General features: G+C 44.5%; 3 protein-coding genes, 1 long non-coding RNA gene and 1 pseudogene across 16 annotated transcripts in view; 2 read left to right on the forward strand and 3 right to left on the reverse strand.

Moving 5' to 3' along the window:
- Window positions 1-1,065, reverse strand: part of MED1 (mediator complex subunit 1) — a 22,614-nt gene extending 21,549 nt beyond the window's left edge. The window contains exon 1 of one of the 2 annotated variants that reach the window (XM_036836561.1): window positions 897-1,065. Coding sequence is in view for 1 of the 2 variants with exons in the window: in XM_036836559.1 (XP_036692454.1) it covers window positions 819-843 (25 nt within the window). In the remaining variant the exon portion in view is untranslated. Of the gene's footprint in view, window positions 1-818 lie in introns of both variants that reach the window. The other variant, XM_036836559.1, reaches the window with a different exon arrangement.
- Window positions 1,066-8,862: 7,797 nt separating this feature from the next.
- CDK12 (cyclin dependent kinase 12) lies at window positions 8,863-70,601 on the forward strand. Of its 12 annotated transcripts, none has more exons than XM_036836060.1 (19): window positions 8,863-9,961; window positions 14,221-15,102; window positions 20,856-21,032; window positions 21,984-22,123; window positions 22,682-22,852; window positions 26,063-26,252; window positions 31,517-31,573; window positions 31,961-32,062; window positions 37,476-37,553; window positions 38,575-38,691; window positions 39,206-39,337; window positions 41,145-41,356; window positions 42,219-42,671; window positions 46,521-46,938; window positions 58,742-58,852; window positions 60,435-60,580; window positions 64,200-64,298; window positions 66,112-68,185; window positions 68,754-70,601. In XM_036836060.1, the coding sequence occupies exons 1-15, from the start codon at window positions 8,913-8,915 to the stop codon at window positions 58,755-58,757; spliced, it is 4,194 nt and encodes a 1,397-aa protein (XP_036691955.1). In that variant the 5' UTR covers window positions 8,863-8,912; the 3' UTR covers window positions 58,758-58,852; window positions 60,435-60,580; window positions 64,200-64,298; window positions 66,112-68,185; window positions 68,754-70,601. The 12 variants fall into 12 exon arrangements, with proteins under 12 accessions (XP_036691955.1, XP_036691956.1, XP_036691957.1 ...); XM_036836061.1 differs by having other exon boundaries at window positions 66,112-67,968; window positions 68,069-70,601; XM_036836062.1 differs by having other exon boundaries at window positions 66,112-67,968.
- A 1,503-nt stretch (window positions 70,602-72,104) lies between these two features.
- On the forward strand, window positions 72,105-73,268 carry LOC118886898 (annotated as a pseudogene).
- A 19,969-nt stretch (window positions 73,269-93,237) lies between these two features.
- LOC118886983 lies at window positions 93,238-104,764 on the reverse strand. The gene is made up of 4 exons (XR_005017842.1): window positions 104,555-104,764; window positions 104,049-104,095; window positions 94,296-94,394; window positions 93,238-93,271 (listed from the first exon to the last, which is right to left on the reverse strand). It is a non-coding gene; the product is annotated as an uncharacterized LOC118886983 (long non-coding RNA).
- A 5,424-nt stretch (window positions 104,765-110,188) lies between these two features.
- NEUROD2 (neuronal differentiation 2) overlaps window positions 110,189-112,104 on the reverse strand; it is a 4,155-nt gene continuing 2,239 nt past the window's right edge. The window contains exon 2 of the mRNA XM_036835456.1: window positions 110,189-112,104. This exon is cut by the window's right edge and continues 887 nt beyond it. Coding sequence (XP_036691351.1) covers window positions 111,838-112,104 — 267 coding nt within the window. The 3' untranslated portion in view covers window positions 110,189-111,837.

Here is a 112,104-nt window from a genome sequence, read left to right on the forward strand (position 1 = left end):
TTTCTCCCTCCCCTTCAAAACACATCCCCCCTTCTTTCCCTTAAGAAGCCTGATGATAAATATCTTTACAAAAATGCTCTAATGAAACATTTTTTGAGCAACTATTATGTGCCAGGGACTATATAATGATGAGAAAGGCAAGATCCTGATCTACATAGCTCAGAGCACATTGGAGAAGACAAGTAAATAATAGTTAGCTGTATCAACAGAACTATGTCCAAAATGCTAAGGAAGCATTTAAACTGGAAAGTGGAACTTCAGAGAATCTACATAAGGTTACACAGAAAAGTTGTTTTTCAGCAGTTCTGAATTAGTTCAGACATTGAAATTCAACGCATTTTTAGAATATACAATAGCACAAGATGTGAACACTGTGACATTCTTGAGAACTGCTGGCTTTTAATACCTTAAGTACCTAATCTTTTCATTCACGCGAAAACATTCTCCAGTCCTTTGACATACAGCGCTGTATTATTGTTTTTCTGTCATCATTCACACTTCTCTTCTGGAAGGAGCAAGTTTTACATTCACTCGCCACTTCTCCCATCCCTTTAGGCTAAAAATTCCCTGAGGCCCAAATGATTGCCCCTAGCTAAGCAAGAAACCTTAACAGAAGTTGGGAGCCCCCATCTCCCCAAAGTCAAAGCTCTCCATCACCAAGGAAAGCAGTCAGAATCTAAAACTCACACACATCCCGCCTCCTAGACTCTGAGCCCTCGGGAGAGTGGCCCTCGCGGAAGCATCTGCCCCCCAGCTCCTCTCAGAGATTGGCTCCCCCAGCTGTGTCCCGCCCCCTGCTTTTCCCCTCAGTCACTCACCCTCGGTTTCCCCCTGAGCCTTCATCCTGACAGCGGGAAGGGCCTGAGGTCTACACAAGAGGATATGCCCCTCCTCATCACTAACAGAGGAACCAAGTTGGTTCGGGCTCCCGGGACGCAGGGCGCCTGCAGTCCCCACTCTTCCCAGGAAGGCTCAGTCTGAAGTCCCCGGCGGCAAGAAGAGAAGGGTGCTCGCGGCCGCCGCCATCTTCCCCAACAGAACTTCCGAAAGATCGCGAGATTAACCGTGATCCTGCGAGAGAGAGGAAAAGGGCTGGGCACCAAATATCGCGAAAAATGGTTAATACGTTGCTACTCGCGAGATTCTCCCCACCCTTCCTTCTCTCTCGATTGTCTCAGACTTCTCGGCCCTGGGTATGGAGTTTGTCAGTGGGTAGTGTTCGGCTTCTCTGCGAAAATTGGCACTTTCGTTTTGGCTTTTAAGCAGTTTGCAAATTTAAATCCCCAGCTCTCTTCACTAAAAGACTAGCTCTTCGAAGAATATTGTTATCGGGAATATTTTATTAAAATATTCGCTTTCTTGAGATACTAGGTGGAAAAAAGATGTTGGGTGTTTGTAACAATGTCCCAAGCTAGCCCGGTACACTTAATTTACATGTCCTAATTTTCTTTTTAATTTCAGAAATATTTTTCTTGAGCAATTCCAATATTTTTGAAGATCTGGGAGATTCTGGATTCAGAAAAACTTGTTTGCAGCCGTCAGATCATCGGATGCTGTTAATTGTCTTTAGGATCCCAAAGGTGTTCACGATTGATTGTATCTTTTTTTGTAATCATAGTGAAAACAAGCAGTTTAGCTAATACTCTACACTACAAATCACAAAGAATGTGTAGTCATATCTCTTGTATCAGTAAATCCTCACAAAGAGAAAGCTGGAGTAATGCCGAGAAGTTCGTGGCCACTGGAACAAGAGCCAAGCTAAAATACAATTGTGCTAGCATTGGGTGGAAGTTCTTAAAATAGTTAAGGCTACCTTTTTTTTTAATGTTCTTTTTTTCCATACACACCCTTGAGAATAACTGCTGAAAAGTTGGATTTTACCTAGTTTGCTCTAAGGATATTAAGCAATGGATTTCCACTGGTTCTTTAGTCTCAGACATTCCCCATATTTCAAAAATGATATGCAAACATCCTCCGAAGCCATTCCAGCAGGTAACTGCAGTTCAGATGAGCAGGCACAGCAGTGTAAATTTAATAAGAATAAATCTTTATTTGCCACATGCTTATTGCCACAAAGATATAAACCATGCTCCTTGAAAGTAGAACTTAAATTTTACTTCTTGTCTATTCCTTGTGCCCTCATTCCTTTCAGTCACTACACAGTGAGTTTCTCGGGGCAGGAATTGCCTCTCATTTCTGAATCCCCACTACCTAGCACTGTACTTGGGCTTAGCAGACAAATGTTTTACTGGGCCTAAAAAGCCTCTCTAGACCCAGCTCTTCTCCCCTTGCCAAACCCCAGCCACACTGACCTTCCACCTGCAGACAATTCCTTCACTCCTTCCTCTCCCAGGGTTCTTGAACATGCCTTTTTAACTGCTGGGAGGTCTTTCCCTACCCCATCCCCCTCTCCTCACTGAGGCCGACTTATTCAGATCTCAATGTAAATGTCTCTTGCTCTGACTAGAGAAGCAAGGCTTCTCTAACCCCTGACTTGATCAGGTCCTCCGTTATGTTATTTCAAATTTCTCTTTAATACCACTTTCACCATCAAAATTAAGTACATGATGATGCATTCAATGCCTGTCTTCCCTGCTAAACTATCAAATCCAGGTAGGGCGGCTGCTTTCACTACTGTCTAGTGATACTGCCTAGCCTAGCTCCTGACACATGTCAGAGACTCAATGCATATTGTTGGGATAAACCGATAGTGTTGTCAGATAAAAAACAGAACACTCAATTAAATTTGAATTTCAGATAATCAAATTTTTTTTAGTGTAAAAGTATGTTCCAAATATTATAGAATGTAAATCTAGCAATCTTAACATTGACGAAGTACAGAGAGCATTTATCCAAGTGAGAATTTCCAAAGACAGTTCATATTTAAAATGCTGTGGGAATTCCCCGGTAGTCCAGTTGTTAAGAGTCCACGCTTTCACTGCCAAGGGCCTGGGTTTTATCTCTGGTTGAGGAACTAAGATCCCACAAGCCGTGTGGCACGGCCAAAAAATAAATAAATAAAAGCAAAAAATAAAATGCTGTTTCCTTTCCTGTTGTCAAAGTGCTCTTCATCCAACAAATGTCTGTGGAGTCCTAATACTTGTGTATTAGGAGCTGGTAATACAAACTTGAAAGCACAGCCCCAGCCCTTGATGGGCTCACCTGATTTAGAGTTCTGAAAATATGACTGGTCACTGTAATTGTAGGCACCCAAAAATTTTTTGTTAATTTATTCTTATGCCCAAAGTATCACTGTTGGATACACAGTTACATTTCCCCATGGAAGCTCTCTGTACAAATAAACAATAATGTCTGTACTAAGTGTGGCTAGGAAATGTTAAATCATATAAAACTTGAAAACAGAATAAACTTTACCAAATTTTAGTCACAGAATAGAATAAGTTATTATTTCTCAACCAAAAATGCAGCTGAAATGACATTGTGGAAAAATTTGTACTCTAAAAGTAAAGATAGGAGAGACGTGTCATTAAATAAGAAAAGCATTTAAGGTACACATAGGAGTAATCTTATATGCCAAGAAGAGGAGGATGGACAAATTTTAAATGGCTAAGCTTTGTGGGAGACTCCAGAGGACTCTTTAAACCAAAATCTAAACTAACAAATTGGCCTTGGGGTGGGGGAAAATTATTATAACTTTAGTTAAATATTTCCCCTTGTGTACAGCCTAAGGAGAAGCTTTCTGACCTGCTTTGGGGGATTTACAGGGAAACTACAGTCATCACCTGACTGATCACCTTGGGCTTCCCAGAGTTGCCCTGACTCCCTGCCCTGGAAGGTCATGCAAATAAAGCAAATCATGCAGTCCTGGAATTTCAGAGTTCAAAGTTTTTCTGTAGAGGGAAGCAACCCTTATTTTACAAAGGCATAATTCTCACCAGTTTTTGGGCCAATCTCAGCAGTTGTATTTAAAAATTTAGACACACTCAAAATGGCTTGAAGGCTTAAAGACATAACACCATAAAACTCCTAGAAGAGAACATAGGCAAAACATTCTCTGACAATAAATCATACCAATGTTTTCTCAGGTCAATCTCCCAGGGCAATAGAAATAAAAGCAAAAATAAACAAATAGGGGACTTCCCTGGTGGTCCAGTGGGTAAGACTCCACACACTCCCAGTGCAGGGGGCCTGGGTTCGATCTGGTCAGGGAACTAGATCCCACATGCGTGCCTCAACTAAGAGTCTGCATGCAGCATGCGGCAACTAAGATCCCATGAGCCGCAACTAAGAACAAGCACAGCCTAAATAAATAAGTATTTTTTAAAATGTACCATATCTTTTAAAAAAAATAAAAAATAAACAAATGGGACCTAATCAAACGTATAAGCTTTTGTACAGCAAAGGAAACCATAAAACGAAAAGACAAGCTATAGACTGGGAGAAAAATATTTGCAAATGATGAGACCGACAAGGGCTTAATTTCCAAAATATACAAACAGCTCATGCAACTCAATAACCAAAAAAAAAAAAAAAAAAACCAATCGAAAAAAGGACAGAAGACCTAAATAGACATTTCTCCAAAGAAGACATACAGATGGCCAACAGGCACATAAAGAGATGTTCAACATTGCTAATTATTAGAGAAATGTGGAAATCAAAACTACAGTGAGGTACCAGCTCACACCAGTCAGAATGGCCATCATTAAAATGTCTACAAATAATAAATGCTGGAGAGGGTGTGGAGAAAAGGCAACCCTCCTACACTGTTGATGGGAATATAAATTGGTGCGGCCACTGTGGAAAACAGTATGGAGGTTCCCCCCAAAAATAAAAATGGAGTTGCCATATGATCCAGCAATCCCACTCCTGGGCATGTATCTGGACAAAACTATAACTCAAAAAGATACATGCACCCCTATGTTCATAGCAGCACTATTCACAATAGCCAAGACATGGAAACAACCTAAATGTCCATCGACAGATGACTGGATAAACAAGATGTGAGATATATATATATATATACACACACACGATGGAATACTACTCAGCCATAAAAAAGAATGAAATAATGCCATTTGCAGCTACATGGATGGACCTAGAGATTATCATACTAAGCAAAGTAAGTTAGAAAGAGAAAGACAAATACCATATGATATCATTTATATGTGGATCCTAGAAAAATGGTACATATTAACTTATTAGCAAAGCAGAAATAGAATCACGGATGTAAAGAACAAACTTATGGTTACCAAGGGCAGAAGGGAGGGGGTAGGACGAATTGGGAGATTGGGATTGGCATATATACACTACTATGTATAAAATAGATAACTAATGAGAACCTACTGTTTAGCACAGGGAACACTACTCAGTGATCTGTGGTGACCTAAATGGGAAGGAAATCTAAAAAAAAGTGGATATGTGTATACGTTCAACTGATTCACTTCGCTGAACAGCAGAAACTAACACAACATTGTAAAGCAACTATACTCCAGGGACTTTCCTGGTGGCACAGTGGTTAAGACTCCGCACTCCCAATGCAGGGGGCCTCCGTTCAATCCCTGGTAAGGGAACTTGATCCCACATGCATGCTACAACTGAGTCCACATGCCACAACTAAGGAGCCCATGTACCTCAACTAAGGAGCCAGCGAGCTGCAACTAAGACCTGGTGCAACCAAGTAAATAAATAAATAAATAAATAACACAATGAGTAAAAAAAAAAAAAAAGCAACTATACTCCAATATAAATTAATAAAAAAAAAAGAAAGTTTCTACTGCTGGAATAATGGTGGATTAATTTGGATAATGAATTTTACTCTTCAAGATTTAATTTGCCACATCATCACAATTCCTTTTGCCATCCCCTTTTCCATTTTACTGTGGGTTGTGGGTGCATCCTGGGTCAAAACCTTGATCTCATTTAAAAGATAGAAAAAAATCAGAGTAATTTTGCTGAACTCATGCCAACGTTTAATAAGGTGGACTAGTCACTTCATCTAATCGGCTCATTAAGTCTCATGTCATCTGCCATCATGTTAGACACTGGTGGAGACCTTTACATCCAGGCCCTCTTGCAGCAATGAATGAGGAGTTACCACACCTGAGTTCGAGTACTTAACTCTATCCTCTTTTTTTCTTTCTTTTTTCTTGATAGTATTAATTTTACTTCCGTAGATGATTAAAAAGTTGCCATGAAAAACTTGGTCTTTCTCCTTTTTTTTTTTGGCTGAGCCGCACGGTGTGTGGGATCCTAGTTCTGCCATCAGGGATGGAACCGGGGCCCCTGGCAGTGAGAGCACCGAGTCCTAACCACTGGACCGCCAGGAATTCCCCGTCTTTTTCATTTTTTTAAATGAAGATTTATGGACTCAAACATTTAAGTAAAAAACTTTTTTTGTACCCATGTGACCCAAAGCAACAAGAACATTTTCAGGGAGTGATTTGGAGAGTAGATTTTTCTGCCTTCATTCAGAATGTTTTCTGACTCCTAATTTACTGGCTGCTCTTTGCATATACAAATCCCTATCTACTCTTTCTGGTCCAACTCAAATGTCATACTTTTTTTTTTTTAATTTTGTTTATTTATTTTTGGCTGTGTTGGGTCTTCGCTGCTGTGCGTGGGCTTTCTCTAGTTGCGGCGAGTGGGGGCTACTCTTCGTTGCAGTGCACGGGCTTCTCATTGCGGTGGCTTATCATTGCGGAGCACGGGCTCTAGGCGTGTGGGCTTCAGTAGTTGTGGCATGCGGGCTCAGTAGTTGTGGCACACTGGCTTAGTTGCTCCACGGCATGTGGGCTCTTCCCAGACCAGGGATCGAACCCGTGTCCCTGCATTGGCAGGCGGATTCTTAACCACTGTGCCACCAGGGAAGCCCCTCAAATGTCATACTTTTATAAAGCTTTCTCTTACCACTCCCAACCTTCTTTTGAACCTCCACACTGCTCTGTATCATTCTTATGACATTTATTACCTTATATTTTGAGGTATGAATATATTGTCTATATCCTTCTTGAGGGCCCTCAGTGGGCACTAGTACACGGAGAATGACCTTAACGTCTCACACACTTATATTTATTGAAGAAAAGAATGGGGAACCTTGGACAAGCCACTTAGCTTCTCTGTTCCTTAGTTGCCTCACTAATGCAACTTATTTCAGGGGTTAGTTGTGAAGAGGTAAGTTGTGAATGGAATGAGTTAACACGTGCCAAGGAATTTTGAAAAATAAAAAATGAGGAGCAGTGTAAGATACCTTTTCCTGTTCATGAATACTATGCTTTGCTTGTTCATAACTGTAATCTTCTGTGTGAAGATAAATGGCTAAATGATTCCAAAAGAGCCATAAGAGGATCTCAAGAGGTGATGAGCTTTCAAGGTTCTTAAGATTTTAAGCAGACTGGAGAGTGGTAGTGCCACACAATGAAAGAGCTTGTAGTTTGTCAGACACGATTTTTTTTTTTTTTTTTGCCTGTGTTGGGTCTTCGTTGTTGTGCCCGGGATTTCTCTCTAGTTGTGGCGAGCAGGGGGTACTCTTCGCTGTGGTGTGTGGGCTTCTCATTGCTGTGGCTTCTCTTGTTGCGGAGCACAGGCTCCAGGTGTGCGGGCTTCAGTAGTCGTAGAATGCAAGCTCAGTAGTTGTGGCTCGTGGGCTCTAGAGCGCGGGCTCTAGAGCGCAGGCTCAGTAGTTGTGGTGCACTGGCTTAATTGCTCCACGGCATGTGGGATATTCCCGGACCTACGCACCCTGCATTGGCAGGCAGATTCTTAACCACTGCACCACCAGGGAAGTCCCCAGACGTGAATTTTAATCTCTTCTTTGGCCCTTGCTGGATTAGCTTTGTTACCCTAAGTAACTTACTCAATTTTTCTGAGTCCGGGTTTCCTTATCTGTAAAATAGGGATGAGGAAATCGTGTTTTGCAGGGCAGTACGAGAATTAGTAATAATGCACGTAGTAGTGTATGCTACCTAAGTGGGAAGAATCGTTAATACTTAGGCACTTGGGTTGAAATAGCCCCACATTTGCCCTTTATCCTGTTGACAATATTTTCATCCTGGTATTTAAAGGAGCTGTTACAGAGTATGCAAAAATTAGTTTGCGCCGGAACTTGGGAATATGTATTTGTTCACTGAGTTATTAATAAAGTCTTGAATTAAAAAATTCCTCCTAGGTCCGTTTCAATAAAGTTTTGCTCAAACGGGGATCTGGGATCTTATCGCGAGAATCTGGCGGAATGCGTTTCTGGCCTGGGACCTGCTCTCGCGTTGTTTGAGCAGGCAGTGGCGAGAGGTGAAAGGAAGCACGAAATACCGCGAGAGTACTGCAGATTCTCGCGATATTTCCTGTGATTACCCCCTCCCCCTCCTCCCAGTGCCGTTTCGGTTTAACCTAGTGTGTGACTGAGAGTCTCTGTGAGGGAGCGAGTGAGGGTGAGGTATTGAGGTGAGGCGGAAGCTAGAAAAGGGGCTCTTTCAGGAGCGAGGGACAAAGGGGGCGTGAGGCACCTAGGCCGCGGGACCCCAGCGACAGGAAGCCGCCCCGAGCCGGGCTCCCTGGTAGGGGAAGGGCGCGCGCAGTCCTCACAGGGCCCCAGAGCCGGAGTCGGCCCCACAGCCCCGGGCCGTCGGCTTCCTACTTCCTCGACCTCCCCGGCGCCTGGGCCTGAGGATTGGCTCGGCGTGGGGAGGAGGGGAAACAGACTCGAGCGGCTACCCGTTGTCTCGCAACTCCACTGCTGAGGAACTCTCATTTCTTCCCTGGCTCCTTCACCCCCACCTCATGTAGGAGGGTGCTGAGGAGTCGGGAGGGAGGAGGAGCCTGGGCTACCGTCCCTTCCCTCCCCACCCCCTTGTAGGGGCGCTTTGGTAGGCGTGGGGCTGGGGCTGGGGGGGAGGGTGGGGGTTACTTTTTGGAGTGCTGGGGAACTTTTTCCCCTTTTTGAGGCCAGGGGAAAGGGAATGCCCAATCCAGAGAGACATGGGGGCAAGAAGGACGGGAGTGGAGGAGCTTCTGGAACTTTGCAGCCGTCATCGGGAGGTGGCAGCTCCAACAGCAGAGAGCGTCACCGCTTGGTGTCGAAGCACAAGCGGCATAGGTCCAAGCACTCCAAAGACATGGGGTTGGTGACCCCCGAAGCAGCACCTTTGGGTACAATTATCAAACCTTTGGTGGAGTATGATGACATTAGCTCTGATTCCGATACCTTCTCTGACGACATGGCCTTCAAACTGGACCGGAGGGAGAATGATGAACGTCGCGGGACTGATCGGAGTGACCGCCTGCACAAACACCGTCACCACCAGCACAGACGTTCCCGGGACTTACTAAAAACTAAACAGTCAGAGAAAGAAAAAAACCTGGAAGCCTCCAGCAAGTCGGGATCGATGAAGGACCGGATATCAGGAAGTTCAAAGCGTTCAAATGAGGAGAATGATGACCATGGGAAGACGCAGATCTCCAAAAGCAGCAGCAACAAGGAATCCAGGTCATCCAAACTCCATAAGGAGAAGACCCGGAAAGAACGTGAGTTGAAGTCCGGGCACAAAGACCGGAGTAAAAGTCATCGGAAAAGGGAAACACCCAAAAGTTACAAAACCGTGGACAGCCCCAAACGGAGGTCCAGGAGCCCCCACCGGAAGTGGTCGGACAGCCCCAAGCAAGATGATAGCCCCTCAGGAGCTTCTTACGGCCAAGATTATGACCTTAGTCCCCCGAGATCTCACACCTCTAGCAATTATGACTCCTACAAGAAGAGTCCGGGAAGTACCTCAAGAAGGCAGTCAATCAGCCCACCTTACAAGGAACCTTCGGCCTACCAGTCCAGCGCACGGTCACCCAGTCCCTACAGTAGACGACAGAGGTCTGTGAGTCCCTATAGCCGGCGACGTTCTTCCAGCTATGAAAGGAGTGGCTCTTACAGTGGGAGATCACCCAGTCCCTACGGCCGAAGGCGGTCCAGCAGCCCTTTCCTGAGCAAGCGCTCTCTGAGCCGGAGTCCGCTCCCCAGGTGAGCTATTTGTCTAACAGTCCGTTCTTTCTTACGGTGGCTTATGAGGAGCTGGCGATTAGACATGTTAACATTTTGTTGAAGCCCCCGGTGTTCATCATTGACTAGAACACTTTGCTATTGGCTAGTCATCATGTAGGTGAGTCTGGTCTCCTCTTAACCCAGAATTGGAGAAGTGCAGAGTTCACATGCCTACAGCTGCTAAAGGTAGGTACTTCCAGTGGTGGGATCTTCAGTTGTAAGCTCCCATGTGAGAAGAATCATAGGCTTCTGCTTACTGACTGCATAGGATTGATACTGGTGCCCAGAGTTTATCCAGCTATTTCGGTTGCTTTGTCTTAACTTTTTAAAAATCACTTTGGTATTAGTGCCTTAGGCTTCATTGGACCTGATTGGAGATGTAAGAAATTTAAAATTTTCATTTGTATTATCTCGGGGCTATTTGCCTAAGTCATCTACCATTTGTGCTGTTCACTGAGTCTCCAAACTTGTAAGTTTATTTCCTAATTGACAATTTTTTGATAACTTAGAGGAGACTCCTATCTTTCATGTGATGTTTCTAGTGGAAATTCTGCCAATTAGTTCTTTTTCCCTTTTATGGTATAACCTAGCAGAAATTGGTTCCAAGGATAATTTGATTTTATTTACAGCATCACCATTGACTTATTTGTGACCACAGGTGAATTTCAAAGTCTTTCTCTTAAAAATTGGTAATAGTACCTTCACTGTGATATTTTTGGTGAGAAAGTCATGTTAGTTTGAAATTTAATTGTTGAAGTGAATTGTCTACAGAAAATTGTTCTTGTTCCTAGGTGATGAGATGTACCTCCCTCTTTGTGGACTTAACATTTTCCTCAAAAGCAGAACTTGGGCTTTGGAGTTCTACCTGAGTGGAATCCTAATCTTGCTTTGTGACCTTTGGCGTATAATTTAATTTCTCTGTGTGTGAAATGAGAATAATAACTACCTACTTGTAGAGTTGTTGTGAGGATTAATTAGTAAATATGAGTGCATAGCCAGGTACAGTGCCTGGTACTTGGAGCCAGTCAGTAAATTCTATCAAAGAATGAGGAAAATGTTGAACACTAGTAGAGAAATTAGGCGAATTCGAAAAAATCCATGCATGTCTTTTATATGGTCAATGTCAGTAATTTTTGCTGACTTAAAGTTATAATTATTCATAAACTAGTTTGAATTCATCAAGCTACAGGAGTTCTTAGCTGTCAGAGTTTGAAGTTCCTTAGGCTTTTCCCCTCCATTTTATTACAATTTTTCAAACACAGAAAAGTTGAAAGAATTGTAGTGAGGACTCAAGTATGTACCACCTAGATTCTGCAATTAATATTTGCTATACATTTTATCATCTCTGTCCATCTCTCCACCTTCATTTGTTTTGATTCATCTCAAAGTAAGTTGCAGACATCCGTATACTTCACTGTAAACACTTTAGCATGTACACCATTAGCTAGAGTTCACTTGTTTTTTTTTTTTGGAGGGATGAGGGGTAAATTTATATACAGTGAAATGGATGTCTTAAGTGTACCATTTGTAAAATTGCTTAGTTTTTAAAGGATGCCTAAGAAATATTCTCAGAATATTTGTTTTCTTGAGGGAGTAGTTTCATAAAGGCTATTCTGAGAATTTTTGATTGTTAATGGGGTTTGGGAATACAGAATTACATTGAGGCTAAAGCACTAAAACAAGTTTCAGTAAAAACTGCTACTTTGCAATGATTCCTTTTGGATTCAAATCTCAAGTTCTCTCTTCCTCTACTCACTTAGTTGGAACTAGTGCAGTGTTGGTAAAAATAAATCAAAGAATTGGAGACACAGTATTATAGGACACAAATATAAACACTACATAATAATCCTGGAGTCACATGCACATTTTTAGTTGGCTTGAAAAGAGCATTATGTGTTTGTGTGTGTGCGTTATGTGCGTATTTTTCCTCATTCAATTTCTTAGAGTCAGAGTGGAGGAACATACAGATCCCTTTTATGGTATTCTCTTTTTTTTTTTCCTTGAGAGAGACAGTCAAAATTAAACAAAAGATTTCATTTTTAAAGACTGAAAATGCTTTGGCAGAAACGCAAGATCTTTGCATCCACCAAATTAGTAGTGATTAATAGTAGAAATTTCATTTCAAATGGTGGAACCTAACTTAATTCAGGGAAAAAATACATTTGTTTTTGAAGACAATTTTTTTTGTTGCCTGCATTTACCTATTTGTTGTTCCCTTTTACCCCCTTTTCTCCATGAAGAGTGGACCTGGACCTCAAATGTAACGTTTATGTAAGTTATGGCCATCCAAACGTCCTGTTAACAGTAGGCTTCTGTTCAGAAGTTGAGGGTTTGTAACAGAGTTCCTTAGGAAGATTTAGTCATGCTGAAAGATGAAAGAAACAGTGGTTTGTAGAGCACGGTCTCTGACATTATTTAGTGTTTTCCTGAGATAATGTTAGTTTTAGACCAGCCTATAATTCAATATGAGAATACCTCTTGTTTTAGCCACTCATTTACAAGAGAAGTATTAGTTTTCTGAAGGGTAATTGGATATTTGGTAAATTCACTTAACTACTTTCAGTATTTTATATCCTCGTGTTCATATATACATTGTTGTTATTGTTTTTTTGAGCACTCTGAATCCAATGATAACTTTACATTTTAATAAACTTGGAAGAAAGTTTCCAAAAAGCATTATAGGTATAAGAAAATCATGACTAACATCATGTGAGTTGTTTCACTTACCATGTATATGCTATTTGTTTTGAAACATTTTGAATCACGTCAATCTTACCAATGATCAACGATAAAGGGAGATACTGAGGATCTGGAATGGGAACAATTCGTTTTACACTACTGGGCAAATTATCTTTTGTCCAGTCACATTTTTTGTGCTAATTTTTTTTCCTCCTCACACTGAGCCCTGAGCACATTAGGCTTTATTAAAAAGCAAAAAAGAATTAATGAGGGTTTGGGTTTTAATTTAGAATAATCTGCCTTATAGATTCCCAGATTTTACTTCCCAATCCTTCCTTAATAATGGAGAAGATAAGTTGAACATGCAATAATACCTTGCCTTATGAATTCCTAAAAAGTTTATTGGAAATCATTTTATATTTGAAAGTACTAGAAGTCATCATAGTTTTAAGAATTTCTAATAAATTATTTTGGTAAGACAGTTTCTCCGGTTTATCTAGTTTTTGTAAATCCTAACTCTTGTATATTGGGGGTTTGTTTAGTATAGGCGCAACTTAATTATAAAGTGAGGATACAAGGAACAGAGTCTTTTCCTGGGATTTCTCAATAAAATAGCTGTCTAGTTTTAAAAATTTAGGTTTTGGTGAAGTGTGCTAGTTACTTTTAACTTCCTAATTGATATAACCCACATTTAGCATTAAGTATGACTTTTTAAAATCATGTTTTCATTTTATCACATATTTAAACCAAAATGCTAAAAGTAATCATTGTGAATATGGGTATTTTCTAACATGGGAAAAAAGTATCCATCCATCTTCCTTCAGTTGAATAAGTAGTGGATAATTTTTAGATTATATGATTGAACTATGTTGCCATGCAGGATTTATTTCCTTCTAATCTATTTTTTTTAATTTATTTGCTTAGATGACTTAGACTTTTTTTTTTTTTTTAAAGAATTTCCCTTTTTAATTAATTAATTAATTTATTTATTTTTGGCTGTGTTGGGTCTTCGTTTCTGTGTGAGGGCTTTCTCTAGTTGCGGCAAGTGGGGGCCACTCTTCATCGCGGTGCACGGGCCTCTCACTATCGCGGCCTCTCTTGTTGCGGAGCACAGGCTCCAGACGCGCAGGCTCAGTAGTTGTGGCACACGGGCTTAGTTGCTCCACGGCATGTGGGATCTTCCCAGACCAGGGCTCGAACCCGTGTCCCCTGCATTGGCAGGCAGATTCTCAACCACTGCGCCACCAGGGAAGCCCATCTAATCTATTTTTTTAAGTAAAGAACGGTTTTAAATTTACAGAAAAATTGTAAAGATAGTACAAAGAATTATTTTATGTCCTCAAACTCAGTTTCCCCATTGTTAACATCTTACATTTGTTACAATTAATGAACCAATATTGATACATTATTATTATTATTTGATGGTACCTAATCTATTTTTAAGATTGCTAAATACTCAAAGTGGGTTTTTTAAGTTACAGTTCTTCATAGTTTGTTTAACTGATCTATTCCATATTGCTGTAGTCTATCTATTTTAAACTGCTGTTTTCTCTTTCCAGTAGAAAATCCATGAAGTCTAGAAGTAGAAGTCCTGCATATTCAAGACACTCAACTTCTCATAGTAAAAAGAAGAGATCCGGGTCACGCAGTCGACATTCCAGTATCTCACCTGTCAGGCTTCCACTGAACTCCAGCTTGGGAGCTGAACTCAGTAGGAAAAAGAAAGAAAGAGCAGCTGCTGCTGCAGCAAAAATGGATGGAAAGGAATCCAAGGGTTCACCTATATTTTTGCCTAGAAAAGAGAACAGTTCAGTAGAGGCTAAGGATTCAGGCTTGGAGTCTAAAAAGTTACCCAGAGGTGTAAAATTGGAAAAATCTGCCCCAGATACTGAACTGGTAAATGTAACACATCTAAACACAGAGGTGAAAAGTTCTTTAGATACAGGGAAAATAAAGTTGGATGAGAACTCTGAGAAGCATCCTGTTCTTAAAGATTCAAAAGGACAGGGAACAAGAGACTCTAAACCTGTAGCACTGAAAGAGGAGATTGCTACTCCAAAAGAGACAGAGACATCTGAAAAGGAGACCCTTCCACCTCTTCCCACAGTTACTTCTCCACCTCCTTTACCAACTACTACCCCTCCACCTCAGACACCCCCCTTGCCACCTTTGCCTCCACTACCAGCTCTTCCACAGCAACCACCTCTGCCTCCTCCCCAGCCAGCATTTAGTCAGGTTCTTTCTTCTAGTACTTCAACTTTGCCCCCTTCTATTCACCCAAGGACATCAACTCTGTCCTCTCAGGCAAATTCTCAGCCCCCTGTACAGGTTTCTGTGAAGACTCAAGTATCTGTAACAGCTGCTATTCCACACCTAAAAACTTCAACGTTGCCTCCTCTGCCCTTCCCACCCTTATTACTGGGAGAAGATGACATGGATAGGTAAGTCCTGTGATTAACTGGGAAATTTTAACCCTCTGTTCGAAGTGTAATGTATTTTTTGTTCTCAAGCTTTGTCAAAATTGCTCTAATGCATGGCTGTTTAGAATGCTTTCATGAATAGGAAATGCCTTTGATGTTTGGTTTTCAGTGGAAAAGTCCTTATGCATGACATTTATTAGGAAAAGAGAATTACAGTTTGAGGTCTCATAACCCTTTTTCTCATAAGTGTATTGATAATTTTGATTCAAATTTTAAGAAATCATGTGTTTTTCTCCTTAAATTTTTACATTGAAAATTTTAATATTAAATAGCTGCAAAAAAGTTAAAAGAATATGATTAACACCTGTATACTCTTCACCTCGATTCACCAGTTATTAATTTTTTGCCACATTTGTTTTAACTGTAGATATCATGACACTTCTGAATACTTTAGCATGTCTCTCCTAACAAGAACATTTTCCTATATGATCACAATACCTTTATCACCCTAAAAAACTTATTCATTTATTAAATAATATCAGTAGCATATCAATAATAATAATATCCTCAGTGGTCCCAAAAATGTCTTTTATAGCTACTTTTTTTTTTTTCCTCCTGATGCTTTAAAAAAATTAATTATCCTGTAAGAAGAAAAGAACAATATGTAGAATCTTTGCTAATTAGAATATAAATTCACAGTGGGGTGATGGGAAGAGCTCTAATTTTAATGAGTCCTCTGAGTGTTGAAAACTGAAATGATTTGAAGCATGAATCTGATTTCGTGGAAGGCATTAGGAAATATATTTGTTTAATTTCTTGACAGGCCTAGCCAGGCAAGTACCACCAAACAAACATGATTTAGCAGTGACATATGCCATGGCAGTCTTTGTGTTATTCTTTTTTCTATGGAGATTCTGCCCTCTTGTTCTGGAGGATATGAGTTTCACTTATTGCAACAAACTTCCATTGTAAGCACAAAAATAAGTATTAACGGTCTTGCATCCCAAACCAATTCCCAAGCTTCCCTTACTTTCCAGGTGACATCAGTAGTTTGAACAGTGACACATTTCAGCCCTTTAGGTCTATATTTTTTCAGATTACACTCTGCGCTTTTTTTAGAGGGTGCAAGTGCAATAAATGAGGGGGAAAGAGATTATTTAAAAGAATGGCTCCATTACTATACATAGCTGTAAATCTGATTTTAAAGAAAAATTCCACATGCTCTTTCTAATATTAATAGGTATTTATGAATTCTGCCACATCCTGAGAACTGCAAAGGAGAACAGAACCTGAAATTTATGTAGAAAATTTGTTTGAGGTACACAATATACTTCTCATAGGTACAAGCTATATATTTTTACAGTTTTTGTTGGAAAATAGTCAGTTGAGTCTCATCCAAAGGGAACCTAGGCCACTATCTATCCACAGGAACCTTGTTTAAATATTAGTTTACGTAGTGGCTAGGACAATATCAGTGTGGCTAAGAATCTTCCTTTTGAAATGTTTACTTGGCTAACCAAATAGCTGTTGAACCTACCTACCATGCGTCAGCATAGAGTGTAGGTTTCCAGAGGTGGAACAATTTTGATAGAAAGCACATAGGAATTTTTATCTTTCAGATTGCGGATGAGGGGTAAGGTAAGACCATTCAGTGCTTATTTGAGTATGTGTAGCTATCTTTAAAAATGTGTAAGAGAGAGAATGAAGTGAGAAAATTATTTTTGTTATATATTTATTCTGATTCCAAAAGTGTAACTATTTTATTTTATAGTCCTTATTAAAGGTAGAAAAATGGAAGTGAAGATTTCTTCCACTATCAGTTTTATTTTTTTACTATAAAACTGTAAATTCAAGATGGTTTTTCTGTTCTTGTCTTTATTTACTTATTTGGTGCCACTCTGTCCATGTACCAGCTGCACCTATCTTTCACATGAAAAATATTTATTTATTAAAAAAAAAATTTTTTTGGCCGCACCGCACAGCATGCAGGACCCTAGTTCCCTGAGCAGGGATTGAACCTGCCCCCCTTGCATTGGAAGCGCGGAGTCCTAACCACTGGACCACCAGGGAAGTCCTGAAAAATAATTTTATGTAAGAAAACTTTTTAGGAAGGAATCTGAAAGTTGCACATGGGATTCATATTCCTCTCTACTTTCTCTCATGTGAGGCTTCAGGAGCTTAAATGTTGAGAATGTGACTTAACATCTTTTTTATTGCCTACAGTGCTTTAAACATAGAACACAGAATGCAGCTGTTAAATATTGATTATTTGAATAAGTAAAACTGCTGAAGGAGCCAGGGTCAGGGCTTGTGTGAAATGACATCGGGCATGTAGTTAAGAAATTATTTGCCACCTGGATGACATAAAGCTTGTATTAGAGGATTTGTCCTTTTGGGAAAAGAATGAAACTTTTCTTTCAAACATATATATTGGGCCAGGAGTGTATTAACCCAGGTATCAAATGCAGGAGTGAATTTAATTAATGGTATTGCAAAAACCTTTCTGATTCATGGTCTACAATTCTTGGTTTCAAGAAGCAAAGGCTGCCAGACATCCACCTTGATATAGTACATTCTTCATGAACATAGCTATTCATGGGGATCTGCTGCTTTTTAAAAAATTTTCAGTTAACCACATAGGGTTTTTTAAATATTGTTTTATTTTTTTGATAGCCTGGTTCATTTGGAGTCTTATCAGATTTGAGTAAAGTCTACATTATTCTTAAAGGCTGTATTTTTAAAGTACTGAGCTCGTGTAGAGTAGACCTGGGTAAACATTCAGATTCGATTTTAGGATTTTTCTAATAGAATGCTTGTTTTTTACTAGAATGCTAATACAATGTTTTTAATGTATTCACTCAAATTTTTAATAGAAATTTATAAAAATAAATCACTTTTTAAACAACCTGCTTTAAGGGGAAGGAGATAAATGATCTACTTAAAGTAGTTTATTTTACGTTTTGAAAATTAATTAATAAGAATTAATTTTTGGGAATTCCCTGATGGTCCAGTGGTTAGGACTCCGTGCTTCCACTGCAGGGGGCTCGGGTTCTATCCCTGGTTGGGGAACTAAGAGCCCTGAAGCCATGTGGTATGGCCAAAAAAAAAAGAATTTCTTTTCACATAGTTCATATGTAAATTCATATTTTTTTCTTTATTAACAATAAAAACTTATTAGAGGTGTTAACATTGTACCTACAGATTAAATCCAGCATCGTAAATTCCAAGAGACTCTCCGGATTCTAAAATTTCAGCATCTTGGAGCTTGGCAACTTTTTTTTTTTTTAATTATACACAAGCATTATGCAACCTTGTCACTACATGTGAACCCATCTGCAGGTATAAATGGAGAACCAGGAAATACTGATATTGATAGGGTAGATCAGCACTTCCTGGTACTGAATCTTCAAGTAATGACTTAGATGTTCAGTATCTGCTCCAATATGTTAGGCTCTCTGCATCTACTGTATGCCCTCAGAACTATATAGAGCTTTATTTTAGTGAGTGCCCTACACTAAAGGCTAAAGAGCATAATGTTGTTAAGCACTGCAGTTTTATGGGTCATCATTATTCCAAGGTTTTTGGTACATTTGGAATTTGTTGAAACAGAATTTGACCTCTATTAACTTGTGTGCCCTGAACTGGTAGTACATATCCCATCAAACACTCATTCTTTCTTGACATAAACATACTAAAAATATAATTTTTCAGAAGCAATGTACATTTCACAGTGGCAAACAATATTTGAACCCATAAAGTAAATTTTGGAGAAAACAAGTGTAAATATAAAATATAGACTGAACTTAAATGATGGTGAAAGAATTCAGATAATTTGATTCTAGTGACACAGAACCAAGATGGAATCTATTTCTGAGTCATGAGGAATTGAAATTTATAAAAAATATTTTGACATTAGTTGAAAAATTAGGAATTTTCTTTCCCAAATGTCTTAAAAATTGGGGAAATTTAAAAAATCTACATAGCATCCTGACTCAAGAGTTTTCTGGTAACAGGCTTTGTTCCCAGGGTAGAAAAATCTTAGTGCAAATTATAATAATGTTGTGTGTTCATCTCTATCAGTAATTTAACAGAAAGTTTCAGGTGATTGTTTTGCTCTCCATTGACTACCCCAGTTCTGGTTGATACAGTACAAACTAGATTCTATTGTTCTGTCTGATTTATAAGAGATTAAAATGATGAAAATTGGTAGGAAGTAGTAGCTTTTGAGATTGTGTTTCACACACACAGGGCAGCAGTATGCTTTAAAAAGATACATTGCAGGGCTTCCTTGGTGGCGCAGTGGTTAAGAATCCACCTGCCAATGCAGGGGACACGGGTTCGAGCCCTGCCCCGGGAAGATCCCACATGCCGCAGAGCAACTAAGCCCGTGTGCCACAACTACTGAGCCTGCGCTGTAGAGCCCATGAGCCACAACTACTGAGCCCGAGTGCCACAACTACTGAAGCCCACGCGCCTAGAGCCCGTGCTCTGCAGAGAGAGTAGCCACCCAGTGAGAAGCCCGTGCACCGCAACGAACAGTAGCCCCTGCTCTCCGCAACTAGAGAAAAGCCCGCACCCAGCAACAAAGACAACACAGCCAAAAAAAAAAAAAAAAAAAAAAAAAGATACATTGCAAGGGGTAGATCTGTTCTTTATGGTTCTGTGGATGTATTCATGAAAGAATTTTTTTTTAAATAACCACTTGTTGAAAACGTAGAGGAGGTTCGTACTGTGGTTAGGATTCTTAGATCCTTTTTAATCTTCTGATACTGTGATGGAATACAGAAGACTATCTAGCATGGTTTTATTTGTAGGCATGAATTCGTATGCTGCACTATCTTTTCTGAGGACATGCATGGCACAAAATCCTTCCTTTACTCATAAATAGAGGTGGTTAAAAATTGGATCTGAAAACTGAATTTTCTAATCTATTCCAGGAAAGCCATCCCTTCTGTTTCCCCCACTGACTATTAAAATTTGTTGATTATCATGAGAGACCTTCTGCTACCAGTGTTTTAATGATTCTGAAATAGTCTCTTGGACTCTTTCTCCTTAGATTTTTAGTTTGAAGGTTATTTATCCATTTTGGATGGTCGGATATGGTTGCCTTTTGCTTCCCAGCCAGTAGAATAAATAAGTATATTTTTCACTTATTTTGATTTCCAGCTTAGCTGTATTTCTTACAAAACACTGTAAAATACTATTTTCTTTTTCCAAGTTTCTCTCCACATCTTTAGTAGCATAATAGTATTGGCTTGGCCCAAAAGTTCGTTCAGGTTTTTCTGTAACATGGAAAAACTTGAACAAACTGTTTGGCCAACCCAATTTAGCATTGCTGGGCTTTCAGTCATTTAAATCTTTGCTGGTTAAAATATGGAGCAGGTTTGGTGACTTCGTGAGTTGCAGTGGTGCTTTGCAAATTTAAGATTATAACTTCCTGCATTTTATTTCATCTCAATAAAAATCCAAGTAGAATCTTAGGAAGGACATTAAAGAACTTTATTAAAGTTTCTACAAATAATATGCCAAATTTTGTATTGGTTTTTTTAATATACTATAGATTTCTTTTTGCAAAATCCAAGTCTCTTTAACTGTGATAAACTCCATTTCTTTATATTACTTTATGTTATATTATTATTTTAAGGGTTTTTTTCCCTTAAAAGTAAAATCTTTGTAATCTTTTAACCGCCAGACATTATAATCTTTGAAAAGTTTTATTTGCACATCCTTTAAGTAATTGTGATCTTTTTCATTTTTTCCTCTCTGTTGTTTAGTCCGAAAGAAACTCTACCTTCAAAACCTGTAAAGAAGGAGAAGGAACAAAGGCCACGTCATCTACTCACAGACCTCCCTCTCCCTCCAGAGCTCCCTGGTGGGGATCCATCTCCCCCAGACTCTCCAGAACCAAAGGCAATCACACCACCTCAGCAACCATACAAAAAGAGACCAAAGTGAGTTTTTGGAGGGACCCATCCTTAATTACAGCTTTCTTCCTTACCTTTGGACCTCAACCTACACCTATACACCTATAAGTAGGCTTATAGAGGATTGGGCCTAATGTGATCTTATTTAATTTTAATGGATAAAATCCTTTCATCTACACTCATAGATACCATGTTGTGTTTTTTAGAAAAGCAATAATTTCCCAATTCCAAGTATACCATGAACATTGATCCCACTGTATCTTTTGAATTCATAATACTTAGCGTATTGAAGAAGAAAAAAATCCTTTAATTCAGAGGGTGTCAACCATGTACACATTAATGAAGAATTAATAGATGTGGGATTTTTTTTCCCCTGAACTACATAAATTGCCATGCCATAAATGTAGTAGAATCTGAGTTTGATCTTCTGATTGTTAGCATTCTTCTCTTGGTAGTAAAAATAGTTGCCATTTGTTGAGCACATATTATTGCCAAAGTTTTATATTTTACTTTCATAGTAACCCTATGATGTAGGGATTATTTTCCCAGTCTATGGTTGAGGAAGCCAGTACTCAGTAAGGTAGCAGATCTATTGTTATTTGATCTTATGTCTTCCTGAAGCAAAAAAAAAAAAGAAAATCTGTGAGAGATTAGCCACTGTGAGAGACTGTTTAAACTATTTATTTCATATCATTTGTTCCTGCTTTTTTAATAAACTGATAAAAGACTCAGGAGCCAGAGAAATCATCATAAAAGAATTCTGTTTTGTCCTTTGAATACACTTAGGTAATTTCTTGTCGTGGGTAGGACTCTATGCTTCCACTGCAGGGGGCACGGTTTTGATCCCTGATCAGGATCCCTCAAGCCATGTGATGGAGCCAAAAAAATAAAGAAAGAAAGAAAAAGAAAAAAAGGAATACACTTAATTTTTTAAAATAACTTTTTTGTTTATTTTTATTTTTGTTTTGCCTTTTTTAGAATTTGTTGTCCTCGTTATGGAGAAAGAAGACAAACAGAAAGTGACTGGGGGAAACGCTGTGTGGACAAGTTTGACATTATTGGGATTATTGGAGAGGGAACCTATGGCCAAGTATATAAAGCCAAGGACAAAGACACAGGTAAATATTGCCACAAAATTTTAGATGTCAGAAGGTTAAAAATTTAGCAGTACTGATGTCTTAAGTGGATTTAGCAAAAGTAAACTTTGAGTTCTTATTTGGTCTCCAAAAGTTATGAAATAGACTAAAATTTTCCAAAAGAATAGTATAATTACTACTGTCTAAAAACCTTCCTCCTTCTGTCCATTGTAAATGTTTTATAATAAGCTTGCTGGGAATTTAAGAGAAGGTAAAAATAAAATTTGTCAGTTGCTCTTTGGTAAGGGGCTAGTCCTTGAAGATAAAATGAAGTAGTTGAATTATTGGTATATTTTAATAATACAAAATTTTTAGGCTTAACAGAATATTGAATTAAACTTTTAAAATCTTTTAAAAAAACAAAGATAAGAAAGAGAACATGAGGATTTTTTTTTTTTTTTAAACAGTGTAAAAATACCTGCCATGTAGCATTAAAGTAGGCATTAAGTCTGTTTCAGAGCAAGAGCATATATTGGTTGATTCATGATGGTGGCCAAAAAATGCTAATTGTAATATAACAGTTTGAATTTGTTGTAACAGGAGAGCTAGTGGCCCTGAAGAAGGTGAGACTGGACAATGAGAAAGAGGGCTTCCCAATCACAGCCATTCGTGAGATCAAAATCCTTCGTCAGCTAATCCACCGAAGTGTTGTTAACATGAAGGAAATTGTCACAGATAAACAAGACGCGCTGGATTTCAAGAAGGACAAAGGTACTAGCAAAGAATCATGTTTCTGCATGGGAGATTGGTACATTTTATTTCCCTTTCTTAGCTTGTTTGCCTGTTTGCATTTTTTAACAAGTTGTACTAAAGTCCAGCTTCTTTCTTTAATCCACATCAGAATTAAGATGTTAACAGATTGTTCTTGTGCTGAACAGTGCTTATTTTATAAAATGTCTGTTCGTCATTAGTGTACTCTTACACTTTTAGAAATCATTGTTAATCATTAAAATTAGAGTCTGCTGTTAACACCTAATAAGGCCAGCACATAAACAATATAAGATTCTCCTCCAACCAACATTTTGAAGTCGGGTTTTTTTGGTTTTGTTTTTTACAAATTGTAATAACAATAATGGAAATTAAAACCCAGATTTGACAGTTATTCTCATTTTTACATCCTTCATTTATATGCATCCTTTTTTTTTTAATGTAGTTTTGTACTCATACAGTTTAGAATCCAAAGCAGGTATCTCTAAAACAGTTTTCAGGTCACATAGTGGTTTGTTTTCCTGGATTTGTAACTTTTGTTTATGGGGGATACACTCGTTTGTTGTTTCCATACTTATGTTTGAAGTAGTCTATGTATGACATCCAGCCTACTTTTATTAAAGTAAATCTGAAGGTTTAGAGAGAGGCAGCTGTGAAGAGGTGGCATCTGTGAATATAGCCTGAGATGTTAACAGAGAATATGATTGAAATACATAAAATTAGGAGGGTAATGGATAAAGTTAAGTTGGACTTCTTTACAGAGCCTCATATATTAGCACTAGGGGAGTAATACCTCTTGAGTTTAGTAGAAGTAGTTTTAAAGAAAAGAGGAAATCCTGCTTAGATAAATTTATGAAAGTTAGATTGGAATAGAATTAAGTATACTAGGTATATTTCTGGGTGTTTTTTTTAACCTTTTCTGATTATAAAAATAATACAGTGTATAACTAGTTTCTGTGAGGAAGCGTAAGAAAATGTTAATTGGTTGCTTCTGGAGAGGTGCTTGCTTTTCATCCATGCCCTTCTGTACTGTTTAAATAATTTACCATGTACTGTTTAAATTCTTTTTTAAAAAATCATGAAATAATAGGGGACTTCCCTGGCAGTCCAGTGGTTAAGACTCCGTGCTTCCACTGCAGGGGGCACGGGTTCGATCCCTGGTCGGGGAACTAAGATCTCACATGCTGTGTGGCACAGCCAAAAAATTAAAAAAAAATTTTTTAATCATAAAATAATAAATGAATGAATGGATGTGATGCATGCCCATTGTGGAAAAATTGAAAACATAGGCGAGTAAGAAAAGGAAAATGGCAATCACTTCTCTCCCACTCCCAGTATACCAGCATCCATAGAAGACCACTGTAGTATTAGCATGTTGGCATATTTTTTTCTAGTACTTTATATTTTATATATATTGTATTTATTTTAACATAACCAAGATCAAAGTGTATTTAGTGTTTTATAACTTGTCATAAGCAATTTCCTGTATCATTAACATGTTTTAATGACTGTGTATAAAGATAGATGAATCCGAATTTATTTCACCAGTCCTTGTTGAACAATTAGTTGCCAGTTTAAAAAAATATTATAATAGCACTGCATTGAGCATCTTTGTGCATAAATATTTGTATTTTGATTTATTTCTTAATATAGTTTCCTAGAAGTAGAATTATTTGGTCAAATGAATTTTCATATTTAATGTTAGATTGCTTTTAAGAAAGATAGTAATAATTTATGTCCCACCAGTGAGTCCCATCCCACTTTATCCTCCCTAACATTGAGTTTATCTTTTTAAAAAATTGTCATCTGATAGGTGAAGCATGAATGATATCATTATTTTGGATTGCATTCTTTATATTCTGAGTTTTTTTCCATGTCTATCAATTTTACTTATTTTCTCTTTTTTTGAGTTGTCCGTTTGTGTCCTTTATCCACTCCTCTTTTGCAGTTTTAGTGTTTTCTTAATTCATACGAGGGCTTAGCTAAAGATAAGATATTCCTTTAATGCAGTGGTTCTCAACTTTTTGGGGGTCATGAACCTTTTAAAATATCTTATGGATTCACTCTTCAAAAAAATACATTTAAAATGTTGCATACACATGTGTTTAAAATGTTGTATGCTATTTAGAGAGTTCAAAGAGTCCTTGAAGCCTATCCCCTAGACTAAGAATCCTTGCCTTTATGCTACTGAGAGAAGAATTTTAGGCTGGATGGATCATTGTCTAACTAGGTCTGGTATTTCCTATGTTACAGTATTTGCCTCTATCATGCACTCTGCTGAAAGTGGGAAGATAATGTGGATTTCAAATCTTTCACAATTCTCTTAGCCTTTTATCTACTTTTAAATTTAGGAAATTGAATTAGATGATTCATTTTTCTTTCAATTCTTAAATACTATAAATTTCATTAATAATTCGTACTAGGGGCTTCCCTGGTGGCGCAGTGGTTGAGAATCTGCCTGCCAATGCAGGGGACACGGGTTCGAGCCCTGGTCTGGGAAGATCCCACATGCGGCGGAGCAACTAGGCCCGTGAGCCACAATTACTGAGCCTGCGCGTCTGGAGCCTGTGCTCCGCAACAAGAGAGGCCGTGATAGTGAGAGGCCCGCGCACCGCGATGAAGAGTGGCCCCCACTTGCCGCAACTAGAGAAAGCCCTCGCACAGAAACGAAGACCCAACACAGCCATAAATAAAAATAAATAAATAATTAATTAATTTAAAAAAATAATAATAATTCGTACTAAATGTACCCCTGGCGTATTATGTGAGTGCTGTTAACTAAGGTAAAGATTTCTACAAAATAGTCTTAGACAATGTGTAACAAATGGGCATGGTTGTATAGTACAAATAAAACTTTATTTACAGCAATAGACAGGCCGGATTTGGCCCAAAGGGTCCGTAATTTGCCAACTGATTTAGATCATAAAAGACTAGTTATACAATCTAATTGGGGCAGTTGTCCCTTCAGAGAAGTAAGTAGTCCAAAGAGCACTGGACTATGAGTCAGAAAATTAATTCAAAAAATAGTTCTGTTATTTATTGTTAGAATGGGCAAGTTATTCAACTGCTTGAGTTCTGGTTTCTTCATGTATTAAATTAAGTGGTTTTTCCAGAAAGCTTATGGTCAACTCCAAAATGATGTTAAAATTTGACGCATTGTCATTTCGGCATCCTTTTTCTCTTGTTTTTAATTTTTTCCTTCATCCTATGTAGGAGCCTTTTACCTTGTATTTGAGTATATGGACCATGACTTAATGGGACTCTTGGAATCTGGTTTGGTGCACTTTTCTGAGGATCATATCAAGTCATTCATGAAACAGCTAATGGAAGGACTGGATTACTGTCACAAAAAGAATTTCCTGCATCGGGATATTAAGTGTTCTAACATTTTGCTGAACAACAGGTAACACAGTAACCATATGAGGTTAAGCATTTTCTCCCTCTCTTCTGACACCCTTAGTTTCAGCTAGTTAATTGGGGTTATAGGTAAACCCAATAATGCACTTCTTTGCATTTACGTACATCTGATGTCTATACCTTAGGAACAGCTTGTGATAGGGGTACTCTGATCAGCAGAGTCTCCAGACTCAGTGTTGGTAAGGACTAAAAGAGGTAGGATTATAAAGGTTTTTTTAAATGCAGACATTTTAGAGAATTACTTACATCCTATAGGAATATTCAAAGAGTTTTTGCCATAGTTAGTAAATAATACTTTTGTGGTCTTAGGCAAATTCAAACACACATCAAGTTCTTAATGACATTCTCCTTTGTTTAGTGGGGAGAAACATACCTGCTCTTTTAACTGCTCTTGAGACTTTCTCAGTTATCGAATTTCAGAGTCAACACAGATGTAGTTGGTGACTGACCTTTCTGCCCAGCACTTACTCCTGGGTTTTAATAGTATAGACAGACAGGAATTTGTTGAAGAACAGTGTTAATTCTTCAGAAGTTTTTATCATCTGCTTTCTTCCTCTTTGGCTATTTGCCTAAATTGCGTTGGTGATATCAGTTGAGATACAGTAGTCTTTGGTGATAGCCCTGCATACTGAGGAATAAAAAGCAAGTCTGGTACCATTGAAATAAGGCCAGTGTTTGGTTTTGTAGGTAGTGGGCTGTTTATAGCCATCTTTGTCTGATGCACCCTTTGTTTTAAATATTTCTGATCAGTGCTATTTAACAAACATTATCTAGATGGGAATATGGAATGGTTATGACATATTTCCTGTCTTTGTGGAGTAGGGTGACCAACTCTCCAGTGTTGCCTGAGACTGTCCTGGTTTTAGCACTAAAAGTCCCACATGGGATGGTTGGTCCCTGAAGATTTCAGAGTTTAGTAGGGAAGCCAAACAAATAAGTTGCTCAATTCAATAAACATTTATTAAGCTTTTTTTTTTTTTCCCTTGAATTTGGGAGCATTTGGGAAGATGCAGTGTTGAGGAATGAATAGGAATTTATCAGAAAGGCTGACAACAGAGGTTCACATTTCTAGGCAAAAGAAGAGTGCATGTACAAAAGCACATAAATGTGAAGATAACATGTTATGTTTGGAAAACTGTAAAGGAGTCAGTATTGCTAGGGCAAGAAGAGTGAAGCACATAATGGCAAGAGATGAAGCTGGACAGTTGCAAGGAGCCAATTTAAAGATCTTGTATATCTTGCTAAGGAGCTTAAATTTTATTTACAGGTAACAGCCATTGAAGGGTGCTGGTTAATTTTTTGTTTTTAAATTATACAATTAATGCATTATTATATTAATTGTACAAATTACTGTAAAATTGTTATTTGTACTTAAATATCTTTTTTAGACAAAACACGATATTAAAAATATCATTCCTTTCTGGAGACTTCCCTGGCGGTCCAGTGGTTAAGACTTCGCCTTCCAATGCGAGGGGTGTGGGTTCCATCCCTGGTCAGGGAGCTAAGATCCCACATGCCTCACGGCCAAAAAAAACCAAAACATAAAACAGAAGCAGTATGGTAACGAGTTCAATAGAGACTTTAAAAATGGTCCACAACAACAACAAAAAAGTCTTTAAAGAAAAAAAAATTATATATATATATATATATATATATATGTCATTCCTTTCTGTCACTATCCCTGTGATCCACCACAATTCTCATTAAAGCTGGGCTTGGTTAATCTGTATCCACAGTAATAGTGCTTCAGAAATTTGATGATGGCTATCATCTTGCAGCTTTCTGGACTATAGTATTAATATACTTTTTTCTGTTCCTTTTGCTCCTCTATTGGGGGAAGTTTCAGGCCAGGGAATAACTGCAGTCCTGCTTGGTGTCCTTTCTGGTGGGTCAGGCCCCTTTCTGTGCCTGACTTCCCATATTCAGGAAGCTGATAAGGTTTTAGACTAAAGTGAATTTCCTTCTCAGGTTGCTAAGCAGGATGCAGGAGTCTCATGGTCTAGTCTGATCCAGCCAGCCTCTGCTCTTGCCCATTTAGTTCTGTCTACACAGAGACTTCTGGGTGAGATGGCCTAGAGAGGAGTCCTCAGGTGGACAAAGAGAAAGCATTGACGAGAGAGGGAGGAGAGCAGCGTTGGGCTCCATGATGTTTATTTTTTTTATTTTTATTTTTTAAATGGGAATTATTTATTTATTTATGGCTGTGTTGGGTTTTCGTTTCTGTGTGAGGGCTTTCTCTAGTTGCGGCAAGTGGGGGCCACTCTTCATCGCGGTGCGCGGGCCTCTCACTATCGCGGCCTCTCTTGTTGCGGAGCACAGGCTCCAGACGCGCAGGCTCAGTAATTGTGGGTCACGGGCCTAGTTGCTCCGCGGCATGTGGGATCTTCCCAGACCAGGGCTCGAACCCGTGTCCCCTGCGTTGGCAGGCAGATTCTCAACCACTGCGCCACCAGGGAAGCCCCATGCTGTTTATTTTATCTTAATTACACAAGTATAAATGACACCAAATTATTTTAGATATAGGAGAGACATAATTAGTCTTCTGTTTTAGAAACATCACTAAATGGTCACTATATAGCGTGTGGACTGGAGGCAGAGAGACTTATTAAGAACAATGTAAGAAATGGTCAGTGCTTGAACTAACCAAGGCATTGCTAGAAGAGGATGGACAGGATGGACTTGGTAGACCAGTAGACTTTGATGAGTGAGTGAATGGTGGTGAATGAATCAAAGTTCTTTAACTCAAAGATTTCTGTCCTAAGAAACTATCTAGATGGGTGGCACAGTGGTCAATATAGGGAATACAGAAGGAACAGCAGGATGCGTCGGGGGAAGAGTAAACCCCTTTTGGATATGTCTGTTATATATCCAGGGTAGTGATGTCAAATAGGCATATGGTCACATGGGAGTTTCAAACTAGCAGTGTAGATTCAGGAGTTATCAAGCATAGAAAAGATGGGAGAAGATGGAACCCGAGGGGCTGATTAGACAGATAGGAAGAAAATAAGGAAATATGAATGCAAAATAGGCAGGTTTAAGAAATGAGTGGTCATAGATGTCAGGTGATGCAGGTAGATTTTAAGACCCAAGGAGAGAATCTGAAAATTAAAAGGTCAGTGGTGAAAGTGTGGGGTAAGTGGGTGGGTAGCACAATTAATGGGAAGGTGATTGTAGGTGTGACTTCAGTTTTTTGTATTTATTAATTTTTTATTAAAGAAGCAGAGGTTTGAGCATATTTAAATGCTAAGCAAAAAGAAAATCAGTAAAGAGGGGGAAGTTGAAGATTCAAGAAAGAACCAAAGTAATTTAAAGAAACGAGTTTCTAAAGGAGATGGGGTCAAGGCCAGAGGTGGTAATACTGATTATCCTTGAATAAGAAAAGAGATTGACGCACTTTTTCTGTAATTGAAGGGAAAGGAGAAAGCAAGGTTAGAGGTGTAAATAAGTTTATAGGTAAAAATATGTTAAATAGGTCCCACCTGATGGCTTCTGCTTCCAATGAAAAAGGTTATTTACTGAGAGTGAGGGGGGGGGATGGATTAGGAAATATGCTAGGTGCTGGTGATGTTTAGGTCTAGCCTCATTTTCCATAAGTGTATATCTATTGCCATTTTAACTTTCAGTCCTACCGTAGTAGGACTTGCCTTGAGTCTTGGGATCAAAGTAAGGATGCCAAGAAATTTGAGGAACGCTTTTTGTCTCAATATAGGGCTCAAGTCAGCTATTTCTTTCCTTTTTGCTTCTCTCAGAATTTGCTTATAAATCGAACTTAAAATGTGATGATGTCTGGGACAGGTGGGTAAGGTGCCCATAATCTTTACTAGGAATGGTAAGAGTTGATTTAATGTAAAATTTCGTTGCTAGTAGCTTTTTTGTTTTAATATTTTGTCCCATTGCTCAGACTTTGAGGAGCACCTCCTAGAAGAGCCCTTTTTTTTTCTCTTCTATCTCACTTTTCTGCTTGATCTGAGCTATCAGGCACCTGAGATATCCCCAGTCCCTTAAAAAAGGTGAATTGGCTTTTCATTCCGCAAGACGTAACGCAAACTGTAAATGTGAATAAATAGACTACACAAGAATTTAGATAAATATGGTTAATCCAAAATAGTTAATAATGGTTTTTAAATAGTTTCCCAACATTTTATGTTGCATTTTATTAAAATATTGCTTGACAATCACTGTCAGAAGACAGAATATTTAGCAGAATGAAACGTGGATGTGATCCTTTTAAGGGAGTGGTTCTCAAAGTGTGGTTCTCAGATCAGCACCATTGGCATCACCTGTGGGCTTGTTGCAAATGCGGATTCATGGACCATGACCTACTGAATCAGCATCTCTGGGAATGGGGCCCAGAAAACATTTAACAAGCTTTCCAGGTGATTCTTATTTCATATTAACGTTTGAGAACCCCTCTAAAGTCATAATTGTGTATCTTTATGGTATAGGAAGTGATGGCAGTTTGTTGGTAGAAGGGGCCTTGTTCATCATAAAAATTGTTTGTTCAGATCGAAGGTATGTTCTCTGTTTGAAAAATCTGTTATAGCCACAGAATTGTTGCAGTTTACTTTTTGTTATGAAAAATGTCAAATTATAAGAAAAAGTTGAGACACTAATATAATTAATAGTACATATACAATTAACATTTTGCTATATTTGCTCCCTTTTTATTTTTCTGCCTGACGTATTTTAAAGTTAACTTACTGATATCATTACGTTTGATCCAGTGGTTAGGACTCGGCCCTTTTACTGCTGTGGCCCAGGTTCAATCCCTGGCTGAGGAACTAAGATCTCCAATGCCCCGTGGCGTGGCCAGAAAAAAAAAGCCTTTTGTATAGCTAGTTTATTCAAACCAGAATCAGTCAAGGATTATGAATTGGATTTGGTTGTTAGGCCTCTTAAATCTCTCTTAATCTAAAACAGCCTGTTCCTTTTTTCCCCAACAGTAGGTATTTAATCTAGCAGGTTCTAGCCACTGTTGTTTGCCAAGAAATAAAAGAAATATTTAGTTAAGGAGTCAAATCCAAAAATACAGTAGTAGTGCAAAAAAAAAACTCCCTAAGGCTTTGTATAGTGGAGTCGTCAAAAGAGGCTTAATCTGGCAGAGTGATCATTAAGAGTAGAACTAAAAGAGCAGAGGTTAAAAATTCATTTTTGTAATTCCTTTAACTCCTAAATTAGCACTTGACTTTTTAGGTGTAATTTGGAGGCTGCTGTTGTTACTTATGAAAATAATTAATTTTTGTTTTACAGTGGGCAAATCAAACTAGCAGATTTTGGACTTGCTCGGCTCTATAATTCTGAAGAGAGGTGAGTCATTCAACAAAATTACATGTGGGAAATAGGAAAGAATCTTTTTCATTCTTGGATATGCTAGTATTCTGCAAATTGCAATAACTCTCAGAGTTCCCTAATTTTCTAAATGTGTTACCACCTAGATTTTAGACAGTAAATTCTATCTAAATTCTTGAATCTGCCTTAGACTGAAATAAATCAACTCAAATTGGAATGGAAGTTATTTCTTCATCCCCTTCTGTCCAGTTTACTTTTGAACTCTTAGGTTGCTATGGAGCTGTTTTGATGATCCTGTCTCCAGTTGGCAGCTATTTTAATTTGCATTTAATTGTACAAGTATTTTTCATCAGAAACCGTTGTAACCATTGTAAATTTATGTCATGGTTATGTTTTACATTTCAGCCGCCCTTATACAAACAAAGTCATTACTCTGTGGTACCGACCTCCAGAACTTCTGCTGGGAGAGGAGCGTTATACGCCAGCGATAGATGTTTGGAGCTGTGGGTAAGGCTTTTTTCACCTTTTCTTTTGTTTGTAACTCACATACTGTTGAATTTGTATCCTGTTTTATCTCTACATTGGCTTTTTGCCGCTTTTCTTTAAGTTCAAAAGGATGGGGATCAACTTTTAGCCAGATTTCAAAGAAATCTGTTGAATATTTCTTAATATCAGACACATAGTTTTTTTTTTTTAACATTTCCCCAATTTTCTTTTTTTTTTTTTTAAGCTTACTTTGAATTTGGATCCAAATACATTCAAATAAGGCTCATAGATTGTAATTGATTATCTCAAGTCTTTTAATTATAGACTCCCCCTCCATCTCTCTTAGGTTTTTTTTCTCCCCTCTTATAATTTTTTTAGAAGAAACTGGGTCATTTGTCCTACAGAATTTCCCATAATCTGGACTTTGCTGGTTGCATTCTCATGGTGATCTTTTAGCATGGTTCTCTACTTTTTTAATTTCCTGTAAATTGTAGGTGAATTCAGGTTTGATTCCCAACACCCACTGACCCTGAAACTATTTTACAGGTGGTTTTGAGTACTTCTGACAGATTACATAGGCACTTGTGCATCAGAGTTGGGGGTAGGAAGCAGTGGGAGCCTCTGCCCATAGTACAGGCAATAACTGGATACATTATCTGTAGAGAACTTAAAAACAATTAAAAAATCCATTATAAATTAGTCTACTTTTTATTATCCTCTTATACAAGCAGTTCTAAACAATGTCTAATAAAATATTCATCCCTATCGGAGCAGATTTACACATACACACACCACTTTACATAATACGTAGTTGTCTCTTTTTGAAATGTTATTAGCTATTAATGATCCACATCCATCAATCCATTTGTGGTTGTTTTGTGATACGATATTCTAATCATTTTATTCTTTCTTGAAATAAAGATAGTTTATCTATTTGGCTAACTTTGGGTACAAATGATACAGAAAAGGTTTAATTAGGGAGTTCCCTGGTGGTGCAGTGGTTAGGACTCCATGCTTTCACTTCTGAGGGCCTGGGTTTGATCCCTGGAAGGAGAACTAAGATTCCACAAGCTTCATGGCACAGCCAAAAAAAAAAGTTGAAAAGGTTTAACTAAAGGTTGAATTCTTTCATTTTATTTACCAGTTTTCAAAATAATGAGGTGGCTTACTATTATCCTCCAAAGATGACCAAAGAGAAGTTATTTGGGATTTGTTTTTTAGTTTCATTATGAACTCATGGATTTAAACAAATTTGACATGTTTTAATTCATTGTAGTTATCATCCTTATTCCTCTTCAAACTGTCCAGTCTTTGGTCAGTGGGAGTTTATGCAGGTTAATTCTTGGGACCTTTTGACTCAACCATATTAGTCTTTGATAGCCTTCATTGTTTTCTGGTTCTAGGCTCATCCTGTTCATTTCCTGCCACAGACCTGGAATTGGCCATTTCTCTAAGGAGTCTTAGTTCCTTTTAGTACAAAACGATACTTAGAGGCCACAATTTGTATGTTAGGGGCATAGACATTTTAAATGGGCTGTGTTAGTTGTTTCATTTTTTTTAATATATAAATTAATTTAATTAGTTTATTTTTGGCTGCGTTGGGTCTTTGTTGCTGCACGCGGCCTTTCTCTAGTTGAGGCAAGCAGAGGCTACTCTTTGTTGCCGTGCGCAGGCTTCTCACTGCGGTGGCTTCTCTTGTGGAGCATGGGCTCTAGGCACGTGGGCTTCAGTAGTTGTGGATTGCGGTCTCTAGAGCGCAGGCTTAGTAGTTGTGGCACATGGGCTTAGTGACTCCGCGGCATGTGGGATCTTCCCGGACCAGGGCTCGAACCCGTGTCCGCTGCATTGGCAGGCGGATTCTTAACCACTGCGCCACCAGGGAAGTCCCCTAGTTAATTGTTTCTTACACTGTATGATTTATGCATGCACACTGACCTTGACCTCCATACTTTAGGATTCTGACACACATACTTCCCAGTGGAGCATATCACTTTTTTCCATTCTTTCTCTCCTCTGTTAACGTCATTCTTTAAAAGGAGCAGTATAGGGCTTTTATTTCAAAATTCAAAAGGGTGATGGAGAAAGAGCATGATTTCTGTAGTAACCTACCCAATTCAATGAAGCTTTAGTTAAATTTTACTGACCAAGCTGGGCGTGTTTGTGTTCTGGACTATTTGCTCTAACAGTATTAGCATTTAAATTGTCACAACCAGGCTCTAAAGTTAATGCCCCATTAAGATGCACAGGGAAAGTTCATAGCTCTGTTGGTACTATTTCTGTGCAACCTGCTACATCAGTGCAGTAGCAAAGTGTTGATTACATAATGATGTCTTCTCCACCAAAGGACTGGAAACTGAAATAAAACAAAACACAATTGGAAATTAAAATTATAGAAAATTATACTTTCTTTAAAGCTCAGTGACTCATTGAATTGAGATTTTGCTTGACTTTTGATGTGCACTTACTGCTTTGGTGATCCATGGTAGTCTCTCTGAAGATATTTTTGTGGGATGTTCTTGACAGAATTAATTGATGGAGCAGTTCAGTTTGAAAATCGGGAGAAACCAGAAAGACTAGTACAACACATTATACCTAGAGTCTGAAAACTCATCAGGGTTTGTTCTTTCTGTGTTTTATTCTACATGTTGTGATAACACTGTATTTGGAATTTGATTTGGCTGTTAATATTAGAAACAGAATTAAATTTTACTTATGCTTTTCTTTCTTTGGATAAGGTTTGTGAGAATATTGGAAATAAGAATTTGAGGTTAACAAATGCTAAAAGAAAGGTGCTAATAACTTTAAAAGCTGGGTTTGTTTGCTTTCTCAAATTTTGTCAAGCTAAAGAATTTCAAAGTTAAACTATATACAGTTGTCCCTCTGTATCCACAGGAGGATTGGTTCCGGGACCCCCTGCATCCAAAACGCGGGGATGCTCAAGTCTGTTATATTAAATGGTGTAGTGTTTGCATATAACCTACACACACCCTCCCACATATCCTCCAGTATACTTTCAATCATCTCTGATTACTTATAATACCTAATACAATGTAAATGCTGCATAAATAGTTGTAAATACAATGTAAATGCTGTGTAAATAGTTGCCAGTGTGGCAAATTTAAGTTTTGCTTTTTGGAACTTTCTGGAATTTTTTTTCTAAATATTTTCAGTCCATGGTTGGTTAAATCTATGGATAGGAACCTATGGATATGGAGGGCTGACTGAAAACATTGGTTTGGGGAATATTTGTAAATTAATCTCATTTCAGAGCACAGGTTAGAAGAGATTCGTTGTTCACTTTTTTCTTCCCCACTTTTTGAAAAAATAATATTTCAGGCATACAAAAAAGTATAGAGTATTCGTGTAATTTTTTTCATGTTTTTAAATTTATTTGAAATAATTTTAAATGTACAGAAAAGATGCTAGAATAGTACAAAGAACTTTAGTATAACCTTTATCCAGGTTCACTGATTTTTTTTAACCTTTCAATTGAGATTTACAATAAACTGCATATATTCAAGTATATAATTAAGTATTGATATATTATTTATATACACCAGTGAAACCGTCACCAAGGTCACCTCCAGAATTTTCCATGTGCTCCTTTGTAGTCCCTCTTTACTGTCCATACCATCCCATTCCCAGGCAACCACTGTTCTGCTCTCTATCACTTTAGATTGATTTCCATTTCTAGAATTTTATGTAAACAGAATCATACTATATATGCTCTTTTTTCCCTATGGCATCTTTTACTCAGCATTAATTATTTTGAGATCATTTGTGTTAGATTCACTAATTTTTAACATCTTGCCACATTTCCTTTTATATTCACATATGTATATATTATGTGGTATGTATATGTATTATACATATGTACTTATATATAATACAACGTACAATATATACATAGAATAAAATGTGCGTTTATATATGTATACCATATATGTTTTTCCAGAACTATTTGAAAGTAGTTCTATGTATCATGCTCCTTTCCCTCTTAATATTTAATGTACATTTCCTAAGAACAAAGATATTCTCTTATAATCACAGTATAATTATCAAATTCAGGGAATTTAACATTGATACAATGTATTTAATAGAGTACTTTAACCTACATTCCATACTCTGATTTTGTCGGTACCCTCATAATGTCCTGGAAACAATACTTCACCTGATAGAGGATCCAGTCCATTATCATATACTACATTTAGTTTTCATTCTTTAATCTGGAACAGTTCCTTAGCCTTTTTTTGGTTTTGATTTTGGCTGGAATATTCCATAAGTGTTCTTTTTTAAGTTTAGTTGATTTATAATATTAGTTTCAGGTGTACAACATAGGGATTCAGAATTTTTGTACATTATGTTTCATTTAAAGTTACTATAAAATATTGACTATATTCCCTGTACTACATGTACAATGTATCCTTGTAGCTTACTTGTTTTATACATAGTAGTTTGTAGCTCTTAATCCCCTACCCCTATCTTGCCCTTCTCCAAGTCCCTCTCCCCACTGGTAACCACTAGTTTTTTCCCTCTATCTGTGAGTCTATTTCTGTTTTGTTATATTCATTCATTTGTTTTATTTTTTAGATTCTACATATTAATGATAATATACAGTATTTGTCTTTCTCTATCTGACTTATTTCACTAAGCATAATACCCTCTAGGTCCATCCATGTTGTTGCAAATGGCAGAATTTCATTCTTTTTTATTTCATAAGTGTTTTTTTTTAAGGTATTACATTTGTATTTACATGAACCCTGTTTGCCTCTTACTGATGATGTTAATTTTGGTCACTTGGTTAAGGTGTTGTCTTTTTTCCACACTAAATAGTTAGCAGTTTTCCTTTTGTAATTAATAAGTAATTTGTGGAGAGATACTTGGAGACTGTGTAAATATGTCAATATAGTTTTGAAAGGCCTTTTCAAAATGGTAAAAGTGTTTAAGCATAATATGTTTGAAAGTCCTATTGAAACTGATCCTGACTGATGACAATAAACTTTTCTTTACAAATACAGTGCCAAGAGGGCTGTACATGTACATAGTGTACATTTTGCAGAGCAGATGAATGAAAAAGGCTAATATTCTTTTTATTGAAACTGCTGAGCATCTTTGTAAAACTGAAGTGTGTGTTTTTTAGTGTTTAGTTATTTCCTAAATTTACAGTGGAATTGATAGAAAAGGCTTCTTGACTCCTTTTTTCTGCTTATAGACTGTCCTTTATAGGTGGCAAAAGTTTGATCTACCAGCAAATCTAAATCCTTTGTACTATTTTCACTGCAAGAAATATTTTCTTTTATGAAACTCAGACCCTGAGTTTTGGGCTTATTTAGTATATCAGATACAGTCTGATATAGTATAAAAGTTTATTGAGACACACTTTAAATAGGCTCCAGGGATTTCTCTTCTGACCTCTCAATTTTATTCTTTCTAGATGCATCCTTGGGGAACTGTTCACAAAGAAGCCAATTTTTCAAGCCAATCTGGAACTGGCTCAGCTAGAACTGATCAGGTACAGCTGTGCATGTGCTCTGAGTGCCCAGGGGTGATAGGTAATCTCATCCTCTAATTTCTAACACTTTTCAGTCATTCTACTAAGTGAGTTTATGGTCCTTATGTCTACCTAAGTTTCTCTTCACTCAATCAGGTTTACCATATATTTTGTCATGGGTTGTATATGGAAAGAAGTTGTATTCCACCTACTTCTTAGGTCTTTCTTTGCATTTTTTTTTTATTAGTTCTTCATATAAAAGCATGCTGTTTTCAGGATAGCTGTTCCATTCTTACTTAGGTTAGATTAAGATCAACTTTATCCAGCAAACATTCGTTGAGCCTGTTCTATAACAAATTCCTATCTCTGTTAAACTTTAGGATTCAGAGATAAATAAGATAGGTCCCTGCCTTCAAAGAACTCAGAGTTTAGTAAGTGATGCATCAGGTAAACAGATAATTATAAAAGGGAGCCTGTAATAGAGGATTTTGGGAAAGTCTGGGGTTGGGATGGAATTTGAGTTTTGTTTTTTGTTTTATTTCTCTTTAGTAAGATTAAGGGGAAGAATACGACAGGCTAATGTAGACTTTTTTTTAAAGGTGGTGTGTAACTCATGTGTTATGCAGTAAATTCAGTTTTCCATCAAAATTCCAGTCTTAGGCTCTCTTCTGCTAGTTTTCCCTTTGAGGGACATTATAGGACCAGCTCAGCTCTTTGAAATTAATACTAACTGAACAGAACAAAATTGGTAGTTGAAACCTATGTGGAGGATTAAGAACATGTTTTACAAAACCAAATCTGTGGATCATTTTGGACTATCGTGCCAGTATTTTCTCTTCACCATCATGTAACCAGTCTTTCTGTCCTGTTCCTTCTGTCCTTAAAGCAGTGCGGTCAGGTTTAACCTCTCTGCATGCCTTTTAACTTAATAAGCCAAGATCCCCCAGACCTGAGGAGGTAATAATTTCTGCTTCTAGAATCTCCAGAATTTATGATGCTGACTCACTCACTTCCTTGTTCTTGCTTTTTGCTTTGTTTTCAGTCGACTCTGTGGTAGCCCTTGTCCAGCTGTGTGGCCTGATGTTATCAAGCTACCCTACTTCAATACAATGAAACCGAAGAAGCAATATAGAAGGCGCCTACGAGAAGAATTCTCTTTGTGAGTTTGACAGATATGTACATCTAGTTTCCGTGTTTGGCTGTTGTTTGGACTTGACTTTTTCCTAGTGAGTTAGTGCTTTTTCCTAGGGAGTGACTTTTTCCTAGGGAGTTAGTGCTGTCCCAATTTATTATGAAAACACACCATAGGAAAACATTTTATTTTTGAGCAGTATGAGTTTTATCATAGCCCTTTTGTAATTTTCTCATACGGAGGCTTTAGCTGATAGAAAACCATTTTATTTTGAATGATATATAAGTTTTCTCATAGTCCTTTTGATCTTCCTAAAACAAAAAGAGAATGAAACTGCTGGCTTCATGTTTTCTACCTGTATTACTATTGCATTTCTTGAATCCATTGTGGGAGTAAATCTGCTTGCTTGTTTAGCCAGGTTCCAACTCCCTTCCCATAGTTTTACATGGAGCTGGAAATTCAGAGACCTTTGACATAAGGTTATCGGTTTAAGAACTGTGGGGTCATTGTGAACTCATTCTTTCTCTCTTCCTTTTCACAGCATTCCTTCAGCAGCACTTGATTTACTGGACCACATGCTGACGTTAGATCCTAGCAAACGTTGTACAGCTGAACAGACCCTCCAGAGTGACTTCCTTAAAGATGTCGAGCTCAGCAAAATGGATCCTCCAGAGTAAGTGCTGGTGACCATGTAGTGACCCTAAACCTTCCCGAGGCTTCAGGAGATGAGCAACTCAAAATAATAGGTTTTTTGAAAAAGGAACTGCAGTGGCCAACCAAATAGAGAGGTGTCCTTGAGCATTATGGTTGATAAGAAGTTTATTGCTTTATGTTTTTTTCTTAAAGAATAGATTCAGATATGATATTTGTTCTAACTGGACTCATGCTATCTTCTTTTGTCCCTGGATCCCCAGCATATTGCTCTATATAATCTCTTTGAAAGTATTCCTTCTAATTTTTGCTGTTAACCATTTCATCTTTCTTAATTCCCTATATCTGCGGTGACCATGTTATCCCACACGTGCAAGGACAGTTCTAATTTTAAATAGTTTGTCTCACTATCAAGCCGTATGTCCTGAATTTTGATATAGAAAATATGGTCTATGAATGTGTCTTTCTTCCATCAGAATCTTATTAATTTCCTGTATTGTATGAGATCCTCAGAGGTTCTACACTCACATCTCACATTCTGATAGATAAAAATCTTTGACTCTCACTGACAGCATTATAGCTTTCATGTCAGAGTTTTTGGGCATTTCTTTCTTATAGAAGTACTGTGTATCTTAAATGTATGAGATGTTAGTACACAAAGAGGTAATATCTACAAATCTGATAATCCAAAGAAATGTTCGAATTCATTTATTGTGTTTGAATTTTGATACATTGAATGTGATTGAAATATGTAAGCTTTTTAGTAAAAATTGGAAACTTGTTATAGAGAAATTTTGGCTATGATAATCTTTATTGTGGTAAGGTTTGACTTACTGGAATTTATTGAGTATAGGAAAGTCTGGAAATATATTAAAATATACTAATAAACCTCACAAATGAAAATATCCAGTCATGAAATTCAGTGGGCAGAAAGAAGAAAGAACCAGTTTTTTGGTCCTTACAGACCAAGTAATACATAAATCGATTTTACACAGAGGTGATTTAATCATGATATGCTCTTGTGGTTCCAAGATTTAAATTACCACCTTGCCTGGACTTTTTGTAGATATTAACAAGGCAGTCACCTCTGTTCTATTTCTTCCCAACTGAAACTTGACCAGTAAAGGTCTCCTTTATTTTTGTTATGCCAAGCAAGAACAGTTATAAAACTTAACTGTTTGACTGGAATATGGGCATTTATATAGCAAGTGTGTCTCTGGTATTAGCAAGATCTTCATTTCTCACTGTAGAAAGAAATTCTTTGGGCTTTTGGATTTTTAGTTTCTCAGACTACCATATGCCATGATTCTATTTACACTGCTACTCTCTGTTTACTAACTTTTCTGGTTATTTTTATATTTTCCTTATCCTTTCTATTTCCCCTTGCTCTTTGCCTTCCCATTTTATTTTATTTTATTTATTTTTAAAAATTTATTTATTTATTTTTGGCTGCGTTGGGTCTTCATTGCTGCGCGCGGGCTTTCTTTAGTTGCAGGGAGCGGGGGCTACTCTTTGTTGCAGTGTGTGGGCTGCTCATTGTGGTGGCTCCTCTTGTTGCGGAGCACAGGCTCTAGGTGCACGGACTTCAGTAGTTGTGGCTTGCGGGTTCTACAGCGCAGGCTCAGTAGTTGTGTCACATGGGCTTAGTTGCCTCGCGGCATGTGGAATCTTCCCGGACCAGGGATCGAACCCAGCGTGTCCCCTGCATTGGCAGGCGGATTCTTAACCACTGCGCCACCAGGGAAGCCCCTGCCTTCCCATTTTAATCTCTTGTTCCTCCATTCACTCACTACTGCATTCCCACACACATTTCTTTTGTCTTTTTCCAGCCTCCCCCACTGGCAGGATTGCCATGAATTATGGAGTAAGAAACGGCGACGGCAGCGACAAAGCGGTGTTTTGGTAGAAGAGCCACCTCCACCCAAAGCCTCTCGAAAAGAAACTATCTCAGGGACAAGTGCTGAGCCTGTGAAGAACAGCAGCCCAGCACCACCTCAGCCTACTCCTGGCAAGGTGGAGCCTGGGGCTGGGGATGCAATAGGTCAGTGCTGGGATAGAGCCGTTGTGCTTTTACTAAGCATGTGGCAGATTTTGAAGGTCAAGTGCAAGGGTGTGTGTGTGTGTGTGTTTGTTTGTGTGTGTGTTTTAATTTAAGATTAGTTTACCCATGGCTCCCTAACATAACTGGAGCCCTGTTTATGTTAGATTTGTTAAGACCTTCTTAGAATTTAATCATGTTAAGTCACAATTGCTAAATGTAGTTAGTTCTGTAGACTGTTATTTGATCTAAATATATCAAAAACTGTGTAATAATGAATTATTATAAACAACAAGGTAGCTCTCCTGTGGTGCAACCATTTTTTCTGAACTACAGCTATTCCTTCCTTGGCTCATTTTTCCTTCCTTGTCCACTTAAAACAGTGGTTTTCAGTGCTGGCTGCATATTAGAATCAGCTAAAAAGCTTTAAATGTAAACACCTGCAAACAATTGCCAGGTCTCTAGGGATGGGACCTGAGGCTTCTGAATTTTAAAATCTCTCCTATTCTCATTGTAAAGCAATTATACTCATAATAAAGATATTAAAAAAACAAAAAACAAACAAACAAAAAAACCTCTCCTATTCTGATGTACAGTAAGGGTTGAAAATCACTGACCTTGAAGAATATAGATAAAATGAAGTCACTTTTACTCACAATACAGAGATGTTTTCATTAGTCCCTGTATTTTTAAGTGAAAATATAAAGAATAACAAATGTGTCATGACAGTTGGAGGCATGAAAAATGAGACATTCAAAATGAAACTTCATTCATTGGACATTGTAAGTTGCTCTTGCCAGTTGAAGAAGGCAAAGGTCCTTGCCTTGCCTCATCCTCTTATATTGGCTCCACTGTCTCTCCACAGGCCTCGGTGACATCACACAGCAGTTGAATCAAAGTGAATTGGCAGTGTTATTGAACCTGCTGCAGAGCCAAACCGACCTGAGTATTCCTCAAATGGCGCAGCTGCTTAACATCCACTCCAATCCAGAGATACAGCAGCAGCTGGAGGCCCTGAACCAATCCATCAGTGCCCTAACAGAAGCCACTCCCCAACAGCAGGACTCAGAGCCCACGGCCCCAGAGGAATCTTTGAAGGAGGCACCCCCTGCCCCAGTGGTCCAACCTTCAGCAGAACAGACAACCCCTGAAGCTTCAAGCACACCAGCTGACATGCAGAATATGTTGGCAGTTCTCTTGAGTCAACTAATGAAAACCCAGGAGCCAGCAGGCAACCTGGAGGAAAACAACAGTGACAAGAACAGTGGGCCACAGGGGCCCCGAAGAACTCCCACAATGCCACAGGAGGAGGCAGCAGGTAAACAGACCGGTCATGAATCTCATTGAGCTCAGGTGCTGTTGATCCTCTTAAAAATCTCTAACATTTTCTTTTTCACATCAGTGGCCTCGGTTTCAGTCTTTCTGTCACCTAGTCTACAGGAGAACATAGCACCAAGTGATGTATTTCTTACCCAGCTTCTTTTATTTAAGTCTCAAAGCTTCTTAAAGCACCTTTCATATACTGATTGTTTTTCCATCTTTCCATTTCCTAGGGAGTAGGTAAGTAAAGTCCCTGTGTTCTCACACAAGGAAACCACAACTGTAGCTAGTGATGCATCTTGAACTACTGTGTGTGTGGTGGCCAACTAGTATTGGCACTTGAAAATCTGCCTTCCAAACAAACCATTAATCAGATTGTACAAATAGTCAATTGTACTCTAGTATAGTGGATGCTAGATACCAGAGTCTCGCCAGAAACATAGAGTCAAGAAAGCCCTAATAAGATATCATTGTTAATCTCCTGAAGAATAATTTGAGATTTCTAAGTAGATAATTAACAAAGTACATTTCCTTTCCAAAAAATAGCATATAAAAATGATTCCTTTAAATCTGTGTTCCTGAAAGAGGTAACTAAATGGACCCCAGATTAGGAATTGAGCATTATATTAAAAAAAAAAAAAATCTGATAAAAGGAAATATGTATACCTTGATCTCACATGACCACAGCATACAATTTATTAGAGGGAAAAGAAGTTTAAATTTTCTAATGAATTCTGATTCACAGTCTTGCAAAATCTTTACTTATCTGAAAGTGATTCCATCTCCTTGGAAATTTTTGCTGTCCATGAAGACCCCATGAATTGGGGAATGAGAAGATGTACAAGGTCTGATGGGGTACACTAACCTTCAACTTTTAGGCTGTTGTACTCACATTTCATATGGGTTGGTATGGAGAATATATGCCTTATTTCCACTAGTACAAGGTCATATATATATACTATTTATCATATGTAAAGTTAAAAAAAAAAACAGAAGGTAACATAAATAAAATTACCCCCTTACTTTATAGGTAGGGAAACTGCAATCCAGGGAGTTTAAGTAAGCCTGCCTATGGTCCCACTGCTGGAATCATAGGCAGAACTAGAATTCCTGTACCTTCTTAATGTGTTTCTTTTTAATGTGTTTCGTAGTTCACTTTGCTATTATGCCATAACAGTTCCAATTGTTTTTAAGAGACTCCAGGACGTGGAATAACAGAGAAAGCAAATCTAGAATTAAAGTAGGCCTTTTTGTCTCATCTCTCATACCCTCCTCCCTTGCACCACCACCCACCCCCCAACCAAAAAAAAAAAATTCAGCTACAATCAAAATATCTGAAAGAAGTTGTTCAAGTTCAATGGCATAGTGTTTGAAAGAAATTCACCCAGTAATTGAGTCAACAAGCTATCAGCCAAATGGTGAAATTGAACTAAAATTAAGGCCTGGCTCATGGCCAGAAATTGTTGGATTTACTTTTCAGAGGAGAGTAGAAATGCCATTCCTAATGATTACAGTCACTTTTGGATTATCCCATTGGTGTCTCTCCGATGTCTGTGTGTTCTTGTTTCTCCCCTGCTACCTCTGATTTGGCCATTTTAGTGTTCATTAGCACTTCCACCAGAGGGCAGACTGAGTTAGCCAGAGAAGGTAAAAATCTATCACTTTGGCTACTGTTTAGCTATTCTGTACTCGTTGGGAAAGGGTTTTGGTTGAAATCTAATGAGTAAAATGAAGTTTTAAGTTATTTGTGTATTTCATTAATCCCTCCCGCCATTGGTACAGGCTGTTAAGGATTGGCAATATTGTTAATATTTTGAATCTTATAACAGTATGTTTTTTTAATGTGATCTTAATTTTTAATTCTCTTAAGACGTTTTATTAACCTTTAATAGTTCTTTACAATCCATCTGCCTTTGCTATTTTGAAATAGTTTTCATCCTCTCATACATGTGAAAGAATGTGAGCTCAAGAATTAGTTCTGTTGAAACACAACTAGGCTATTTACATAAAAGGCAAATATGAAAAGTAGTATAGATGGAAGAAAATAAGTGTAGCTTTGTCCATTTTTACAGTTAGGCATTTTTAAAGTTGTTTGCCCTTAGTATTAAAAAAACAAACAAACAAACAAAAAAACTGGTGTTCCATTTCATATACAGACCAAAAATACTTTAAAAAATAACTGGTACTGTGATTGATGTTCTTATGTAGTGAGATATGTAGTGTTCATGGCAAAAAGCTCTGAAATCTATAGATGTTTGTAGTCCAGTTAGCTCTCCTTTTTCTGGATGTCTACTTTTCAAGTTGTGAGTTTTTTCTATAGCTAATTTTTTTGTCCTTTAATTCAGTTTTGTCTACCACCTAGTCAACCAGCCAGTCTGTTAACAAGTAACTTGGGTGCGTATTGTATATAGGATGACCACCTTGTCCCTGTACTGTCCTGGTTTTAAAACTGAAAGTTAGCAACCTGGGAACCCCCTCAGTCCCAGGCACATTGGGACTCTTGGTCACCCTACTTGTATGTTACACACCGACCTTATCCTCCTACTGCTCAATAGTTTCGTAGTGTTTTCAGAGTACTTTCATCTGCACGCTAAGGGCATGCTTACTTTCCTGATTGTTTTTGCAAAATATAATTGTGGTAAATATACAACCAAAATACCTAATGATAACTATAAAAACTACTTTTGGCTTGCCTGAGTAATGACTTTATATCACTATCTCAGATAATAATAAAGAATTGATTATATGGACATTTAAAAATATGCTTCCATAGGGAACAGAAAAATCAATCATTTGGAAGATATCCCAAAACTTTAAGTCTTTTCTTCAGCAGGATGACTCCCAACTCTCTAAAGTCACAGTTCTGATTGTACTTGGTTTTGTGTGTCCTCAAACTCACGCTGTTGTACATTTCTAGTCTCTTGCCTTGGCAGGAGTTATCAGACAATGATTGCCATGGTTAGGCAAAGTAATCCAGCAGTGGGTGACAAAAACTTTAGGGAGTGGTTCTAGTAAGATCTTTGGAAAGACAGAGTGTAGTATTAGTTCAATACATTTCTAAATACTCGTTTCTTGTCACTGTCTCCAAGATAAACAGATGTTTATCAACATCCCATTCTGCATGACATTGCTATAGTGATTTTTTATAATTACTGTAACAAAGGAAACTGAATGACAGTATGGTGGTTAATATCCTATTCTCCAGAATGTGATTATGGGGAAAAGGGACTCAAGTTGGGAGAAGCAAGTGTATAATTTATACATGACGGTAATGGAAGGTTTTTACTTTATTTCACCTCTCCTGTATATTCTTTTAGTTCTGTTTTATGTGTTAACCTTATATCATCAAACGTTCTGTAAAATGTGTTAGCTAAGTCCATACAAGGTCTCCTATTGTACAGCAAGATTATGTCCTAGATATGTGACCACAGCATTTGTATTGTTCCCTCTCATCTTCCTTCTTTCTAATTTTCATTAATGTTTTGATCCAACAGCAAAAAAGGGGCGGGGAGGCTACCAACAACCTACATATTAGAACAATTCCTTAAGGAAGGAAATGGAGGAAATCTCAGACAAAAATCAGGACAATCATTTGAAATATATGATCTTTTTACACCAGCTGTTAGATCCAGAATGCAACTGTTTTACTTTTAATCACTTGATTTTATTTATAAATTGCGATTTCCTGATCCCAAGGTTTTATTCTTTATATATATTTGGTTACTTGTATTGATATTTGTTTATGTTGGGCTGTGTGTGTGTGTGTGTCTGTGTGTGTGTGTGTGTTTGTGTTTATAGTCACATGTGATTTTTAAGATGGTGTTTAAAAGAAGTAACCCTTCCACAGCATGTCCTCCTCACATTCTTCCACCAGAGAAGAGGCCCCCTGAGCCCCCCGGACCTCCACCGCCGCCACCTCCACCCCCTCTGGTTGAAGGCGATCTTTCCAGCGCCCCCCAGGAGTTGAACCCAGCCGTGACAGCCGCCTTGCTGCAACTTTTATCCCAGCCTGAAGCAGAGCCTCCTGGCCACCTGCCACATGAGCACCAGGCCTTGAGACCAATGGATTACTCCACCCGACCCCATCCCAACAGGACTTATGGAAACAATGATGGGCCTGAAACAGGGTTCAGTGCCACTGACACTGATGAACGCCACTCTGGTCCAGCCTTGACAGAATCCTTGGCCCAGACCCTGGTGAAGAACAGGACCTTCTCGGGCTCTGTGAGCCACCTTGGGGAGTCTAGCAGTTACCAGGGCACAGGGTCAGTGCAGTTCCCAGGGGACCAGGACCTCCGTTTTGCCAGGGTCCCCTTAGCATTACACTCAGTGGTCGGGCAACCATTCCTGAAGGCTGAGGGAAGCAGCAACTCTGTGGTACATGCAGAGACCAAATTGCAAAACTATGGGGAGCTGGGGCCAGGAACCACTGGGGCCAGCAGCTCAGGAGCAGGCCTTAACTGGGGGGCCCCAGCTCAGTCTTCTGCTTATGGAAAACTCTATCGGGGGCCTACAAGAGTCCCTCCAAGAGGGGGAAGAGGGAGAGGAGTTCCTTACTAACCCAGAGACTTCAGAGTCCTGAAAGATTCCTTCCCTATCCATCCTTCCACCCAGTCCTCTGAAACGTTAATGAAATCATTTGCCAGAGCGAGGTAATCATCTGCATTTGGCTACTGCAAAGCTGTCTGTTGTATTTCTTGCTCACTTGCTACTAGCAAGCGACTTATAAAATAGTGATGTTGGCACCAGTTCCCCCTGGATGGGCTATAGCCAGAACATTTACTTCAGCTCTACCTAGTAAATATAAGTAGAGAATACAGAGAGGGTGATTAAATTGAAAAGTAAATGTTTAATTAGTTCATTGCCTGTACTTCTTGAGCAGAAGAAAAAGGAAACAGTTTCAATTTTGAGATGGTTCAGGAGAGGCTCTCTTTAGGTTTTTAAAGTTTTGTGTTTTGTTTTGTTTTTGTTTTTTTAAGAGAATAGTGTTCACAAAATTTGAGCTGCTCTTAGGCTTTTGCTATAAGGGAAACAGAGTGACTGGCTGATTTAAATAAATGTTTCCTTCCTCTCCACCATCTCACATTTTTGCTTTCAAGTGAACTCTTTTTTTACCCCATTGAGCATCTTGAACATACCTTTTTTCCAAATAAATTGCTTGTCCTTAAAGTTTGCTCCACTTTGAGAAAAGACATGCCCCGTCTCTCCCTGCACATGAAGCAGGTTGTAGAAAGTGGCATTCTTGGGCAAGTAGGTAGACTTTACCCCATCTATTACCTTTTTTACCCCATCTTTATAGTTTCTCTTTCACTCGCTCTCTCTGTCTCTCTCTTTTTTGAGGCATTTGTTTGGAAAAAATTAATTGTTGAGATGCCCAAAAACCTGGGATAATTCTTTACTTTTTTTGAAATAAAGGAAAGGAAATTCAAACTCCTATATTGTTCTCTGTAAATCTTCAATTCTAAAATGTTTTTTGGTTTTTTTAAAACCACGTTCTGATGGTGAAGTTGATTTGTAGATGCAACCAGCCTAGGACATTGCTGCTGAGCTAGGGTAGCAGATGATGCCTCCATACGTGGAGGGCTACTAAGATCAGTTAGCATACATACTGTTTACGCATATATTTTTATGTCAAGAAAAGCCTTTGAAACAGAGCATTGTAATATTGTCAAAGAGAAAAAAATACATCCTGAAAATACATGGAAATGTAACTTAGTTGAGGGTGGATATTTTTCTGAAGATGTATCACTACCTGAGACCTTTTTTTAAAAAAATAATTTTAAAAGAGCAGACCATAAGAAAGAACAGTATTGACATATACACATCTCAGCATGTATATCCTGCCAATTCTTTTAGGGATTTTCCTCCAGAGAGGTTTGATTTTGGTTTTGGTAAAAGGGGTTAAATTATGACTTCATGGCAAGAATTTTGCCTTATTATAAACAGAAAATGGAAGAGGGAAAAGCTTTCAGGGTGGGATAACCTGGGAGGTTTCTCATTCTGGCTTCCAGTTTTGTGTGAGTACCAGCATATAATGTGTTTTTAAAACATATACGTTTAAATAAATTATCTGCACAGACCTAGACCTTTGTGAAACATAGGTTAGTCCCGTTTTACAAAGAAAAGGCAAATATGTTTCAGCATCTTGGAGAATAGTTTACAGACCTCAAGTAAAGTTTCATGTTTCAATGCCAAGTTCTTATATTAAAAAATAAACACTACTTGTAAGAGAGAGGTGCGTTAATTAAAAAATAAAACAAAAACAAGAACAAAAAAAAACTTTAAAAGAAATGAAAGAAGAACCCTCTTCTGATACTTACATGAAGACTATTTTCCCCTGTTACTGAAATAGGCAGATATCCGGTGTGTGTATTTCTTTATTATTCTCTGGGTTTTGGTCTGGCCTTGCCCTCAGGGCCAAACATTGATTAAAAAGAGAACCTTCTAGCCATTTTGGCATTGATGGCTTTTTATACCAGTGTGTCCAATTAGATTTGCTAGGCTCACTGACATGCTATTGGTAAATTGCATTAAAGTTCATCTGAACCTTTTGTCTGTTGACTTCTTAGTCCTCAGACATGGGCCTTTGTATTTTAGAATATTTGAATTAGAGTCATTGAGCCCTGCTCTCCCATTTTTGATTAAAGAACTTAAGCCTGGGATACTTTCAAAAGTATCCAGTGAGAAAAATTGGTTTCCCATCAAATATGAATAAAATTCTCTATATATTTTAATTGTATTTTGGTTATCAGCAGTCATCAATAGTGTTTTTCCCTCTCCACCCCTTATTTTTAATTATGCCAAATACTCTAAATAATATACTTAAGTCTCCATTCCCCCATCCCTACTACTAGGGAAGGGGGTGAGTATGTGTGTGTGTGTGTGTGTGTGTGTGTGTGTGTGTGTGTATGTATGATCCCATCTCAACCCCCACCCCCATTTTGGGAGTCTAACCTTTAAAAAGAAAAAAAAATTTTTGGACTATTTCTAAAGGCGGAGGGACAAAGAAACAACCTGTAATCTGTCTGGAGGAAGAAAAGGTATTTGCTAATTTTTCAGCTATGTTATCTATAAACGTGATGGAAGTACAGGTTTGGCAGAATTTCTGCTTGGCTATTAGAAAATTACAAACCCAATTAATTATATTCAGAAGTGGTTTTGGTTGTAATTACTGAACCATGGGAGATATTGTCCATTAAATACATTATTTTGAATAGATGAGAAGTCTGATTCTGTTCACGAATGAGAGGCAAAACTGGTTTGACCATGATCATTTTTTTTTTTAACATCAATTGCATTTTTTTTTTTAAATTTTTATTTATTTATTTTTGGCTGTGTTGGGTCTTCGTTTCTGTGCGAGGGCTTTCTCTAGTTGTGGCAAGCTGGGGCCACTCTTCATCGCGGTGCGCGGGTCTCTCACCATCGCGGTCTCTCTCGCTGCGGAGCACAGGCTCCAGACGCGCAGGCTCAGTAGTTGTGGCTCACGGGCCTAGTTGCTCCGCGGCATGTGGGATCCTCCCAGACCAGGGCCAGAACCCGCGTCCCCTGCATTGGCAGGCAGACTCCCAACCACTGCGCCGCCAGGGAAGCCCGACCATGATCATTTTTATATTTTGAAAACAAATTTGACCCAGTTTCTTTAGTTTTTTCCTTCAACTGTCCATGGGAACGATAAGGATTTGAAAACATCAGATCTATACGTTTAAAAGCAGGGCAATTAGCACGAATTGTAAGTAGGATTTCTGTTAGCTTATGCCATAGACATCACCCAGCCACCTGTGTGTGTGTGTGTGTGTGTGTGTGTGTGTATAATATGCATATATAGTTACAGTACTAAAATGGTTACCAGCAGGTTTTGAGAGAGAATGCTGCATCAGAAAAGTGTCAGTTGCCACCTCATTCTCCCTGATTTAGGTTCCTGACACTGTATTCCTTTCTCTCTCTTGTTTTTGCCCCCCATCGGGTTTACCTTGTCTATGTATAGATATTTTGTAATATATTAAATTTTTTCTTTCAGTTTATAAAAATGGAAAGTGGAGATTGGAAAATTAAATATTTCCTGTTACTATACCACTTTTGCTCCATTGCATTTACTTCTTAATCTGTACCCTTTGAGCAGATCTAATTATATGTATAAAGAGCATTTCTCCTCCACTTTATCCTAGGGGTTCTTTGTCTCAGAATCTCTGTAGACTCATAAATTACCAAAAAAAAAGAAAAAAAGTTTTCAGGATTTGAAGAGGTGCTTCAAAACACTAGACTAGGAACTAGAGAATAAAGAATTGGGGGAAATCATAAGATGTGATTTTCTAAAGTAAAAAACAGTTGCACAAAAGTAATGATGGTGCCAGGCCATCAAAAGAGTTGAGCTTCATGTACCCTGACTCCTCCTGAAAGGAGAGGTAAGTGGGTTTGAGCTCAACTGTCATCAAGAGAAGTTGGTAAGAAGCTGTTTAGACCCCCCCAAAAAAATAGTCTCTTAAATCAGAACCCCTCACCCTCACGCCAGCTCCTATGTTACCTTGAGTAGGGCCAGCATGGGGATGGATTAGTGTTGCTAGTTCTGTTGAGATTTCCTGATACATTGCCAATCAGGAAGTAAGTCGAAGTTATTTATAAGGGTAAAATTCCTATTATTTCCAAAATCTTTTCCTGTCTCCACATGAGGAGAAGATTGCTTTCCCTTCCCTTTCATGGTTTAGGACACTGGGGACTAAACTTTCCCTTGTGATATGTGCTACATTCCTGCTAGTTATGACATAAGTAGGCAGAGGAGAGAAAAAAAAAAAAAAAGCATCAGGAGACAGGAAGAGGGGAGACAGGTATCAGGAAGTTGTGAGTGGGGTAAGCAATCATACAAGGTTAAGGGGTACACCAGAACAAGGAAATTAGGAAGAAATCCAGTTCAAAAACGTGATGATGAGGGTTGCCAGCTTGTTTTTGAATCCCCACAGTTTAAGTAAGATGTTTCCTTGCCTGTGGGCTGTCATGTCTTTACCCAGAAGGAGAATGGAGAGCTCAAGATTGTTCCAGTTCCTGGAGTCCTGTGTTTCTTGTTAGCCTCCAGAGAAAAGGAATTCGTTTTTGATCTTTATGTACTGCAAGTTCATGACTAGGAGTGTGAACTTCAACCTAGTAGAGAATATTGTTTCCACTTCATAGCAATGGCTGTCTTCAATTCTGGGCCTGAAAGTTGAGGACCTAACTAACCTGGACTTTTTTCTCTATCACACTCAAGGCTATTTCTAAGTAGAAACCATACTGTTCAGTACCTAAATTTCTTGGGCACTATCTTTTCCTAGACAGGCATCCTTAACTGTGTGGTAAGGTTAATGCCTCAAGGAAGTTGACAGTTAATATTCTTTGTGCTGAACTGGGATTTACATTGTTACTAAAGATTGCCCAATAGCTTGACTTTTTTTTTTTGGTATTGAGTTACTTCTCTGTTCACAACTTAGTCATCCTGAAGGGCTAGGTGGAATGGAAGTGGGGAGTTCCTCAAGTGAGTAAATATTCAAACATTCCAAGGGAGAAATGGAACTGCTGAGTCTTCTGGTTGTCCTGAGAGGCAAGGTGAGCATTCCTGGACACTTTGGTTAATTTTACTGTCCAGGTGTGGCATTTCTAGTGTTCCTATATAGCCTTAGGAATACTCTCAAGTGAGAGTATACTCCAAGCCAGTTGGGGGAGGTATGACACCTAAAGGAATTACTGGTGGTACTCTACCACTCCTCACCATGTGCAGCTATCTCTCCATCTCCTGTCCACCCACTTCCTTTCATTTCCTATTTTTCTCTCTTCTCCCAACTCACTACCCAACTCACATGCTTTAGTCCTGCCAGAGAGATTGATTGATTAACCCTGCAGGGTATTAGAGTTATTGCTGCTTAGTAGTTTTGAAGGGTAGTGAGAAGAAATTCAGGAGACAAATGTCTATTCCAGATCCTCAACTTAATGGGTGAGAGGTGAAGGAGAAAGCAAAATAACTTTCTCATTGCTAAAAGCTATGAAAGGAGCTTTTAATTTACGTTGTGTGGGGTACAAGAGATTCTTTAACTGGTTAACCTTCGCTTCTTCATTCTCTTCCCTCATATCCTGAGACTGTTGCTTTTGCTGATAACATTTCGAAGCTCGGTTGCAGATGGTGTCTATAGGAAGTAAAGCTTGAGGAGAAGAGGGCCCTGCTATCCTTGAGAAAGCAGATGAGGGTTGCTTTGATGCCCTGGTGATTAATCACTAGGTTGCCAAAACACTGGACAACTGGGTTGCTCTCATATCTCTATCTCAAGAATTACTAGTCCAAGGCTGAGAGAAAGAGGCTGATACACAGTTACTCTTTAATACTCTCTAGGTGGGTAGTTGTTAGCCAAGCCTTCTCAATATGCAGCCCTCAGCCACATCATACTTCTCTGGAATGAGAGGGTATAGCCGTGAAGTAAATTCATTTAGACATATGTTCCCTAGGACCTGGAAATAGATGGATTTTGGGATGTTTTGCTCTGGCATGGTTGTAACCTGAAGATAATGTTGATAGTTCTAAAAGAATGAAGGACATTTTATCCAAGCCAAACCATCCCTGAGGCCGGCAACATGGAGAGACCTTAAAAAGGCTATAATGTAGCAAAGCTAAGTGAAAAGCAGAGCCGGGATCTTTGAGAGCATCTTGTCTTTAGTTGAAGGCGCTTGCCTGATGGGTTGTCTCAAGGAGAGGATCTTTCTTCCTCTTGTGTTTGATGAGGGACACCCTTGGTGAGGATCAGCTTGTAGACAGATAGCCCTCCCTACCAAGGTTAATGCAATTTTGAATGCTTTCGGCCCTGGAGAAAGGAGGCTGAATTCAGAGACCTAGAGAAAGCCTAGGAGTCTGATCCCTTTTATAAATTCAGGAACTTCTAGGTTTGGCCTTGTATCAGTATTTGCAATTTCTGTTACGGGACCAAAGGTCTCATATAAAATGAAGCAATATGAGAAGGAGATGGAAATAAGGGAAAGAAGGGAGAACCAGAGGAGTCTGGTGGTGGGGCTGCAGAAAGAAACAGTGTATCATTGCTTATAAAGAAGAGATACAGATATGAGGATGGAAGGAAAATTTGTCGTTGGGGTACTGAAAGGGGATAACTGCCTTAAAGGTTCACAATTCATTTCAAGGAAGCCCCATTAAAGAGTAAAGTGTCCCCTTGATTACAGTAGTGTTACCTTTACAGTTGGAGGATGAGCCTGGAACTCTTAAGCTGGGGGATGCTCTGCAGACAGTTTCACAAGGGAAGCTAGATTATATTAAGCAAATAATTTATATCAAGGACATTTTGCTTAGCACTGCTATCTATGTAGTTCAAGAGAGTATTTCAGGAATAAGAAGGAAATGATATGGATGCATCAAGCTAAAAATTATTTGTATTTTTGGAGTTCTAAAACTCTCCTGCACGTGGTTTTATATGTTTTAGGTCAACCTGGAAGCTAATTATTCCTCTCCCCTTCATTTTAGATCCAAGTGAGGATGATGCATAGAAGAGCAAACAAACCAGAATATGTGGATTAGAGTCACAGAATGTTAGAGCTACAAAAGGACATTAGTTTGTCTAGTTCAGTGCCATCGTTAGCCAGTGAAAAAACAGACCCAAAAAGGTTGAGAAAGTGTTGGGAGGAAGAAGGGAAAGAATGGGGAACTAACATTGTCTGGAACCTACTATGTGTCAGGTACCATAGTACCTTTGCTTTTATTATCTGGATTATTAAGCACCTTGAGGCCAAGGGATGGAAAGAATAAAAGGCAAATCCTTATTGTCCGGAGCAATATGTAGGAGATAAAGGGGGGTGGCAGATCATTTTTTCCTGTCTAAGCACACAGGGCTAAACTAGAGGAAGTGGAGTCAACATTTGAGAGTGAGGTTAATCTAAGGAAGTACTTGCTAAGTAGTTGAGAGAGACTCAAGAATAACTTCTCTATTCCTAGGGACCTTCCAAAAATGTGATGGGTCAGAGGCAGGCTAGAGACAAGGCTGGTAGGAAACAAGATTACTATTGCCTCTGGGATTGATTTGCATTCTAGAAAATCAGGTCATGACCTGAGAACATATGATTAATCTTAGGAATAGGGAACAAAATGGGGCTTCTCATCCTAAGGGGGTCTTAAAAAAAATAGTATATATACTATGAATTAAGAAGATAAACAAAATCCTACGGTTACTGTATTTTTTTTTTTATTTTTAGGTTTTTGTTTTGTTTTGCAACACACTTTGAAGTCATGTTCAATGTTGGTAAGGGTAGGTGGCAGCCTGAAAACTGACATTGAGAATAAGATTGTATTTCTTGTAGTTGTTTGATATGATATCCCGAATTGTACCACGAGGGCTGCTTCTATGGGGAGCAGTAATATCATTAGCTGGATCATGTCCTGAGTACAGGGCAACTTCTGGGGAAGATTATGAGAGGGTCCCACCTTTAGGAAGCTTCTGGGTCTAGTGAGAGATGAGGCTTATACCTGGTGGGAAGTAGGGAAATTGGTATTTATAAGCCAGTACATTAACGCAGGTTATAAAATAAAATAGTAACATAGTACAGAAGGAACCAAAGCAAAGAAATAATCAGAAAAACTGGAGTTAACCAGAAAAGATTCCTTGAAGGTAATGAAGATAGAGGACATGAAGCAGAAGAGAGGAAGGTGATCAGAGGGAGAAAACTTATGGAAAGCTTATGTGTTTTGTGCAGAGGGCTATGAGTGGAGTAGTCAGGGTAGTACAGGAAAGGAATATTAGGAAATGAAGTTGGAGGAGCAATCTTGTTGGCCTGAATGAGGAATTTGATTTGGTAAGCAGTAACAGAGCAGAGCATGATGAAATGAATATGACGTTGAGGACTTTTGCAGCTATACTAGGTCATGGAAGCAGGAAAGCTTGCTAGGATATTATTGTTCTCGTCCAGATGTAAGGCCCCAAGAGCCAGGACTAGAGTAGGACAAGGGGAAGGAGAAGAAAGAGAGGGGGCAGTAGAATTAGCAAGACTTGATGATAGTTTGGATGTGAGGGGAGGAATAAAAGATAGGCTGAAGATGATAACCCCAGGACATATTTATGCTGTTGATGGTGATGAGAGCTTGGAAAGAGGTAGCTGCTTTGTTTTGAATAAGTAGAAAGTGTTTACTTTATTAACCAATTGATGGAATATGTCTATGTGCATTATTGCAGAGTCTAGGAGGAGGCACAGCCTCTGGAAAATAGTTGGGCACATGCTCTGTGCCCAGATGATCACCTGCACTCTGCCTTTTTCAGGTTGGAGAACCAGGTGAAAGAGAGTTTATTCCTGGGGTGTACCCGCAGACTTCAGGAATGCTATCCCATTCTGGATCTGGGAAAGAAAATACAGTTTTTTTTGCCAGTTTCTTCCCCTTTAATGCTTTGAAAATGGGATATGACTAGCCTGTGGCAGCATGTGCCTGTGGATGCACAATTCTCTGGCTTGATTCTTGGAAGGCCTTTTTCTCTCCCTCCCTGGGGGTCATTTGTATCTCTGGTTCCTGCTCCCAGAGCCATAAAGTGGGAGCCCCCATTTATTAATTGGGTTGGGACTGGGGAAGGGGTCGGCAGGGGACTCTTTAGTGCAGCAGGCAGGGGTCTTCCCGAATGAGCCCATTAGCCAGACCCAATGGCAGCTGAAACGGGGCCGCAGCCAAGTCCTCTCGGTTTCAAAAACCCTCCATTGCCTGCAGCAGATCAGAACAAGGCCTGCGGGAGCCCTTAGCTTCTGATTGCAGCTGTGAGGAAGGACAAAACAATTTATAGGAAGCCAAGTATCTCCTGTCTCACTGTCTCTTCCTTTCTGACTTTGGGGAGGGAGAAGACTGGGATGTGGTGTCCCCTCCCACTCTAGCTTCTTACAAGGCACGTATAGGCCTAAGTAGGAGAGAACAGGAGTGAGTGTATATGCATTGATCGGACATTTACGTCTATGCTCCTGAAGTGTTTACACACGTCCTTGCTTTCTTCTTCCATCCACACACAGTTGTATTGGCTAAGCAGTCACTGGTTATACGGGGTTCCCTAGGGTGAGTGTGCTCAGTGTGTTAGGGGGGCATGCTTATCATACTCTTTCCTGCCCCATACCTGCCTTTTCTCCTATCTGCTTTCAAGATTCAAGGTTAGAATTAGATCACCTTTTTAACATCTTTTCTTCATAATAAGAGGAGTTTGGCCTCCTACTGGAACTCACTTGTTTGTCCCTTTAGTTAAGCCAGCATGAGAAAGGCAGGCATCTACGGGGGAGCTTCTTTATGCAGTGGCCCTGAGAGAAAGGTGTGAAGGGCAGGAATATCTCACTTCCTGATGGGAGGACACTTGTGTCTTCTTCCTGATAGAATCATAGATGGCCAGAGCTAGAAAGGGAACTAGAGACCACCTAATTCAACTTCTCAGTTTACAGAGCAAGAAACTGAGGCTTAGGGAAGGGAAATGCCTTGTCCACAGTCTCACAGTGAGTTAGTGGCAGCCAGCCAAGACTAGAATCCAAGAGCATCAATTCCTGACAGCCCTGTGCTTCCTCAAGAAAGGAAGGTAGGGCTGTGAGATTTTGAGGGAGGAAGGACAGATTGAGGGGGAAAGTTAGGTTAAAAAAATTAGTAGAAAAACTGAGAAGCTTTATATATTTTTACCTCAAAGATTAATCTTTCAATGACATGCAAATTGTGCAACTGTAATTTTTATTTAGAGTCAAGAACTCTGGTTCATTGGGAAGCAAGTGGCAAGCCACAGCCAAAGATCCTGATGCCTCAGAGTTACACCACAGTTCAAGGAGCTCGTTGCCAACTATCTCTGGGGCTTGGATAGTAGGAAAAGATCCTCAGAGGCATTGTGAGGAATTTACCCTAAAGCTCAGCTCAGGCTCCTTTGCATTATAATACAGCTATATTGAAAAATAAAATCAGAAGGAAAGGAGAAAGAAAACACCTCACTTGCTGGGAAACTAAGGGGAATTGCTGAATGAGAGAAGGGATTATAGAACTCTGAGTAAAATAAGATATTCTCTGAGATTACAGGCAAATGGGGGCGGAGCTGTACTCCTCCCCCCTGTTTTTTAGCTTTGGGTTGGTTTTCTCCTTTGTTGGGGCGGAAGGAAGGTGGTGTGCTCCACAATGACCTAAGCCCTGAATAGTGTGCTCAATGGGCTGACATGCACAGCAGGTTCTAAAGTCATCTCACTCTGGTGCTGAGACTCCCTTCCCCTCTTTGGACCTCTCCCAGATGTTTCTACAGTCCCTTCCAATGCTTATTTTCTCAGCATGAGTCTGGGAGCCACTGACGAGCAGGGAGGGGAATGCTAACGAGTTTTTAAAGTGGAAGCAGTATCTTGGAGAGAGTAAGGCAGCTTAGAGATAGAAAGAATTATAGGTCTGGGTCAGAGGGGCAGGGAGGTTGCAAAATGAGTATTGACTGCTGTTGACAAATAGATCCCAGTACATATCTTTACGTTTTCTCCATCACACCCTGGTTGATAGCACAGGAGGAATGTGGAGTTGGTCCCCATGCAGATTCATCCCTACACAGGGAGTGTATAGACCTACCTGCCCAAATTGCATCAAATCTGCTGTCCCACAAACCTCCTTTCTATCTCATAGGACCTTTTTCTGGCCTCTGAGCCTTTCTTGAAGAAGCTGTTTTGGACAAGAGAGGCTTCAAATGCAATCTGATTATCTGATCTAAAACTAGATGCCCTCCTTTGTGTCACTTTCTTGCATTAACTTTCCATTAGCCTTGAACCTTCATTGCCCTTTATAATTCTGGGTTTCACAGCTTCTATTTCTGTTGAATTCCTAACTTTTAAGTATAGGAACCATGGTTTTTACTTTATCAGACTGGGAGCTAGTTCCCTGGAGCTAGGAATCTTAGAACACTTACAACTCTTTTTGGGAGCATACTTAAGGTTCACCAGAATCCTTCTCAGCTCTGTGAATTAGAAGAGTGGTGACCATCACCATCACTTTACCTACCAAGGCCATGCTCCCTGGGAGAAAGCCCATAGACCCTTTTTGGTGTCTAATCCCTTATTTCTAATATAACCTGTAATTTTCTTTTACAGGTGGCAGCAGCAGTAGGAGTGATGGCCCCTGAGGAATTTGGTAATGTCCATCAATTACCTGACATCCGGACCCCTGCAAAATTCAGTCTCTTTCACAGACTTTAAGGCCAGGTAGGGATCTTAAGCCAATCAGAGGCCACTGACCTGCTTTTGTAAGGGATTAATACACACACACACACACACACACACACACACACACACACACACACACACAGAGTCTCAGGGAAGTTCTTACACCCAAAGATCTCCAGAGGAGTTTCCTTAGCTCTTTTTTTTTTTTAACTCTTTTCCATTATGGTTTATTACAGGATATTGAATATAGTTCCCTGTGCTATGCAATAGGATGTTGTTTAATCCATTCTATATATTATATAATAGTTTACATCTGCTAGTCCCAAACTCCCAATCCAACCCTCCTCCCAACCCCCTTCCCCCTTGGCAGCCACAAGTCTGTTCTCTATGTCTGTGAGTCTGTTTCTGTTACATAGATAAATTCATTTGTGTCATATTTTAGATTCCATATATAAGTGATATCCTATGGTATTTGTCTTTCTCTTTCTGACTTACTTTGCTTAATATGATAATCTCCAGGTCTATCCATGTAGCTGCAAGTAGCATTATTTCATTCTTTTTTTATGGCTGAGTAATATTCCATTGTATATATGTACCACATCTTTATCCATTCATCTGTTGATGGACATTTAGGTTGTTTCCATGTCTTGGCTATTGTAAATAGTGCTGCTACGAACATAGGGGTGCATGTATCTTTTCAAATTATAGTTTTATCTGGATATATTATACCCAGTAGTGGGATTGCTGGATCATATGGTAACTCTATATTTAGTTTTTTAAGGAACCTCCATACTGTTTTCCATAGTGGCTGCACCAATTTACATTCCCACCAACAATGTAGGGAGGGTTCCCTTTTCTCCACACCCTCTCCAGCATTTGTTATTTGTAGACTTTTTAATGATGCCCATTCTAACTGGTGTGAGGTGATACCTCATTGTAGTTTTGATTTGCATTTCTCTAATAATTAGTGGTGTTAAGCATCTTTTCATGTGTCTACTGCCCATCTATATGTCTTCTTTGGAGAAATGTCTGTTTAGGTCTTCTGCCCATTTTTTCCTTGGGTACTTTGATTTTTTGTTATCTAGTTGTATGAGCTGTTTGTATATTTTGGAAATTAAGCCCTCATCAGTGACATCATTCGCAAATATTTTCTCCCAGTCCATAGACTGTCTTTTTGTTTTGTTTATAGTTTCCTTTGCTGTGCAAAAGCTTATAAGTTTGATTAGGTCCCATTTGTTTATTTTTGCTTTTATTTCTATTGCCTTGGGAGATCCTTAGCTTTTTACTTGACCCTATTATGGTGTCCTATCTTCTGATTAGCAGTTCCTCCCTCCTGGCTGGAGTGGGTAACCCCCTCTATTGGCATTGGTGGTCATTTCATTCCTGTTCTTTTCTCTTGGCCAGCTGTGCTAATGAATATTCCTCAATAGTGTGATGCTGATATTGGTTACTCTCAGCCTCTCTACAACACCTGCCCCACTCACCTACCACCTCATACGTACACATAGTCCTGCCTTCTTCTTCCCTAAGAAGCTGTTTTCTCTTTCTTTCTTTTGCGTGAGGGTAGGGCATTGATATCCCTTCTTACTACCTCTCATCAGCTTCTCCACATCATTTCCAGGTTTGATGGGAGATCCCCCCCTGTCCAAACACTGTGCAAAGACATGAGAAGTAGAGGTCTGCCAGCCTGCTTATTTCCATCCTCAATGCCTAGAACTGGACAGGTCACCAACCTACTGTGCCTACCCCTACCCTTCTTGCTGCCAGGTAGGTGTGCTCCTCTCCCTACCCACCAACGCTAAACAGGGTCATATTTCTCTCTGGGACTATTTCTCTCTGTTGTTAAATTTCTCCAACAAGGGGAAGGCCTTTGTGACTCAGCTCTCCGCCTTGGTGACTTCCAGCCCTAAATTTTAGAGAGACCTTCCTAATGTTAACTCTGCACCCCCTTTTCTGTAGTTTAAAACCATTTCCCCCATTTAGTGCATGTGGAAAGAAGGGAACAGTAAACAGTAAATGGATGGTATTTGACACTGGAGGGGAAGGGTCTAATGACAGGCAGCCCTTCTCTTCGAGCTGAAAGCCTGAAGTCCAGATGTGCATTCTGTCCAGTGGCCTGGCATCCTTGGGGAATACTTGAATCTTTTGAGGGAAAGGTTTTATCTGGTGTCCATTCCTGAGGACAAGGATCTCAGACCCTAAGAGTCTATCTGTATTCATTCCCAGACCCCTCCAGGGGGTAGCGAATGGATTGCTACAGGGAAGAACCCACCAGTAGGTAATACTCTGTCTTGAGCTCGTGTGGCAGCTCTTGTCTGGCACTTATAGGGAGTTGGCAGGGGTGCCAGAGCCTCTCCTGCCACTGGAGTTGACATCAACTTACCCTTTTGACCTTAGGTCTCCTCTCTCAGCAATGCCTCTCTCACCCCTGCAATCCAGACGGCACAAGCAGCAGGCCTAAATAAGTGCCAGGTCTGGGTAAGGTGCTCCCTCCCCTGGTAGGCACATACCTTGAGTTGGAGGTGAAGCAGTTAGGATGGGATGGATGGAGGGATAGAGTAGGTGTTAGAAAGTAGGAAATGTCTCTGGAAGTGGTTGAGCAGTAAGTATGCTTTGGGTACCTGGGGTACCCTGCCTACGTCTCTGTCAACCTGGATGTCTGATCCCTCAAAGCTGCTGGGCCACTTGGGCGGCTGCAGTCTTGGTTTCTGCCACACGAGGGCACTGCTGACCAATTAAAACTCCTGCCCCTCCGCAGACAGAGTTTGGGTGAGGGGAGAGGGGGACACCGCAATCTTTCCCCAAGATAGGGGTCAGAAACACCCCCAGAGAGCCTGAGACCAGGGACCCAAGGAGCCAGAAGAATAATTAGTTGTTTTTCCACTTCTTCTTCCTTAAAAATGGCCTGAGACCCTGAATGCTCTTCCCTAGTGGACTGACATGTCACTATATTCCCAGCTGAACCTGGGAAGCCCCCTAGCGCTCGTCACAAAACACCTTGCACAGGTGTTTCTCTCCTTCAAGGTGTAGCAGGCTCCAGCTGTCCACCCCACTGTCCCCAGCCTCTAAGACAGTCTCTTTCTGGCCCAGAGGGTGGAGGTATCTGGTTTTTCAGAGAGAAAAAAAAAAAAAATCTCTTACAATTGTTTTAAGAGAAGTAGCTCTTAAGGAACTAGCTCTCTTAAGAAAGAGTTTTGGGGAGAGGACTCTCTCAGAGAGACTGAGAGACTAGGAAAGTTCAGTCTTCTATGCCCCCATCACCTCCCCCAGCACAAACCTGCAGAGTTCAAGATGGTCTGGAGGATGTTTACCACCTGAATGGCTGGAGGACACCCAGGACACTCTGGGGCTCTGCGCCAACAATGGTTTCAGAAAGCAGGATGGGGATGGCGGCTGCTTTGACCCTTGATCCTCAGGCCGCCCCCGTACTGTGTAATGTCTCTGCTAGGGATCCAAGTGGCCATGGAGCCCTTATGGGGATGAGGTGTCCCATATTTGATCCTCAGTCTCCATGAAGCCCTTCCAGGCTGAACAGGCTAAGGGAGATGACAGAGGTTCTCCTCCTCCCTCCTACCCCCATGATCGAGGGCCCCTCCCCAGGAGGACAGCTTGATTAAACAGTCGGTGCTGCTGGAATTGCTGCACAGCTGGCGCTCCCCCCAGCACCCCGAGCAGAGCAGCAGTGCAGATTAAAATCTCCAATTAGCGTTAAAGTGAAGTGAGGAGGTACTGAGGCTGCCAAGGAGGCCAGACGGGGGACCTCGGTCGGCAGATACCCCCACTACTGCCTGGATTCTGAGTACCACCCTTAGTCACCCTTTTTTTTCCTAGCTCCTCTCCCAACATCTCTCAGTGCCTATTAGCTTTGCATTGCTTGGGGCCAGAGGGCTTTAGAGGGGTGGAGGGTGGGGCTGATGCCTTACCTGACAAAATGCTGGGGACACCATAAATGTGGAGGAGAGGAGATGCCCTACTGGCAGCCTGCCAGTTTGAGGTGACTTCACACTACTGCTGCTTCCTTTTGCCTAGAGAAAGGGCAAATAGGACAAGTCCCTCCAGATCCTCTTACCTATAAGGTGCTGCCCACACAAATGTACATGCTTGTATATTTTATCCTATTTGACCCATCTGCTCCCACCCAAAATATGGCTCCTTCCTTCATCCCTCCGTTTTTTTCTCAGCTTTCCTGTGGGCAGGGGTAGGTACAGTCTGGCTTGGGAGCACTGCCATGCCCTGCCACCTGGGTCCCAAACAGCTTCTCGTTATCTTCTTTGCAGTTCAGGGAAGAGCAGGGATATGCCAAGAATGGAAGCCTCAGATTCTCCCAACCCCTGAACATCACACCCCCTCTTAAGGGCCCTCTACCATTTATACTTCTACTCCTTCCTTCACCAAGCCCAGAAGGAGGGCAGTATAGCTAGACACACCCTTTGACTTCCCTCTGCCCCTTTAAGGGAAATGGAATTGGGTACCCAGCTGACTGAACCTACTCACACCTCCAGAAATTAGACACCAGGGCACAGTGCCACCCTCCCAGGCTGGCACATGCTACCCTGGCAGAGGTTCAAATAGCTCCCCCGCCGAATACCCCCACCTCTATGTCTTCCTCTTCTCTCTCCCTCTTTCTTCCTCTCTCCCTCTTTTTTTTTCTCAGCTCAAAGCACAGCTGAGCCTTAAAATGGGGGTGGGGAGGACCAAGCTGGGGCAGGGGGGTGGAGAGTTCCAATAGCACGTTTTCACCTGCCATTTAATTGGATGTATTTTTAATTAATGGGACCTCAGGGACCAACATGAGACAATCTGATCTCTGAATAGGGACAGGGGAGGGATTGGGTAAGGGAGGAGGATTGGGCCACTGGGTGCGGTTACCAGGAACCCAGGCCCATCAATCACTGGCCACTTTGCGTTCTGGCATGGAGAATAGCAAGGTGGAGGAGGAGGGGAGGCACTGGGGAGAGGTACCAGGATTTCCCCCCAATGGCCAGGACCTCCAAAAAGGATGGAAATGTACCAGCTGACTCAGTTTTGGGCCCCAAAATTGCAGCCAGGATATTAGGTAAGGCTGTTTTCTTGTTCCCGAGGTTTTGTTCAGTTGAGCTTGTCCCACTGAGTGCTGTAAAATTGTGAAAGGAAGGTGGGGACAGAGCTTTGAGGTCCTTGAAGAGGAGGACAAGAACTAGGGACCGTAGAACCAGAGACTGTGGTGACAGGGAGGAGAAGGGCAGGGTTCAGAGATATTTCTGTGTGTTTAGAATAAGTGCCGTGGAGATTACATGCAAAACAGCATGCAAATGAGGGCTGGTGCCTTTGGGGTATCAATCATAGACCCTTACTGTTGCGAGGAAGAGAACCTGGAGCTCATCTTGCCAAACGATTCATTTTACAGATGTGAAAACAGAGACCCAGAGAAGGGAAATCAGTTGAATCCTGCCCTGGAGTTGCTTTTGTTCCTGGATTTGGAGAGTTCCTGGGAACACAGGGAAATGTAAGTAGGTAGGGTGTGGGGAGGAAAGTCAAGGGAAGAGGGTAGGCAGAATATTATTCTCTATTGCTTGGAGTCTCATGTCTCTGGCTCCTAAGTCTTGGAAGCAACTCAGGGGAGTCAGGTGGGTGCATTACTGGGGGAACATTTCCCTTGTACAGCCTGTTCCAGAGGTCATCTCATACATTCCCTTGCTTCCAAGTAGACAGATCCCCCAGAACCTCCCACTCCCATGAGATTTTACCATATTCTAAAAGGTCCACAGGGAAGGGAATACACTAACTTCCCCAGTTCCTTAACCAAGAAATAAATCCCCCAATGGTGACTAAATATTGAGCTTTTTCTGAGATCTTATCACAAGTTTCTCTGCTGCAATATAAGCTGCTAGAGAAAATTATGCCAAAAAATGTAGCGAGGAGTGGTCTTGTCCCATGTCTAAGCCAAGAAGAGAGACAGAATTAAAACTCAAGGCTCTGAAAGCTGAGTCAGAAATGCCCCTGTATTCACGCGGTGCCATGGCCCAGAGCTCTTAGTCAAGCCCCATCTGGCTCTATGCGGTGTTGGTGCACACTGGAGAGAGGGGCACATTTCCAGCTGTCCCCATCTCCCACCCCCACCTCCTTCACTATTCAGACACTAGAGTTAAGAAAGAATGATGGAGAGAAGTGGCTTGCCCACCAAGTTGCCGAAGATGGCATTTCCTGGCATCTCCTTCCTTCCTCAAAAAATTCAACATTCTTTGTTCTGTGCTTCTTGAGACTAAGTTGCGATCAGGGCAAGGATGGGCACAGAGCTTGGAAAGCAGTATGGGTAGAAACTTCGTCACACCCTCCAAACCCCCAACACTTATCCTCTACTCCCAGAATTGTCTTCTCCTCTATCTTAGTACACCATTTAATATCCCCAGAGTCCCTAGGGAAGAGCAAGATGCACCTCTCTAAGTGCATCCAGACTCACCCTGCCCTGTCTTAGACACTCAGGGTCATCTCCTTGGCTATCTAATTCTCTGCCTTTTCTACTACCAACAGGATGAGAAGGGCCCCCTTGCATTGCCTCAGGACAGTCTGGATAGACTCCATCCAGCTCCTGCCCTGTTTCCAAGGGCCTGCAGAAGTGGGGGTGGGGGAGGAGAACTGTGCTAGGGGGTTGAAAAGGAAGATTCTCTTGTGTGGGGAGATGGGGGAGAAGCCTGAAAGAGGGGAGAAGTTAGAGAGGGGAAATTTGGAAACTGAGGCCTGTAGTCCCACCTGTGGGGCTGGCTGCCTAACATAAGGCAGGCCGTTCATACTGAGTATTGTTCAGGGGGGTTATTAGATGGCTCCTGTTTACAGAGCTGCTGTTTCTCCTCTGAAACAGGGAGCAGCAGAGGAGGCGCATGCAGTGAAGAAAGAGAGGAAGCGTCAGGCTTTCTCTAGGCCCTCTTTCTCACCCCTTGTCCACCCCTACTCCAAGATTAGAGGTATATTGGAGGGGCTAAAAGGCTCTTAAAGCATTCAATCTAGATTCTTGATGTTTCTCTAAGGAACAAGATCTCCCTCCCCTCAATCCCCACCAGCCCTGCCTCATACTCCCAAGGTTTAGCCAAGGGTATGAGATCTACAGCCCTGGAGTCAGAGCCTGGAGCCTACTCTGGAATCCAGAAGAAACCCTGAGCTTTTGCAGGGAAGGAGGGATAGACTTGAAGTAAGTAGAAGGCAGAGGTAGCGGTACCCAGAATCCCCTGCGCTCTAGAGAAGAGGGAATTGTTGAGGAGCTCATTTTTGGCCCAGGGTTTAGCTTTTACTCTGATGGGACTCCTTTCCTCCTTCTCCCTCAGTGTGTCCCATTGGTTGGTGAGAGAGCTGGATGTCTGAACCTCCCACCTCAACACCTCGAAGGTTATCATACACATGCCCTCTCTAGCTCCCAAAGCTGTGGAAGAAGTGAAGGAAGACATTTCAGAGGTGGCAGCGCCATGATGTCCATCAGTACCCAGGGAGAGAAGCCAAGGAGAAGAAACAGTGCCCAGAGAGGGAGCCAGGAGGAGATGTGTGCTCCTGAAACAGCCTTCTTACCCCATCCCCTCCCCTGCCCCCTCTAACATGCCAACAAGGCTCTGTGCCCAAGTTGTGCCAGCTCTCCTGGCTGGTGATCCTGCTCTGCCGTACAGGCAGCTGGCCCTCTGCTCCAGCACAGAGCACATGGTGGGGTCTCTCGCACTTCTTTCTAACTCATCCCAGTGTGTCTGTGGTGCAGATTCCTAGGGATGCAGGAGGGGGCTGTGGCCCTGCGAGTAGGAAGACCGTGGGCTCTGGGGCCCTTTAGGTGCGTATCTTCCTGGCTGGAGTGGCTGTGGGGAGGGAGAAGGCTGCTGGCAGCTCACCTGAATTCAAGGTTCTGGTGGCTCATAGCAGCAGGGGTGGCTCATGAAAACAACAGAGGGGAAGGGGGTCCAGGCCTGTTAGAGCTCTCTTTTACCTCATTTCTCCCCCACTCTGAGCTCTGGATAGAGGTCTGTCATCTGGATTGCGGGGCAAGGAGAGGCCCCAGCTAAGAAAGAAGAGAGGGAAATGGGAGAGAAGATAGCAGGGGAGGCTGAGCATTCCCAGGGAGAGGCTTCCCAGTGAGGAAAGGCTAGTTATTCTTGCCCCACTGTATCCATGGGCTGCACAGAGGGTTCTGTGCTGAGGCAGCTCAGCGCTCCTAGGCACCTTTCAGGAAAGGGGCTTTCCAGGCAGACACAGCTACTCCTCCCTACTCTCACTTACCTGCCCAGAGGTCTGGGTACCCAGCTGACACCACATGACTTAGAAATATTAAAAAAAAAAAAAAAAAAAGAAAAAGGCACTCTTACAAGACCAGAACCTGGAAGGATTACCGCTACTTGGTCTCAGTACTCTTTCGCTGGAAACAGAAACCATGATCTTCAAAGGTGCTGTTTTTCTCTTCCCTTACAGGTCAGGTGGGCAATGTGCACCTTCTCCTGACTTTCTGAATCAGGGGGATGATAGACTACTGTGTCTGAGGTCACACCAGCAGAACAGGGCCAGAAAGTGGACCAGGAGAATCAGTTGTGCTTCTGACCACAGTCCCAAGGGCCTCCCTGTTTCAGCAAAAGGAAATAGGGATCTCGGATACCAATGTATCCAGACACATAATAAATATCCTCCCTCTAACCTCAGAGAAGAATAGGAGGGGAGTTCTCTGACAGAGCCTAAGTTTTCATTTGCCTATTTCTATTCCTTTCACTGATGACGGCTCTGCTGTCCAGCTGGGATGAGGGGCGCTCTGCTGGGATGCGCCTGGGGATCCAGAGACAGTTTTGATTGGAGGAAGGGACAGACCAGCTGCTCTTCGTGTAGGGAGATGGGACCAGCTCCACTCCCCCAGCGCTCTCTGGCAGCATCAGGAGCCCAGGGGCCCCTGCTGGAACACCCATAATAAAGCCCAATCCTGAACTGAACTGACATATCACCTGGCTCTGGTATAAAAGCGGTGCTGTGAGGGGGAGCCTGGGTGCACCAGGTGGGGTGTAGGCAGGTGTAGAGAGTTCAGCCCCAGGAGACACAAGGATCACTCCTCAATACCACGTGTTCCTCCTCTTAAACCTTCTCCTCAGTCCCCCTTTTCTCCCACCTCCCTTCAGCTGACTCCACTCCTGGCTACCTCATGCCCTCCAATCTGAGAAGACATGGTAAGTAGTTGTCTGTTCCCTGTACTTTTCTCTCTCTCACTCTCCTCCCCTCCTCCCAACTCCCAGCCAAGAGTTACCCCATTTGACCTCTTCCTACCAGTGAATGCCATCAGGATCTGAACCTGGAATCCCCCGCTTCCTCTGAGAATGCCACTCTGGCTCTGAGACTGACTCACCAGTCCTCATCCTCCACATAAGTATAGCCAGGCCAAGACAGGTATGTCCACTGGCACCAAGGCCCCTGACCTGAAGCAAAGGGCAGCCCTAGGGGTACAGTGGGGCTTGGCCCTAAATGCGTATATGCCTGTGTATTGGGCACACTGGTTTATTAGTGTTATTTCAGCATTGTGATGCAGAGAGAGTAAGTGTAACAGCTGCTCCTTGCTTGCAGTGTTTATTGTTACCTAGAGACAACCTCCTGGCTTTTTCCCAGCTCCCCCTCCCCCCCCCCAGCCCAACCCCCTCCCTGCCAACAGTTCTCCTCTCCCCACACTGATGGGAAATTTATAGCTTGCCATACCATGCCTTTAACTCTCTCCTGTCCATAAGGTAGATGGGCCAAGGGAAGCCAAAGTGAGCTGTGAGCATGCTTAGGCCCTGGCAGGGTAGAATAGTGTGTGGAGGAGGGAAGGAAGGATGGAGGGAGGGAAGACACCTCTTGTTCCCAATCTATGTCCAGACTCAGGCCCCAGTTTCCCTCCTGGCTCTCATGTTGAGAGAAAAGAGCTTTGGACCTAGTCTTGGGATCCCAGGCTCTTCCTCACAAGATTATTCTTTTTCCTCAGATTATTCTCTAAGCTCCTCCCATTGGGCTGGCTGGTCCTGAGCAAGTACAGCAAGGTAGTATTGAGACGGGAGGAATAAATGCAGAGTGGCAGAACCCCCAGATCCCTCCTTTCTATAGAGATGTCACATTGCGACAAACAAGAGGCTCTGGCGTGAGGGGTGCTGGCCAGACCTCCACAGCTGGATAGATGTCAAACATGAAGCTGGCTGCTGAGCCTGGTGGGGAAAACTGACCACCTTAACTTCACCCTGAGCCCAGGGCTTAGGTCCTGAAAGAGTCCCAGGCCGTCCTCCAAGTTGGTCTCCTTGGTCTGGGTAGGCTACTCTCTCCGCTTCTCTTCCTGGTCCATTTTCTGCTGCTCATCTTTTGGTTTGATACCTTGGGGAAGATCCAAGAGACCAAGGAACTGAGGCCTCAACAGTCCTGGGGAAAGAGAAATTCCTCAATCCCCTCCTGACCGAGGACTTTTCATGGAGGGGCACCATGTCATATATTCACCATCTCCACTGGAAACAAGAGAGGAAAAGGGATTGGATTTTAGCAGAAAGGATAGAGGTTAGACACATGGAAAAACTTACTCATGGGATATAAGACTTCAGAATGGACCCACTTCTCTTTAGAGATTTTTCTTTTGCCTGGTATGAGTTTAAGTCTGTGTCCACCCAAGGGGCATTGGAAGAACAAAGGGTACTTTTCTGGGGCTCCTCCAGATGTGGGCCTCAGTGCAGTTCCCTCCTCAGTTCTTCTAAACGTAGTATGTGTGGTGGTTAGATTGTAAGTTTTAGAGGCCGACAGCCTTGAGTTCCAATGCCAGTGCTGCCATTTACGAGCTGTACCACCTTGGTAAGCCGTTTAACCTCTTTTAGCCCTAGTTTCCTTGTCTGTGAAATGCAGATAAACAACCTTTTAAGGTGGTGAAGAGAATTTAGTGAAATAATGTGTGTAAAGTACCTAGGACAGTGCCTGATACTGAGTAGGTGCTCAGTCAACAGTGGTTGATACAATAGAGTCTATTAATTTTATGGAATCATCACGGCTGACATCGTGTCAAAGACTCTATGAGTCCCGTGGAATTATAGGCCAAATGTGAGTATGTGCGTGTGCTGGGGAGAATGTCCATAGTTGTATTGATGATTTGGAGCAGGGGGTGGCAGTCTCCTGGAAAGGAAGTAGCCCCAATCCTTTGACTCATACTCCCAAAGAAGTCAGTTTCCCCATTCCCATGCCTCCAGCTAGGAGTTCCTTACGTAGTGTTCTGCCTGGAAGTACAGCTTCATCTAGGATGGAGCTGGGAGAGACAGCCATTAAGATAGCAACACACACACACACACACACACACACACACACACACACACACACAAAGATAGCAACACAGAGGAATTCCCTGGCTGTCCAGTGGTTAAGACTCTGCGCTTCCACTGCAGGGGGCATGGGTTTGATCCCTGGTCAAAGAACTAAGATCCTACATGCCACGTGGCGCAGCCAAAAAAAAAAAAAAAAGATAGCAACACAGAGCACTTGCCAAGTACTTTACAGTTTGTCAAGTGCATTTACCTACATTAGCTCTTTTAATACCCAGAACATCCCAGTAAAGTGAACTACCATTTATTGACTGCCAGGCGTTGTGCTCATTGTATTTTTTTTTAAGTATGTTTAAAGTCTATAGAGTATTTCATCACCTAGATATGCCATGATTTATAAAGCTCATCCACTATTTTAATCATTTAGACATGTTTACTGTTATAAATAATACCATGATGTACATCCTATCCTAAAACTTCATGCATTTTTTTAAAATAAATTTATTTATTTATTTATATTTATTTTTGGCTGCGTTGGGTCTTCATTGCTGCACGCAGGCTTTCTCTAGTTACAGCGAGCAGGGGCTACTCTTCGTTGTGGTGCGCAGGCTTCTCACTGTGGTGGCTTCTCTTGTTGTGGAACACAGGCTCGAGGCGCGTGGGCTTCAGTAGTTGTGGCACACGGGCTCAGTAGTTGTGGCTCGCGGGCTCTAGAGCACAGGCTCAGTAGTTGTGGCGCACGGGCTTAGTTGCTCCGTGGCATGTGGGATCTTCCCGGACCAGGGCTCGAACCCGTGTCCCCTGCATTGGCAGGTGGATTCTTAACCACTGCGCCACCAGGGAAGTCCCCATGCATTTTTTTTATAGTTAATTCCAAGAAGTAAAATTATTGGGTCAACAGATACAAATATCCCCCCTCCCCATAGGTATGATCACTTTATTGATGTACCATAATAAGAATAATATTTTTTAATCTTCCTCTTTGGAATTCTTCAATGGAAACACATGGGCAGCCCCTTCTTTCTCCTAAACCCAGCAGAAACATTAATAATCTATCATATCCTTTTTTAAAAATTGAGGTAATTGTAGATTCACATGCAGTTGTAAGAAATAATACAGAGAGATCCCTTGTACATTTTGCCCACATTTACCCAGTAGTAACATTTTGTAACTATAGTATGACATCATAACCAGAATACTGACATCAGTTCGATCCATATTTCCCCAGTTTTACCTGTGTATGTGTGTATATTAAGTTCTATGCAATATTGTTACCTGTGTAAATTCTTACATCTGCCACTACAGTCAAGATACTGAACCGTTCCAACACCACAAGGATTCTTCATGTTGCTCTTTTATAATCATGCCTACATCACCCCCTTCTTAACCCTTGGCAACCACTAATCTATCCTCCACTTCTAAAATTTTTTCATTCGAAAAATGGAGTCATACACTATGTAACTTCTTAGGATTGGATTTTTTCACTCAGCATAATTCTCTGGATATCCACTCAAGTTTTTGAATGTATCAATAGTTTGTTTCTTTTATTTATTTCATGATATGGATGTACCACAGTTTAACCATTCACCTGTTAAAGAACACTTTGTACACAACATTGTAAATCAAGTATACTCCAATAAAATTAAAATATTTTTTTAAAAAAGGAACACTTTGTGCTCCCACTTTGTACTCACTAGCAATTAATGAAATAGCCTGTTTTACTTGGTGTCCTGAGTGTTGTTTTATAATCACAATTATTAAGTTTCTTAACCCTTCAGGCATGGCACCTATTATTATTTCCATTTCATAGACAGGGAAAATTGAGGCTTATTGTAAATGATTTTCCCACGATCACATGCTGTTAAATGGCAAAGAAGAGCTTGGAACTCAAGACAGTGGGGCTCTTTCTACTACACCAGGCTTTCTCAAACCTTGACGAAGGTTGCTAGGAAGAGGGTGTAGGCAGAACCAGAAGAGAGATGTCGGAGGCAGGAAGAGCACTGGAGCAGCCTGGGTCACTTCAGGTCCTCACAGCTAACTTTGGTTCATAGGTTAGAAGAGCAGTGTTGTGAAGCAGGGGGCAATACGGCTTATGCCCTTCAAATTGTTTCCCCTTTGCCGCTTCAAGACTGAAGTGGATGGAGCCCGTGAGCAATCTGCCCACAGACCTGGGACCTAGAATGGGAAAGGGAGGACTCAGCCTTTGGGTGTCTATCAGAGGATAAATGGTCAAGGGTCTCCTTGGAAATGTGAAGTTGAGTGTGTCTCTGATGAGGTCTGAGGAAGTTGAGTCCCGTGACAAGTGAGCTCTCTATTCTGGGGCGGGGGGCAGTAAGGGAGAAATAGCATTTTAATTTTTTTTTTAGTGTGGTGGGGAACTATAGGTCATTTACACACACACACACACACCCCTTGGGCAGGCTCAGTGTCTGGGACATGGTTTGGGGAAAGCAAAGTGGAATCAAAAATGGCAGTTCACTCTTTTGCTGCTGCGGCCGCAGGCATGAGTATGCTCAGGCTTCAGAAAAGGCTTGGCTTCAGTGTCCTTCGCTGTGGCAAAAAGAAGGTCTGGTTGGACCCCAATGAGACTAATGAAATTATCAATGCCAACTCCCATCAGCAGAGCCGGAAGCTGATCAAAGATGGGCTGATCATCTGGAAGCCTGTGACAGTCCATTCCTGGGCCTGATGCTGGAAAAACACCTTGGCCCGCCAGAAGGGCAGGCACATGGGCATAGGTAAGAGAAAGGGTGCTACCAATGCTCGAATGCCCGAGAAGGTAACCTGGTTGAGGAGGATGAGAATTCTGCACCAGCTGCTCAGAAAATACTGTGACTCTAAGAAGACTGACCACCACGTGATCACAGTCTGTACCTGAAAGTGAAGGGAAAAGTGTTCAAAAACAAGCGGATTCTCATGCAATGTATCCACAAGCTGAAGGCAGACAAGGCTCGCAAGAAGCTTCTGGCAGACCAGGCTGAGGCCCGCAGGTCTAAGACCAAGGAAGCCCAAAAGCGCGAAGAGTGGCTCCAGGCCAAGAAGGAGGAAATCGTCAAGACTCTGTCCAAGGAGGAAGAGACCAAGAAATACAGTTCTCTCCCTCTTCTCTGTTCATAGTGGCCTCGGCAATTACATAGATCATTCATTCAATAAAAAACAAGCCTTTATCTGCTTAAAAAAAAAAAAAAATGCCAGTTCACACTTAGTCCTCACTTTACCACTGCTCTTTCTGTCCAAATCATGGACAGCTAAACCAGAAGGAGCTAGAGAAATCATTTGGTCTATTCCTCAGCCGCTGGGCACTGGTAGAAGCTGACAGGTGGAAACCTAAAGTCAGCCCAAACGTGATCAATGGCAGAAATGCCAGCTTTCAGGAGAGAAGGTTTGGCTTTTCTCCTGGGAGCTATGTCTGGCCAAAGGCTGCCTCTTCCCACCTCCTGCTGGAACTGGGTTTTTTACAGTTGATGTTACCATTGCTCCCTTGGCCTATTCTAGTAGCTGTGGTGGACTTATAACAACTTTCCCTGTCTACTTAAAGCTCCAGAACCAGGCTGAGAGCACATATCACTCTTCTCCATCTTCCATGGCCCATCAGAAATGGCACATCTTCTTCCAATGGTGCCCTCCATCCTTATCCAGTAATTCCAGCCATGGAGGATAAACACTGAGGGCTTCAGAATGTATAGGGAGTACTTTGCATTGTTGAAGCAACCAGAGATATCCATTCTAAACCTCTTTTTTGGGTGGAAGTTTTTTGTTTTTTTTTTTCTGCTGTGCCTAGGGGCTTGCAGGATCTTAGTTCTCTGACCAGGGATTGAACCAGGGCCCTTGTGTGTGAAAGCATGGAGTCCTAACCACTGGACCGCCAGGAAATTCCCTGGATGGAAGTTCTTAGACAAAAGGGACCACTGTTTACTGGCTCTTATCCCCTCTGAGATTTCCTGATTGTCAGAGGTCCTGAATGTGGAGACAGCTACCTGCCCTTGAAGCCAAGATGGCACCTAATCAGGAAACTTCAGGACCCCTGCTTCTTCCCTTCCCTTGGCTGCCCCTCTACTCCAGGTACCCTCCTCTCCTGCCACCACTCCCTTCCCATTCCTCCTTTCTCTCTCTCTCTCTCTCTCAGCAAGTTTTTTATGTGATTACAGGCACTGCATGGTAATTAGTGCTAAACTCATTTGCACAACTACAGTTAATTGGCTACAACAATTAATTAATGTGTTGGAAATTTGGCACTGGAAATAAAAAGTTTGTCATCAAAAAAAGGGCAAAAATTGTAGAGTGAGATACCCATAAAAATCGAGGGCAGGCTTCAAAAGCCCAGCTGGGCCTCAAACTTCAGGCTGGCCTCAGATGCCTTCCGACTCTCAACTTCAACACATTTTCCTCTTTCCTCTTTCATTTTTTCCCTCTTCCTTTCTCTATTTCTCTTCTTGCTCTCTCTCTTTTTTTTTTTTTTACAACTTAAGCAAACTCATTTCCCTGATAAAATATAGCATGACTAATGGCTAGAGCATGTAAAAATCATTGGGAAAATGTCCTTGGAAGACGAATGCATTTTCAGCAGAATAATTAACTTAATTAACAAATTCACATGCATATTCATCAGGCTATTAATGTCTTCTCGGCTCAGCTTGATGAACATTGCGGTAATAACCATCTCATTTACATACTGCATTCTACTGCGATCCAAAACAGAGACAACATACAGGCGTATACACACACACACACACACACACTTGCACCACTACACACAACATGCCTCGGTCGCTTTGACTTCCAGGTTGGCTGGGGGAGAGAGAAGGAGAGAGAGAGTGGGGGCTGGGAACCCCGACTGGGTGGTGTGATCTTTAGAGGGTCATGAGTGAGGTGGGCTAAGGATGCCTACATGTGAATGTCTGAGAGAACTTTAATTCTCTCTCTCTGTCTCTCTGTCGCTCTCCCTCTGCCTCTTTTTCCTCGTTTCCTTTTCTCTGTGTCATTTTCTCCCTTCTTCTCTACCGCCCGCCCCCCCCAAACCATGTCTCTCTAGGGAAAAACTTGGTATCCGTGCCAACTTTTTCCCCCCTCCCTTCCTCCTTCTCTCTCCTCCTTCCCCTCTCCCAACTGCTGCCAGCCGGCATCAGCGCCGAATTGCCATCTCCTTCAGCTCTCTGTGGAGCAATCTCAGAGAGCAGTAAGGTGTGACGCGGAGTTCTGCCGGTTTCGCAGCACCGCCTGCGGAAAGAGCGCAGGATGGCGGAGGAAGATTAAGAGAAATCGCGAGCAGGGCTCGGCTGCCATTGGTGTGTGCAAACGCCGAGGAGCAAGGGAGAGGGAGAGCGAGGAGGGGGGGTAGAAAGGGAGGGGGAAACCAGCAGCTGTCGGCCTAATTCTTCTAACACTCTGCTTGTGGTCATATTAGAAAAACAGATTATGCCCCTCGGTGCCACTCACTTATACTTGACATACGTTAATGTTCTATATCTCCATTCTCGGGGCTTGATGACAGTGGACTTCAGGTCTAGGAGGATGGGGGTCTGGGTGGCCAAGGGGCAAAAAAAGACCCTGCCTCCTCATTCTTCCTGACCCCCAGCCCCAGCCTGTACCTGATCTTTAGAAAGGAAGCCTGGGCCCAGAATTTGCTTCTGATGCCACCACTTGCCCCTGCTTTTTTCAGCCCTTAGGAGGTGCAGAGGTCAGAGGACACCTGGAAGTCCTTTCCCCTAAAAGTCACTCCCCCTTTAGAGTCTTAATAGGTCACTTTAGAGCCAAGTATACCAGCTTTGTGGCATCCCCACCCCTAACCTTTCTGTGGGCCCTGCCCCTCAAATCAGAAGTTGGGGGTCAGAGAAAGGGCTCTATGAAAGTTGGTGCTCCTTGAGGGGGTTACAGAGAAGCCATAAGCAAAACAAGGCCAGGTTTGTTTCTGGGTTGCTATGGAAACCAGGTTCCCTCCTCCTGGCAGGAAGGGAGGAGTGCCTGAGGCCCTCCTCCTTCCACCAATCCTGAAGGCTATAAAGGCGGAGTTTGCTAAGGCCTGGGTAATAGGGCTGGTCTTGGAGGACACACCAACCATTCCCCAGAAGCCCAGCCTGCCAGTCTATAGCCCTTCGACCCCCACCTTCCCTACTATCTCACCCCAATATTCAGTCAAAGGAGGCTTTTTCCTCTAGGTGCCTTGTCCTCTATGGAGACCTGTTGCTTAGCAACCACTAGTGCCTTCTTCCTAATAACTCGCAGGGACTGAGAGATATAATATCTGTCTCTATATTCAGTTTCCCTCCCTTGTCTATTTATATTTAATAGCCGAAGCCCTGTCTTGGGTTCCCTTGGCATCTGTTTTAGAAGGAATAAGCTGCAGCCTTATAAAGTTACACCCTAGGAAGAATTTCCAAACAGGGAAGAGTTGGAGAAAAGACTGGAGTAGGTAGGGAAGCTGTGGAATCATATTCTCTTAAGTATAGGTAGAGGAAAGAAACTAGTATTTAGAACTTGGAATGTGGGGAGGGGATGTCCAAAGGGATTCCCAAGGGTCCACTCAGGGCCTGGAATGGATGTCAACAGAGCTGCTTCCTGGCCTGGCATTTCCCTCTCCCCACACCCTGCCCTGTCCCTCCGTCCTCACCACTTCCAGTCTAGAGCGCTCTCATATTTCCGTATATGGGAGGCTCATCCCTCTGGGGATGCCCAGTTTTCTAATGTCTGGATTAGACTTTAGAAAGGGGGGGTGCTGTGTCGATGTGTGTTCAACAAGGCCTGGGTTTTTCAGGGAAGGAGATCTGAGCTCTCTACTAGAAAACCTCAGACTTGACCTGGCAGTGGAGGTGGTATAATAATCAACAAAAATGAGGAGCAAGGAAGGCCCAAGAGTAGCCTAATGGCTGCATATAGAGTCAGGAGACTTGGGTTCCGGTCCCCTTTCCTTACTCTCTTGTGATCCAAGTTATTCACTTAATCTTTTAAACCCCTTGTTGCTTTATTTGTAGATGAATAATAATAATGTTTACCTCCCTGGACTTTAGCAGGATCAGTTAAAGTAATATGTGAAAGGAAACACCTTGGAAGCCATCCAATTTAACTAAAATATTATTTTAAGGTTTGGCAAAGTTCTGACTGCTGGGAAGAGGGAAGCATCATGAATCCAGCCTGGCCCTGGGCTTAGGAACATCATTAGTTTGTTAGCCAGAAAACTGTGATTCTTTGCCCTCTGGTCAGTGGGGTAGGGAGATTTAAATTAAAATCAAACACAAAGCTATATGGGAGAGTAGCATGCAGTGTCCCTACCCTCCCCACCTCCATTCCCAACCTCTGACCTCTAGTTCTTCCTGCCGATTCCCCGTGTTGACCCTCCACCTTCTCCCCAGTCAGCACCTTCACTGCCATTGTACTCACTTTCAGACTGTACAATTTCACCCTCTGTACCCCCCTCCTCGGCACCTCCTCCAACCCGAGCCTTCTGTGGGAGACAGATGGGGTGTCTGCAATGGAAAAGGCTCTGGGCTGTACGCCGCCTTGGGTGGGCAGCCCCCCTCCTCATCTCCCCACTACTCCCTCTCCCTACCTAAGACACTCAGATTCACCCCGGGCAGCTTTGGGAGCTGCTGAGGATTCCAACTGCCTTCTCAGACTCAGCCCCAGAAGCACAGCCAGAATGCCATCTTTCTCCAAGACCTAGATCCCAGCCCCTCTTCATGGAAGACCAATGCAAAGGAAGAAGTAGTTTGGGGGATGGTAGAGCTCTATGTGAAGGGACTAATGTGGAGAGACCCAGAGTCCCTCACTGACGACTGGATGGCTGGAGTCTGGGGCCTGAGTTGACAGAGGAGGCTAAGCCTAGGCAGTTCCTTTGTTCCAGAAATCTGGGGTCCCTGGAGGGAGGCTCAGCTTAGGGAGGGGGAAAAGGGAGCTAACATTACAGAGCACCAACTGTGAGCCAGGCACAATGCCAGAGCCTTTCCATACCTGTACTCACAACTAGCAGGTGAAGAGTCAGGGCGGATAGGTGTCTCACGAGCTCGCAGCATCTCTCAGCACAGTTGACCACCTCCTCCTTTGATTCTGTGATGTCACTGCCAATTCTCCTACCACTCTAGCTGCTCTTTCTCTGTCTCCTTTGCAAACTCATCCTCAGCTCCTTCGACTCAGCCAAGTCCCCCGATTATATACTTTCATGGTACTATATAGTCTTCTTTCATAACATTTAGTGCAGTTATTTCATAATTATTTGTGCAGTCCTTTGAATAATGATCCTATTTCCCTCACCAGATGGAAAGTTCCACAAGGACAGTGACCTTGTCTGTCTGTGTCCACCAGTGTGCGCCCAGTGCCCAGCACAGTGCCTAGTATAAAGCAGCTCTTTGGTAAATATTTGTTGAGTGAATGAAAAAATGACAGAAGGACATCTCTCTGGCCTAAACTCAGCTTAGTAGCCACTCCCCCACCCCAGTGCTGACTCACCTGCAATGTGTGGAACAGGGAACAAGGTGCCTGGGAGGCCAGGTCACTTCATTTTCCCTGGAAAAAGCTATCAGGACAGGACAGGCCAAGTCCCAGGATATGGGGCCCTTGCCCTGCCCAAGCCTGGTCCTGCCTGTCTGCCCTCCAGCTTCTCCAGGGATTGAGAGAATTCAAAGTCCCAACAATGTCTCCCCATGTTCGGGCCTGAAATCACTCGTGACCTGGAAGGGAGGAGTTCCACTGGGAAAGGGTGCTCTGCATAAGGCTCTTTTCTGCCTTACTGCCTTAGCTGAGACTACAGAGACCATCTGCTATCACCCCTCTGTTTGCTTCTGTCTCTTCCCCTGGGCTTCAAGGAAGAAGATGGTTTGACCAAGTGGGAGGGATAGATGGTAAGAGCAGGATAGTCCGCTTGTTCCTTGAAATCTCTCGGGGGCTGGTGATGAGCCTCAGCCAGGTGATTGGAGCAGAGGAGCACAGGATCCAGCAGCCTCAAGTCCTTTGGAGCTGAACTCTCTAGACCCTGGGAAGCAGGGGTGGACAAAATGACCTCTAGGAGTGGCCAGGCTTCAGTCCAGGGCTTTATCTGACCTCTTTGCTGCCCTTGCCATCTGACCTCAAATAATATTCCCGAGTCTGCAGAAAGTTAGAGTTAGGCCAGGCCCAGCAGCCCTTTGCTCTCCCTGGTCGCTCCTCATTCTAGCCAACCACCCAGCCCAGAGCATCTCTCCCACCCAGCTCAGGACCAATACCCAGTCCTCATGGCAGCCTCCCACCCAGCCCCCTTATCCTGACAGTGCCCCTCAGCACCCAGGCACCCGGGGTCATGGATCTGGAAGCCATTCTGGGCAGTGTTGTTCTCTCTGACCCCACCTGTTCTCTGGGCCCCTAATGAAGTAGGACAACTCAGGCTATGGGCCAAGTCCTTGTGTCCTCATCAAAAGCAACATCTGTCCCCTCCAAGAAGATAACCCTGTGGAGAGGGGGGTGAGACAGGCACAGGGTAGGAACCACCATCCTTCCTGGGCCCTCACTCCAGATTCCACTGCAGGCACAGATTGAGGGTGAGGGCCAAGACAGCCGCAGAGTCTTACACTCACATGTGCCCTGCACAGGCCTTCATGTCTCTGAGCCTCTGAATACGAGGGCCCCTCCTTGACTCACCCAGCTACCTGGGCTGCTGCTGCCGCCAAGCCGGCCTTCTTTTATTCATGCGTTGTTTTATTGCTGGCAAATGCTGCTGCTTGCTGCTGTTGGAGGCGTTCCTGCCAAATCCATCCCAACATCTTGGCCTGGCATCAGGGCAGCATGCTAATGTGGAAATTTAAAGAGCCGCTCGGCTTTAAATCAGAATTTTAAATGAGCAGCAGTGATCCAGAGGGACGCGGGCAAAATCGAACAGTATCTGATCCACCCTTCCTACCCCCACTCCCATAGCATCACCCCACTTCCTCCCACCTCTCCCCTTGACTTGGACACTAGATGCGGGAGTGGCATGGGGCACGCTAGGGGAAGAAGGAATAGGTGCAGGATGGAGTCATCCAGGCCAGTAAGCAACTAGAACACCACACTCAGGACCAGGGAGGGATCCACTGCTTGCTGTCATGGGCAAATGGAGGCAGGGAACCTCTACACAAGGGAGCAGGGCTGGGGATGGTGAAACTGACATTCCTACCCCGCTTCCCATTTTACCAGAAAACAAGAAGGGAAGTCCCAGAGCAGAGAAAAAGTAGAATTCCATGAAGACACTCACATGCCACATATACTTGTACACACTGGGATACGTACACACAGCTGTGCACGCAGGTCAGAGTGCTTCCTGAGTCCCCCTGTAGCACGTATACACTCACCTTGTACATCACTCATACATGGAGGAGAATTATTCACATGTGCAGGTCAGTCTTTCTTCTCATATCCAGGCCACTGTCCTAACCAGAGCAAGTTGGTTGCTGCAAGTTGCTAGCCAGAGCTGTGCCTCAGGTTTTTCCATGAATCCTAATGCATCAACATTCCCCAGCTCCTGGCAGCTACCTTGAGTCAGCCGTATTTGTGACAGAGCCCCAGATCAACTCTGCCAGGATGGGGTAGGGGGCACCTGAGCTCATCCTGTGTACCTGTCATGGCTACAGTGTGGTGCCTTCTCCAGTGACCATCAGGTGACAGGCTCAGACATCTCATCTGAGAGAGGTTCTGGGCATAGCCTTGGTTTCGGAGAGAAGAGGGGGCTAATGGGAGGTGAGAGAGGCAGAGCCTGTGCCTTTCTGTGACTCTCCTTCCTCCTTACCTGTCTCCCCTCATTATCAGAAAAACTTTATTGAGTGCCTACCCTCAGGGAGACACTGTGCTTAGTTTAGCACAGTGCCTCATCATTTTCTGGACTGGGTTGATGACAGCCCCAGAATCTGGATGTGCTGTCCCCATTGGAGGATCCATAATGACTCGCATGGTAACCTCAACCTTATCCATGTTAGGCTGCTAGGCCAAGGGATGCTCCCTGACCTTCCCCAGGATTCCCCCTCCCTAAAAGAAGGAGCCAGCTCTTCTGTGGGCTGGTGTGGCTGCCAGCCAAGAGGCTTGGGGCAGGCCTGGGGCATGCAGCTGGCACCTGCCCCCCAGATCCCCGAGGAGCACCCTCCTCCCCCACTCCATAGCCCCATTTAGATGGCCCCTGGGCTACAGGGAGACAGAGCTCACCGCTCCCCATTCGCAGAGAAAACCTCGAGCTGGAAAGCCCATCACCTCCCTTTCCACTACAACATGCTCCAAGATCCTCCATCCAGATTAGATATACTAAAGACACACCAGGTACTTTTTCCAGACAGGACCAAACACTTAATACAGTAGGGGTTGGGCTGGGGCTAGGTAAGGGGCCTTGAGGGGTGAGGCCTGGGCTGGAATTATGGGAGAAGTTGCTGAGGTCAAGAGATGGTTGAGGAAGAAGAACTCAATGGGAGTGAGATAGGACAGGGGGACATGAAGGGAAGGGGCTGAGTGAATCTGCCTCCCTCATCTAATTAACAACATGCAAATAATATGCAAATAATCCCTTCTTTGTTTAGAGACCACAGGGCCTGTGCTTTTTGGAAGTGGGCTACCGAGGGACCACCAGGCAGTGTTTCTGAGACCCTCAGATACGGGACACCCAGGCTCAAGAGAGGCCAGAGTGTGGCCATCTGGTTCTAGCTTATTCCCCGGATGGACTGTCTCTATGGGTCTCAATTTTCCTATGTGTGAAATGGCAGGACTGGGCAGGATGGTCTCTAAGGCTTCTGTCCATAACTGACAGTCTAGGATTCTCTGATCTGGGACCCAGTGCCAGCCCAGGGCAGACACCTTGATTCCATTCAGGGGTGGAAGCTACTCGGCTCTCTTGCCCCTGCCTCCCACCTCAGCAGTTCTGTCATGCCACCCCCCCACATCCCCATGCACCTGCCATTCCAAATGTGGGTCGTTTCCTGAAGGCAGTGTTTTCTCTTACTCCGTGCCTTTACCCACACTGTTTCCTCTGTTTGGAATGCCCTTCCTGCTTTAGCCCCTCACCTGGCTAACTTCTTCTCCAACTACAACAGCCTTACCTACCTTACCCTTCCACCCTCTGGGCATCCCTATGCACTGTTTACTTCTCTCATTTCCCACTAGACTGTGAACTCCTAGAGGGCAGGTACTGGGTATTGTTCAAGATGGAATTTCCACTGTAAATGTATTGGTTTCCCCAGGTTGCTGTAACAAATTGGTTTCCCCAGGTTGCTGTCACCAACCTTGGTGACTTATAACAGAAATTTATTCTCTCACATTTCTGGAGGCCAGTAGTTCAACATCAGTTTCACTGGGCCCAAATCAAGGTGTCAGCAGGACTGTGCTCTCTCTAGAGGCTCTAAAGGAGAATCTGTTCTTTCAGCTTCTAGTGGCTGCTGGGCATTCTTTGGTTGTGGGCACATCACTCCAATTTCTGCCTCTGTCTTCACGTCGCCTTCTCCTCTTCTGTGTGTGTATAATCTCCTCTGCCTCTCTCTTATAATGACACTTGTGGCATTTAGAGCCAACCCAGATGATCCAGGATATTCTATCTCAAGATTCTTAACTTAATCACATCTGCAAAGGCCCTTTTTTCCAGATAAGGTAACATTCACAGGTTCCAGGGATCAGGATGTGGACATATCTTTAGACTACCAAAATAAGCAAAGACATCTTTAAATTTACCTTTTGATAAGCATTTGCCATGTGCCAAACACCATATATACATTCTTCTCATTGCATTTAAGTCTCACAATAAAGGTATTGTGAAAAGTAGGTATTAATGCCTCTACTCTACAGATAAAGAAACTGAATAAGGCTCAGAAGATTGAGTCACCTGCCCAAACTCACATAGCTGATGAGTGTCAGAGCAGGATTTAAAACCAGATGAGCTTGGTTCCAAAGCTAGCATGATTTTTGCCTCACCAACAGCCTCAGAGCCTACCTCAGGTCCTGGCGCAAATTTCTTACCTGAATAGATGTGCTGAAAGAGAAAGATAGGTGGACAAGAGACAGGAAGATGGAGGCCCAACCTGCCTAATGATATTGACTCAGGTTTTCTTTTGCCAAAGACCCCTTACCACTTCTTTAATCCTCCCCCATCACCCTTGACCCCCTTTTTCAGAAGACTGGAATCTCCCCCAGTTTGTAGCCCCCTGCCAACTACTGCTGCCCAGAGGGGTGGCACAGTGCCTGGACTTCAGGCAGGAGATATCAAATCACAGAACCAGAGGGAACTCTGGAGGTCACCGCTTCTAGCCCTCTGCCCACATACAGGCCAGCGCATGAGGACAGGACAGACAGGGTCAGGGTAGTGGGCAGCAGAAGGGAGAAGTAGCCATCTCTTATCTCAGCTACCCTTTCTCCCCACTTCTTACACGATCTGTGTTGGGAAGTCCTCACTCAAGCCTAACCTTCCAGACATCATGCTGTAATGAAAACTGGCCAGGGTAAGAAGTCATGTAAATCGGTCCTAGATTGTCCAAAACATAAAATGAGATTTTGGCTAAGTCCCTTCACCTCTCTGGGCCTCTAATTCTTCATCTTTAAAATGGGATCGATAATGATAATAATACCATCTCACAGGGCTGGTGGGGGTATAATAACAGGAAAGAAGCAGCTGACCCATAGCCTGGAGCAAGGCAGGTGCTGTGAGACTATTTTGTAACAGCCCCTCAGCACTCCAGCCGAAGCCCTTCATCCTGGGTAACACAGGGCTTTGCTCACCTCAGCCAGTCTGGTCTGCCTTGCGCGCTAGACTGTGAACTCCTCTTGGCAGGACCTCGCTCAATTTTTAATCACTGCCCATTCCCCTCCCCAGTCTAGCCCTTGCTTGGGCGCGTAGGCTCAATCTACATTTGATAAACAAACGAGTGAGGGTATGAGTCAGACCCCCAAATCCCGAGAGGCACAGGGCCTGACTCCCACCACTAAGGGCACGCCCCTTTCCCCTGGGGTCCAGGAGTCGGCGGCGGCAAGGAAAGAGGCGCTGCAGCTTTAAGATTTCTCTTGGGCGTCCCGGTTGCCAAGGCGCGGTTGCCAGGGGCCTGCGTGGAGCTGCGTCCTGCCTCAGCGCGCGGACTCCGGGTTTCCGCCGCCGCCGCCGCCGCCGCCGCCGCCGCCGCCGCCGCCGCCGCCGCCGCCGCCGCCGCCGCCGCCGCCGCCGCCGCCGCCGCCGCCGCCGCCGCCACGGGTTCGGCTCCTCCGAACCGTCTGGCGGACTTGGCACCGGCCCCGGCTCTTCAGTGCCCCCGCGGTGCGTGGCAGGCTGCAGCTTCATTATCCTGATTGATTCCTCCTGCTCCCCGACACCGTGGGGGCCCCAGCCAAGGAAAGGGGGGGGCCGAGGCCGCATCTGCGGGCCCCTTCCCCGGCCTTTGCCCCCAGTCGCTCCTCGGGCTGCCGGGTCCTCGGTGCCCTGCTGCGGCAGGCCAGGCAGAGCGGGTAGGGAGAGCCGGCCGGCCTTTGCCCCCGGTGGGCGGGGAGGGCCCCAAGGAGGAGCGGAGCTGAGTCCGGCTCTGAGCTCCGTCCCAAGGGCCCATAATGCCCTCCCTGGGCCACGAACACCGCCGGCCTCCGGGCCTGCCTTCAGCAAAAGTTTTGCCCCTTCCCCAGGAGGGTACGGATGGTTTGGGGTGGGGAGGGAACACAGTGATGGACTGAGAAATTCAGTAGAACAAGTCTTGGCAAAATGGGAAATGTGACATCTTCGAGGAGAACTGATCACATGGGCCAAGACAGGGTGGCACATGTCTTATCAGATGCTTCCGTGGGTGCCTTAAGTACAGTTCTTAGGGGAAGTAGGGACAGGGTCTGCTCAAACAACACAGGACACAGCAAGGATCTGAGCTCAAAGGAAGGCCAGGGGCCTCTAGAGAACCTGTCCCCACATCTAGCAGGGGTGGTCTGGCCATGAAATCCTGGCCCCCAGGAAACCAAGTGCTGAGGGGAGGCCTCAGCGGAAAGAGCATCTGGGGGCCAGACCTGAGACCAGAGGCTCTTCTTAGGTCAGCTGCTTGGTTTGTGACTTGGGCAAGTGACTTTACCTTTCTTAGCCTTGGTTTATTCATCTGTCAAATGGGGTTAAGACTTCCCTGACAGTTGTCAGTAGCTGAATGGGATAATATGTTGATGGCAGGACCCTGCCTAAATTCTGGCAAGAAAGAGAAAAGGAGATGAGGGGCTGGCTTCCATCCCTGCTGCTGTGTTGGGTGGATCCCTAATCTCTCCTTGAAGGAGGTAAGTGTCCATATGCTTACATCCCTTTTTAATTGGAAGAAGACCTGGAACCTTCCAGCCAGAGCTGCTTCCTTGTCAGGGTAAAGGGACAAAACTTCTCTCCACCTCATTGGCATGGCATGAACTTAACTTCTACCCTCCTTCCTTCCTTCCTCCCTCCCTCCCTCCCTTCCTCCCTTCCTTTTTCTTTTTCTTTTCTTTTTTCTTTTTTACATTTACCAGTTTATTATAAAGATTGCAAAAGAACAGCAGACAGCAGATGAAGAGGTACACAGGGCAAGGTCCAGAAGGGTCCCCATGGAACTGGGGTGCACCACTTCCCAGCACATGGATACATTCACCAGCCCAGAAGCTTATCAAATCTTGTTGTTCAGGAGTTCTCATAGAGCTTAATCTGGCATAGACTTAATTTCTAAATTCACATCAGGTTCTCCATGCCTCTCTGGGTGGGGCCTCTCTTCCTACAAGCCATGACAGTCTCCCTCTAGTGCCTGGGCCCTGTCCTTTCCAAGGGCCAAACCTGGACTATTTCTTATATAGGCTTAGGCTTTTTGGCTAACTCCAACCTTTAGCTTTCCTCAGCCCTGGGAAAGAGGAAGCTGGTGAAGGATTTGAGGCCAGTTTTTCCAGTGGCAGTGGCGTTTGCGAACCTGATCTGGGCCACTCTGGCAACTCAGTGTCTATCTCTGGGCGTGTTTCCTCATCGGTGAGTTCATTCATTTATTCTTCCCGTCTGTATTTCCTGGGTGACCACACTGGTGCACCCAGCAGGTGGGAGTTTGGGAATAACACAGAGTGGGTGGGAACAACTTTACTCTGAAGCCACTGATCTGGGGGCAAAACAGACAGACACACATGTTAGCCTCTCTAATACAAGGATATTTACTTCAGGAGGATCTCCCAGATTATAGAACATTCCACAATGTCATGATGCTTCCCCCTTCCTTCCTGAACACAGCAGACTCTTGCCCTGGACTCTTGAGCCAGAAGCTAACTGCTTTCCTGTGGGAAAAGGCAGATCCTAAAATTTGAGCCTGGAGCTTTCGTTTATTCTGTTTTGTTGGAATTATCTGTTTCTATAGCAATCATGCATTACTTTCATATTCAAGGTAAAAACACAATAAAAACATTCCCAGTTTGGGAAAAAAGATAGCAGGGAGGGAGGATTTTTTTCCCCTCTGGTCACCAGACGTATCTAGGCATGCCAGGCTGCCCAGGGCCCTTGATCAATGTGGCCCTGTGAGCAGCTGCCTGAGTCTACCTACTGACCCTGCTGCCCACCTGCTCCTGGCTGCCCTGCTCCATCCTCAGCGTTTACAGGCCTGGGCTCCACTTCCTATTAATACAAACCACGTGGGACCCTTGCTGTGGTGTCTCTAGGCAGAAGAGGGAGCCACAGCCGCCTAGTGGCTACCAGGGAGACTGGCAGGAAGGGGCATCTCCACTAGGCGTCTCCTGGGAAACAGCAAGCTCCCCAGAGCAGGGACACTCGGAAGTAAAATCCTGCCTCTGTGTGTTTGTATGTGTGTTGGGGCGGGAGGTGGCGTTAAGAAACCCCCACCCAGCCCCCTCTGCTCTTCACTCTTCAGGGAAAGCCTCTCTCAGCATCTCTCCTTGCTCCCTCCCAAAACTCCAGCCCCCTCCCCAGAAACAGTGTGGGTTCTGCTGGACAAGTGACCCAGAAAACATCCCTTCAGGCTCATGATGCGGGTGGGGAAGAGCAGGGGACTGAGAGCCAGAGGCCCACGTCTCACCCTGTGGCCCCGGTCAGTTGCACCCCCTTTCTGAGTCCTGGGTTCCTCCTCTGTAAAATGAGGGCACTAGGTGAGACTTCCCCGTCATTCTTAGCCCCCACATTGGAGCTCCTCCACAAGGCCCAAGAATGCAGTGAGGGCATTCTAGGCCATTCTTTCCTGCCTTTGGAGCAGGTACCTGATAGGAGCTAATGATTCCTTGTGTGACCTTGACTGGTCACTTAAACCAGCCTGGGCCCTTCATCTGCACGTTTATTTATTCTAGTATTTGTGGGTGCTTAATGAGAGTAGTCTACACTGAGACAGTCCAGAAATGGCCCAGATTTTCATGAAAGAGGCATCTCAGCCCCCCATGGTGTCCTGCACCAGAGACCAGCTGCATGCTATATTCCTTCCACGATTACCCCCTTGACACGGAGCTGGAGGGCGCTGGAACCTTCTCCTCCCTTAGGGCCCGAAGTCAGCCAAGGGGAGAAGCCATGGTACCCCCTGGGGAATAGAGGTGGTGGCAGTGTCCCTGCCCCCTTCCCCTCTCTCACACCCACCTGGTTCCCTTTGCCCTCCCATGCTCTTGAGGGACCAAGCCCCGCTCCCAGCCCAATCTACCCCTCGCCAGTAAAAGATGGGATGCTCGGATTGAGGACAGGAGCCCTTTGGAATCCACAGGCAGAGGTCAGAGATGCTTCAGTAGAAGCAAGTGGCTCTCTCCCGGCTGGATTGCCCCTCCTCCTGGCCTCACTTCCTAGAGAGCCCCTTCCTCAAGAGACCTTACCTTCTGGGCAGGGAGGGGAGTGCTGAGAGAGAACTCCATGCAGGAGATAACTCCCACAACTCTTGAAAGAGACAGAGGAGCTCCAGGAAGGAAGAGGGCTGGGGGCACTGCAGAGACCCAGGGGCCCAGGCCTCCTTTGGGTGTCCTCTTAGGAGGAGATACTGACTGGCCCTCCTGGCCTGACCTGACCCTGTGGCTTCTCAGCCCTGTGTCTGCCCTGAGGGAGGGGCCAGGGAGTTAGAGGTGGGAGAGGAGAATGAGGTTGGGGGCAGGGGAGTGAGGAGGGGAAGCAGCAGAAGTGGGGAGGGAGGGTGTTGATCTGGATTCTGACTGTCGCCTTTATTAGGCACCTACTGTGTGCCAGGCCATGGGCTCTGTCCCAGTTTTACCTGGATAGTCTCATCCAGTTCTCACCCTCACAGAAAGCTCTGTGTCAGAGAAGGAAACTGAGACTCAGAGGTGTTATGTAACTTGCCCAAGGTCACACAGCTCATCAGCAGTGAAGCCAAGATCCTAGCCCAGGTCTGTCGGCCTCCAGTGGGCTCTCCCTGCTGCCAGAAAGTCCTCCTCCTGGAAAAGCAGGTCTGGGGTTGGGGTTTTCAGTCAGAGCTCATCAGGATCCCCAAAGGCAAATCTATTGTCATCTGCCCTCCTCCTCCTCACCCATCTGCCAGGCAAGTCGCAGGTGAGCCCCCTGCCACGGCCCCTGCCCCAGCCCCAGGTGCTAGCTCAGCTTTGACTGGCTCCCTGCCTCTCCCTGGTGCCCCCAAGGTGGCTCTGAGGTCACCCCACACCCCAATGCCTTCCATTCTGCGCTTCCAGATCTCAGGATGCATAGGAAAAAGGAGGCAGAGAGAGGAGGACACGTGAAGGTTGGAAGCTGGGGCTCTGGTTTTGGGCAAAAGATTGGGGGCCTGCTTATCTCCTTTGATTCAAATGAACCCTTTCCCTAACTCCCCCAGAGACAGCCAGAGCTTTGCTTAGTTAATGAAATACAAAAGAAGGAGTCAGGGGGTGGGAGCGGCTGGAGAACACTGGAAAGCAAGGGAGAGAGGAAAAGTTGGGCCTCTTCCAAAGAGTTAATGTTCCACAGTATGATCGATTAGGTGTCAGATGTAATTTCAAACCAATACAAGATGAATGGCATAATTTTCCCTCTCTCATTTTAGACAGAATTAAGAATCCATTAGCTAACACAAATTTTTGGCAAGTTTAATAGGAGCTCAAATCTACATTCGGAGGAAAAGCTCCCCAAAGCCTGTTTCAAGCTTTTATTCCTCAGGCTCCTGGCCTCCCATGCCCTCTCAGCCCTCACAGACCCTCTGCTGTCTGTCCCCACTAGCCGCCCTCTCTCCCTTCCCCTGGTCCCCCTGTGCGCTCCTCCCCAGCCCAGCCCAAGATTAACTGGCCTGACCCCTCTCACAAAGGCTGGGCCTGCCCACCATTGTCTTCCAGTGGCAATGGGTGGCGGGGGAAGGGGCGGAGGGGCTGGCAGTGGGCCCAGGGAAGGGGGGAGGTTGTTGAATTGGCCCCAGGCTCCAGACAAACCCTAAGGAGAGGGGTGAATTGGGGCTTTGGGGCCTTTTGGGTCTCAGCTACTCCTCAGTTTCACCCCTAGAAAAGTTCTTGTTTTTATCCTAGACAAAGCATTCCCCAGTTCATAAGGGGGACTCCAACCTCATTCTTCCTCAAGATCTCTTACATTTACATAAGTTAATCCACACTGTAAACCTGAGACACGGGAAGAATAGCTATCATCCCATTTTATAGATGAGGAAATTGAGGCTCAGGAGTGGGAGGAGGAGGGGTTGATTGGAGTCATCTGGGTCCAAGAGTAGCCCTTGGCTCTGCTACTTGCTCGCTTACTCGGACCCCAAGGCATTTACCTCTGGGCCTCAATTTCCTCATCTGTAAAATGGAAAGAACATTTGTACCCAGCTCATAGAATTACCCTAAGGGACAGACGAGAAAGCTCTTGATAAAGGAGAGCCTTCGTGACTGTCCATCCAGGTGGAGGTGCCAAGTGTCTACTCTGCACCAGCCTATGATTCAGCTCCTGCCTTTAACCTCTGAGCTCACAGCCTAGGGAGGAAGACACACATGTAGACCAAACCTTGCTCTGGAAGGCAAGAGAGGCTAGAATAATAATTATGGCAGCTTACCCTTACTTACCCTGTGCCAAGTGAGAGCAAATTCTTTACACGTAGTAACTCATTTACTCCTCACACCCTTATCAGATAGATACTATTATCATTATCCCCCTTTCCAGATCAGGAAACTGAGGCACAGACAGGTGAAGTAACTTGCCTGAGGTCACCCAGCTAGGAAGTGGCAGAACTAGAATTCAAACCCAGGCTGCCTGGTCCTGAAGTATGTGGCTCTTACCCCATGCTGAGCAGAGGTCAGGGCTGGGATGGTGAAGGACCAGAACGTGATTGAGCCTGCTCAGGGGTCTGGGAAGTCTTTGAAGAGGACAGTAGGCTTGAATGAGGTCTTAACTGATGAGTGGGAGTTTACCAGGAGGGCAAGGAAAGAGCATTCAAGGCAGCAAGAACAACATGTGCAAAGGCGCTGAAAGAAGTCTCAGCATGGGGGATGGTGAGTAACACACTGTGCCAACCACAACGTGGGGATCATGTGGAGGATGGGGAGAAACAAGGTTGGACAGGCAGGCCAGCTGCTTGCTTCATCATGACAATCCTGCTCTAAAAACTGGGAAGTCTTTCCTATTGTCTAACTGGTATAGACAGCCTTGCATGCCATTCTCAGGAGTTACAACTTTTTCATATTGTTATAATAGGTAGAGCTAGCATCTTCCATGTGTCAAACGCTTTATATTGATTGCCTTGTGTCTTCATTCAATAACCACACTAAGCAGGTACTGTTATTTTATGTTTAAGATGAGTAAACTGAGGCTCAGGGGTATTGAGTAACTTGCCCAAGAGACACAGCTAGAAAGCAACAGAACTGAGCATCAGACCTAGGTCTGACCCCAGAGGCCACACTCTTAATGCACTATGCTCCCTGTGTCCTGGTAGGCAGTGGGGAACTTGGGAGGAATTTTCAGAAGGGAGTGATGGGTTTGTATTGAGTTTTAGAAAAAGAATTCTGGCAGGGTGTAGAGGTTGGATTGGAACAGAGTGAGACTAGAGGCAGGGAATCCAGTAAGGAAACCATTGCACTGGTCTAAATGGAGAACAAGGCAGGGGAAAGGCCCTCCTTCATCCATGGGGATGAAAGAGAGGGCCTCCTGGAGCCTAAGTAATAATAATCATAATAATTAAGTGTCTACCCTGTGCCAGGAACTTCCCATGAGCCGTCTCCAACTCTTATAATGCTGTAGGGCAAATACTGTTGGTCCCATTTTACAGATGAGAAAGCTGAGGCTCAGAGAGGTTGACCAGCTTCTCTGGACAACACAGCTATGATCCGGAAGAGCTGGGACTGACCTGAAGCCCTAGCCTTTCCTCCCATCTCACTGCCAGAAGGTGGTTGGGCCACACATCAGAAGTCAGCTCTTCCCTCTTTTTTTTTTTTTTAAACAATTTTTTTTTTTTTAAATGGGATTTATTTATTTATTTATTTATGGCTGTGTTGGGTTTTCGTTTACTGTGCGAGGGCTTTCTCTAGTTGCGGCAAGTGGGGGCCACTCTTCATCGTGGTGCGCGGGCCTCCCACTGTCGCGGCCTCTCCTGTTGGGGAGCACAGGCTCCAGACGCGCAGGCTCAGCAATTGTGGCTCACGGGCCTAGTCGCTCCGCGGCATGTGGGATCTTCCCAGACCAGGGCTCGAACCCGTGTCCCCTGCATTGGCAGGCAGATTCTCAACCACTGCGCCACCAGGGAAGCCCCCAGCTCTTCCCTCTTGATGTGGCTTAATATTGCCTGGGATACCTAGGGAGATGGCCCCCCTCCCCTTTGGCCCCAGCAAGTGGCCTTGAGCTGAGGGATGTGGGAAAAGGGGTGAGGAGGAGTGGAAAAGAGAAGTTGGAGAAGAATGAGCTCTGGAGCTCTGAGGGGAGAGCCGGCAGTCATTTTTACCTGTGATTGACCATTCAGGAAGATGTACAAGAAAGTGTACAGGAAGGCGAGTGCATTTAATTCTCTTAACCCTTAAGTTGGGAAGAGGCTTCATACCTTTACTTCATTTCCTAACTTTTGGGAAGTCCTTCCTGCTATCTAACTCTCATCTCTCCTAATGGAGTCACGAACAACCCCAGTTGCCAGTTTCAAGGAAGAGCTCCTGCCCCTCCACCCAGCCATGAGGACATACCTCACCACCTTCCTCATGGGGTGGGACTCGGGATGGGGGAGGATTCTACCCACTTACCTTCATGTCACTGCATCCCCAGAGGTGTCCCTCTGAAAGGAGGAAATGACCAGGCCACTTGGCCCAGCCCCTCCTCAGCAGAGAGGGGAAGGAATAGCAGTGTCTGAGGTGGGAAGAGAACCAAGGAGGAGGGGGAGACCTCCTGGGGCCACAGCCTGAAAAACAGACCCAGGGCTCCTGCCTTGAAGGCAGGAGGATCTCTGAGTTTTGGTAAAATTTAGTAAAATTCATGGGCATCATAGCCAAGGTCATATAAAAGAAGCCATATCTCTGCCTGGGCTAGAAATTGCAGGAGCAGGGAACTCCTGGGTCAGCCCAGGGTCACCAAGGAAGAGAACTTGGGGAGGGAGCTGGGGAGACTACTTAAGAGAAAATGGCTTCAAGGGAAAGAACTCAGGCTTTGGAAGCAAAGGGGCTCAAGTTAGAATCCAGCCCTCCTCCTGCAAAGGCAGAAGTACCTTGAGCATGTGTGTTCATTTATTCAACAGAATTTCATTGATATCCTACCATGTGCCAGGCACTGTTTGAGGCTCTGGGATGTTTCAGACAAAGATTCTTGCCTTCAGATAACTTATATTTTGGCTGAGGAGACAGGCATAGTACATCAGTAAATTATATTAGAAGGCAGTAAATGCTATGGTGGGGGGTAAGTCATGAAAAGGTGATCTAGATTGGAGGGTGGTCCCATTTTTAGCCACTCTTCATTTGTAAAATGGGGGCAATCATACTTACTCCTCAAGATAATTGTAAAGATTAAATAAAATAACATGTTTAAACCTGCATTGCCCAATTGGAAGCCACTAGCTACATGTGACTATTTTAATTTAAATTAATTTAAATTAAATTAAAATTTTAAAATGATTTTTTTAATATAAATTTATTTATTTTTGGCTGCGTTGGGTCTTCGTTGCTGCACGCAGGCTTTCTCTAGTTGCGGTGAGTGGGGGCCACTCTTTGTTGCAGTGCGCGGGCTTCTCATTGCAGTGGCTTCTCTTGTTGTGGAGCACAGACTCTAGGCGCACAGGCTTCAGTAGTCGTGGTTCGCGGGCTCTAGAGCGCAGGTTCAGTAGTTGTAGCACATGGGCTTAGTTGCTCCGCAGCATGTGGGATCTTCCCGGACCCGGGCTCGAACCTGTGTCCCCTGCATTGGCAGGCAGATTCTTAACCACTGCACCACCAGGGAAGTCCAAAAATTAAATAAAATTTAAAATTCATTTCCTTGGTCATATTTAGCCACATTTAAAGCTCTTAATAACCTCATATTGGCTAGTGACTATTGTATTGAACAGAACAGAAATAGAGCATTTCCTAACAAATGCTGGAGAGGGTGTGGAGAAAAGGGAACCCTCCTACACTGTTGGTGGGAATGTAAATTGATGCAACCACTATGGAAAACAGTATGGAGGTTCCTTAAAAAGCTAAAAATAGAGTTACCATATGATCCAGCAATCTCACTCCTGGGCATATATCCAGACAAAACTATAATTTGAAAAGACACATGCACCCCTATGTTCATAGCAGCACTATTCACAATAGCCAAAACATGGAAACAACCTAAATGTCCATCAACAGATGAATGGATAAAGAAGATGTGGTACCTATATACAATGGAATATTACTCAGCCATAAAAAAGAACAAAACAATGCCATTTGCAGCAACATGGATGCAACTAGAGATTATCATGCTAAGTGAAGTAAGTCAGAAAGAGAAAGACAAATATCATATGATATCGCTTATACGTGGAATCTAAAATATGGTGCAACTGAACCTATCTACAAAACAGAAACAGACTCGTAGACATAGAGAACAGACTTGTGGTTGTCAAGGTGGAGGGGGGGCGGGGAGGGAGAGGGATGGACGGGGAGTTTGGGGTTGGTAGATGCAAACTATTCCATTTAGAATGGATAAATGATGACGCCCTACTGTATAGCACAGGGAAACTGTATTCAATATCCTGTGATAAACCATAAGGGTAAGGAATATGAAAAAGAATATATATAACTGAATCACTTTGCTGCACAGAAGAAATTAACACAACATTGTAAATCAAATATACTTGAGTAAAATAAATTTTAAGAAAAAGAAATAGAGCATTTCCATAATTGTAGAAAGTTCTATCTGACAGGACTGGTCCAAAGCACTCAACTCAGGGCCTGGCCAAAGTTGTATGCACAGTAATGTGAACGCTTACTGGAGGGCTCATCACTCTTGAAGGACTCAAGCAGTGAAACTGACAATTCTTCCGGTAGCCTGCCGAAGACCGCCCACATGATGTTCTCCAGGGTTGAGTCTGAAAACAGATTGGGGAAGAACCAGAGATTGGGCAGGGCAGGAGGAGAGTAGGAGGAGGGTCAAGTCTACAGGTTAGGGAGTTTGTGTTAAGGATTGCCCAGAGGGTGGAGGTGAGGGGAATATGTGCCTGAGGCAGGAAAGAAAAGAAGACCAAGAGGGAAGAGTGAGGAGAAAGAGAAATCCAGACACCCAAGAGCTGGCCCCAGGAAGGGTCTTCATTGCCAGCCCCTAGAGAAAGGATGCCACTTTTGAGATCCTTGATCTCAATACCTTTATTATTGAGTTCATTCATTCATGCAACATTTGTTTACTGAGCACCTACTATGTACCTGTTCCTGTCCTAGGTGCTGGGAGTACTACTATAAATAAAGCCCCCCCCTCAGGAACCTTGTTGTGTATGATGTGGGGGTGGGGAAACTAGACAGTGAGCATAATAAATGTGTAACATACATAGTATTTTTGGTGGTGATACCTACTAAAGAAAAAAAAAAAAAAAACAAAGCAAAGAAGGGGGAAAGGGAAACAAGGTACAGTTTTGGATGGGGTAGTCTGGAAAAGCTTCTTAGAGAAGGTGATGTTTAATCTTGGTTGCCTAGCGGGGAAATGGGAAGTGAGTGCTAACGGGTATGGGTTTCTTCAGGGGGTGGTGAAAATGTTCAAAATTGACTGTGGTGTTGGTCACACAGCTCCATTAATATACTAAAAAGCCATTGACTTGTACACCTAAATAGGTGAATTATATCTTAATAAAGCTGTTATTTTTGTTGGTTTGTTTGTTTTGGCCATGCAGCTGGCAGGATCTTAGTTCCCCCACCAGGGATGTAACTGGTGCCCCCTGCAGTGGAAGTGCAGAGTCCTAACCACTGGACCACCAGTGAATTCCCTAAAGCTGTTATTTTTTACAAAGTTACTCTTTGAAACTAATGTAATATTGTATGCAACTATATTTCGATTAAATAAATAAATAAATAGGGGCTTCCCTGGTGGCGCAGTCGTTAAGAATCCACCTGCCAATGCAGAGGACACAGGTTCGAGCCCTGGTCCTGGAACACCCCACATGCCGCGGAGCAACTAAGCCCATGCACCACACCTACTGAAGCCCGCACGCCTAGAGCCCGTGCTCTGCGACAAGAGAAGCCACTGCAATGAGAAGCCTGCATGCCGCAACCAAGAGTAGCCCCTGCTCGCCGCAACTAGAGAAAGCCCGTGCGCAACAACAGAGACCCAACGCAGCCAAAAATTAAATAAATAAATAAATAAATAATCACTCTGGCTGCCACACCAAAAAGAGACTGAAGCAGACCAAGGACAGAAGCTGTGGGCATCCAGGAGCGAGGAGATGGCAGCTTGCACCAGGGTGGTAGCAGTGGGGAGATGAGAAGTGCTCTGATTCTGGATTTATTTTGAAGGCCCAGCAGACAGATTTGCTTTTGAATCAGGTGCGGGTGTAAAAGAGCATTATCAAGGATGACTCCGGAGTTTTGGGCTTAGGAAACCAGAACAGTTGAGGAACTAGAGTCCTGGAAAGGGAGAGGGGCTAGCCTGAGGGCACCAGTCACCAAGGGCAGCACCAGGACTCTGAAAGGGGCAATATTATGAGTTAGGTTCTAAGAGCCTGGCCTTTCAATTTGGACTGTATCCCTACATATTGCAGAGCCCCTCGCAGCATCAGTTTCCTCAGCCTGTTTTCAGCGAGCTGCAAAGACTGATTGGGACAGACCTGACTCATTGAAGGTGCTGGGAGAGCTTTTATTCCTTCTCTTTCCCCTTCCTCCCTGACCTTCTACCTGAGACAGCTCTGAGCCGGAAGCCCAGGAGAGAATGAGGAGGGGGTATCTTGCAGACCTCAGGTCCCAGAGGGAGTGCGGGACTGGGGTCTGAGCACTGCTCCCAGCTGTCTGAGTCCTGCAGCAGGGAGAGAAGAGGGAAAATATACTCGACCCCCTGAACCTGAACTGTGGGCAGCGTGTGTCCTGTGCTTCCACCTTCTGTGGGGCAGGAAGGCTCATGCTGACACATTTGGGATTGGCCGAGGATGCTCTCTGAGCCAGTTCTTCCCAAGCCAGTGGGAGATTCTAGGAAGTCTTTAATTACCGCCTCAGAGTGGATGCTAGGTTAATGTGATGATTGGAAAGGTGTATTTTTCAATTACATTTAACGAAAAGATTTATAGTCAAGTAAAATATAATTAGGAGGCTGCCAGTAGACAGGCCCTCTGAGAGGAAGAAAGAGAGATGAGACAGACCCCTAATGGGGCAGGCTGGAGCCCAGGCTACAGGACCTGCTTACCCTTCCCCCACTCCTCTTCGAATATGTCAAAGTACTCATCAATTCAACCATACAAACACATTGGCTAAGTACCTATTGCATGCTGTGCCCAGGGTTTACCGTGGGAACAGAACAAATACTACAGTCCCTGCCCTCAGAGAGCTTACAGACCAGCAGGAGAGACAGACAGAAACCAAGTCAAGAGTTAATAAAGGACTGCTCTGGTGGCACAGTGGTTAAGAATCCGCCTGCCAATGCAGGGGACATGGGTTCTATCCCTGATCCGGGAAGATCGCACATGCCGCGGAGCAACTAAACCCACGAACCACAACTACTGAGCCCGCGTGCCACAACTACTGAAGCCTGCAAGCCTAGAGCCCATGCTCCACAACAAGAGAAGCCACCGTGATGAGAGGCACACACACGGCAACGAAGAGTAGCCCCTGCTCGCCGCAACTAGGGGAAGGCGGGGCGCAGCAACGAAGACCCAGCGCAGCCAAAAATAAATAAATAAAATAAATAAATTTACAAAAATAAGATGAAGAGTTAAGTAAAGTGCTGCAAGGGAAATAACAGAATGCTGAACTAGAGAATAACCAGGGCACCACTCTGGATAAAGACATCAGAAAAGGTTTCTCATGGGGGTGAGGGGACAACTGAGACTTGAAGGGTAAAAAGGAGCTGGTCACAAAAAGAGTGAAAGGGAGGCGAGGGGATTGATTTGGGCCAAGAAAGCAGCTCAGTCCCTAGGGTGGGAAGGTGATCTTTCCAATGTTTGCAGAGTGGAAAGAAAGGCCAATGAAGCTGGAGCATGGAGAGGGAGAGGCAGAAAATGACACTGGGGAGGGAAGCAGGGACCAGACCCAGCAGGTAAGGAGTTTGGATTTTATACTACGTGCTAAGGAAGCCACTGCAGAATTTTAAGACAGGGAGCGAAAGACCCAGCTTATATTTTTAAAAGATTACCCTAGCTGCTGTGGGAGATTGGATTGCAGGGGGCAAGGTGGGAGGCTAGAGCAGAGACTCAGATGAGAAGTGACATGAGCTGGCTTAGGGGGGAGGCATTGAGGAAGGAGAGAGGAGTCTGGACTCGGGGTACATCAGTGGTTTTTGGTGAGAGTCTCTATGGAGAGTGAGAGGTAGGGAGAACTTGAGGATGACTCCCAAGATTCTGGCTTGAGCAACTAACTGGGTGGTGCCATTTATTGATGGGGAAGCCAAGAGAAGAAACAAGAGGGAAGACATGTGGACAATGGGTTCAGACTTGGAATGGAGACCCTCTAGAGGCTTCTGAAGGACAGAGATCTGAATGCCCCACAACAATGGGGTTCCCTCTCACCACCCCAATCCTTTGCTTCCTAGCTTGCCCTTCAGCTTTTCTGCAAGTCTAACTTCCACTCCTGCTGTGCTTGGGAGTGCATGCCTCTCAAGTTTGGAGAGAGAATACTGTCATTCATTCTCAATTCCCTTTAACTGCTTAAATTCCTGAAATTCTACCACTAAATTTATACTATATGCGTATGCATTGAGCACCCACTATGGGTCAGACACTGTGCTGGAAGCTTTAGCAACATTATTTCATCCATCTGGCTAACCACTCTTTCCATAGTATTAATGTAACAATACTAATAGTGACCACTTAATGACAACTCTCTTGAGCTAAGCCCTTTATGTGAACTGTCATATTTAAATCACACCGAGAAATAACCTGCCCAGGGTCACACAGCCAGTTAGTATTGAAATTGGGATGAGTAATCTAGAATTGTCTCCAGTACACCAGGCTCTCTGAGGAGGATGAGGACTTCATGAGGAGCACGTGACTGATGGAAAGGAGGAGCCATTCGGATGCCTTTCCCCTCTCCCTCACTCATTCTGTCCCAGATGAAGCACGGAAGCAGCAGCATCCTCCCAGACTTACCTGGGTGCAGAGGGCAGGCACTCCTGATGGCAACCCCAGGGCCTGCACCGCCCGTTTGTCGGGGAAGGAACAGTTATTATAGGAGCTACCAGACACTTACCGTGGTTGCCTGGTATCACTGGAGGGAAGTGCCCACATGATGAGGCGTCCTGTGACACAAAGCCTCCCCCACACTCTAAGAATGGCTTGGGCGTTTGTGTATGTGTGTGTGCATTTGTGCAGGAACCGGTACAAAAAGGGCCAGGTGACTTGCACGCATGTGCAAGCCGGAATAGGCCTGCCTCCCATGCATTTCCCTCAGGATATGTGTGTGTGTGTGAGGTATCTAGCTGTCTAGGCCCTCACAGAGGCAAATAATCTGTACATTTCTTCATGCCCGTGACTGTGAGTGGAGTTCGTGCAGGATGGAAAGGGCCTGGCCCCAGAGTTGAGTTCTGTGCTCAGTTCCCACCTCTTCCTGCCTGTCTCCAGCTCTCTGCATCCTCCTCCACCTCCTCCCTTGCCAGGGCAGAATGCCCTCAGCCTGTGCCGGCTGGCACACATGCCACATGGTGACTGGAGCACGTCTGGGCAAGGATGACGCCCCCCAGGCCCGGCTGGGATACTAAGCCACCCGCTCCCTCCCCCACCTCCAGAACGGAGCGTCCCCATCTCGTCCCCTTTCTCAGCCAGGGACACAGGGAGCAGGCGGGGACACAGCACAGACAGATATAAACACACAGATGCACCCGGAGATGCCCACAGGCGTGTGCCCCAGAGAGGCACAGACACGGGCTTCACACAGGCTTGGGTACACTCACATACACACACACACACGCACAATCACACACGCCGAAAGAAACTCGTGTGCAGTCACCACTTGCACAGATCCCAGCAGGCAGAAGTAGACCCGCTAGGGTCCGGCCCCGCCGGTTAGGCAAACCCACCCAGTGCCTCTGTCCGTGGTGCTGAAAGCAGACAGACCTCTTTACAGAAGGAAGAGATGGAAAGAGACTTGGGATAGGTAATGGACAAGAAAGAAGGAATGGAGGAGAGAGAAGAGAAGGGAGGGGGAAATCCACAGATAAAGGGGAGAGAGAGAAAGAGAGAGAGAGAGAGAGTGAGAGAGTGTGTGTGTGTTTAGAAGATACCAGGAGAACCAAAGTATTGTGAACACTGGGACAAGGAGAGGGAGGTGATAATGGAAGGTGATCTCAGTCCCCCATTCTTGCCCAAGTGCAGTATCAGGCTCAAGGATTTATCTATCTTTGCCTTTCAGGGCCAAGAATGAAAAGAGTTTGGTAGGGGTACAATGGCATGTGAGGGACCCTGGATGTGTGGTTTCTGTTGACCCCCAGTTGTCTTTTTTCAGGGTGTCTTCTTGCCCTGGAGGATCTTAAAACAGTAGAGTAAGGAGAGAGACACTAGGGAAACCCAATAATGACCCTGCAAATAGCTCCCCACATGATTTCTTATCCCAAATGGTGTTGGGCAAGTGGACAACAATGTTGATCTGGATTTGTTCTGGGGATTGCAGGGGTTTAGTGACTGCTTAATTTTATCCACAAGATTGGATTATGGGTTGCTATCTCCCTCTCTTGAGATAAAAGCTTCCCTCTGGTAGGATTGTCTAGTAAGAATGGATCTCTCACCAGCAGCCTCTTAGTTGTGAAATTTATGGAACACGAGTAATGCCCACTTTCCTGATTGGGAGGGGAGGATTTCAAGGACCAAAAGGTTTATCATATAACTAGGCAAGAGAGAATGAAGGGGAAAATGAGAGAGAGAAAAAAGAGGAAAGGGGAAGAGAAAGAATTGTGAAGATAGACAGAGGATGAAAGAAGGAAGGGAAGAGGAAAGAGATTGGAGAAAGAGGAAGGGGGAGGGTGGAGATGCAGATGGCAGGAGTGAGAGAGGGCATGAATGACCCAGACAGACTACAGTGTCCAGGGAAAGGTCAGAGGAAGAATGCCAGGTGGAGCAAATTGCTTCTCTCGAGCTTCCCAGAGGCCCAGATTAGACTGGAAGTCCTGGAGCTGTTCACAGTGGCATCGTTCACCCAGAGCTTCAAGCAAAAGACCCCATGGGCCTAGACTATGGATGTGAGGAGAAGCTGCCCTAGCAAACAGGGTGGGTGAGGTCAGATGCAATCAAATCTGCCTGTGTGTTTCCCCGTGGGTGGGATGGGAAGAGTGGGTGCCTCCTTGTGGGTATTTCCACCTATTTGCACCAGTGGCAGGAAGAGAAAGCCGCATGTGTGGAAGATCACTGGAGAGTGGATATTTGACTTAGGATGAGGAGCAGGCAGAGGAAGAAGAGAAGCAGAAGGAGAAGACTAAGTGGAAAAGAAAGGATACTGGATCTCCTAAAGTTTTTTTGACCTCGTAATTATTCTTTCTTTTTTTCCTATCAAGAGGGAAGAAGCCAAGCCTAGGGCACAATGTGTGTCCTTACCTATAGTATAGGTATAACCAGAGTCCCAGCTTCATAGGGTGGTTGAGATGATCATCAGCTCATGTATAATGCTTGTCAGTTACTGATACATAATGAACTCCAAATATATGCTAGTTTCCATATTGTTGTTGCATCTTGGTCTTGCACTAGGATCAGTTGAGAAATCTTTCATGTATGACTAGACCTTCTTGCTACAGTCTCAGGTCCACCTTTGGGCACTGTGGTAGACTGTGATTTTCCCAGCTTTTCAAATTTACTCCTAAAGAGAAGGAGCCAGGAGGTTTGCTGGGGTACAGAGGGGGAACCTCATGGTCTAGGGAACAGGGTGCCCATCAGGGGTCATTAAGGATGTTTTCCCGGATTCCTGAAAAAGCTGGACCCTGGACCTACATCAGTGTTTTGCTGCCCAGACTGGAGACTCAGCACCCCACCCTATTCAGTGTTGGTGCCCCAGTCCTGCTCAAGCCTGTACGGATGTGGACATGTGGGGCATTTCTTCCAGACTGCTCTCCCAACCTCGATTCCTTTGCCTTTTTTCTACCTACCCCTCACCTTCTTTCTTCTCAGGAATCTAGCCGGGAGAAAAGGAATTCCCTCACTATTTAGAGGTGTGGGATTTCCCCACCCTTCACAGGCCAAACGGATGGCCTCATTCTGGAGGTCAAGGAAGCATGTGGGGGCTGGCACAAGGAGGGGTGAGGGGTGGCAGGGCAGCCCCATGTCCTCCCATTCCCCCCAGCTCCTGTCTCATCACTGTCACTATTCAATCATAGCAGATGGGCTGCAGCTGTGAGCGCCAGCCCGGCACACAGGCTGGTCCGTGCCACTTGGGAGAGAAGGAAGAGAAAGGGAGGGAGGGAAGGAGGAGGGATGAAAGGAGGAGGGAGAGAGGAAAGGGAAGAAGAGGAGGAGGAGGAAAAGGAAGAGAGTGGAGGAGGAGAGAGGTGACTTGAAGAGAAAGAAGACTTGGTACCTTTTATGCCTCTCCCATCCCAGCAGGAGAGCAGAGGCCAGGGCTGGGCTCACAAGCTGGGCAGTGCCAGGCGAGATGGGCATATGCCCTTGATTACTACCAGGACCGCAGGCCAAGCCTCTGCAGCCGCCACGGCCTCATAAATCAGTTTTTAAGTAGCAACCACATGGACATTTCCCAGCTGAGAGGTCTGGCCTCTGTTAGCCCAGCTAGGGCAGCCCAGGTGGAGCGGCAGGTGCCAGGCCAAGGCAGGAAAAGAGAGAGGTTGTCATCAAGGCTTGATGGGCAATGGGGTTGGAGCTTGTTCAGGGAAAACCTGGGGGCAGGGGCTCCCACCAATAAGGAGTAGGTAAGAAGGTGACAGGTGCCTGGCAGTGGGTCCAGAGCCCCCCGTTGGGGCTCCCAGACCCCGCCCTGGGTTCCCCTGGGGGAAGCTGCTTATGATAAGGAGGATGGTGCTGCCCCTGGGACCTCCTCCCTCCAGGTCCTCCTCCCACTAGGAATCTATGTGAGTGTCAGGGCAGTGTGAGGGCCTGTGCACTTGGGTATCTGAATGTGCTCACAGCTCCTGTTGGGTAAGAAGGTACGTCCCCACTATCTAGCCCAGGCCCAGCACAGACCAAGTATCTGTAAAACTGCTTGAATGAATAAGTGATTGAGTGTGAAGGGGGCCAGTTATGTGTGTTTACAAGAAGGGGAGCATTCATATCTGAGCGTGTATGGTCTCTGAGTCTGCGTGTATGTGCGTATGAGGAGGGTGTCTGTGGGTGCTCTGAGGAGGTCTAGTCTGACAAACATCCTTCCACATCCTCCTTTGCAGGATCTCCACCCCACACAGCCCTCCTGGGCCCTGATTCCCCGCTTCTGAGGACCCACCAGTAGCACAGCAGCTCCTGAATTTCACACCCCCAGCCCGATCCCCAGCTTGGCGCCCCTTCCTCCCCCCTGTGCAGGCCAGCGTTGGTGGCTGGGGGTGGGGGCTTGGCTGAGGATGCGGGGAGGGTCGGGAGTCCCGCCCCTGGAACCGCGGGCAGAACCGCGGGTGGGGCGCCCAGCCTTCCTGCGCCCGGTGTCTCTTCCCCGGGTGAACAGATGTCTCGGAATTTTAGATGTGCTCTCCGCCCCTCCTCGCAATACCCCCCCACCCCACCCCAAGCTGGCACCGGCTGTGGTGTGGCACCCTCCCTTCCCCCACCTCCGACAGCAGAACCGGCTGATGGATCGGGGAGCGCGGCCGGAGGCCTGGGCCGAGGGGCGGCGGAGGCCCACGGGGGCCGCGGCAGCGGGCTGGGCCGAGTCTCGGAGGCTCCTGGCGTGGAGGGAACCGGGGCGGCGCGGCCCGGCCTCTTGCCTTCTCTCGTTCCTTCCCTTCCGCCGCAGCTCCTCAGCCCTGTCTCTCTTCGGTCCTCTGTCCGCGATCTACGGTCTCTCTGCCCCACCCCGCAGCCCAGCCGCGTCTATGCAGACCCCCTCCGCACAGAGCCTCCCGCTTCGAGACAGAAACACCTCCTGGCAACTTCGGCGGAATTCTTCCCTCCAGAGACCCCTTTCCCTGCATTCCGTGAGCCACCCCATCCCCAGCTGGCCGCCCGCCCGCCCTCAGTAGAAACCCGGAGTTTATCCGGAGAACGTGGAGGGAGGGCAGGGGGGGAGGGGACTCCAGATTAGGGAGGCTGAGGAGGCTGGTCGGCCCGGGCTGAGAGACACCCAAATTCTCTAATCACTGCTAATTAACGGACAATCCAATTCCGTGGACCCCCAACTCGGGGAAGGGGGGGCGGGACCCGCTGAGGGCAGGCGGGGGCCTTGGCAGGGCTTGGCAGCCGGGTGGTGCCAGGCGCCCTCCCCCGCCCCACCCCCACCCGCCAGCATTCCGAGGTAACAGGCATTTGTTACCCGGCTCGTGCCAGGAGCGATTGGCAGGTTCGAGTAGGCACAGCCATTCCGCACGCAGATGTCCCTGTGCCCGCTCTCCTGATATGAATTCTGTCAGCTCCAAATCTGAGGGAGACGAGCAGACAGCCACACAGACAGTTACAGACACAGACACAGACACAGACCGTGCAATTGTCTGGAGGACACAGAACTCCACAGATATTTTTCTTCCCTGAAAAAAAAAAATAACTGAATGAAAGAAAAATAAGAAAGGCTCCCACTAATTTGGGGAGACGTGTCTGAACCCCTGAGAGCGGCCCTCACTCCTTCCATCCTCCCTTGGTTGCCTGCCCAGACTTTTCCAGCCTCCCCCAGCACCCTACAGCAGCATCCCTGAACTTCAAGTCAATGCAACTAGAGTTGTTGCAACCAGAGCTCCAGAGTTGGAGCCTGGGAGGTCTGCTCCCTTGACCCAGAACCCAGAATTTCTGAATCCCTGAAAAGCTCTAGAATATCACCAAGGTGTAGGTTCCAGTCGTCTAGAATCTCTGAAATTAAAAACTCCAGAACTCCCACTCCAGGGCAAATTGTGCCCAGTGCCCAATCTTTGGATCACCTTCTCCATTAGAGAGGGGGACCTGGGCACTGCCTGGTGCCCTGGAGTGGAGGGCCCCGCATGCCTGGTACTCACCGGCTGTCCCCAGCCTTGGCAACCAGCCCAAAATGCAGCCTGCCCTTTGACTTAGGAATGTGGAAAGGTCAGGCCCCCTGACTCCTGCCCCTTTCTGGCACTCTTTCCCAGCTCCAGTTCCCATCCTGACCCTCCACACCGAGGTGGACTTGGCTATTCCACCTCTGCCTGCCCGCCCCGCCCCACTCCCCGCGGCTGTGAGAGCGACCTGGTTGGTCACTGGGCATCTGTGAGCAGGATGGGCATGAAGGGCCACTGGGGTTTTGTTCTCCCTGGGCAGCCCATGCTGGTGGAAGAAGAGGAGGCAGGCAAAGGGGGCAAAGAAACTCCACAATGTCGGAGGAGAGGGCACGGAAGGGTTTGGGTTGTGGTTTGTTGGATTGTTTTTTAGATTTTTTCTTTCTTTCTTTTTTAAAGCAAAAGCCCCCATCCTGTGTCATCATTTTTATGGGATCTGCAATTCTGGCAAAAATCTGTCTTTAATTTAGCTGTCCATATAAAAATCCTCACTGTATAATAATGAACAGATGCCATGGAATTTAAGCTGGAGCCTCGGCTCCTCCCCGCTTTCCCCCCGCGCCTGGCACCGGGCACCGGGCACCGGCTGAGTGGCACAGACTGGCACCAACGCGCGAGCGAAGGGTGGGCAGGGGGCGACCTGGGCTCAGCGCCAGGGCGCTGGGGTGGTGAAGGGGTGTCCAGGCGCCGGGCTTAGCCAGCGGGGAGCTTTTTTCGTGGAGGCACCAAGGGAGAAGTGTTTGAGGAATTTTTCTGTCTTTTGCTACAAAGAGATCGGTAGTTAAGGATTTTGTTTTGGTCTTGCTTAGGGGCTGTGTGGTTCTTCTCAGATTTTTTAAAAAAAGCACCGTCCTCCCCCCAATATAAACCCAAGTGTTTTCGCTGTTTTAACTGAGTTGTTTTTAACCCACCCCCTGCGCGGCGCCCCGGCCTCTGCCTCAGAGCCCAGCCGAGCGCTTGTTCGCTGCAAGCGGGATCCGTTCCGCATCCGGCCGGCCCACGGTATCCCAGGCGCCGGCGCCTCCGGGGACTCCCGGGCACCTCCCGCAGGGCATGAGTACCCTGCTGCCCTCCAGGAGTGAGGCCGGATGTGGCATCTGATTAAGGAGCAGGAGAGATGGAGGCAAGAGAGAAATCCTTACTTGCCCCACACGATTCGCTCGCTTTTCCCAAGGGGAAAGAAAAAACTCTGCGAGTCCAGTGTCCCCTGCTGCCTCCGCCTGCGGTCGAGAAAGCAGGCATCGACTCGGGATTGAGGGGTTGGTTCTGAGCATGCCCCCGCCCACCTCTCGCCTTTAATGCGACTCTGGCGAGAACAGATGTCCCAAGCCGGGCGGACTGCCCAGACCCCGCCCAGCTGTGCCCTTGGCGAAGACTTGGCTGAGGGTAGGAACTGGCACGCGGGTCCCCAAAGGGGTTTGGGGGCTCCCTCGGCCCTGGAGGGACCTGACTTCGCAGCCTTGGCCTCCTGGCTAGCACAGCCTCGGGCGGGAAGTGGAAGCGCCCCAGAAAGACCTGTTCCTAATTCAATTAATTCCGAAAAGAGGAATGAGACGCAGACAGAAGTGGAGGGAAGCCCAGAGAAAGGTTCGAATAACGGAAAACCAGGCACACACTCTCGGCTCTGGAACCCTGCAACCTCAGTCGGCCTGGGAGGCTGCGCTGGGCTCCTGCGCTGGAGCGGGCAGGCAAGAGGGCAGCACCAGAGCACATCCGGGCGCACATCTGGGCAGCGTCTCCACCCAACGCAGTGCCCCAGCTCCTTTGGCACAGGCAGCATCTAGGGGTTCCCTCGCCCTCTCCCCCGCCCCGAGTGCCCCAGCTTCCCCTCCCCGCACTAGGGGGCTGAGGTTCCCATTCACTGGCAGCTGCCCCCAGAAACCGGTTGCCCTCCTGCTTGTGAGCCCAGGCTTGGTCTGGGCATTCTCATGCTGGCACTCCTGAGCAGGTGGGGTGCCCCTACCCCATTGCTTTAGGGTGGAGAAAATTTCAGAGAGCAAAACGACCCTCCCAAGGTGTCTGTGCCCTTTCTTACCGCTTCTCAACCAGGAAAACTTTGCCCAGAATTTTAAAAGAATGAGGAATAGAAAGGCAGAAGCCACTTCAGGATTTGGAAAAGGAGCAGGTTTTCAAGACTTTTCACCGCTCAGGTCGTCACCTCCCCTCTGGGCCTGTGGCCAGCGCCTGGGCACCCAGCCCTAAAGAAAGAAAAGTGACAGTGTCTTGGGCTGTGAGCTGAGAAACCTGTTGTGACAGCCAAGGCCCGTCTGCCCCCTCCTACATCTCACCCAAAGAAAAAGCTCTCTCCTTTGAGCACATATGGGCAAGTCAGGTGTGGAATCCTGTGCTCACCCTTATTGTCACATGGGGGGCCTGGGAGTGGAAGTCAAGGCCAAGGCTGGTCAGGCCTGGCCTCCACTGTCTCTTTCTTCCTGCCTTCCTTGAGAATTAAACTGTGGAATCTAGAACTATCCCTCCATCTCAATGTTCCCTCAAATCAACAGATTCCTCCAAGGAGCAGGCAACTTCAGGTTAGAGATTTTGGGGAAGAGGAGGAAGAAAAGGTTGCCCAAGAGGGAATGAAACCTCTGACCTCTGAGGGGGAATCCTTGCATCTCCCAGCTTGTGGACTTTCCCATAAAAGGGAAAAAGAGAGAAGTAAACACAAGACAGTGGAGTCTAGGGTGTGTCAGGACTTCCCTGTCGCTGACTCCAGTGGGGCTCAGTTTCCCTGGATTGTACTCAGTGATTTATTGAGCTGTCCCTCTGGGTGATGAAATCAGAGCTGAGGGTTCACTGGAGGTTCACTGGGGGGTCAGGGTCCAGACCCTGGCTGAAATAGGGTTAAACGGAGAGGGGAGAATCAGTAGTGCTTTCCCTCTCTTTCCCCTGATGTACAAATGGCCTGGACTCAGAGACATCTCTATTTCCCAGTCATTTCCAAATGCTGGACTTTGAACGGGGGTGGGAAAATCAAGAGGAAGATGCCCTCCGGATTGATCTCGGCTCCAGCCTTCGGTTTGGCAGCCCAGGGGTTGAGCTGAGACGGCTGGTTCCTGCTTGGAGATCCCGTTGCTCAGGCTAGGGCAAGGAGGGCATGCGACTTCTCTCCTTGTCCTCTCCCTCCCACCGCTCTGTCCCCTTTTTTCCTCCCCGCCCCCCAAAACACACCTCCTTCCGTTCCTGGAGCTTCTCCGAGTGTGTGCGCAGAAGCGGGAGAGCAGCGAGAGAAAAAGGCCTGCGAGGGGGAGTTTGGGGCCGTGTGTCCGCGCGCATCTTCTTCTCCTGCTCATCTCGCCATCTCGCCATCTCACCAGGGAAGTTGAGTGTTGGGGAGGGGGACGATGGGAGAATAGAGCTCAGCCGGAGTGCAGAGAGGTGGCGGAAGGGTCCGGAATTGGGAAAAGGGCGGATCACGAGGACGCCGGTTTCACAAGAAGCAGAGGCGCTAGGGATCCCCACCCGAAAAGGGGCCCAGGGCACTCCGTCCGCCCGAAGTGACCACAGACACAGCGGCCCAAGAATCGTCAGCATCCTTGGAAAGGGCTGGGATCCGGCTTCAAAAACAGAATCGAGCCGCGTGGAAGAGCAAAGCGCAGGAGTCTGTGGTTTGGCCCGGGGAGCCACGTGGAGGGGTCTTTTGCGTCGGGCCCCAAGCCACTTGGATGCCACCCAGCCCGGGACTTCAGAGGGCGTTCTGGGAAACCAGCTGAATGGGAGGGAATCCCAATTAACCTTGCTCTTAGGGCAGGATAAGACTCAGGCCTCGGGATGTGTACCGAGTTCCTTTTCTCTCCAGTTGCCCCTGCCAGGCCATGACCCATGCCATGAGCAGACCTGACTCCTTCAGATTTGGGTCTGAGGTTCTCACTTTGGTCCATACTCCATGCAAGAAGTGAGGGAGATTGAAGGTGGGCCGACTTCTTTCTCCTAAGAATAGGGGTGATTTAGAGGTCTATAAGAGCCCCCCCCCCTTAGACCACCGACAGGGGCGAATCCTCAGAACGAAAGGCCCAGTTCTAAATCTCACGCTAGAGAAGCGATCCTATGAGAATTCCAGAGAAGGCGGTGAAATTTGGAAAGGATTCCAGTGAAATTCTCCGAAAACTGTGGGAGAATTCCGCCCAGAATTCCGGCAGGCCAGGCATTGGGAAAGGCCTCACGCTGCGCGGCACTGCCCGGAGCCAGGGAAGCTCAGCCTGCCTTTGGGGCAGGAAGAAAGCGCGAGGCTGGACGAGAGTCAGCACCCGGGAGCGGACAGCTCCCAGCCGGGTCCCCGCTCTGCCCCATCCATGCCGGGGTGGAGGAAGGAGGGCCACGTCTCTACTGGGATGGTCATTTAGGGGAGCCGCCGCGCTCAGGGTCAGAGAGTATAATCCTATCTTCCCTTTTGCACCTAGGGAGTCCTTCTTCAACTACCTTTCCCTTTCCCCCTTTGTCAGGGTGATCTCATTTTGGGGTCTTGGATCCAACCTTTAAAAGCCTCAGCGTGCCTGACCTCAAACAGCAAACTCAACACTACAACGCCCATTTCTGCTCTAAAACGAGCAGAAATATTTATGAAAAAATAATTTAAATAAGCAGAGTCAGAAACAGTCTGGTCCTGGTACTGCTAAGTGTATTCAGGCTTTGGGATGGGGGGGGCCTTTGGGACTTAGACCCCTCTCCAAATATTCCAGGGGGCACTGATGTCTGGAGGGGGGGGTTCTTTCCAGAGAGTCAGTTCAGAGCAGCCTCTGTCCCTGAGGCTCGGAGAAAGAGAACTCTGGGGCTATCTTGCCTGAGAGGGGGAAGCGGCTTGGGCCCGAAGGCTCCTCCGAGGCGCCCTTCCTCCGTCTGCCTAAGTTGAGGGCTTCCTTCTACCGGGAGCTGCACCGGGCAGGAAGGGGGTTGTCCCTGTGTAGACCACAGGGCTTCTCGAGGCCCTGTCAGGGGAAGCTTGCGGCTAGGTCAAGCTCCACTCTGTCTACCTGGTGGACTCCTAGACTCAGGTCCCCTCATAGAACTCTGGGGTGTTCCTCCAACTTCATCAACACCCCTACAAATTTCAGCATTCCTGAGGCTGAAAAAGGCTGATTCCCTTGAGTCCACTGAAATTGCAAATTTAAGACTGAAAAGACTTCTCCCATTAATAGTTCATCCTCATAACCTTATAGTTTTCTGTTTTTGTTTTTTATTTTAAAACACCCCTGTCTGGCTCAAATGGTTGTCTCTTCATTTCTACACACTTGTTTTTTGCACCAGTGAGCAGAGCGTTGTAAAATGACCGACTGCTCCCAACTCGGTCATTTTCAGTGATGAAAAGATATTTTGTTTTCAAAAGAGGTGCGCGTGCATGTTTGGGAACTGAAGGAGTGTAATGAGATTAGTGCAATGCTTTGTGCTGGGGGCGTGTGTGAGTCTGTGTAAGGTCTGGGAGGGGCAGAAGTATAGCTGTTTCGGTGCCCAGTGGGTGGGTGGGAGTGGGTTTAGTGTGGGAATCCTACCCAGGAATGCCCAGGGTCCCTCTACATGGCCACTGCACAGTCACTTGACTCTGTTTCTCCATCACCCGGAGTCCCAGCTCAATCCCCCGAATGAAATGAGGCCACCGTGAGAAACCGGTTCGGCTTTGCATCTCATTTACATAAATATTTATTAATCGTCATTAAACTGAACAGAAACACGCAATGCACTTCGGGTGTCCGACGGGAGTTTCATCTTCACTACAAGAGGAAGGTAAAATTGCGTGTGAGTGTGTGGGTGAGTGTGTGGGTGTGTGGCCTGTGGGTTTGCATCTTTGCAGCGTGTGTTTGGATGCCTGATCTCCTGCCTCCGGTGGGAAGAGGTTCTCCTTTTGCCCCCTTTTTTGGGAAGTCTCCAGAAGGAGGCCTCAGCCCTCTCCCTGCCCACCTGCCAGCCAGAGCCAAGAGGATGTCTCGGACAAAAACCCCCTCTCCAGACACTGGAAATCGCCGGGCGCCTGGCGCCCACCGAGGCACAGTCGGGCAGGGGCGGGGCTGCCTCCAGTTCTCGGTCTCCTCCCTCATCCCAGGAAGGGACAGAGTTGCCTGCGGGGAGGGGGGGTGTGCGGCGAGCTCTCCTCCCTCTGCCCCCGGACGCCCGCGCCGGGGCTGCGTGTGCGTGCGGTGTGGTGTGCGTGTATGTCTTCCATGCAAACCCTCCCTCCCCAAACCGACCCCCCCAACAGTTTGCCATTCCATACAAATTTGGAAACAGATTTTTAAAAAACAGCAGGACGCACAACGGGGACGGGGCGGGGGAGGGCAGTGGCACTGGGGCCCCAAATCTCCGAGTCACTGATTGTAAGAACCTGGGGAGGGGAGGGGGCAGCGCCGGCCCCCACTTCACCAAAGTGCACAGATCCGCGCTTGGGCGGCGCGGCCCGCGGGCCGGGGTGGGGGGGGGGGAGCATCCCGGGGCCGGGCCGGGCCGCTAGGCTCAGTCAGAACCTCCTTGCATAGATATTTGTGTCTTTTTATTATTGGTAGTAGTATTTTTTGCCTTTTATTGCTTCTAAAAGTTCTTACTGCGTTTTCTCTCCGATCCGGACTCTGCGTTCGGCCTCCGTCGCCTCTTAGCTTTTTTTTTTTTTTCTTTTTGTATGTTTGTTTGTTTGTTTAAAAAAGGGAAAAGGGAAAAAATGGATTCTAGTTACAAATTGTCTTGGCCTCTCTCTTTCCTTCAATCCACATTCCCTCCCGCCAAAATTAAAACCACAAAACGCTTAGACTAGGGGTTGGGGATGATGAGGGCTTCCAAGTCCAGGCTCCGTGCCCTGACTTCTGCCCTCTTCGAGAAAGAGGGGGAGCCCGGCAGCTCGGTGTCTGTTCTAGTAATAATAATAATAATAATAATAATAATAATAGGGGGAAAACAGTATCCCATAGCTCAGCTGCCCCCTTACCAAAGCCTTTGGGCCTGCAGGGGGAAAGGGGAAGAGAAAACCTAAGTGCAGGGATTGGGAATTGGGGGTGGGGGATCTCCAGGGAGCGCCCAAAGAGGGGTCCCTGTAGAAGTACTCCCTGGGAAAGAGGAGGAGGGAACCCCTTGGGGAGAGAGAAGGCAGTCCCCTGGGGGAAGCGAGGCCCCTGGGACGGGCCACCCACAGGTAAGAGGACCGCGCTGCCTAGGAGAGCGGCAGGACCGGCAGCCCGCTCCCCGCGCCCCGCGCCGGAGTAGGTGGGGTGCCCCTGCGCTCGGGGGGCCTAGGGGCAGGGGTGCGGGCAAAGGCAAAAGAAAAAGAAAGGGGCGGGCGCGAGGTCTCAGTTATGGAAAAATGCATTGAGCTCCTCGTACACGGGGCCCCGGTCGTGGTGAAGGTGCATATCGTAAGACAAGAGATTCTCCGAGTGGACGCCCCCGCGCACAGCCGACGAGCCGAAGACCAGCCCGTGGCCCGTGGGCCGCGAGCCGGGCAGCGCCGAGTAGTGCATAGAGTAATGGTAGCTCTTCTCGTGGTCGGGCGACGAGTCCTGCTTGAGCGAGAAGTTGCCATTGAGACAGAGCGGGGGGCTGAGCGGGCCCTCGTA

Source organism: Balaenoptera musculus, chromosome 20 (assembly GCF_009873245.2).
Source record: "Balaenoptera musculus isolate JJ_BM4_2016_0621 chromosome 20, mBalMus1.pri.v3, whole genome shotgun sequence".
Lineage (NCBI taxonomy): Eukaryota > Metazoa > Chordata > Mammalia > Artiodactyla > Balaenopteridae > Balaenoptera > Balaenoptera musculus.

Excerpts from the sequence above, each read along its gene's own strand:
- CDK12 (XM_036836056.1), top strand. The coding sequence starts at position 8,913 with ATGCCCAATCCAGAGAGACATGGGGGCAAGAAGGACGGGAGTGGAGGA. Across the intron at positions 26,253-31,516 it reads AACATTTTGCTGAACAACAG|TGGGCAAATCAAACTAGCAG; the intron begins GTAACACAGTAA and ends TTTGTTTTACAG. Across the intron at positions 41,357-42,218 it reads TGGGGCTGGGGATGCAATAG|GCCTCGGTGACATCACACAG; the intron begins GTCAGTGCTGGG and ends GTCTCTCCACAG.